Consider the following 121896-nt stretch of genomic DNA (forward strand, 5'->3'; position numbering starts at 1 on the left):
GTTCAGATGGTAAAGAATCTGCCTGCAATGCAGGAGACCAGGATTTGATCCCTGGGTTACGAAGATCCCCTAACTTCCTAACCTACTCCAGCATTCTTGCTGGAAAATCTCCATGGACAGAGGAGACTGGCAGGCTACAGTCCATGGGGTTGCAAAGAATTGGACGCTACTGAGCGACCAACATGCACACATATATTAAAATGTTTTTTTCAACACCTATAAACTCTTTTTTCTCTCCTTGTAGAGAAAGCAAAATACAGCCTTACAGTGATAATTTCATATCTTCCTGAAGCCAGCTGGTTTCCTTTTTTAAGTTTTGTTTTTTTTCTCTTACTCTCCATTTCCCTCTCATGGCAAACTAAACATTTAAACATCAACGAATTAAGTTTGTCAGGGTCAAATTTCTCACGCTTTAATCATTCTAAAATACCTACACTGGCTTTATGAATTAATAAGTTGCTCTAACATAATACTGTAAATCAACTACATCAATAAAAAAATAAGTTGCCACTGTTACTATAACTTCTTTAAGATGAAAACAATTAAAACACTGATTAAAGTTAAAATATGTAAAAAGCTATTTAAATAAATGGGATGATAACAAAAGATGTATTTTGTAATGCTTCTTTGCCAATATTCTTCTGGGCTTTTTTTTAAAAAAATGGTTTTTTGTCACCACAGATATATACCTTTAATTTCTGTATGTGCAGTGTGAAAATGCAAAGGGGAAAAGTACATTGCCATTCCAGGGCCACTGGTAAAGTAAGCCAACTGGCCAGCATTCACTGGGTAATTCTTGTTTAGTCTCTAAGTCATGTCCGACTCTTTTGTGACCTCATGGACTGTAGCCCTTGGCCAAGGCTCCTCTGTTCATGGAATTTCCCAGACAAGAAGAGGGGAGCAGGTTGCCATTTCCTCCTCCAGGGGATCTCCCTGACCCAGGAATCAAACCCACATCTCTTGCATTGGCAGGTGGATTCTTTATTGCTGAGTCACCAGGGAAGCTCCTGGGTAGGAAAATGTAGTAACTTTTATAGAACATATCCCAGTTATATGTAAAAGTAAAGGCAACTTAGGTAGAGTTGGGGAGCACAGTGATAGATCCAAATTGTGAAAAATCTCTGTCCCTTGATGCTTTCTCCAGGCCACGTCCTCTCATCTCTGAATGGCTCCTCTTCCTTGACAATGGATTAGACCTCACCCATCCTCACTTGCCCTGTCTGCTGTTTCCTAGAGATTCACTGATACATCTCGCTACATATACTCTCTAGATCTATATTCCTTCTGGATGATTTTACCCACGCAGATCATTGTTAATTATGATTCCCATATTCTTATCTCCAGGCCAGAACTTTTCCTCTGGTTACGCTTACATCTGGCCACAGGTACTCTCTGTTGACTCCTGTACTTCCGTGCATGCTGTCTTCCTAGCACACCGTCACGTCAGACACACTCTTGTACTGGACCCATCTCAGGCACCACCCTCCCTACCAGGCTGAGGGACACAGGTGCCTCTTCCCTGTACCTGTAACACCCTGAGCATCTCCTTTTCTTAACATGTGGTCTGCTAGATCATCTTTCTGATTACATTGTCATCATTTTTCTTGACAGTGGATTATCAATCATGGGTATAACATGTAATCTACACTCAATAAACTGTTGAACAAATGGGTTCCGTTTTTAATCTGAGTGAGTAGACTTAACCTATTAATTCCAAACTAGGTTGTCTTTGGAGCAGGAGATACAAATTCAGGTTCACAAAGTTAATTTTGCTATTTATGACTCTTTTCTGTTCTAGACTGAGTTCTAGATGTTCTATAATTAGTAAACAGCCACTAAGCTAGTTGAAAAAGTTGGCTTAAAGCTCAATATTCAGAAAACTAAGATCATGGCATCTGGTCCCATCACTTCATGGGAAATAGATGGGGAAACAATAGAAACTGTGTCAGACTTTATTCTGGGGGGCTCCAATATCACTGCAGATGGTGATTGCAGCCATGAAATTAAAAGATGCTTACTCCTTGGAAGGAAAGTTATGATCAACCTAGATAGCATATTCAAAAGCAGAGACATTACTTTGCCAACAAAGGTCCATCTAGTCAAGGCTATGGTTTTTCCAGTGGTCGTGTATGGATGTGAGAGTTGGACTGTAAAGAAAGCTGAGCGCCAAAGAATTGATGCTTTTGAACTGTGGTGTTGGAGAAGACTCTTGAGAGTCCCTTGGACTGCAAGGAGATCCAACCAGTTCATTCTAAAAGAGATCAGCCCTGGATGTTCTTTGGAAGGACTGATGCTAAAGCTGAAACTCCAATACTTTGGCTACCTCATGCAAAGAGTTGACTCATTGGAAAACACTCTGATGCTGGGAGGGATTGGGGGCAGGAGGAGAAGCGGATGACAGAGGATGAGATGGCTGGATGGCATTACCGACTCGATGGACATGAGTTTGGGTGAACTCCGGGAGTTGGTGATGGATAAGGAGGCCTGGTGTGCTGCAATTCATGGGGTTGCAAAGAGTTGGACACGACTGAGCAACTGAACTGAACTAAGTTAGTTTTTATGGTGAGATGACTATGCCAAAGCCTTTGACTCTGTGGATCACAATAAACTGTGGAAAATTCTTCAAGAGATGGGAATACCAGACCACCTGATCTGCCTCTTGAGAAATTTGTATGCAGGTCAGGGAGCAACAGTTAGAACTGGACATGGAACAACAGACTGGTTCCAAATAGGAAAAGGAGTTCGTCCAGGCTGTATATTGTCAACCTGCTTATTTAACTTCTATGCAGAGTACATCATGAGAAACGCTGGACTGGAAGAAACACAAGCGGGAATCGAGATTGCCGGGAGAAATATCAATAACCTCAGATATGCAGATGACACCACCCTTACGGCAGAAAGTGAAGAGGAACTAAAAACCTCTTGATGAAAGTGAAAGTGGAGAGTGAAAAAGTGGGCTTAAAGCTCAATATTCAGAAAACGAAGATCATGGCATCTGGTCCCATCACTTCATGGGAAATAGATGGGGAAACAGTGGAAACAGTGGCAGACTTTATTTTGGGGGGCTCCAAAATCACTGCAGATGGTGACTGCAGCCATGAAACTAAAAGACGCTTACTCCTTGGAAGGAAAGTTATGACCAACCTAGATAGCATATTCAAAAGCAGACATTACTTTGCCAACAAAGGTCTGTCTAGTCAAGGCTATGGTTTTTCCTGTGGTCATGTATGGATGTGAGAGTTGGACTGTGAAGAAGGCTGAGCGCCGAAGAATTGATGCTTTTGAACTGTGGTGTTGGAGAAGACTCTTGAGAGTCCCTTGGACTGCAAGGAGATCCAACCAGTCCATTCTGAAGGAGATCAGCCCTGGGATTTCTTTGGAAGGAATGATGCTCAAGCTGAAACTCCAGTACTTTGGCCACCTCATGCGAAGAGTTGACTCATTGGAAAAGACTCTGATGTTGGGAGGGATTGGGGGCAGGAGGAGAAGGGGACGACAGAAGATGAGATGGCTGGATGGCATCACTGACTCAATGGACGTGAGTCTGAGTGAACTCCAGGAGTTGGTGACGGACAGGGAGGCCTGGCGTGCTGTGATTCATAGGGTCGCAAAGTCGGACACGACTGAGCGACTGATCTGATTTGATCTGAAAAATCACAGAATTACTAGAATTCCAGATGTTTACTAACTTCAGTAGGTCCCATCACGACTGCCACTTGCTCTAAATCCAGTTTCACATACTGTTAGTTACTATTCGTTGAGTGCATTTCTATATGGGAAACTCAGTGCCTTCGTTCACATTATCTCTAATCTTCCTCCAAACTTACTGATGTAACTCTACTATTATGCCCAGTTAACAGATGAAACTGACCTTTAAAGAAATTGAATAGCATTTAAAATCATTCAGCTACTGAGGAGATGAGTGGATTTGAACCCAAGTCTCATCCCAAGAGAGTAAGTTCTTAAATGTTGTTGTATATGACCTTTCAACCATTGGAAATAAATTTGTGAAGAGTTTGCATATAGTCATCACCAATTATGGGGCCAGACTAAACCTTTTGATTCCAGGCAGATAAAACTAAGCAGACCAGTTCTCAGAGACACAAAGACAAGACTTGGCCCTGCAGGAAAAGCAAAGAAGGAACAAATCCTGGCCAAGTCACAACATGCCACACTGTATGGCTTATCTCCATGGGAAAGCACGTGTGTGTCTACACACACAGCTATGGATTAGAAATCTACTGAAGACCAGAATTCAGGTCTCACCAGTTTCTATCCTGAATCTTTTTCTATTGGGTCTCATGCTTGAAAAAACCATGGACCTTTTAAGTTAATAATCATATATTGGCAAGAACTGTTTGTGTATAGAAGATTCACAAGCTGAATTGATTTGGCAAGGGGTATCCTCCTCAGAGGATGAGATGGGTGGATGGCATCACTAATGAAATGGACATGAACCTGGGCAAGCTCCAGGAGATGGTGAGGGACAGGGAGGCCTGGCACACTTCAGTCCATGGGTCCTAAAGAGCCAGACATGACTGGGCAACTGAACAAAAACAACAAATGCATTTTTAACTGCTAATAAAGTATTCAGGTTTAAAAAGCTCTCAAAAAACGGAAATGGTGAGGTTAAAATGGACTGACTGAATCTTGTAGCAGGGCAAGTATTTGAGGGGAGCCTATGAATCTCTGGGACAGTGGTGGTTGAGATAGGGTGAGATTGGGGTCATCAGTGTACTGACATCTGTGAATCTTGCCTGTTTTTATCTTCAGGTAACAGGGTTAGACTCCTGTGAAACTTTAGAGAGAAAAGGTGTTTTTTTTTTTTTTTTTTTTATAAATGTCATACCCTTATTTCCTTACCGTTTGGTTTTAACCTTTGAGATGCCTCAAATTATTTAGGAAATTAAGACGAATATGTCAAAACCAGCAACTGATACACTTTTTTCTTCTCCACTGCTCACCATGCCACAAGGCAGTAATAACGAGAACTATTCCTAACAACTGGGCATTAAAAACAACAAAATATTCATTAGTTACCTCTACTTTAACCTATAAAGGTAAGCCCATATCCCCGTAGAAACTGGTAATTCTATTTACTGAGCATACAATAGCTGGCATCGAAAAAGCAAGAGAGTTCCAGAAAAACATCTATTTCTGTTTTATTGACTATTCCTAAGCCTTTGACTGTGTGGATCACAATAAACTGGAAAATTCTGAAAAAGATGGGAATACCAGATCACTTGAACTGCCTCTTGAGAAACTTGTATACAGTTCAGGAAGCAACAGTTAGAACTGGACATTGAACAACAGACTGGTTCCAAATAGGTAAAGGAGTTCGTCAAGGCTGTATACTGTCACCCTGCTTATTTAACTTATATGCAGAGTACATCATGAGAAACGCTGGGCTGGAAGAAGCACAAGCTGGAATCAAGATTGCTGGGAGAAATATCAATAACCTCAGATATGCAGATGACACCATCCTTATGGCAGAAAGTGAAGAAGCACTAAAGAGCCTCTTGATGAAAGTGAAAGAGGAGAGTGGAAAACGTTGGCTTAAAGCTCAACATTCAGGAAACTAACATCATGGCATCTGGTCCTATCACTTCATGGAAAATAGAAACAGTGGAAACAGTGGCTGACTTTATTCTTCTGGGCTCCAAAATCACTACAGATGGTGATTGCAGCCATGAAATTAAAAGACGCTTACTTCTTGGAAGGAAACTTTTATGACCAACCTAGACAGCATATTAAAAAACAGAGACATTACTTTGCCAACAAAGATCCGTCTAGTCAAGGCTATGGTTTTTCCAGTGGTTGTGTATGGATGTGAGAGTTGGATTATAAAGAAAGCTGAGCGTAGAATTGATGCTTTTGAACTCTGGTGTTGAAGACTCTTGAGAGTCCCTTGGACTGCAAGGAGATCCAACTAGTCCATCCTAAAGGAGATCAGTCCTGGGTGTTCATTGGACGGACTGATGTTGAAGCTGAAACTCCAATACTTTGGCCACCTGATGCGAAGAGCTGATTCATTGGAAAAGACCCTGATGCTGGGAAATATTAAGGGCAGGAGGAGAACGGGACGACAGAGGATGAGATGGTTGGATGGCATCATCGACTCAATGGACATGGGTTTGGGTAGACTCCGGGAGTGGGTGATGGACAGGGAGGCCTGGCATGCTGCGGTTCATGGAGGTCGCAAAGAGTCGGACACAACTGAGTGACTGAACTGAACAATAGCTGGCATGGAATAAAGGAACAATCTCGGTTATCAAAATAACTATTGTGACTATTTTACACAAGGAAGACTTCTGAATAGGTGGGAAGTGGAATTAACAGTCGGACGTCTTGGAAACTGCCCAAGGTACGTACCCTTGGGGTCTATTCTCTTTAGGACATAGGGGGCAATAATCTGCCTCCTAAAAGGGGTACTTGAGGCCTGACCTTTGTATATACTTCAAACTTGATCACATGGGAGAAGTAATCCTGACATCCATTCCACAAGCAATAGAGAGACACTAGTAATAGCAGAAGCTGAAAGGGAATCCTTTCTTTGATGGTCACTTATTTGTTTATTTTCCGGTCTTCAGTTGCCCAGAAAAAAAAAGTGAGTTTCAGGAGTGGAAATCTAGTTGGTCTCATAGGCCAGGGTATCCTCATCACCTGCTGCAGGGGTTAATAGCCACCTATTGCTCTGGCTAAGCCATGAGAAAATCACCACGGGAAAAGAATAAAAGCAAAGTATAGCAATGCAGCACAACCTAAATAAAAGTACATTGGGTTGATCAGTTGGGGTTGTCATGCCCTGCTAAGCTAAGGAAAAACATAGTGTGGACCTTGGAACACTGGGCCAGCGCAAGTTCAGAACGCTGCTTGTGCACACACTAAGATGTTTTCCCAAGGCATATACGGGTCTATGACCTCCAGCTAGGTGACAGCCTTTGTAGAAGAAAATAACAAAGATAGTTTAAAGTAATCAATAAAATGGGAGACGTGACTGGGGACACAGGAGGCTGACTTCATCGTAGCACAACAGATACTTTCTGCTTGCCAAGACACTAAATAAAAGTGATGTGGCTCTGAGGAACAGGGCTGTTGACCCAAGAGGTCTTGAGTCCCCCAGTCCCATCTTTAAAACTTTAATTCTGTCTCTAGTTTCTTTTTCCCAAACTATGCGGTTGACCACTTTCGATCCCTACTTGCTGTTCTGGCCACAGCAGCCCATTACACAGTACTGTGCATAGCATACAAGAGGTTCTCAGTAAATACTGGGGAAAAAATAAAAGTCCATGCTGAGAAAACAGGCCAACTCCTGCCATTGATGGTGGAAGGCATATCCTTTTCTTTTCCCTAGAATGACATCAACTCTGACTTAAGGAAAAGGTGAATGCAAATATGTGAAATCTAAATAAACGAGGATCTTTTTTGTAGGACAGGAGGAAGCTTGTAGAAAAGGGGGAAATGGAAGGGTCAATCTAGGACAGACCAAGGTTGTTACTGTGTAACTTTTAAACGTAAACTCCTGAGCAGAAATGTTTCTCTCCATACCATCTGTCCTTGCCTTTTCTCACATCTCACATATTTATGAAAGCCTTACTGTGCCATTAAGCAACACAAACACAATAGGTGTTGTTGGAATGCAGTCATTACCTCAGGCCCAGTGGTAGAACGTAAGGGACCTTAAGAGGGGGATTTGTTGTTATAAAGCAAAATCAAATCAATTACCTTTCCAAAGGGCTATGATATTGTGGAGATAAGACCACTATGAAGCTAGAAACTTGAGAAAGTCATTTTAAAAGCTACTGAGGTATAGGTAACTCATGATTAAAGGCCCTGCACTATTACACAACATGAGTGTCAGCGCAACAAATTTCCAACTTCATGACTCAGGCTTCTGTGCTACACATATTACTGGATGGTTCCTTCATTTTAAAGAAATGTGAACATAAGCGTGCACACAAAAATATCTGACACCCCAAACAAGAAAACACAACAGCTGTCAGGCCAAGAAAAATCTGTTAAATTGACACTGTGTCGTCAAAGCTACCCTTCCAAGATGTAAAGTTATTCTCCCTTCTGAAAAGTGTGGCCGGACAGACAACCTCCTGCCCAAGACCACAACGTCATCACTATCTCTTTCCTAGAACTGGTTCCGGAACTGCCCTAATAGGGCAGGGAGCACAGGCCCTAGAAGGCGGATGTAAAAACAACTCGCCCAGCCTCATCCGCACCTACTCTGCGTCGCCTCTGCTTCCGGGCGAGCAGGGAGAGCCCCCGACTCTGCCCACCTTCACGCCAGTGGGTCCCTTCTGGTCTCCCTTTATCCGCCCGTAGCGCCTCGAGGCTGATTGCGGAACAAACCTGCCCAGAAAGTGGCTCAAGCCGACCCACCAGTACCTCTTCCAAAGGTCTCCCGGACGCCCCTGGGTCTCCCGGTAGGGCCCCGCGACTACACAGCTCTCTCGACCAGACGATTTTCACCGACTTTATTGGGCCCGCGACCCAGTTGGTCTCCTCGCCGCCCACCTCCCCACTAGATGGCTCCGGCCCTCCATAACATCAAGCATATTCAAAAACACTGCGGGCGGGGCGGCTCTGGAGACAGCCCTTGCTGGGGAAGCCGGATCCCCTGTGGTAGCATCAGGGTCATTTGCTCTTCGTCTTCTGACTCTCCGTCTTCTTGGGCAGCAGCACGGCCTGGATGTTGGGCAGGACGCCGCCCTGAGCGATGGTCACTTTCCCCAGAAGCTTGTTTAGTTCTTCGTCGTTGCGGATGGCGAGCTGCAGGTGGCGAGGGATTATCCTGGTCTTCTTGTTGTCCCGCGCGGCGTTGCCAGCCAACTCCAGGATCTCCGCCGTCAGGTATTCCAACACCGCCGCCAGGTACACCGGCGCCCCGGCGCCCACTCGCTCCGCGTAGTTACCCTTGCGCAGCAGTCTGTGCACTCGGCCCACTGGGAACTGCAGGCCCGCGCGGGAGGACCTGGACTTGGCCTTTGCCCGCACTTTGCCGCCCTGCTTTCCGCGACCAGACATGTTTGTCTCTCGCTTACAACTCCAGCGAGAAGGAAAAACCCAGCGATCCGGTTCCTAGTACAAGAATGCAACGTACCACACCGGAACTGCCTCTACCAACACTTTGCTGACACTAGGCAGCGCCTTCCCATTGGGCTCCGCAACATCCTTGGCTCCAGTGACCAATGACAGGCAGGCTCTGCTCCCAATTAGCACGCTGGCAGAAGGACGGCCTTCTCCAACTCTCTCCAATCAAAAGAGCAAACTGCTAAGTCCTCATTTACATAACCGCTCATATGAATATCTAGGTGCGCTTGCTCCGCGGTTGGGGTTCTGTTGAATATATTGAGTTCGGTTGAATTTGGCAGATTCTGAGATTTCAACGTCCTCTTTCGCTCTCAGGAAAAGAATGTCTTAAGAATTAAGGAACCGAGGTAAGAAACAGAAAAATCAGGAAAGAGAGTTACCCCTTCTCCTTAGTTAACTTAGTCAACAAATACTAAGCACTCAAGCAAGAAATGCCTCTAGCAGTTCTGGTTGAGTATGCCTGAAATTTTTGACACATTACCTTTATTATTGACACTAAAAAAAAAAAAATCCTTGTAAGCAAAAGAGATCTCTAACTTGAAAATATTCTAACCTTGATTTTTTAGTAAATACTAAAAAACAAACAAAACACACACACACACACACACACACACACACACACACACACACACACACACACCCCTATTTTGCCATTACAAGAATCCTGATTCTTCCAAACTTTCTTTGGAATCAAGCATTAAAAGCATGCGGTACAATGTGACTATTTAGCACTCCCCACCCCAGCTCCAGTCATCCAGTGTTCTGAGGGTTCTTTTAATTATGCTTTAACAACAAAAATAACAGTATCTTTTTTGTGCTATAGAGATGGATGAGGATAGGTACATAATAAGCAAATATTTGCCATAAAGCTTTCTTACTGGAAAGGCTTATTCGTCAGGACTAGGTACAGGAAGCACAATTTACCAAAATATTCATTCCTCATGGTGTTACTGCTGCCTTTTTTCGTAGTATGAACCTTTTGGGGAAACAGTCCTGTCTCCTACAGTGGTGACACTACTCAAAGTTCCGTTTTTCTCAAGGAATTTCTTAAATGAGAACCGTCTGATTTAAAGCCATGATCATGCTGCTGCTGCCAAGTCGCTTCAGTCGTGTCCGACCCTGTGCGACCCCATAGACGACAGCCCACCAGGCTCCCCCATCCCTGGGATTCTCTAGGCAAGAATACTGGAATTTCACAAGAACTTAGAGTTTTAATGAAATAAGAATGTTACATTATTTTAACGAATCACAGAAATTGTCGTTTGAGAAGCAAAACCCCGTGCTTGGGCTGGGGGTGGGGGACGGAGGAAGCAGTAAAATCTACAAATTGTGCAGAAGAAGCTGCAAGAGAAAAGTCGGGGGTGGGGGCGGGGAGGAAGGGGTAAGGTTAGACTCTTCTTGAAAATTTAATTTTTTCTTCGCGGGGCCACAAAAGAGAAAAAGAACGATTGAAAGATTTCCTCTACCCCAACTGGTGACTTAAAAAGACCCACAGGTGTAAAGCAACTGCTTTGAAATTTAAAAGTAGTAAAGCATTCCCACTTCCTACTCAGTTTCAAATTAGTCTAAGAATAGTATTATAAAAGTGTGCATTTCGTTGGAAAACTATAAAATTAGAATTCCCGCGCTAGAGAGAGGCGGGGGCGGACAAGGTGGAGGAAAGAGACAAGGAAAACTCAGCGCTCACTGGATCTGGCCTACCGTTTTTTAAGTATGGAGAAACGGCAATATAACTTCTGTCTAGTCTTTTCTCAATTTCATGGCAAAAATAACAAGAAGTTTTCCCAAATAAGCAACCGAAAAATTTTGTAGGGAGGGGATTAAAAAAAAAAAACACCCTTTTGGGGACTTAGCTCCGCCCACTATCTTGAGGTTTTCAACCAGGTCCGCTATAAGGATATATTAGCTCAGGTTCTTAGCGTCCCGAAGTGTTAGGAGCTTGCTTAATACGATTGTCGTCTCTTTCTTGTTGAAAATGTCTGGCAGGGGCAAAGGAGGGAAAGGGCTAGGTAAGGGAGGTGCCAAGCGTCACCGGAAGGTCTTACGGGACAACATCCAGGGCATTACGAAGCCCGCAATTCGCCGTCTTGCCCGCCGTGGTGGTGTCAAGCGCATCTCAGGGCTCATCTACGAGGAGACCCGTGGAGTGCTCAAAGTGTTCTTGGAAAACGTGATCCGCGATGCAGTGACGTACACGGAGCACGCCAAACGCAAGACGGTCACGGCCATGGATGTGGTGTACGCTCTAAAACGCCAGGGCCGCACCCTCTACGGCTTCGGTGGCTGAGCTCTGCCTGCGGCTTATCAGATTCCAAAAGGCCCTTTTTAGGGCCACCAAAACCTCAAAAAAAGGGTTGATCACGCTTAAGTTCCATGGTGAATGTGCTAATAGGTGCTTCAGAGGAAGCTTTACAATTGCAGTTGTTCGGACGGATGATTCGGGGTTAGGCTTGAGGCTGGGGGAGGTGTGAGCAGCAAAGCTCGAAGTGGGGAGCCCGGGGCCCGCGCTAGGGACGTAGCTTGGGAAATGCATCGCAGGGCAGTAAGTGATCTTCCCCTTTGTTTCAGACGCTGAAGTGCTGAGTTTGGACTCCGTTTGGGAAACAGGTATCGTCAACTTAGAAATAGGTGTTTTGGGAGCGAATGCCTCGGGATCTGAGCTTATGTAGAGTAACTTGTATGCAAATAAGGCAAGTGCGGCTCCCTGCCTCCGATTGGACGGGAGGTATCAGAGGGAGTGGTTCTCGCCGATGGGGCCGGCCCCACCTCTGAGACCTATTGTAGTGTCCAATAGGAAAGCGCGAGGTGCAGGCCTAGAGTTGCGCGCAGGGGTCTTGCCAAGCGTTAATATTTTATATATTGACGGAATGTTTGAGTGAGAATTAATCCAACTCCGACGCGGAATGTAGGGCGGCCGCGTGTGGGCGAGTGCAAGGCCAGGCCTAAACCGTCGGCACCTGCGCTACTCGTGGGTCGGCTGCACAAAGGTGGTCGCGCCGAGCAGGTGAGCATCCCAACCCCCGACTGCCCAGCGGCGGTGCTCAAGCCCCGGGGCGTGGGAATCCAGGAGTTAACCGGCAGCGCTGCCAGGGCTCAGGCAGTACTGTTGCCCGGGAGAGAGAGGGTCTTGTGACCCGGTCGCCCCTAGGAGATAAACCCTGGCTTTCTAAGTGACGGTCCTGTTCAGAACCGCCCGGCCCGGGGCTGCGGGAAGGAGTGGGGCGGCGGGTTGTAGTCTAAAGAGTTCGGTGAAAATGATGTAGCGAGAGAGCTGTATAGTCATGAAGTCCTACCCATTTGTCCTGCCCAGGAGGCCGAGTAAGGAGGGCCGGTTTGCAGGCTTTTCCTGGTGTCAAAGGCGGGACTGAAGACAGGGGGCTCCACCTGCGTGCTGCCGGCAAGGGCGAGGCTGGAGCCGAAGTCCTTTAAGGGCCGTGCTCGACTTCTGGCTGTGTCCTTCCTCACCAGCTTGTCTGTGTGATGGAAATTGGGAAGGGGCTTAGAACACCAAAATGCAGTGTGATCCCATGAACCCTGACAAATCTCTCCTAGCTCTGGCTTGTCTGGACATCGTGAAATCACTTAGCTTCATGGACTGGTTGTCTGGATTGGCTGTGGGGTAGTTTCCCAGCCTTGACAGTGATGTATGTACATTTCATTTTAAGCCGTATATATCCGAGATGAACTCTAGCCAGGAAAACATTTCCCTTGTTCCCGCAGCAGAGACTGGCATCATACCGTTTAATGAATATCAGCCACTTTGGAACACATTGTATTCCATTTTTGCATTCGATTCTCCAGCAAATCTGTGAATTATTTATTATTAATTACCATTTTATAGACGAGGTAACGGATACAGGGGGAAAGTACTGGAATCAGGATTTGAACCCAGCACTGTTCTTAACCCTTATGTGCCACTGCCGCTTCCAGGGAGCCCCCATCCCCCATTTGCTGACATTTCACTTCTTGGTACTTTCTTCTCCATACTCAAACGTATCTGTGGTGCTGGTTATGTATTAAATTTCTAGGCAGTGAGACAGTTCCAGAAGCTCAACTTTCTTTAGTTCAAGTGAAGAAAACCCTTAAGTTACCTAAAAAGAAGCATCAGGGTATGGCACACTTGAGTACGTTTATATTTGTTGAGGGAGTGAATGTGTGAATTTGAATAGATAGTTAATGTACCTATTAAACCCCAAATTTAGTGTGAATCAGATTATTGAGAATGAAGGTGGGACTGCAGTGGAGCATGAAAATAAGTATTCGTATGGTAATTTAAAATATCTATTCCTTAAGTATTTAAGTTACTTGGGATTATTTTTTGTTTATATTTTTGATGGTAGCATCAATATTTTTTGAACCTATCTAGTAGAACTTTTGAACTGTGGTGTTGAAGAAGACTCTTGAGAGTCCTTTGGACTGCAAAGAGATCCAGCCAGTCCATTCTAAAGGGCTGGGTGTTCTTTGGAAGGAATGATGCTGAAGCTGAAACTCCAGTACTTTGGCCACCTCATGCGAAGAGTTGACTCATTGGAAAACACCCTGATGCTGGGAGGGATTGGGGGCAGGAAGAGAAGGGGACGACAGAGGATGAGATGGCTGGATGGCATCACCGACTTGATGGACGTGAGTCTGAGTGAACTCCGGGAGTTAGTGATGGACAGGGAGGCCTGGCATGCTGCGATTCATGGGGTGGCAAAGAGTCGAACAAGACTGAATGACTGAACTGAACTGAGTAGAACTAAATTTTCCCTTGTAAGCACAGCATATTTTTGTTTATGTTTTATGTATTTTATAAAATAATACCAAATTATTTGAACATGAGAAGTCTTTGTTTCTGTTTGAGTCCCATGGTAGTATCCAGTCCTGAAGAAATGATTTTCCAAACCAAAAGGGGGTCACATAATTTGAGAACACAAGTTATCTGAAATTAGAACTGAGATTTTCGGGAGTTAACTTCAGAAAATGTAGAATGCATTACTATACATGTTTGTTAAATAAAGAATTTAAACTGCTTCCAAAATGCTTTTCTTGCAATATGGAATGAAGTCCTGTTGAAATTAGATCCTGTAGCAAACTAGATCTCTTCTAGTTTGAACATTTAATGCCTCTTTTATCCCAAGAACTGTTAACTTGAAGATTCAGAGATAAATAAGCCGTCAGTTGAGTTCAGTTGCTCAGTTGTGTCTGACTCTTTGCAACCCCATGGACTACAGCATGCCAGGCCTCCCTGTCCATCACCAACTCCCGGAACTTACTGAAATTCATGTCAGGCGGTGATGCCATCCAACCATCTCATCCTCTGTTGTCCCCTTCTCCTCCGGCCTTCAGTCTTTCCCAGCATCAAGGTCTTTTCAAATGAGTCAGTTCTTCACATCAGGTGGCCAAAGTACTGGAGTATCAGTTTCAACATCAGTCCTTCCAAATGAATATTCAGGACTGATTTCCTTTAGGATGGACTGGTTGGATCTCCTTGCAGTCCAAGGGACTCTCAAGAGTCTTCTCCAACACCACAGTTCAAAAGCATCAATTCTTCGGCACTCAGCTTTCTTTATAATCCAACTCACATCCATACATGACTGCTGGAAAAACCATAGCCTTGACTAGACAGACCTTTGTTGGCAAAGTAATGTCTCTGCTTTTTAATATGCTATCTAGGTTGGTCATAACTTTCCTTCAAGGAGTAAGCGTCTTTTAATTTCATGGCTGCAGTCACCATCTGCAGTGATTTTGGAGCCCCCCCAAATAAAGTCTGCCACTGTTTCCACTGTTGCTCTATCTATTTGCCATGAAGTGATGGGACCGGATACCATGATCTTAGTTTTTTGAATGTTGAGCTTTAAGCCAACTTTTTCACTCTCCTCTTTCATTTTCATCAAGAGGCTCTTTAGTTCCTCACTTTCTGCCATAAGGATGGTGGCATTTGCATATCTGAGGTTATTGATGTTTCTCCTGGCAATCTTGATTCCAGCTTGTGCTTCCTCCAGCCCAGCATTTCCCAGGATATACTCTTCATATAAGTTAAACAGGGTGATAATATACAGCCTTGTCGTACTCCTTTCTCTATTTGGAACCAGTCTGTTGTTCCATGTCCAGTTCCAACGGTTGCTTCCTGACCTGCATACAGATTTCTCATGAGGTGTGTCAGGTGGTCTTGTATTCCCATCTCTTTCAGAATTTTCCACAGTTTGTTGTGATCCACGCAGTCAAAGGCTTTGGCATAGTCAATAAAGCAGAAATAGATGTTTTTCTGGAACTCTTTTGCTTTTTCAATGATCCAGCGGATGTTGGCAATTTGATCTCTGGTTCCTCTGCCTTTTCTAAAACCGGCATGAACATCTGGAAGTTCACAGTTCAGTATTGCTGAAGCCTGGCTTGGAGAATTTTGAGCATTACTTTACTAGCGTGTGGAAGGAGTGCAGTTATGCGGTAGTTTGAGCATTCTTTGGCATTGCCTTTCTCTGGGATTGGAATGAAAACTGACCTTTTCCAGTCCTGTGGCCACTGCTGAGTTTTCCAAATTTGCTGGCATATTGAGTGCAGCACTTTCACAGCATCATCTTTCAGGATTTGGAATAGCTCAACTGGAATTCTATCATCTCCACTAGCTTTGTACGTAGTGATGCTTTGTAAGGCCCACTTGACTTCACATTCCAGGATGTCTGGCTCTAGGTGAGTGATCATACCATCATGATTATCTGGGTCGGGAAGATCTTTTTTGTATAGTTCTCTTGTGTATTCTTGCCACCTATTCTTAACATCTTCTGCTGCTTTTAGGTCCATACCTTTCTGTCCTTAATTATGCCCATCTTTGCATGAAATGTTCCCTTGGTATGTCAGTTTTCTTGAGATCTCTAGTCTTTCCCAGTCTATTATTTTCCTCTATTTCTTTGCACTGATCACTGAGGAGGGCTTTCTTATCGATCCTTGCTATTCTCTGAACTCTGCATTCAAATGGGTATATCTTTCCTTTTCTCCTTTGCCTTTAGCTTCTCTTCTTTTCTCAGCTATTTGTAAGGCCTCCACAGGTAACCATTTTCCCTTTTTCCATTTGTTTTCCTTGGGGATGGTCTTGATCACTGCTTCCTATACAATGTCATGAACCTCCATCCATAGTTCTTCAGGCACTTTATCAGATATAATCCCTTCAATCTATTTGTCACTTCCACTGTATAATTGTAAGGTATTTGATTTAGGTCATACTTGAATGATCTAGTGGTTTTCCCTACTTTCATCAATTTAAGTCTGAATTTGGCAATAAGGAGTTCATGATCCGAGCCACAGTCAGCTCCTGGTCTTATTTTTTGCTGACAGTATACAGCTTCTCCATCTTTGGCTGCAAGGAATATAATCAATCTGATTTGGTGTTGGCCATCTGGTGATGTCCATGTGTAGAGTCTTCTCTTGTGTTGTTGGAAGAGGGTGTTTGCTATGACCAGTGCGTTCTCTTAGCAAAACTCTATTAGTCTTTGATCTGTGTTTTGTACTCCAAGGCCAAATTTGCCTGTTACTCCAGGTGTTTCTTGACTTCCTACTTTTGGATTCCAGTCTCCTACAATGAAGAGGACATCTTTTTTGGTGTTAGTTCTAGAAGGTCTTGTAGGTCTTCATAGAGGTGTTCAATTTTAGCTTCTTCAGCATTACTGGTTGTGGCATAGACCTGGATTACTGTGATATCGAATGGTTTGCCTTGAAAATGAACAGAGATCATCCTGTCGTTTTTGAGATTGCATTCAAGTACTGCATTTCAGACTCTTTATTGCCTATGATGGCTACTTCACTTCTTCTAAGGGATTCCTGCCCACAGTAGTAGATATAATGGTCATCTGAGTTACATTCACCCATTCCAGTCCATTTTAGTTCACCGATTCCTAAAATGTCAACGTTCACTCTTGCCATTTCCTATTTGACCTCCCAATTTGCCTTGATTTGTGGACCTAACATTCCAGGTTCCTATGCAGTATTGCTCTTCGCAGCATCAGACTACTTCCATCACCCGTCACATTTACAACTGGGCGTTGTTTTTGCTTTGGCTCCATCTCTTCAGTCTTTCTGGAGTTATTTCTCCACTCTTCTCCAGTAACATTGGGCACGTACCAACCTGGGGAGTTCATCTTTCAGTGTCATACCTTTTTGCCTTTTCATACTGTTCATGAGGTTCTCAAGGTAAGAATACTTTCCTCCCACTGAGACCAAAAGTCTATTCTTTACATCTATGTCTCCTTTGCTGCCCTGTACGTAAGGTTGTCAGTACCATCTTTATAGATCCATATATATGCATTAATACATGATATTTGTCTTTCTCTTTCTGACTTACTTCATTCTGTATAATAAGCTCTAGGACCATCCATCTCATTAGAACTGACTCAACTGTGTTCATTTTTGTAGCTGAGTAGGCTTCAACAACGGAGAAGGCAATGGCACCCCACTCCAGCACTCTTGCCTGGAAAATCCCACGGACGGAGGAGCCTGGTAGGCTGCAGTCCATGGGGTTGCGAAGAGTAGGATATGACTGAGCAACTTCACTTTCACTTTTCACTTTCATGCATTGGAGAAGGAAATGGCAACCCACTCCAGTGTTCTTGCCTGGAGAATCCCAGGGACGGGGGAGCCTGGTGGGCTGCCATCTATGGGGTCGCACAGAGTCAGACATGACTGAAGCGACTTAGCAGCAGGCTTCAACAATATGTGAAACGTGAACTTCCAGATGTTCAAGCCGGTTTTAGAAAAGGCAGAGGAACCAGAGATCAAATTGCCAACATCCGCTGGATCATCAAAAAAGCAAGAGAGTTCCAGAAAAACATCTATTTCTCCTTTATTGACTATGCCAAAGCCTTTGACTGTGTACATCACAATAAGCTGTGGAAAATTCTGAAAGAGATGGGAATACCAGACCACCTGACCTGCCTCTTGAGAAACCTATATGCAGGTCAGGAAGCAACAGTTAGAACTGGACATTGAACAACAGACTGGTTCCAAATAGGAAAAGGAGTATGTCAAGGCTGTATATTGTCACCCTGCTTATTTAACTTACATGCAGAGTACATCATGAGAAATGCTGGGCTAGAAGAAGCACAAGTTGGAATCAAGATTGCCGGGAGAAGTATCAATAACCTCAGATATGCAGATGACACCATCTTTATGGCAGAAAGTGAAGAGGAACTAAAAAGCCTCTTGATGAAAGTGAAAGAGGAGAGTGAAAAAGTTGGCTTAAAGCTCAACATTCAGAAAACTAAGATCATGGCATCCGGTCCCATCACTTCATGGGAAATAGATGGGGAAACAGTGACAGACTTTATTTTTGGGGGCTCCAAAATCACTGCAGATGGTGACTGCAGCCATGAAATTAAAAGACACTTACTCCTTGGAAGGAAAGTTATGACCAACCTAGATAGCATATGCAAAAGCAGAGACATTACTTTGCCAACAAAGGTCCATCTAGTAAAGGCTATGGTTTTTCCAGTAGTCATGTATGGATGTGAGAGTTGGACTGTGAAGAAAGCTGAGTGCCGAAGAATTGATACTTTTGAACTGTGGTGTTGGAGAAGACTCTTGAGAGTCCTTTGGACTGCAAGGAGATCCAGCCAGTCCATCCTAAAGGAGATCAGTCCTGGGTGTTCTTTGGAAGGAATGATGCTAAAGCTGAAACTCCAGTACTTTGGCCGCCTCATGCAAAGAGTTGACTCATTGGAAAAGACTCTGATGCTGGGAGAGATTGGAGGCAGGAGGAGAAGGGGACGACAGAGGATGAGATGGCTGGATAGCATCACCGACTCGATGGACTTGAGTTTGAGTGCACTCCGGGAGTTGGTGATGGACAGGGAGGCCTGGCGTGCTGCAATTCATGGTGTCGCAAAGAGTCGGACACGACTGAGCAACTGAACTGAACTGAATATTCCATTGTGTATATGTACCACAACTTCCTTATCCATTCATCTGCCAATGGCCATCTAGGTTTCTTCCATGTCCTAGCTATTGTAAATAGCTCTGAAGTGGACATTAAGGTACATGTGTCTTCCATGGCTCAGATGGTAAAGTGTCTGTCTACGATGCGGGAGACCCGGGTTCGATCCCTAGGTTGGGAAGATCCCTTGGAGAAGGAAATGGCAACCCACTCCAGTACTATTGCCTGGAAAATCCCATGGACAGAGGAGCCTGGTAGGCTACAGTCCATGGGATTGCAAAGAGTCGGACACGACTGAGCGACTTCACGTTCACTTCTTCCCAAGATGATGGAGTAATAAGCAAGGAGACCACTTCATTTTAAAGTCAACACATTCATGTTAAAGTCAACACATTGACTTTGTGTTATCTTTTTTCTGATATTTTTCAGAAATCTGTTTATTGTTATCTTCTTCAAAAATAATTTATCTTTTTAAAAACTTTAAACAACTTTTACTTATATTATGTTTTGTAATTTCCTTAATATCATTTTTTACCACTTCTCCAAAACCTGTTATTCCCAGTGCATTTTAGATTTTTAATTATTAAAATAAAGGTGTAAGTTATGACTTTGGATTTATTTCTGTTACAGCTTTGGACAAATATCAAACTTTTGAAATGTTATAGTATATTTTATTATTTGTCATAATAATAAAGTTTTACTTTTATATCATCTCATCCTAACCTAATTATTAAAGAGGTTAAAATTTTACCCATAGTTGTAATGTTTTCTTGTTTTAGTTATCAGTATTAATTTCTAGTTATTAATTTGGACTAGAAATTTGTGAGCTCTGTAATTTCTTCTTTTTGGAAATTATTGAAATTTCATATATGACCAGTTTTGACAATGTTTTCTGGATCTTGGACAAGGAGGCATAACATGTGTTTTAAAATATGACAACTCAGTTTATATCTATTTATTCAATATTGCTAATTATTATATTTTCAAAATAGACTCTATGGCTATTTTTATCTACTCAATGCATATTGCTCCTGATAGTATCTTCTTGTCACCTATGTTTCTGTTTCTTTCAATTTATCCTCATATTTTGAATAGTATTTATTTTATAGAATTCTTTTTTCTGATTTGGTATTTAAACTTCATGACTGCCATACCTTCTTTATAGGTTGTTACCTTTTATCCCTCTGAGTAACTCTTTTGGTTTAATTTTATTTTTTTGGCCTTTGGGTATCAATGAACTTGAATTCCATTTATTTATTATTATTTTGCCTCATCTGATGTGCTGTTTTGTCACCTGCAATTCTTAATACACCAGCAATCTAGTTCCTTTTTCTAGGTTCTTGAGCTTTAAAGTTAGGTCGTTGACTTGAGATATTTCTTGATCTTCATTCAAGCTTTTCCTTCTTGTTTCTGATCATCCACTTGTCTCTTTATTTTTGTTAAAAACTATACCAGCCTGTTCTGTGTGTTAGTTGCTCAGTTATGCCCGACTCTTTGCAACCCCATGAACTGTAGCCCACCAGGATCCTCTGTCCATGGGATTCTCCAGGCAAAAATACTGGAGTGGGCTACGGTGTTCTCCACTAGGGGATCTTCTCCACCCAGGGATCGTCTCCTGCATTGCAGGCAGGTTCTTTACCCGTGAACCACTGAGGAAGCCCTTTCTCAAATTTGAGTGAAGGGAAAACTGTCTTACAGACTTGTATTAGTTTAAGACATTTTGATTTTTATGTTACTTAAATGTCAAAGTATAGCAGATGCTTACTGTTCATGCTTACAGTTCATATTAAAGACACTGTGAAAGCAGACTTTATAAATTACTTAACAGAAACCTATAAATCAGTATGTTATTATAAAATCTAATATAATTGATAATGATGTTTTGCTTAAACTATGTCTTAAAAAGCAAAAGTATATTTTGCTTATTGTTAACTATTTGGCTTTTCTTGAAACATTTTTTTGAGTCATTATCATTGTTATCTTCCTTTTTTAAATTATGAACTTGTTTTTAACATAGATTCATTATTTTGGCAAGCCAGTAATTTACTAGTACACTTCAAAATGATCTAAAATACCTTCTTCATTTATTGTGCTTATATATTAGTCGCTCAGTCATGTCTGACTCTTTGTGACCCCATGAACTACAGTCCACCAGGTTCCTCCGTCCATGGAGTTTTCCAGACAAGAATACTGGAGTGGGTTTCTATTCCCTTCTCCAGGGAATCTTCCCGATCCAAGGATAGAACCCATGTCTCCTGCATTGCAGGCAAATTTTTTACTATCTGAGCCACCAGAGAAACCTATATATATAGTCAGTTATGTATATATGACACTACTATGGCTAGGTAACTTGAATATTTTTTGTTTTATGCAAAGGTAGCATCCATCTAATACATCTGCTTGCCATGTAAATATGCTATCAGGGCTTTAGATATGATACTGTTCCTTCTGGGAAGAAAAGTTTCTTGGCATAATTAGATGAAAAGAAATTAAAGGTAGAAAAGGGAAATGAGGACAATAGAAAAATACATATAAATATGAAAAGGTCTGAAAGAATTAAACTGCCAGTCATTATTTTGGGAGAGCAGTGTTATTAGGAAAGGAGTAAAACATTCACAAAAGTCGTTTTTGCTTTTTAATCCATAAATGGTGTGTTTATATAATAATTTTAATTTAAAATTATGGAAAGTTTTAAAAAGTAATTAACTCATTTTTGTCTTACTTGCATGAAAGGTCTCACTTCTTTTCCTAGCAAGATCCAAACCTCTCATCTGGTAATTGACTTTTTTTTGTCTCTTCCATTTCTTATTCCTAGAGGTCCAAAATTGTTTTAGGATTAAAAAAAAAACTCAGTGAAGTAACTTCCTTTTTAACATAATAATTTTGTTCCTTTCACTAAATTTAAATAATCTTTGATTGTGTGGTAATGATCAGAAAAAATATATGTGAGGAAGATGACAAAAATAAAGATTACACAAAACATCATCTTTTTCTCCTTTACTTATGCTATAGCTATAAATAGGACAGAGTCAGAAGCAGTGAGAATAACCATTAAAATTGTCATTCATTCCAGGCCATATCCTGACAACAGAATTAATTTAAAACTTGGAACATAAATGTGAATCATTACAGATTGACTCCTTTGCATGAAGCCATTTGTAGAGAATCAGCAGACAATTGGTGGTTGAATTCTTAATAGTAAAATGGTACATTTTAGCTAGACCAGTAGATGTGAGATGTAGTTTATATATAAATGCTTCAAGAAATGAGAAAACTTTCTCTACTACTGCCCATACAAAAATCAGCTTCCCATTCTGCACTTTGCTTTTGCCTAGCTCACTTTGACTATCATTTAATTTGGTGTTTCAAGTCAGGTACTGTTCAGAAGAAAAAATCCACATGATCCAATATCCATGATCTTCTGATATGTCCTCACTGAGGTACCAGTGGTCTTTAGTGAAGGACTTTGATAAAGACTTTTGTATTCAACCCCACAAAGGTAATGACCCTTGTGAATCATGGATCTCGGTTACCCATGGACTGTGGATGTTGTTATGTTACAACCAACCAAGAAGACTGTTGTCACGCACAGATAGATGGAGCTGTGGTTTTGACTGGGTACTTACCTGCTCGGGGTGGCAAGACAAATACCAGGTGAGGAATGAAACTTTTAGCTTTAAAAACAACTGCTAAATAACTCATTAAGCTTTTATATTTCTTTATGCCCCAGTGTGATCATTCCTATCTCCACTTTTAGTTGTATAATTAACTGTAGACAGTTTCTTGATATTTGTATCATCTAGACATGTAGGTGCACGAGTTTTGAGTAAACTCCGGGAGTTGGTAATGGACAGGGAGGCCTGGTGTGCTGCAGTCCATGGGGTCACAAGGAGTCAGACACAACTGAGTGACCGAACTGAACTGAGACATGTAGAAATACTTCTGTTATTCTCAGATGAACATTTAATATATTTATCAAATTGGTCTTTTAATTTGCTAAAATGGAGCCTACTCTTTGCAGTGAAACAATTAAGTTAACATGGGCATTTAAAAAAATGTACTGGTAATTTGATTTAAATAACTAATCAATTCAGTCAAAATCATCATGCAGTTGATACCCTGCTATTAAATAATGTATCTTTTTCTGGAATTATGAAATAAATATGTAATACCAGCTGTAGGTGTAAGCTAGATATTGACAACCCCATTTAGTTTTATCAACCATAGAATTTGCCTTTTCATGTATCTTGGACTCTGTAACAGTGTCTAGTCTGATAGGAATGTGGTGGTGTTGTATAGTTACTGTGTTGTGTCCAGGTCTTTTGTGACCCCGTGGACTGTAGCCTGCTAGGCTCCACTGTCCATGGGATCTCCCAGGCGAGAATACTGGAATGGGTTGCCATTCCTTCTCCAGGGGATCTTTCTGACTCAGAGGATCGAGCAGATTCTTTACCTCTGAGTCACCAGGAAAGCCTTTATAAGAATGTAGCTAATTAAAATTATATTCATAAGGTAGATAATTTCATGAGAAATGAAGAGAAAACCTAGATTCTTATGCTAGTAACAAGGCAGGCTATTTTTGCTTTATCTTTGCAGAGTAGAAAGTAAATGTTAGCAATCTGGCAATAAAACTTTTACACTGTTGAAGTGAAAGATATGCAGGAACCATAGAGGCAATTGATAGAAGCAATAATATTCAAACTTAAAAAACCAGGAGTCAGACTTAAAATTTCCTATGTGAAGTGGGGCTGACATATCTGTAAGGACATCATAAGATTTTTTTCTATTTGATTTGATATCATTCACTTATATTACTTTTTAAAATTTTTTTTAAGATCCATTTTGAGAAACAGCAATTTATAATTTGAGTGAGATTAATATTGTAATTAGCCTGAAGCATTAACATCTCCCTTTTATTGTTGTCTGTAAACTGTTTACAAGGAATTGTAATTTCTTCTTGGTCATTTAATTATGTCTACCAGTGCATATTAATATTTCAGTATCTTTGTGGCCCAGCTAGTAAAGAATTCATCTGCAATACGGGAGACCTGGGTTCAATCCCTGGGTTGGAAAGATCCCCTGGAGAAGGGAGCGGCTATCCACTCCAGTATTCTGGCCTGGAGAATTCCATGGACTGTGTACTCCATGGGGTCACAAAGAGTTGGACACGACTGAGCAACTTTCACTTATTATCTCCAGTGGGAGAGACACAACCCAGTACAGAAACTTCAGTCTCTTTATGTCTTATCAAAAAGCCCTTGTCTCTGGTTAAGCCATATATATTCAGACCCACACTAATTCCTGGTGTATGGTGGGTTTGGGATTTTCAGTAAAATTTGTTGTAGTCACCAACCAAAAAGATTGTTGCCCGGAAAAACCAATGGAGGGCTATGGTTCTAGTTGGAGGTTAATTTCAAAATCATGCCACATTAAATCCCAAGTATAAATCATGCACAGATTACCCATTGGAGCAATCTTTGTACCCAAGGATTGGGAAAAATTCATGTTCAATAAAATAAGACTGCCTAAATAAACAATAAAAAACAGCTGCATGATGAAATATTGTGCAGTTATTTGAAAAATAAGAATGAAAATCTCTGTACAGATGTGAGCATAGTTCTAGGAACTTTTGCCTTTAAATGATGTCAGTAGACAAGAAAGAAAGTTAAAGAATATATATTCCTCTATGCTTTCAAAAAGCTGGAATGATTTAAAATGAAATTAATAAAAACTGTTACCTACATAAGGTCGGAAGAACAGGATACAGGGGACAGTGATTAGAATGAAATTACGTACATCATTTTTACATTTGATTGTTTCTTACTGACTTGTAGGTGTCTTACGGTAATATGTGTATATTAACCCTTTGGTGTTGTTCATACTACAATTTTCTCTTGTATTTTCATTTTTTATAGTGCACTTGATGAATAGAAGTTCATAATTCTAATGTAGGAGAAAAAAACCCTAGCTTTTCCTTTGTGATTTTCACTTTATCTCACCCTCCCTGAATATTCAGCAGATTATTCTAATCTTATACAGACTCTTCCAAAGAATAGAAAAAAGAAACAATGCTCCCCAACATATATTATGAGATTGGTACAACCTTGACCCCAAAGCCTGACATAGGCAGTACTTTCTCATGTTATAAATATACATTATGGATAAATATCACTCAAGACATAGATGTAAAAGTCCAAATAAAATAATAGCAAACCAAATCTAGCAATGTATAAATAAGAAAATAAGTATATATCATGACCAAGTGGAGTTTATTTCAGGATGCAACTATTCCAGCAATAGTTCAGTATGATAAATATACTGATATCATTTCCTCATGAAAAAATAAAAGTAGAAAAAACGTTTGATCATATCAATAGGTAGAGAAAACAATACAACTAAAACATTGTTTATGTTTAGAAACTTGGGACCTACAAATTGAAGGAAATGTCATTAACATGATAAAATAATCTGAAAAAATAGAAACTGAATTCCTACAGTGAATTTCTTGGTGAAATGTTAGATGTCATTATCTTTAAAATAGGAAATACAGCAAGATAGATACTGTTAGGTGAAAGCAGTACGTTAGAAAAGGGGAAAATAAGGATATAAAAGCAATCTTACCAACCCACCTAGGCAAATTAAGATGCGTAGTCTCCTGGTTTCTATTTGGAGCGATATAATAAAAAGAGAAAAAAAATGTCACTTAGTAAATGATGTGCTTTTATATACAAAAAAACTGATTTACAAATTATTGCTGCTGCTGCTGCTGCTAAGTCACTTCAGTCATGTCCGACCCTGTGCGACCCCATAGACGGCAGCCCACCGGCTCCCCCATCCCTGGGATCCTCCAGGCAAGAACACTGGAGTGGGTTGCCATTTCCTTCTCCAATGCATGAAAGTGAAAAGTGAAAGTGAAGTTGCTCAGTTGTGTCTGACTCCTAGTGACCCCATGGACTGCAGCCTACCAGGCTCCTCTGTCCATGGGGTTTTCCAGGCAAGAGTACTGGAGTGGGGTGCCATTGCCTTCTCCGTACAAATTGTTAGTGTGCAATAAAAGCTTAGCAAGATTGCCAGATACAAGATCAATACAAAAAGTTTTAAATTTCTATACATAAACAGTAAGATTTTAAAAATACAACTTACAATTGACTTACAAGAACAACAAAAGTGTTAATACATAGTTACGAATAATTCTAATAAATAATATACAGTATACTTATATAGAAAATAGTAAAACTTCATTTAGATGCATCAATAAAGATGTGAGTAAAGGGACAGACCATGTTCCTGAATAAGAAAACTCAAAACACTAAAGATGTCAAATATCCCAGATTGATCCTGCTCATAAATGTTAACCTTTACATACACTATACTCTAAAAATACTATGGAAAAAAATTACTTTTTTTTAAGTAGAAGGATATTTTATGTGCCTTTCTAGCTTCTTTGTCTATGCCCTAAAGTATTTTACATTCCATCCAAGTGTAATAATGGGAAATGGAAAACAGAACAATGCAAGTTCTATACTGTTGTGGAGAGAACAATGAAGAAATGTCATGAGATAGTAGTCCTTGGAATATTAATACTGAAAACTATAATAAACTGCCTTATAAGGCTTTGTGCCTTTCAAATTGCTGCAGTATCTACTTTTTCTTTTAATTCCTCAAGGTCTTTTAAAATATTTATTGAATTTTGACTGCAGTCTTCTGGGAGCTGGAGGTACAGAAATAAGACAACTCAGTTCCTCGAATTACCACACTTAAATTCTAATAAGGGAGGCATATTAATTAACAAACAAGATAGTATCAAATGATGATAACTCTCATAAAGTAATGTGAAGTAACATAATAGAGAGTGACTAGGGGAGAGAGGTGTTCTTTAAACTGGTTAACCACAACTGGTGTCTCTAGGAGGTGCCATTGAGTTGAAAACTGGTAATAAAGATACCAGTGGTAGAGCGTTCCCAGCCGGGGAACAGTTGATGCAACCGTCCTTAAGTAAGTGCAGTTTAGCAAGGCAGAGAAGGATAGGTGAGGAGACCTACAACGTGATAAGATAACTACCATGTAAAGTAGTAGTTCTCAAAGCATAGTCTGTAGACTCCTCAGGTGAAGGTCCTCAAGACACTTTAAAGGGTCAGCAGAGTTAAACTACTTTCAGAATACTAGCATGATATTTGCCTTTACAAATAGATGAGAAAAGAGAAGCAAAAGGTAAGGGAGAAAGGGAAAAATATACCTGACTAAATGCAAAGTTCCAGAGAATAGCAAGGAGAGATAAGAAAGCCTTCTTACTTGAACAACGCAAAGAATAGAGGAATGGGAAAGACCACAGATGTCTTCAAGAAAATTGGAGACATTAAGGGAACATTTCATGCAAAGATGGACATGATAAAGGACAAAAATGGTAAGGACCTAACAGAAGCAGGGGCATCCCTTGTGGCTCAGATGGTAAAGAAAGTGGAAAACTGAAAGTCACTCAATCGTGTCCGACTCTTTGCAATCCCCTGGACTATACAGTCCATGGAATTCTCCAGGCCAGAATACTGGAGTGGGTAGCCTTTCCCTTCTCCAGGGGATTTTCCCAACCTAGGGATTGAACCTAGGTCAACCTCAATGCAGGCAGATTCTTTACCAGCTGAGCCACAAAGGAAGATCCAGATGGTAAAGAATCTGCCTGCAATGCAGGAGACATTGGTTTGATCACTGGGTCGCTAAGATCGCCTGGAAAAGGGAACGGCTACCCACTCCAATATTTTTGCCTGGAATATTCCATGGATAGAAGAGCATGGCAGGCTACAGTCCATGAGGTTGCAAAGAGTCAGACATGACTGAGTGACTAAGTGTGTATAACAGAAGCAGAAGAGATTAAGAAAGAGGTGGCAAGAAAACAAAGAAGAACTATACAAAAAAAAAGGTCTTAATGACCCAGAAAACCATGATGATGTGGTTGGTCACTCACCTAAAGCTAGACATTTTGGAGTGTGAAGTCAAGTGGGCCTTAGGAAGCATCACTACAAAGCTAGTGGAGGTGATGGAGTTCCAGCTGAACTTTTTCAAATCCTAAAAGATGATGCTGTGAAAGTGCTGCACTCAATATGTCACAAATTTGGAAAATTCAGCAGTGGCCACAAGACTGGAAAAGGTCAGTTTTCATTCCATTCCCAAAGAAGGACAATGCCGAAGAATGTTGAGGAGTTTTGCATCTATATTCATCAGTGATATTGTCGTGTAGTTTTCTTTTTTTGTGTTTTCTTTGTCTGCTTTTGGTATCTGGGTGATGGTGGCCTCATGGAATCAGTTTGGAAGTGTTCCTTCCTGGGAAGTTTTTTGAAAGAGTTTTAGAAGGATAGATATCCAGTTCAGTTCAGTCTCTCAGTCGTGTCCGACTCTTTGCAACCCCATGGATTGCAGCATGCCAGGCCTCCCTGTCCATCGCCAGCTCCCAGAGTTTACCCAAACTCATGTCCATTGACTCAGTGATGTCATCCAGCCATCTCATCCTCTGTTGTCCCCTTCTCCTCCTGCCTTAAATCTTTCCCAGCATCAGGGTCTTTTCAAATGAGTCAGCTCTTTGCATCAGGTGGCCAAAGTATTGGAGTTCCAGCTTCAACATCAGTCATTCCAATGAACACTCAGATATGATCTCCTTTAGGATGGACTGGTTGGATCTCCTTGCATCCAAGGGACTCTCAAAAGTCTTCTCCAACACCACAGTTCAAAAGCATCAAGTCTTCGGTGCTCAGGTTTCTTTGTAGTCCAACTCTCACATCCATACATGACTACTGGAAAAACCATAGCCTTGACTAGACAGACCTTTGTTGGCAAAGTAATGTCTCTGCTTTTGAATATGCTATCTAGGTTGGTTATAACTTTCTTTCCAAGGAGTAAGCATCTTTTAATTTCATGGCTGCAGTCACCATCTGCAGTGATTTTGGAGCCCCCAAAAATAAAGTCTTCCACTGTTTCCCCATCTATTTGCCTTGAAGTGATGGGAGAGGATGCCATGATCTTAGTTTTCTGAATGTTGAGCTTTAAGCCAACTTTCTCATCTCCTCTTTCACTTTCATCAAGAGGCTCTTTAATTCTTCTTCACTTTCTGCCATAAGGGTGGTGTCATCTGCATGTCTCAAGTTATTGTTAGTTCTCCCAGTAATCTTGATTCCAGCTTGTGCTTCATCCAGCCCAGCATTTCTCATGATGTACTCTCCATATAAGTTAACTAAGCAGAGTGACAATATACAGCCTTGACGAACTCCTTTCCCAATTTGGAACCAGTCTGTTGTTTCATGTCCAGTTCTAACTGTTGCTTCCTGACCTGCATACAGATTTCTCAAGAGGCAGGTCCAGTGGTCTGGTATTCCCTTCTCTTTCAGAATTTTCCACAGTTTATTGTGATCCACACAGTCAAAGGCTTTGGCATAGTCAGTAAGGCAGAAATAGATGTTTTTCTGGAATTCTCTTGCTTTTTCGATGATCCAGCAGATGTTGGCAATTTGCTCTCTGGTTCCTCTGACTTTTCTAAAACCAGCTTGAACATCTGGAATTTCACGGTTCACATTTTGCTGAAGGATAGACATTAGCTCCTCTCTAAATGTTTGATAGAATTCTGTGAAGCCATCTGGTCCTGGGCTTTTGTTTTTTGGGAGTTTTTTGATTGCAGCTTCAATTTCAGTGCTTGTAATGGGGTTGTTCATAATTTCTATTTTTTCCTGATTCAGTCTTGGAAGATTAAACTTTTCTAAGAATCTGTTCATTTCTTCCAGGTAATCTATTTTATTGCCATATAGTTGTTCATAATAGTATCTTATAATCCTTTGTATTTCTGCATTGTCTGTTGTAACCTCTTCTTTTTCATTTCTAATTTTGTTGATTTGATTCTTTTCTCTTATTTTCCTTGGTGAGTCTGGCTAAAGGCTTGTTGATTTTGTTTATATTCTCAAAGAACCAGCTTTTGGTTTTATTAATCTTTACTATCATTTCTTTCATTTCTTTTTCACTTATCTCTGCTGTGATCTTTATGATTTCTTTCCTTCACTAATTTTGGGGTTTTTTTGTTCTCTTTTTCCAGCTGTTTCGGGTGTAAAGTTAGGTTGTCTATTCAATGCTTTTCTTGTTTCTTGAGGCAGGATTGTATTGCTATAAACTTACCTCTTAAAACTGTTTTTGCTGCATTGCATAGGTTTTGAGTTGTCATGTTTTCATTGTCATTTGTTTCTAGAAATTTTTTTATTTCCCTTTTGATTTCTTCAATAACCTGTTGGTTATTTAGAAATGTATTGTTTAATCTCCATGTGTTTGTGTTTTTTGCAGTTTTTTTCTTGTAATTGATATCTAGTCTTATAGCATTGTGGTCAGAGAAGATGCTTAATATGATTTCAATTTTGTTAAATTTACTGAGGTTTGATTTGTGACCCAAGATGTGATCTATCCTGGAGAATGTTCCATGTGCACTTGAGAAGAAGGTATATTCTTCTGCATTTGGATGGAATGTCCTGAAGATATCAATGAGATCTGTCTCATCTGGTGTATCATTTAGGACTTGTGTTTTCTTATTAATTTTCTGTTTTGATGATCTTTCCATTGGTGTGAGTGGGTTGTTAAAGGCCCCTACTATTATTGTGTTACTGTCAATTTCTCCTTTTATGTCTGTTAGCATTTGTCTTATGAACTGAAGTGTTCCTATGTTGGGTACATAGATATTTACAATTGTTATGTCTTCCTCTTGGACTGATCCCTTGATCATTATGTAGTGTCCTTCCTTATCTCTTGTAATATTCTTTATTTTAAGGTCTGTTTTGTTTGATATGAGGATTGCTACTCCAGCTTTCTTTTGCTTCCCATTTGCATGGAATATACTTTTCTATCCTTTCACTTTCAGTCCATATGTGTCTTTAGGTCTGAAGTGGATTTCTTGTAGACAGCATATATATGGTACTTTTTGTTTTTTTATCCATTCAGTCAGTCTGTCTTTTGGGTGGAACATTTAATCCATGTACATTTAAAGTAATTATTGATACACATGTTCTTATTGCCATTTTCTTAATTGTTTGGGGTTGATTTTTTAGATCTTTTTTCTTCTCTTGTATTTCTTGACTATATAAGTCCCTTTACCATTTATTATAAAGCTGGTTTGGTGGTATTGAATTCAGTTAACTTTTGCTTGTCTGAAATGCTTTTTATTTCTCCATCAGTTTTGAATGAGATCCTTACGAGGTACAGTGATCTTGGTTATAGATTTTTCCCTTTCAGTACTTTAAATATAACCCTCCATTCCCCTCTGGCCTGCAGAGTTTCTGCTGAAAGATCAGCTGTTAAGCATATGGGGTTTCACTTGTATGTTACTTGTTGCTTTTGCCTTGCTGCTTTTAATATTCTCTCTTTGTGTTTAGTCTTTGTTAGTTTGAATATTATGTTTCTTGGCGTGTTTCTCCTTGGGTTTATCCTGTGTGGGACTCTTTGCACCCCTTGGACTTGATTGACTATTTCCTTTTCCATGTTGGGGAAATTTTCAGCTATAAGCTCTTCAAAAATTTTCTCATACCCTTTCTTTTTCTCTTCCTCTTCTGGGATCCCTATGATTCGAATGTTGGTGCATTTGATATTGTCCCAGAGGTCTCTGAGACTATTCTCAGTTCTTTTCATTCTTTTTACTTTTTTCTGCTCTTCAGAAGTTATTTCCACCATTATATCTTCCAGCTCACCGATTCGTTCCTCTGTTTCAGATATTCTGCTATTGATTCCTTCTAGAGTATTTTTAATTTCAGTAACTGTGTTGTTTTTATGTTTATTCTTTAATTCTTCTAAGTCTTTAATTTATTCTTGCATTTTTTTCCATTTTGTTTTCAATATTTTTAATCATCTTTACTATCATTATTCTGAATTTTTTTTTTCATGTAGTTTGAGTATTTCCTGTTCATTTATTTTGACTTCTTTGTTTCTAGTTTGTTCCTTCATTTGTACAGTATTTCTCTGCCTTAAAAAAAATTTTTTTTAACTTACTGTGTTTGAGGTCTCCTTTCCCCAGGCTTCAAGGTTGAAATCTACCTTCCTTTCTTCCTTTCTGCTTTCCTAAGTTTAGTCCAGTGATTTGTATAAGTTTCCTATAGAGTGAGATTTGTGCTGAGTTTTTTGTTTGTTTGTTTTTCCTCTGATGGGCAAGGCTGAGTGAGGTGGTAATCCTGTCTGCTGATGATTTGGTTTGTATTTTTGTTTTGTTTGTTTTTTAGATGAGGTGTCCTACACAGGGTGCTACTGGTGGTTGGGCGATGCCTGGTCTTGTATTCAAGTGGTTTCCTTTTTGTGAGTTCTCACTATTTGATACTCCCTAAGGTTAGTTCTCTGGTAGTCTAGGGTCTTGGAGTCAGTGCTTCCACTCCAAAGGCTCAGGGCTTGATCTCTGGAACAAGCAAACCTTGACACTGGTAAGAGGAATTTAGCTGGAACTGTGCATGAACTGTCAAGGCCAAACATGGGCTGGCAATATGTAGAGTCCCTTGGACCATTTGGAACCTCAGGACCTCAGTCCTCAGGACCAAGAGGAGAGTCGTGCCGACTTTTCTGCAGCATCTCCTGGCAATCTTGATTCCAGCTTGTGAGTCATCCAGTCCAGCATTTCTCATGATGTACTCTGCATGTGAGCTAAGTAATAAGCAGGGTGAAAATATACAACCTTGTCCAACTCCTTTCCCAGTTTTGAACCAGTCTATTATTCCATGCTTTTTGCATGTTCTGATTTAGGGATTGTTTTCTCTTCATCTGAAGATGCCTTTTCTAGAAGTCCTCTACTTGAAAGAGGGAATTTGAAATTTATCTCAATTTTTGTCTACTTTGTCCTACTTTATTCAACTTAAAACCAAGCTGTGAAAATGTTTTGTTATTCCTAACCATCTGTCTTAACCATCCTTCTTTCAGGAGGAAACACATAGCCTGTTTTTTATTGTTGTTGTTTTTTAAGCCTCTAGTTCTTCTGTAATCATGCAGAAATTCTCCATCAGTAGCACTGTATACCCTGAGTAGCAAGCATAAACTGCAGGAGGAAATGGCAACCCACTCCAGTATTCTTGCCAGGAGAACCCTGTGGACAGAGGAGCCTGGCAGGCTACAGTCTGTGGGGTCACAAAGGTTGGACACGACTGAGTGACTAAGCATACTTAGCAACCATACACAAGATATTCGATACCAGGAATTTCTTGATCCAACTTCCTCCATTTTTTCATGATAAAGTTGTAATATAGCAGGACCATATGGAGCCATCCAGGGATGGACCCCATCCCCAGGTCCTCTGCTCTACCTCCTCTGTGAAGTACCTAGCTGACAGTATCTGATGCACATTTCCTGAGTTGTTTTACAGAAGCTAAAATCCCCACCAAATGGAAGAAATGAACTATTTGATGACCATGAGCTGTCAGACATAGTGGAGCCTGAGCCTTGATGGTATTAACCCCTGTGCACTGCACTGTCACCTCATCACCAACCAATCAGAGAACTGCAGGAGCGGGTCACATACCCTGGGACTCCCCTGCCTCCCTTGGTCTTTAAGAATGCCTCCCTGAAACCCATTGGGAATCTGGGTTTTTAGAGCCTTAGCTGTCCCAGACTTTTTGTCTGGTGCCTGTAATAAAAACTGCACTTTCCTTCATCACAACCCAGTCAGTGGCCATATGTGGGTAGGGGTGGACCCGAGTTTGGTTCAATAGCAAAATCCAAACCGGCATCATTATCGTTCCTGCTGATTTCAGGTTTGTGTTTCAGACTGCTCATGGAGCTTGCTCTTGAAATTTATGCCAGAAATTCTTACTCGTCCCTACAGTCACATCCTCATATGACTATATTTTCTTCCCTGACAAATTTACAGTTTTGTACTCTGTCTTGTTGGCTCTTGGCCTCCATTTCTCTGACACACACCTTAATTTAAATACTCTCCTTCTATTTCACAGGGATGTTATGAGTGCCAGCTGTAAATGGGTTTGGTTTCTTTCTCACAGTCTGTTTTTACATTCTTACTTGTTAAGGACAGTCTATCACTGTCTAGATCTCAAAAGTCTATAAAGGTGTTTGAGACCTAAAAGAAAGAAGTCTTGGCTCCAAATACAAAAAAAAAAAAAAGAACACAAAAAACAAAAAACTGGTATATTATTCCAACTTGTTGTCATTTAGTTGATTTGTGTCTGACCTTTTGCGACCCCATGGACTACAGCACATACCAGGCTCCTCTGTCCTCCACTATCTCCCAGAGTTTGCTCAAATCCAGTAGCAAAACTGTAAGACTCCTTTCAATTTTTTACAGACCTTTTTTTAAATGGAATGTGTTAAATGTAGCCATGTCTGATACATTTGATATGATATGTCTTTAGGCAACCAGTTTCTTCAATCTTGAAGGATTACTAAGTTTTCTCCCCTTGACCTTCTTATCCCTTTCCATCTAATCCTGTTTCGCCAGGCACTTGCTCCTTCTTCAAATAATTTTGCCAAGTTTTAAACATTCAACAGATTTGCTTTTCCTAATCTGATACATAACGTGAAAAGGAATATCTGCCATTCTACATTTCAGAATTTGTTCTTTCTCTCAAATATATCCTGCTAATGCAGTGTAAATATATTTCAAATAATAAAAAAGTTTATCTAAATAAACATAAACTTTTGTTCCTGTGGTAGATTCCAAATATTTGTTTTGGGATAATGTTTTGATCACATCTAGTTACACAGTTATTTCCTGAATACAACTTAAATTTCTTTCCACTACTGCTCTTTTCTAATAAAGTGAAGTTGTCATATTCTTAGCTTTTTCATTTCAATTAATTTCAGTTAAAATTAGAGAAGATATACCTACTATACACAAAAATAACACAAAGGAAGAAGCCGTTGATCCTGCCGTTTATAGAATGGCATCCAGGAATAACAATCACTAACTAGGTTACCCTCTGAGTTACCAGGGAGGCCCAAGAATACTGGGGTGGGTAGCCTATCCCTTCTCCAGGGAACCTTCCCAACCCAGGAATTGAACTGGGGTCTCCTGCATTGCAGGCAGATTCTTGACCAGCTAAGCCACCAGGGAAGCCAACTAGGTGCCAGGAACTTTATAACATCATTTTCTGCTTTAATTAAACCAAACTTCCCCATACAAGAATCTGCAAAGTTCATAATAACAGTAGTTACTAGAAACTTAACAGAATAGTTAGTAGAAACTTAATTTTCATTTGTTGGAGCTCTTGTGAGTATTTCTGGAACTTGCCAGGCATGTCCTGAATTTTATCCAGTAAGTCTATTTGTCCTATGGACATGAGGGTCTGCAGCGGACTCTGCCCCCTGGTGGCTACAGTCTGCTCATTCACTGAAGTCCCCCAGTGGGTGCAGCAACAGCTCCCATAGCCCCAGGCATTCCTCGAGGATTCGCAAAGCTCCAGAATAGGCTGCCAACTTTTGATCAAGTGAAGAACAACATTCCTCTGCTTTGTGTGAAGGAGTCTGTTAGAGAGCCCCTGAGCAGTTATATCTGTGACTGAGTATTCTACTGAGCTGTGTATCAGGTGGTTTTAGTTTTGTATTCCAGGTCTTTTTCTCTTCTGAACTAAGGTCTGCATGTACGGACTGGATTGAAGATGGTCTTGAATAATCTGGCAACTGTAGTTTGGCTGTTTCCCTGAGAATGAATCACCTATAGTGTGACTGTTGAACTCCAGGTGAGTGAATATTGTCTGGATAAATCCCATCCATCACCTGGCACACCTATCCACGTCCAGATGCCACCAAGGGTCACAGCTCAGGCTTCTTGGCTAGAATAGAAATAAAATTTATCTTATAATAAAGAAAACTGAAGATAAGCAAATGTAAGTAGTCTGCCCAAGTTCATATGCTTAACAAAGGTCTGAGACATGATTCAAATCCAGCTTCAAGTTTTTTGGGTTTGGATTTTTTGTTTAAGAATATCAAACTGCCTCCTGAGACTCAAAGAAACTATTCTTTACCTCTAGATACACAATTCTGTTGTTTAAATGCTTGCCCGACATTTCCTACTACCTAGAGAAGCATCAGTAAACAAAACTGGCAATTACTCTATTTGTAAGAAGTTTACACTTCAAGGAACTGATCAGTTTTTTTTTTTTTTCCTTCTTTCCCAAGCTATTGTTTTAACCCATATAATTATGAGGAAGTAATTCTTCAGCTGCCCTTGAAGGGAGGGAGTAGGGGGTGGGTAGGGGTGGGGAAGAGTAACCTCTGACTTCTCTACAGGAGAATACAGAGTTCCTTTTTCAGAATTGACTTGTCAACCCCATATCCACTCTTTGGCAGCCTAGGGTCTGTTTCCTTCCGTGTGTTGGAGGTAAGAGAAAATAAACAAATTTATTTCCAGAGCACGGGGATCTTTATGACAGTTGAAATGCATTACTGCTGTCTCCAACGCATATTTCCCTTAGTATGTAAACATAGCCACCTGGACCCAGGAGGTAATGCAAGAGTCGCTGGGAAACTGAACAGAATTCCAGCTGCCCCTGCATATATATAACAATTATCTACTCCAGCCTTTCCTGAGCATATAAGAAGACTGTACAAAATGGGCTGGGGAAGGAGGGAGAAGAAGACTGTGCTAAGTTGCTCAGTCGTGTCTGACTGTGACCCTGTAGACTGTAGCCCTCCAGGCTCCTCTGTCCATGGGATTCTCCAGACAAGAATACTAGAGTAGGTTGCCGTGCTCTCCTCCAGGAGATCTTCCCGACCCAGGGATGGAACTAGTGTCTCTTACGTCTACCTACATTGGCAGGTGGGCTCTTTACCACTAGCACCACCTGGGAAGCCCCGAGGAAAACACTGTTCAAGGATTAAATAGAGTTTCTTTTGGAACGGGAACCAGGAAAAAACAAATTTATCAGCCTGAAGCGCCCAGGCACTGGTGCTGAATTTAGCTATTCAGCCCTAGTGTACAGTAGTGATTTGAGTGTCAGTTGGGTTACCCGACCTGGAAATCTACATAAGATGACTTCTCATCTCATCCTTGTAGAAAGTCCAAAAACACTCCCCGGTATTTCATCAAGCCCTGAAGATTTAAACTACCATGATCATCTCTGACTTGAGACTGCTACTTCTGAGAATCACCTAGCCATCCCGTTCCTGTTCTTGCCCCATCCATCTAGACACAGATGTGAGCACTTGTCCATAATTCCCAGAGGTTAGGCAAGTGGTATCTGCCACAGACTTGACTGAAGGTTTGGGAAGAGTTACCCAGTGGGCTTGCCTGGTGGCTCAGATGGTAAAGAATCTGCCTACAATGTGGGATACCTGAGTTCGATCCCTGGGTTGGGAAGATCCCCTGGAGGAGGGCATGGCAAATCACTCCAGTATTCTTGCCTGGAAAATACCATGGACAGAGGAGCCTGGCAGGCTACAGGCCGTGGGTCCCAAAGAGTCAGACATAACAGGAACTTTCACCCAGTTTTACATTCCCTCTAGGGAATTTGGGGTTCATTTGTGTAACTCCAATGCTGAGACGGTTTAGGGGGCTCAATAATCTATCGTATGGATGGAGTTAGGCATCTTTTCCTCAAGGAAAAGACAAGCAACCTGCCACCTCTTATGTATTTTATATATCCTTGTTCTCAAGAGTCTTCAGTCCCCATCACGTTGGCCAGTTCTTTCTATTGACCAAAAGTTTTGTTCAGATTTTTCTGTACAGTGTTACTTAAAACCCAAATGAACTTTTTGGCCAATGCAATGCATAACTCCCATTTCTTTCCTTTTATCTCTTTCCATCTCTCCTCCTCATTCCCTTGTTCCTGGGTTAGCCCTGGGAACTTCACATTTCCTTATTTTATTATATCAAGCAGTTTATGTTTCTCTGTGCCTAACTCAGAAGGTTTGCATAACCAAACACACTTAAGTGGAAATGTTAGTCTCTCTATCGTGTCCAACTCTTTGCAACCCTGTGGACTGTCAGGCTCCTCTGTCCATGGAATTCTCCAGGCAAGAATACTGGAGTGGATTGCCATTCACTTCTCCAAGGGATCTTCCGAAACCAGGGGTCAAACCCAGGTCTCCTGCATGGCAGGCAGATCCTTTACCATCTGAGCTACCTTAACTCTTGAGTCCTCAACAAAACCATGTAGACTTTTAGTTACCTGAACCCATCTGGCATCATGTTATCCTGTGTGAATAGGACCAGTAAGTATTTCCTCCACAGGAAAGACAGTAAAGTAGAAATCATTTAAAATTGTTTATTTATACCTTAAAAGTTGTTTTTTTTTAAATCTCAAAACATATTCATGTTTATTTATTCTCCCACTGGTTGATATAGGCCAGGTAATTTTCTTTGAACATTAGTACTTAGATTGAACCTCTGTATCAGCTTTCTTGCTTTTTTTTTTTTTAATTAAAGTGTAGTAGCTTTGCAGAAAAGTGATTCAGTTATGTGTGTATGTATATATATGTGTGTGTATATATATATTTTTTTCAGATTCTTTTCCATTATGTTATTGTAAGATATTGAATGTAGTTCCCTGTACTATACAGTGGGTCCTCGTTGTTTTATTTCATATATAATAGTATGTATCTGTTAATCTCAAATTCCCAATTTTTCCCTCCCCGCAATATCAGATTTCTTAAGCAAAATGCATCTTAATACTACTTTTGGTATTACATGTTTTAAGGTAATTGACAAGCTCTCCAAGGACAAAGTGTTTGTTAGGTTTCTTTGTTATTTTATAAATAACAGTGTTTTATAGCAGTCTTTCCACAGCTGTCTTCTTAGTACTTTGTCTTTGTTTAAAATTTTCAACAGTTTTTAAATTATTTTATCAGGTTTGTTGTTGTTGTCGATAGGTCACATCCCACTGTTTTGCAACCCCATGGACTGTAACCTGCCAGGCTCCTCTGTCCATGGGATTTCCCAGGCAAGAATACTGGAGTGGGTTGCCATTTCCTACTCCAGGAGATTTTCCTGACCCAGGGATCAAACCCATGTCTCCTGCATTAGCAGGTGGAGTCTTTATCACTTTGGCAAATTTGGGCACAAACACAACGGACCCTTGGTAAACAAATGACTTGATTGGAGGAAGCAGAAGTACACATGTCCAGTCGCTGCAGGCATTCAGGGTGTATTTCAGCTAATCTGGTGAGTCTGTTAAATCATAGGTTCAGAAATGCTCTCATGTACAACTTGATGACCACAGCTACCACTGCTGTATGATGTACAGGAAGGCTGTTAAGAGAGTAAATTCTAAGGGTTCTCGTCACGAGGAGAATGTTTTCATTATTTTACTCTTTTCATTGTCTGTATATGACAAGATGGGTATTAGTTAAACCTACTATAATCATTTCACAACATACATAAAGCAAACCATCATGCTGTATGCCTTAAACTTATATAGTGATGTATGTGAAGTATTTCTCAATAACACTGGAAAAAAGAGAAGTACTTTACTGTAGCCAGTTTTCCTCAACAAGTTCAAATCAGAATGTTTACTTTTGTGCTTATTTTTAAAAAAGCTTTCATGTTTTGGTTCCATCAGTTACATTAGCTCGTAAAATCCCTTTTGAACAACTCACTTTTGCATCTCCACTAAAATAAGGGACAGAGGAAGCCTAGGACTGCTACTGAATGTAGAGATGCTAAGGGTTCCAAGAGTGAGCAGGGGCTCTTAATGGGAAACATACAAAAGAGCCCCAAAGTGTTGTCAGAAATCAAAGAGTGGCACATGCCGGTGACCTGCTCAGCTGCTCCTTCCCACGTGAAATAGTTTCCCCCCCTTTTTTTTTCTCATATCTTTAGGGCTTTTGTGTTCTACTGTAAAGTGCATCTCATAAATCTGCCAACTCGGTGTTCAATATTTGCTTTTGACCCTTGAAACTTTCCCAGCAGAACCTCCCTCCCTTTAATCATGATCTACATGCTAGTAGTTTTGCAATGTAGAGAAGACATACAGTTTTTACCTTAAAGGATCCAGGAAGGAATGTTATCTTGTTCCTTCCCTTTTGAAAATGTTTTCCTGGTTTCATGCTCTAATCAGAGGATTCCCAGAACTGCATCTGCCTTTTGTCTTCACATCTGAATTAAAAGCACCTGACAGTTACTACTTCCTCCATCCCTCGACATGGCTTTTTTTTCATATTTGCAATTTGCGGATGAAATAGAAAAAATCAGTCTACTTTTTCTCCTACCCCAGGAAATGGGAATAGCAACATATTAACAGTTAGACAACCAGGTTTGAGTCCATGCTTGGCCACCCAATGTGCAACACATAAAATTGTTATCTGTAGCAAAGGTTAATCAGCCTTGTGATGGCCCTCTCTGCAGCCTCCTGTTCCATTCTTCCTGAGGTCCACTTAAAGTCTCCAGGGGTGCCTACTCCTGACCACTGTCAGTCACTCATTACCACCTGCTCCACCCACCTTATAAAACAACCCCAGTGCCTTCCTTCTGAATCAAAGCTGACTCCTCTGAAGTCTGAGCATCTGCTGTCCTCCCTCCAGGAGACACTAGGATTGAACCCACCTTATTCCACATCAGTCATCCCCTCAAACGTGGACACCTGGTGTGGCATCTTAACTTTTATGTATTTGGTTATTTTTGGCTGCACTGGGTCTTGGTTGCTGCATGCAGGCTTCCTCTAGTTGCAGCAAGCGGGGGCTTCTCACTGCGGTGGCCTCTCTTGTTACAGAGCATGGACTCTAAGCACTCGGCTTCAGTACTTATGGCATGTGGGCTCAGATGCGGGATCTTCCAGGACCAGGAATAGAACCAGTGTCCCTTGCATTGCAAGGCGGACTCTTAACCACTGGACCACCAGGGAAGCCCTGGTGTCCTACCTTCCCTAGCATTTTGTCATCCCCATATTGCTACACCATCATCAATAAGTGCCCCAATACCCTTTATCGCTTCATAAAGTCTTCTGTACATGTCCAGGCTAGATTGAGAGAAGGAGGGTAATGTGTTAGGAATGGGGTGCAGAGCGGTACAAAGACTCTAGTAATGTTTTATAGGCTATAATGTATATAAGTGAGTTCATTTTATTGTTCTTTTAATTGGTGTATGTTTATTGCAGATATGCCTTTACATATATGATATACTTCATAATTTAAAATTAAAAATAAAACCTACCTCTGTTCCCCTGAGGCCCGTATCATCAGCCACAACACACACTCTCCCTTTTTGTCAACCACTGTCAGTTACTGAAGTCCTGGTTGTTCTCCCTCGAGGATTCCTCTCCAGTAAGGGCCTGCCATCAATCTGGCTGATTTTCATACCCAGGAGGTGACTGTCTAACAGACTGGACTCTGAGTTCCTTGAGATCCTCTGTTTAGAGACAGTTTCCCTCCCCTGCTCTCAGCCACCTTGAACTGCTCCAATCAGTAATGCAGAAAACCCACCCTTTAATGCAGAAAGTCTGCCCTTTAATGGCAGACTGTACCCTTCCAGATGTTTGTTTCAGTTGTCCCCTTTTCACCTGTTCTTCTGCCTCACTCCTCACTACTGTACCCTTCAAGCCCCTTCTCTCTCTCTCTCTGTTTTTTTTTTTTTGGCTTTGCCTCATGGCATGCCAGAGAAGGCAATGGCACCTCACTCCAGTACTCTTGCCTGGAAAATCCCATGGATGGAGGAGCCTGGTGGGCTGCAGTCCATGGGGTCGCTAAGAGTTGGACACGACTGAGCGACTTCCCTTTCACTTTTCACTTTCATGCATTGGAGAAGGAAATGGCAACCCACTCCAGTGTTCTTGCCTGGAGAATCCCAGGGACGGGGGAGCCTGGTGGACTTCTGTCTATGGGGTCACACAGAGTCAGACGACTGAAGCGACTTAGCAGCAGCAGCAGCAGTTCTTTCATTGCACGTACCTGGAAAAACTCCAGACCCAAGTAAGCCCCGCCATTCACTTTGCTATGCCTGTTCTAGAGCAGCTCAGCATGGCTGGAGAAAATCATAAATCTAGGCTGAGTAGGACCACCATAGATTTGGTCACTCAGCTCCTCATCTCCCTACTCACCACCGCCAGCCAACCTTAGGACACACCTCTTATCAGTCCCTTCTGTCACTCATCATAGTAACTTTTCAAGTCCCTCCCTTCTCAAGCCTGGGACTAGCCCAGCTCGCCTTTCATTCTCAGCCGATGACTCACCTCCTTCAGAATTATTAAACAATCATACATAAACAATCTCATCTTCCAGACACAAGTCTAGAAATATACTTGAATATATGACTCTGAGCAGAGCCTTGCAGCGCCTTCCTCATTGCAGACCCTTCTGTGTTCCCCTTTCCTACCTTTAGAAAAAAAAAACCTTAGTTTCCTTGGCCTGTTTAGAAAACAGACTCAAGCAACTAATCATTGAAGAAGGGGCAAAAGCGGGAGCTAAGAAGAGTCAGTCAAGAGAGGAAGGTGATAACAACTTGAGCAATAAGTAAAACTGAAGCATGGGATCATAAAGTCCTAGTTCTTCTCTAGAAAAACATGTAACAGTGTCTGACACACGTCCTTAAGTTATTTTTTAGAGAAACCAGACCACCCCCCGACTTAGGTGGAAACTGCTGACCCAAAACATATAGATCCTAGCCTGGTTGGAGCTGGAAAATGCATGATTGAGATTCCTGAAATGCCACCATGTCACCTCACCTTCTACCCGTCAGAAAAGTGTCCATGAGCTAATCACACACCCTGCAACCCTCACCCCAACACTGTCTTTAAAATCCTTTCCCTGAAGACCATCGGGCAGTTTTGGTCTTTGAGCATTAGCTGCTTGTTGTTCTTGCATGGCACCTGTAATAAAACACTGTATTTTCCTTCACCACAACCCACTGTCTGAGACTGGCTTTGCTACCTGTCTTCCCTCCTTGGTATCCATATGTTTGTTTTCTATGTCTGGGTGTCTGTTTCTGCTTTGCAAATAAGTTCATCTGTATTGTTTTTCTCAAGCTTCCCAGGTGGAGGTATTGGTAAAGAACCCGCCTGCCAATGCAGGAAATGCAAGAGATTAGAGTTTGTGCTCTGGGTCAGGAAGATCCCCTGGAGGAGGAAATGGCAACCCACTCCAGTGTTCTTGCCTGGAGAATCCCATGGACAGAGGAGCCTGGCAGGCTACAGTCCATAGGGTTACAAAGAGTTGGACATGGCTGAAACAACTGAGTACATACCATTTTTCTAGATTCCACATGTATGCATTAATATATGATATTTGTTTTTCTCTTTCTGACTTAACTTCACTCTGTATGATGGACTCTGGGTTCATCCATGTTTCTACAAATGATACAATTTCATTTCTTTTTATGGCTGAGTAGCATTCCATTGTGTATATGTACCACCTCTTTTTTATCCATTCCCTTGTTGATTAAAGTTCCAAAGTCTTAATGGTTTACAGAAAACTCCCTGGCTTACCCTTGCCTACTCCTCTGGCATTCTTTATTGCACGGGACTAGCTTTCTTCACTCCAGTCATACTGTATCTCTTTCAGTTCCTCAAACATCCATGCCACATCTTGCTTCTGGGTCTTTGCACAAGTTCTGCCCCTGCCCACATTCTCTCCATCTCTTCCTGAACAACTAACTCCTGTTCACCCTTCAAGGCTCAGCTCAAAGGACACCTCCTCAGGGAAGCATCCTTGACTCTCCAGAATAGGTTAGGTTAATCTGTCATGCGGCCATGAAATTAAAAGATGCTCCTTGGAAGGAAAGCTATGACAAGCCTAGACAGTGTATTAAAAAGCAGAGATATCACTTTGCCAACAAAGGTCCGTGTAGTCAAAGCTATGGTTTTTCCAGTAGTCTTGTACTACTTGTGAGAGTTGAACCATAAAGAAGGCTGAGCACCAAGGAATTGATGCTTTCAAACTGTAGTGCTGGAGAAGATTCTTGAGAGTCCTTTGGACAGCAAGGAGATCAATCAGGCAATCCTAAAGGAAATCAACCACGAATATTGATTGGAAGGACTGATGCTGAAGCTCCAGTACTTTGGCCACCTGATTCGAAGAGCTGACTCATTGGAAAAGACTCTGATGCTGGGAAAGATTGAGGTCAGAAGGAGAAGGGTGTGACAGAAGATGAGATGGTTGGATGGCATCACCAACTCAATGGACATGAGTTTGAGCATACTCCAGGATATAATGAAGGACAGGGAAGCCTGGCATGGGGATGGAAAAAGTCAGACAGGACTTAGGGACTGAACAACATCAACAACACCTGGTCATGTGCTCCCATGGCACTCTGCACTGTTTTTGATTATCGAGTTTAGTTATTCATAATGATTTATTTAGTGTTTGTCTTCCCCACCAGAATGCAGGTTCCATGAAGACATTAATGTGTCCATATCATTCATGGCTGTACACCCAGTGCCCTGCCAAAATGCCTCACAGAGAGTCAGGTCTCAATAATAGTTGCTGACTTAGGTGATTGAAACACAGATCGTCCTAGTTTGGTTTCAGTGCGCAGCTGTAACCTAAAAGCTAATAACCCATCATATTTGTGCTTGCCTTAAACACTTTGACCTTTATTTTCCATTTCCAAAGCGTTTTTGGTGTGTACAATACCGCCCTCTTCCTCTTTTCCCCTTTTCTCAGTGATGTGTCACCGATTGATGTTTTTTAATTGGGTGAGGCACAGGTAATCTCCCCGTTTATAACTCTGACCTTTCTGTGAGCAAACACACAGAGTGAACTTTGGTTTATCTCCCACTATAATGTAGCTGCTAATTACCGGCAGGCAGGCTGTCTCCTATGGTCCACGTGACCGGTGGGGTGACCAGAGAGAATCGTGGGGAAGAATAGTCTGAGGGACCCAGCGACAGGCTGTCGGGCTGGAGCTCCTGCCTCCTTGAGAGTCCCGAGTGAAGCCAGCGAGCCCAAGGAGCATGGTGCTGAGGTGAGGGAGGTCATGAAGACACCACTGTTGGCCTTGGCTTTGTGGTCACTGATCCTCCGGCCAGGGCTGCCGTTCTGGACCTCCCACGTGAGTCGAAACTGCCAGGATGGCAGCTACGAGATCAGTGTCCTGATGATGAACAACTCGGCCTTCCCAGAGTCCCTGGACAGCTTGGAAGAGGTGGTGAAGGAGGGAGTGAAAATCGTGAGCCAGCGTCTGCTTGAAGCTGGTAAGAATACGGTAACAGAATTCTCCTCCCTGTTACCTCCTCTGCAGCCAGAGGGCTGCTAAGTGAAGACCTCACGTTCTTTGCTTGATCACCCAACCTCCTCTAAGGGCCCTTCTCTCTTTCAAGGCAGTAGATCTTCAGAAAGAAGGATTTGAGCCCTACCTCAGTGAGTTCACTCATGATACACTCTGCTCTAATAATGGGTCCAACCCAGGTGTTTGCAGCAGTGAAATGCCTCCAAATAAAACTGGATTTACTACTGAGTGTCAGGGCCTTGTGTTTCCTTCTGCATCATCTCAGAGACAGAATTTGGTCTGGACTTGAGATTTCACAGGGTTGTCTATCAAGAAGATGAATCAAGTAAAATTCCTACAGATGCTCAGTCTTTGATGAAGATTTTTAATCCATCTATTCTCTCTCTGCATCTCTGGTGGTGATTCTTATAAGATGCAGTCGATGTAATAAATTTGCAAAGTGAGTGTATGCATGCTAAATCCCTTCAGTTTGTCTGACTGGTGTGACCCCATGGACTATAGCCTTCCGGGCTCCTCTGTCCATGGGGATTCTCCAGGCAAGAATACTTAAGTGGGTTTCCATGCCCTTCTCCAGGGGATCTTCCCCACCCAGGGACTGAAGCTGGGTCTCCTGCATTGTAGGCATATTCTTTATTATCTGAGCCACCAGGGAAGCCCCAAATTCAGTGTAACAGTCCTTTATTTTACTGCTGTTTTAGGGGGATGGGAAAATTATTTTTTATGTTTTATTGAAGTATAGTTGATTTACAGTGTTGTATTAATTTCTGGTGTACAGCAGAATGATTCAGTTGTTCACATATATATATTCTTTCTCGTATTCTTTTCCATTGTGGTTTGTCAGAGGATACTGAATATAGTTCCTTGTGCTATACAGCAGGACCATGTTATTAACCCATCCTATCTATACTAGTTGTGTGTATCTCTTAATTCTTAAAATAAATTATAGCATTAGGTAAAACATGTATGATAAAGAGAAAGTCATCACCCCTGATAATTTCCAGTCACCTGGACATTTCCAGATTCTTTTCATGTGCTTCCAAGTTTTTGTTGTTAAGAACATCGTTGGAGTCACTACAGCACAGAAACACTTTTCTGACCTTCATTTCACATTATTCTGCAAGTGGCTTTCCTGGAGTTGCTTAATCTTCGTATATCATATGAATGGATGTCCTGTATCTCTTAGATACCTTTCCAGATCATCTGGTAATTCCCTACAGTGGGATATTCCATTGTTTTTTGGTTTCTTATGATTATTTTAAAGCTACTGCAATAACTTCCCAGGTGGCTCAGTGGTAAACAACCCGCCTGCCGATGCAGGAGAGGTAAAGAGACGTGGGTTCCATCCCTGGTTTGGGAAGATCCCCTGGAGGAGGGCATGGCAACCCACTCCAGTTGGAGAATCCCACAGACCGAGGAGCCTGGTGGGCTGCAGTCCATAAGGTCACACACAGTTGGACACAACTGAAGCGACTTAGCACTCACAACAATAAACATTTTCACATACGTTGTTTCACCGTCCTCCCGTGCTTTGAGAAGAGATTGCCATAAGTGTAATTACTGAGTCAGTGACTGTTTCATACAACTTAATGGTTATTTATGGATGAGGATACATCCTCTAAGGAGAGAATGTCTCAATTTTCTTTATTTAAAATTCTGTGTCAATAGCAGCAGTAGTTGTCATATATCATGTATGTGTGATAACTGTCTTCTGTACAATATACATTGCTTCAACCCTGTCTGAGTCCAGATTCATATATAAGTGGATGGATCTTATCTAGAGCCATAATGTAACTAGGAGGTCATTTAATAAAACCCCCTTCTATGGGCAGTGTGGTGTAGTAGAAAGAACATTTGATTTGAAATCCGAGGACCCAAATTGGTGTCCGTTTTCCAGAGCTTTCTCTCTTTGTGACCTATTTCTCTTGATCTACCTGAGCTCGGTGTTCTTGTTTTTTAAGTACCTGTCAGGTGCTTGGTGGGCCTTCCCAAGTGGCTCTAGTGGTAAAGAACCTGTATACCAAAGCAGGAGATGTAAGAGATGCAGGTTCGATCCCTGGGTCAGGAGGATCCCCTGGAGGAAGGCACGGCAAACGCACTCCAGTATTCTTGCCTGGAGAATTCCATGGACAGAGGAGCCTGGCAGGCTACAGTCCATGGGGTCTCAAAGAGTCAGACACGACTGAAGCAACTTAGCACACACACATAGGTGCTAGGTAAGATATATCATCTTTTTACTCACCACAGCTCTGTGCAATCAGCATTGCTGACACTGTTTCACAGCAGAGGCTTAATAATTTTGCTGAAGTCATACAAGTTGTCTGTTTGAAGTAGGAGTCAAATCTGTATCTGTCTGATTCCACAGAGTGTAGCATGTCACCACTGTAAGAGCTTTACCCACCATGAACTAACTTGCTCATTAAAATAAAGTGGTGGAACATTGTGGTTAGAAGTAGAGGTTTGGAGTCAGACAGAGGCCGGTTCACGTTCCAGCCTTTTATCCAACCTGTGACCTTGAGCAAGTTATACTTAAATTTTCTGAGCTTCAATTCCTTCACCTATAAAATCATAGTAAATAGTTTCCTCCGGTGAGTATGGTGTGAATTAAATGAAGAGATTCGCATAAAGCACTTAATTCACTGACTGATCCGTACTGTGCACTCACTGAATGGCCGTTGTGTTTATTGTGGCCGCTCTTACTGTTGTTCTTGTCAAGGACGTTGATGTTGTTGCTGCTGCGTCCTTGCTGCTGTTAGCAGAACAAGTTACCCTGCACATAAAGTAAACAGCAGAGTGTGTTGTTCAGATGTTGATCTCTGAACTCATATTACCCGAATTTGCACTTCTGCTCCATCATTTACTAGTTGAATGACACTGAGTAAGTTGTTGATTCTAAGTTCAGTCATCTCATTTGTAAAATAGAGTCAATAATGGTGAGAGGCCTTTGCATGGACTCAGTAAGAGGAGGATCTGAAGGAGGGGGAAGTGAAAGAGTAAACTGAGGCCCAGATTTCTGCATCTGATGATGCATTTTGTCAGATGAATGGTCATGCATAGTAAACCCAAGAAATGCAGCTTGTGAAGGGAAGACGGATTCATGGTCTAAGCTTATTAAGCACTGATGCTCGGGAAAAATTTAAGACAATATACTTAAGGACTAACTTGAACAATAGAAAGATTTCAAATGTTGGTGATGTCCAAGTGGAAGAGAGCAATATTTTCCCCAAGTACTTAGGAAAGCTTTGTGGGTTTGGAAGAATATACAGGACTTGGTCAAAAACTTGAAAATAAGATTCCTTCAGTCTTAGGAAATCAACTTCCCAAGGTTGTATGTGCCATGGCCTCAACCTGGTCCATACCCCTCACCTGGTCCATACCTTCCACGTGTCCATGTCCCCCACCTGGTCCATATCCTCAGCCTGGTCCATACCCCCAACCTGGTCCATACCCTCCATATGTCCCCCACCTGGTCCATACCCCCGCCCTGGTCCATACCCTCCACATGCTCTCATCTGCTGAGGGGGTCCCTTTCCTAGACTCCAGAGCCCATATCCAGATTCACTTTGGTCCCATCCCATCCTCAAAGCTCTCTATAGGAGAGAAAGCATCTGAGATCACCCTGTATTCTATAACATCCCCCTCACCCTCCCAGCACTGAGATCTCATGGTATGGTGTGCAGATGGCAAGCAGGATAGGGTTGAAACGACACCCGAGGAACTGCTTATAAGTTAAGCTTTAATTTGAAGTCCCCATCCCATTGTCTAAAAAGTGTTTATTGGAGGCCTCCCTGATGGTCCCATGGTTAAAGACTCCACACTTCCACTGCAGGGGATGTAAGTTCGGTCCTTGGTCAGGGTACTAAGATCCCACATGCTACACAGCGTGGCCCCAAAATAAAAATAAAAACAATATGCTAAAGTCATTAAAGTAATAATAATAAAGAAGTGACAAGGAGTGACATAAGAACTCAGAACTCAAATATTTCTAGGCTTAAAACTGGATATACAATTCCACCTCCCCCCCACTACCAGATCAGTTGGCAAAAGATAAATCTCACAGCCAGTATAAACTTACTGAGAAATAACACTAGTCTTCTCTTTTCCCTCATTCTGGATAACAGGCCTCAATGTGACCGTGAATGCTACCTTCATCTATTCAGAAGGTGTGATTTATAAGTCCAGTGACTGCCGGAGCAGTACCTGTGAAGGCCTCGACCTCCTCAGGACTATTTCAGTGAGTGCCTGCCTCTGCGGGGTCAGCTTTCACCCTCCTGCCTTGGGGGGATGGTGGCTGGGCTCCCCGACCTGTCCGCCAGCACCCCAGCTGTCTGTCAGCATCCCACCTGTCTGCCAGCTTCTCCGCTGTCCAACAGCATCTCCCCTGTCCACTGGCATCTCCCCTGTCCGCCAGCATCCCATCTGTCCACCAGCATCTCCCTCGTTGCCTCCAGCTACCCAGCTGAGTGATTTGGAGATGGGGTGCTCTGACTCTCTCCCCATCTATTTTCCAAGTGAGAGGGCCCTCCAGGAACCCAGAAAGGTAGGGAGCACCTTAGCTATGTTGTCTGTACACAGTCAGTGGTATGGAGGGGGATTATTTTGTTTTCAAAAGTCTAAAAAAAATTTCAGTGTTGGTATTAACTGATATGCCTTTGTGTCCCCTCAAGAAATACCAGAGGTGCCCTATTACAAAAATATGTTCCAACATGTGTGCTCAGTCATGGCCAACTCTCTGGGGCCCCATGGGCTGTAGCCTGCCAGGCCCCTCTGTCCATGGAGTTCTCCAGGCAAGAATACTGGACTGGGTTGCCATGCCCTCCTCTAGGGGATCTTCCCAACCCAGGGATTGAACATGTGGCTCCTGCCTTGCAGGCGAATTCTTTACTGCTGAGCGACTGGGGAGGCCCCCAAAACCCTACACCAGAAACCTATTGCAAGTCATCACCGTATACATGGTCACAGATGGATTGTTTAAGAGCAGAATCTGAAACCTAACTTTAAAGTAGTAATTGTAATGTCAAAATCTAGAAATAGGAAGAGAGAGATCCTTGCCTATTTGCTCCTCCCAACCCCAGCCCTAACCCCAACCAGAGCTTTCGGGGCTGAAGAGTGTTCCAAGCTCTCTGGAGGCAAGTAGGCTGTGAGATGCCCCTCTACGACAGAAACCTAAGAAAAAGCCCTTCATAAAGCAGAGTGTGGGCACAGAGCATGGTTCTGAAGCTCTAATCAATAACATAGAATCAACCTGATTGGCCACACTCATGTCAGGAGGCGTGGCTCATTACAGTCGCCATTTTAAATCGTGGAGGATGTGGAGTGAGCAAGAGGAGTTGAATACACTCCACTTTGCAGTTCTGCGAAGGTGTGTCTCCTCTTTCTACCTCTCCAGAGGAAGATGTAACCTGGTTCTCCAACACCGTCGATGGAATATTCCTAGTCGGGTGCCCCTTGAGAAAGGGTGGAATATATCTGTAGACTTCAAAGCAGTTACACTGCAGTTTGTTCTCTGCAGCCCTGCTTGTCGCTTCCCCTAAAACCGGAACTTGCCCTCTCTCTCCACAGCCCCTCCAAATCTAGTCTGTTCACCATGTGGCCTACAGACACTGCTGATGTTACAGTCTGCCGGTGCCTCTTCAGCCACTGGACATCCTCCCCTTGATAAGAGAGTCCAGGTTCATGTTCGGGCAGCACACCTTCAGCAGGATTCTCTTGCCTCCTTCCACAGCCTCTCCCAGCTCAGACATCCCGGAGATGTTAGAATGAGAGAGAAAGGCCCACTTTCCAGCCTTCTCGATGCCTCCCCCTTGCCCGCTTCTTTCCTGTACACTGATTCATGTTTTATTTTTAGGGATTAGTTGTTTGTTTGTTTTCTCCTACAGAGTAAAAAACAGATGGGCTGTGTCCTCATGGGGCCCTCGTGTACCTATTCCACCTTCCAAATGTAGTAAGTAGCTTGGTTTGTTGTTGTTTTCACGCCCCTGTGACTTGAAGTCAGGACGAAATCATCAATATTTAAGTGATTTATCAAACAGCAGTCTAGTTCAGATAATACAGTCAGCAGTTTGGGGCCCTTGTATTCTGCAGCCTCTCTAATAACTGTCATGCCCTCATCCAGGTAACTGCCTTTGTTCAATGTGGGGCGAATGACAGTAGCTGTTCCAGTTCAGTTACTAACATCTGAGTATGAGAAGCAAAACCGTAGAGATGAGGTTGTAGCTTCCCTGGTGGCTCAGTCTGTAAAGAATCTGCCTGCAGTGCAGGAGACCTGGTTTTGATCCCTGGGTCGGGAAGATCTCCTGGAGAGGGGCATGGCAACCCACTCCAGTGTTCTTGCCTGGAGAAGCCCATGAGCAGAGGAGCCTAGAGTCCATGGGGTGGCAAAGAGGCATGACTGAACTGACTTAGCATGAGAGATGAAGTTAGACTCCTGGCAAGATACAGGGAAGATAATGAACTTGGATAATTTGAAAATTGAATAAATGAAATATTCCCAGACACAAACACAAAGGAAAGCACCCTAGGGCCTTGGCAGGGCGCTGTTCCATCCTTAGGTCTGTAAGAACAGGAACAGTGGTAGGATTCTTATTTCATAGTGCTATTTGAGGATTACATGAATAACATACTAAAGTACTTTACACAGTGCCCAACTTAGAAGAAAAAATCTTCCAGTATGTTTTAGAGGGAAAGTACTTCTCTGGCTTCTGGAAAATCGCCCCCATCCCTCTTGTTCGTCTCATGCAGTGTAATTCTCACCACCACAAAATACTTCGTTCTGCCAAATCACCCTTCCCCAATAAAAATCCCTCCCACATGCCTTTCTTTCTGTTCCATCTCCCCCTGAATCAAGATCACTCTTTGTCTACACAGAGAAAACCTTTAATAGACCACCAAAGATGGAAGGGGATGTTGTTTTCCTTTCTCAAATACATATTAAACATCTTCATACAAACTTGGCAGCCCAGAGATCCTGAGGTGAATGAGCCAGGTGTGATCCTCACCTTCATGGTGCTTGCAGTCTAGTGGAGGAGACAGAGATTAAACAGATTCTCTCTCAAATGATTACCTGGTGTCAGGTATCAAAGAAAGTTCTCCTGATGGATAAAGAGATTTAATCTAGGACCTGATGGATCAGTAAGAATCAACCAGGCAAAGAGTTAGGGGCACAGCATTTCTGGCATTTGTAAAGACCCTGATAGAAAATAAAGCTTGATATGTTTAAGGCATGACTGCAGCCATGAAATTAAAAGACGCTTGCTCCTTGGAAGAAAAGCTATGACCAAGCTAGACACTATATTAGAAAGCAGAGACATTACTTTGCCAATAAAGGTCCACCTAGTCAGTTCAGTTCAGTTCAGTTCAGTTGCTCAGTCGTGTCCGACTCTTTGCGACCCCATGAATCGCAGCACGCCAGGCCTCCCTGTCCATCACCAACTCCCGGAGTTCACTCAGACTCACATCCATCGAGTCAGTGATGCCATCCAGCATCTCATCCTCTGTCGTCCTCTTCTCCTCCTAAGGCTATGGTTTTTCCAGTAGTCATGTATGAATGTGAGAGTTGGACTATAAAGAAAGTTGAGCACTGAAGAATTGATGCTTTTGAACTGTGGTGTTGAAGAAGACTCTTGAGAGTCCCTTGGACTCCAAGGAAATCCAACCAGTCCATCCTAAAGGAGATCAGTCCTGAATGTTCACTGGAAGGACTGATGTTGAACCTGAAACTCCAAATCTTTGGCCACCTGCTGCAAAGAGCTGACTCATTTGAAAAGACCCTGATGCTGGGAAAGATTGAGGGCAGGAGGAGAAGGGGACGACAGGGGATGAGATGGTTGAAGGGCGTCACCAACTCAATGGAGATGAGTCTGGGTAAACTCCGGGAGTTGGTGATGGACAGGGAGGCCTGGTGTGCTGCAGTCCATGGGGTTCCAAGGAATTGGACACGACGGAGTGACTGAACTGAACTGACTTGATGTTTAAGGAACCACGAGTAGATCCATGTGCCGAACAGGAGAAGGAAAACCATAAAGTCCTCCGGTGAAGCCTGTCTCAAAGGTGGTCCGAAGCACCTGCATGCTCAGTTGCTAAGTTGTGTCCAACTCTTTGGGGCCCTGAGGACTGTGGCCCACCAGGCTCCTTTGTGCATGGGATTTTTCCAGGCAGGAATACTGAAGTGGATATAAGAGCTGAAAATAAAGCAGTGCATGGAAGGGAATTTCAGGGACATCTTTTTGGCTTCACAACATTTATAGTAGCTGTGGTGGCCCATTTTCTGTTTTTCTTAGTCCTATGCCCCAAAGTCCATATGTCCTAGCCTAGATGTTAGGGCAACCTGATGAAACTCATCTTAGAATAAATCAAAGTAACCAAGCCACATGTGTGAGTGCCTGTGCATGCTGTCACTTCAGTCATGTCTGACTCTGCATTTCTATGAACTGTAGCCCACCAGCCTCCTCTGTCCATAGGATTCTCCAGGCAAGAATTCTGAAGTGGGTTACCACACCCTCCAGGAGATCTTCTGACCCAGGGATCGAACCTAGTCTCCCTCATTGCAGATAGATTCTTTACCATCTGAGCCACCAGGGAAGCCCAGAGAAGGCAGTGCGTGTGTGCAGGCTAAGTCGCCTCAGTCGTATCTGACTCTTTGCAAGCCTATGGAGTGTAGCCCACCAGTCTCCTCTATCCATGGGATTCTCCAGGCAAGAATTCTGGAGCGAGTTGCCATGCCCTCCTCCAGGGACCAGGGATGGAACCTGCGTCTCTCATGTCTCCTGCATTGGGAGGTGACCACTAGCACCACCTGGAAACCAAGCCACATATATAAGACAACTTCCAGAGTATGCTTAGAATGTAGCATATGTTCAGTAAATATTCTTTAAATTCACTTGTGTGAGAGGGACCTATGTAAGTCAAATACCTGCTTGAATGACCCTATTTCATTTTTGTCATTTCCACCCACATGCTGAAACAGCTTAAAGAAGGATCTTACTTGTGCTACTTAAGTTAATCCTGATATTGGTTTATTTCTCACCTCTTGGCACAGCCTTGACACAGATTTAAACTATCCCATGATTTCAGCTGGGAGTTTTGGATTGTCATGTGACTACAAAGAAACCTTAACCAGGATGATGTCTCCAGCTCGGAAGCTGATGTACTTTTTGGTTGAGTTTTGGAAAGTCAAATTTCAATTCAAACCTTTTTCCTGGAACACTGCGTATGTTTTCAAGAATAGTACAGAGACTGAGGACTGTTTCTGGTAAGCAAGACCATTAATATCCTTCTGACATTTAGCCATAAACCATGGAGAGAAACCATAAACTCTCAGCAGACCCCTAGTTATTATCAGATGCTCGTTCCATGAAGTAACAGCGTTGGGAATGGAAACCAACCCACTTTCTTACATGCAACTGGTACATAGTTTATGTTTAACTGATTTCATTCCTAAGCTATAAATATATTTAGATAAGGCTGTTTGTTACTCCTGTTTGAACTAGATCTATTAAACACAGTTCTCTGAAGTAGGTACCCCTTAACTTCAGGTCAAATTGAAATTTCACTTAGAAATAAATCAACAGCAACAGCTAATGTTTCATTATAATAAAAAGGAATTGTATAGAGTGTATTATATGTCTTGAGAACTCTGAATAGATGTTTTTTGAACATATTTTTGAAAAGTTGCCTTTTCTTATAGAGTCTGTTAGTTAACAATGATCTGTTTTCCTTGCCTCAGTGTGATTGACATAAAGTGTGTCTATGTAATGGTAAATACATTGACTAAATATTTTCATAATTCTTTCCAAATGGCATAAGTGAAGTAGCAATAAATACAGCTTTGATGAAGTAAAGGCAAAGGGGCCGAAAGAAACATGATGTCATTAATATAATCGACATACATTGCATGTGTGACACTCTTTGCAGTTTTGAAAGTACTTTCATGTTAGTTTTATCAATTCCCCACAGTAAACTCTCTGTAGAAAAGAGGACAAGTACCATGATCTCTGTTTAAGGAGCATGGAAATCAGACATGATAGAGAATATGCATTCTGCCTGTCCTACACAACAGGTTAGAAATCATTTCTCTCACAGCTTTTCAGAGGAATCAGACTGTTGGAGAGAACAGAGTATCAGGCACCATTGCTAAAATGAAACTACAGAGCTCACACATCTCCAGCAAAGGTGGCAGAAAGAATGACTTGAAGGAACCTGAAGTCTCTCTCCACCAAAGCATGTGGAGGACTAAAATAGGGTACCCCTGAGAACACACATCTAGGGAACTGTAAGAATCAATACTAAGGCATCATCTTAGAAACTTCGGGCTGAACAGAAGTCAGTTTCATACAGGAGGAAAAATTACTCCTATCAGCTCTGAATTTTTGTACTATAGATTCAAAAGTTTCAATTTCTGTGTGATAATGGGATGAGAACAGAGTAGCCTTCCTTCAGCAAATAGCAAGAAGCCTTTAGAAGGGATCTGGGAAATACCTCCTGTTTGTATGAATACATGAAGATCCCCTGAAACTGTCCCTATACTCCTCCTGAAACATTCATCCTAACCCTTGGGATCGTGATGTGTATTGTCCATTGTGTTAACAGAGGCAATGGATTTTAGATGAACAAGTCCCCTGGAGACATCTGTAAGCAGTGAGCAAACGACATGGAAAGCCATGAAGAAACTAAGCTGATTGCTTAGAGTTTCTCTTTGTTTCTGTTCTAGGTACCTCAATGCTCTGGAGGCTGGAGTTTCCTATTTTTCTCAGAAACTAGGCTTCAAGGAGATGTTGAGAGGAGATACCGAGTTTCAGGACATCTTAATGGATCAGAACAGGAAAAGCAATGGTAAGAGGACATGAAGCAAGATCATTTTTTTGCCGGCTACTTCCTCACAACCATCGCCTCCCTATGAGTGATTTGGACAAATGTACCCCCAGAGCTGTCATCATACTGTATATTTTGTGTGTTTGGGAAGGTCTGTAGCTGCTTGCAACTCCATTATATGGTTCCTTTTGCAGATTCAAACCTTATCCTTGGAGAAATTAGCAAAAGTAGTATATTAACATGGGACTGCCTTTGTGGTCCAGGAGTTGGGGGTCTGCCTGCTAAAACAGGAGACACAGGTTCGATCCCTGGTCCAGGAAGATTCCACATGCCGTGGGGCAGCTAAGCCCAAGCACCACAGCTACTGAAGCCCACGCTTCTTAGAGCCTGGGCTATGCAACAAAAGAAGCTGCCAGAATGAGAAGCCCTTGCACCACAACCAGAGAAAGCCCATGTGGAAGACCCAGTGCAGCCATAAATAAATAAATAAATTTTTAAAATATATCAGCTTCTTGAAGGTAATGATAAGGCTAAAAGCCAGCTTTTATGAACCAAAATGATATCACAATCCACACTATCAGGGAACTGCTTTTTAAAAATACATTTATTTATTTGGCTGTGCCTGGTCTTAGTTGGAGAAGGCAATGGCACCCCACTCCAGTACTCTTGCCTGGAAACGCCCACAGATGGAGGAGCCTGGTAGGCTGCAGTCCATGGGGTCGCTAAGAGTCGAACACGACTGAGCGACTTCACTTTCACTTCTCACTTTCATGCATTGGAGAAGGAAATGGCAACCCACTCCAGTATTCTTGCCTGGAGAATCCCAGGGTCAAGGGAGCCTGATGGGCTGCCGTCTATGGGGTCACACAGAGTCGGACATGATTCAAGCGACTTAGCAGCAGCAGCAGCAGATCTTAGTTGTGGCATTTGAGATCTAGTTCCCTGACCAGGGATCAAACCCAGGGCCCCTGCGTTGGGAGCGTGGAGTCTTAGCCCCTGGACCACCAGGGAAGTCCCAATAAACTGCTTCGTGTATACCTGTGGTGGATTCATGTTGATACATGGCAAAACCAATACAATATTGTAAAGTTAAAAAATAAAATTAAAAAAAAAAAGTTCTCCACAATCTAATATACTGTTGAATCTGTGACGAATCCTCAAATATTCTGAATCCTGTTTCCCCGGTGACCAAGAGGACGTATTTATTGATATCTAGCCTTAGGCAAAATTATAAGATAGGCCAAGACTGTTTCACTTGGATTTATTCTCTATTTCACTTGCTCAGTGATCTCTCATTTATAGACCAAGTATGAAAAGTGAATGGTATAAAATCATTCTCACCAAGTAATTCAGTGATTTATTTCACCCTCCACAGAAATCTTTTTACAAATAAGAATATATCAGAATACTTATGTGTTAAGGATTCTTTTTACAAATAAGGATATATCAGGAATCAACTGTCAAATTTTCTACCAGGAAAGGTTCTTGCTTGGCAGGATTTCCTGGTATCCCTCAAAATATCATTTGCTGTCATTATCAAGCATTTGCCATATTAAGAACCTACCATTTGCAAAACATTGAACAAGACATGGGAAAAAAGAAATATAAAATGATTCATGTCCCTAAAATGTTTTCAATTCAACTGGACAACACAGTGTAGGAAAAGATCTAATGAAGTGTCTCCCAACTCACTCATCTTAGCATCAAGCCATGCATTTCGGAAATCTGGTTACAATGCGTTGGAGAGCTTAGAGAGTCAGATTGGAACTCTGTCACTGAGTTCTGAGTTAAGAAGCTGCAAGCAAAACCCAAGGAAAGGTGCTTAGGAAGATTTTATTAATGCTCACACTAACTTATATGTTTTCCAACAACTTTATATGTGGGTGAAAGTGAAAGTGAAGTGCTCAGTCGTGTCCGACTCTGCGACGCCATGGACTGTAGCCCACCAAGCTCCTCCGTCCATGGGATTCTCCAGGCAAGAATACTGGAGTGGGTTGCCATTTCCTTTTCCAGGGGATCTTCCCGACCCAGGAATCAAACCCAGGTCTCCCGCATTGCAGGCAGACGCTTTAACCTCTGAGCCACCAGGGAAGCCCTACATGTGGGTAGTGCATTTCATTTATTAATGAAAATAGTTTTTGTAACTACTCCAGCCTTATGTAGTGGAGTAAGCACTAAACAGACGCAAATACTTGATTTTCAGAGCTGTTTCTGTCATCTACCAGTTTTTTTTTTTTTATATCGTTGGCGTCTTGGCTATAGTTTCCTTAAATCAGTAAAATTAAGGAAATGGACTAGATGATTCTTTTTTAAAGATACATGTATTAATATTTGTTTATTTTTTGGCTGTCTTGGGTCTTTACTGCTGTACGTGGGCTTTCTCTAGTTGGGGCAAGCAGGAGCTACTCCCTAGTTGCAGGGCACAGGCTTCTCATTGCGGTGATTCCTTTCGTTGCAGAGCGCGGGCTGTAGACACTTAGTCTTCAGTAGTTGTGGCTCGCAGCCTCTGGGGTGTTGGCTCAGGGGTTGTAGCCCTCTGGCTTAGTTGCCTTGCAGCATGTGGGATCTTCCCAGAGCAGGGATCAAACCTGTGTCCCCTGAGTTGGCAGACAGATTCTTCACCACTGGACCACCAAGGAAGCCTGGACTAGATGATCCTTTTTAAGATCCCATGCAGCTCTACTCTGACTCCGTTAAAAAAAAAAAAAAAATGTGGGGGGAAATAAATTTGAGGAATTGGTGTTAATCTTAAAACATGAATGTAGCATAGACTTACTGGGTTCAGATTCAATCACATGGTTCCCTTCTTGCTTAACAGATTATTGTATATTTTTCTCTCTGTCTTGCTCTGTCTCCTGCAGTGATTGTTATGTGTGGTAGACCGGAAACCATCCAAAACCTCAGGGGTAACCGGGCAGTGGCTGAAGACATCGTCATTATTCTGGTGGATTTATTCAAGTAGGTATAATATTTGGAAGAACTCTCCTTTCAGAAAGAAAATAAGGATTTCCAAAAGATATTCTCTTTTCTCGTGTTTTTCATAGCCTTAAATGGGATTCAGTATAAAGATAATATTTTAACCAATGTTTAATTTCTTCTTTATCATTCTTATTTAATTCATTATAGCCTTAGCAGAGATGTATACCTTTGATATCGCTATCATGTCTAAGGACCATATGAAAGGTTTCTACCATGTGGCACAGGAAACTCTGCTCAATATTATGTGACAACCTACATGGGAAAGGAATTTGAAGAAGAATAGATACACGTATGGGCTTCCCAGGTGGCGCAGTGGTAAAGAATCCACCCGCCAAGGCAGGAGACACAAGAGACTGTTTCGATTCCTGGGTCGGGAAGATCCCCTGGAGGAGGAAATGGCAGCCCACTCCAGTATTCTTGTCTGAAAAAATTCCATGGCCAGAGGAGCCTGGTGGGCCGCAGTCTTGGGATCACAAAAGAGTCTAACACGACTGAGCACAGATACATGTGTATGTATAACTGAATCACTGCTGTACACCTGAGGCTAACGCAACGTTGTTAATCAACTCTACTCCAATATAAAATTTTAAAAACTAAAAAATAAGTAAATAAATACAAAAGTTTTATTTAAAAACAAAACAAAACAAAACATTAAACCCACATGCCCATTCAACAAAGATCCTGGTCTCCAGCCTGATCATAAGGTCTTTTTCCCAGGCAGCAATAGATCAGCTAATATCCCAGTCATATGTCTGGGAACATGGGCTGTATCTGTGCCTTTGATTGCTAGTGGCCTTTGGTCCTAGATTATTTTCCTTCAGCCACCTTTGGTAAGAGGGAAGTTCCCATTAAGTGAATTTGACTGACGCGATTATTCTTTGCCCTCTGCAGTGTAGTCACTGGGTGGTAATTTTCCCCTGCACTTCACTGGCACTAAGGGGAGAAAATTCTGGAGAACAGAAAGCATCTTTTATCACATCCCTGCTTTTTTACCACTCATCTTCTAATGTAGTTACAGTTTTATGGAGAACCCATTAAAAAAAAAAAGTGCCAAGGTAATATCTGAGTCAGATTAAGCTTTAAAAAGGCGTTGCTAGTATATCTTGTGTCTCTTGCTCCATCGGCTGAATCATATGACTTCACTTACCTGTCTGGATCATTGATCATTTGCTGTCTGTATTCAGAGCAGAAGCTATTACCGCAGTGTATCATATCTGATTAGTCATTTCAGACACCTTGAATGTACTTGTCTCAGTGTTGAGAAAGATGAAGCATGGGAACTGCAGGCATATCTAGTTTCTGAAGATAATATAGTCAGCTGAGCCTTTTAGCTGCAGAAGACAAAAAAGAGGGCAGAATTATCAACACTTTATTCCTGCAACCACATTGATAGCCTCTTTCAATGACTGCTTTGCCTCCTGGAAGGAGGCCTCGGTGGAACCAGTTTGGTGTAACTTTATTTTTAGAAACTCCTTATCTACTGCCAAAGTGTTGGCCTCCTTTTATCACTATTCCCTAAGGACACCTGGCTGTGTTTCGGGAAGATCATATGAGATTCATTTGAAACTAGACATAACTTGTGATTTCAAATTATAATTCTGACACTTTCAGTTCGTTTGCCTCTTGGGTATTACTTAGCATTTTGAGATTAAGTCTTCTCATTTATCAAGTGAGAATAAAAATATCTATAAGGGTCCTTTAGGATGAGGTGTGGTAATATAAACAAACTCTTCAACACAGTCCTCAGCACATAGATATATTCACCTACATTTGAATATTAAATGATGGTCATCCTGGCTAACAGCAGTTCAAGTATGTTATATTATTTGCAGATTAAAACATTAAAATGATTAGCAGGTACTTCCCTGGTGGTCCAGTGGTTAAGAATCCACCTTGCAATACAGGGGAGACGAGTTCGATCTCTGATCTGGGAACTAAGATCCCACATGCCTCAGACCAGCTAAACCAGTGCTTCACAGCAAGAGATCCATGTGACGCAATGAGGATCCCTCATGCTTCAACTAAGACCCAACACAGCCGAATAAATAAATTTCTTAAAAATAAATAGATACAGCATCGAGGGTCCTCAATGTGCCAGATGTGTCTAGGAATTGAGGATGTGTACTGTTGCATTGCTTCAGTTGTGTCCAGCTCTTTATGACCCCATAGACTGTAGCCTGCCAGGCTCCTCTGTTCATGAAATTCTCCAGGCAAGAATACTGGAGTGGGTTGCCAGATCTCCAGGGGATCTTTCTAACCCAAACAGCAAACGTGAAAGTGAAAGTCGCTCAGTTGTGTCCAACTCTTTGCAACCCCATGGACTATACAGTCCATGGAATTCTCCAGGCCAGAATACTGGAGTGGGTAGCCTTTCCCTTCTCCAGCGGATCTTCACAACCCAGGGATCAAACCCAGGTCTCCCACATTGCAAGAGCGCGTTATGTCTCCTGCATTGGCAGGTGGCTTCTTTACTACTAGTGCCAACTGGGAAGCCCAGGAATTGAGAAAACAAGGACCAGTTAGCTAATGTTAAGAAGCATACAGTGTCAGAGAAAATGCAGGTATCAGCCAAGAGTCATTAAACCTTGAAAACAAGCTTACATATCCAGGGCTCCCCCAAAATCTTCTTTCTTTTTAAAGAATTAGCTGCAGTGAATTGCTAAAGAAACAAATGAACCTCTGTTTGTTAGTATATTCTAGATCCTTCATGTTTATTTTAATTTCAGAATAACCTATCAAAATATTTATTTTAAAAATATTAAAATTCATATAAACTTTATAAAAAAAAGTATCTGTATTATGATCTTCCATTTCCATTTATGTTTGTTAACCACAGCATCTAAGTTCTGCTATTCAAGGCAGCAGGTGTATAAAAAAATAAACTTATCTGGGGAAAGTAGAAAGTTTTGCAGGGGAAAAAAAATGTTTTAAACTATCTCAAAGCTGATGTACGAATCGGTAGGAGTTCCATTTCCATTTTTTGCAGCAATCTGATTTTCATGAGAAACTTGTGCTTTTTATTCCAGTGACCACTACTTCATGGACAATGTCACAGCCCCTGACTACATGAAAAATGTTCTTGTTTTGACCCTGCCTCCGGAAAACTCCGTCTCAAATAGTTCCTCCTCCAAAAATCTATCACTGGTAAATTTCATACACATATATACTCTTATTCTTCTGGCAGGGGTAAGATACCATTCTTCCATTTAGGACCCAGATTCTAAAATGAGCAAATTGTTCCTCCACTGGTTCCAGTTTACTCAGCAAATGTTAACTGAGCCAATTATGTGTAATAGCAGGATTCTTGCTATTAAAACTCCAGGACTTCCCTGGTGGTCCAGTGGTTAAGACTCTGGCCACCCGTGCAGGAGACACGGGTTCAGTCCCTGCCCCAGGATGACTCCACATGCCATGGGGGAAGCTAGGCAGGTGCACCACAGCTACTGAGCCAGCAATTCTAGAGCCCGTGCTCAGAAGCCACCGCAGTGGAAAGCCCACACACAGCCACTAGAGAGTCGCTCCTGCGTGTCAGAACTAGAGAAAGCCTACACACAGCAATGAAGACCCACCCAGCACAGCCCAAAATAAATCAATAAATTTGCAAAAAATCAAACTCTTTCTATATGTCACTGTGCTAGGCTGTAGTCCAGCACCACACTGCAGGCTGCTATAACATCCAAACAGAAGCTACATTGCGGTATGATAGGAAGCAGCCCTGCTAACTTAGGGGAGGTACATATTAGACAATGTAGAATGGATGAAGTTCCCCACGTCCCTGGCCCTGGTATCAGAGCTCTACCTCTAAAGATACACATTCCCAGGTTAAGATGCAGTCCTTTATTGTCATTAGGTTGATTATCATCCGAATTTGTACAGGAGAGGCCTGGTTTATTTCTTTTATTCCAGCATCCCATCTGGTTTAGCATTTGTCCCAGAAAAAGAGCCTCCAATTGGACATTAAATGATTAATGTCTTGATTAAATGCAAAACCCCAGACTCTAATACCACATTGGATTTTGATGGTCACTGCACTTTAACGCAGCTAAAGTCACTGGATGTTTTCTGGCCTCACACACGGTTGAGAGCAGGTTTGGAGAAGGGAGGGAGTAAGGGGTGGTCAGTCCCAAAGCCCTCAAACAACTTTAGGATGACGAGGCCCAAAGAGCAGCAAGGAAAGTTGGGGACCTTTGAGAAAATCACCATTTTGCCTAGACTGGCAATTCTAAGCCCTCTGTTTTGCAACCCTGCCAAAATTTGGGGCTGTACCCCTTCAGGGGCTGGGTCTTAACTGATGCTTTTCATTTCATGAAAAGATGATTTCAGCAAAAGACACTGAAGCCAATGAGAGATATTTTCCTTTTTCCCTTCTCATGTTTTCTAACAAATATACTTCTGGGTGTCATGTTCAGATTTCACTTGCACAGCTGCTAGGCTTAGGCAAAAGTCTGATTCTTTACAGGTGGGTGGGCCAAACTGAGCTCATTCGGTCTCAGGGGCACTGAGCTTTCAATCCAGCCCAATTCTGTAAAGACCACCACACAACTGCCACAGAGGCAGAGGAGTCCCGACCCCTTCTTATGTTCACCAGGGCAGACATTTGTGTCTGCCCTTAACACCCAACCAGGACTCTCTCCAAAGCAAATACAGTGGTATCAGCCGATCAAAACTCTTCCTATCGCATCACGCTACTCAAAGGCAGTGGGGTTGTTTTTGTTGCTGTTCTCTTTTATTCTTAAATGAAAACGTTATTTCTATATAAAACCTTATGAGAATTGAAAATTCTCATAATTGTGTATGAGAAATGCTGTATGTTGTTCTTCCTGGTTGAAATAAAATATTTTACCATCATGGGAAGGAGGAAGCACGGCCACTTTTAGTTCCTTCCCTAAAGGCAGTGTTCACAGTTTATTGATCCCAAGAGAAGACAGAATTGTGATAAGGGGATGAGAAAGAGCCCTGGTCCAAGGAAAGTTTTTCCAAAATTTCCTTTAATCCCATCCTTGCAATTCCATTAATATTCTTTTACCTTTCCAGTTATCCTGCTTGACCCCAACAATGTTGGGATGACTCCACATGAGTGGAGTTCAAGACCAGAATCTTGTTTGTTTTTTTTTTTTTTTTGAACTCATTTTAAGATTTTTCCTTTCTAATTTAGGCAAAAAATGATTTTGCTGCTGCCTACCTGGATGGAGTCTTGCTTTTTGGACATATGCTGAAGATATTTCTTGAAAATGGAGAAGATGTTACCACCTCTAAATTTGCTCATGCTTTCAGGAACATCACTTTTGAAGGTACCAGTTGCCTAAGAGCAAACTACACTTTACTTACAGTTTCTCCAAATATGCGCCCTGTAGACAGTAAAGAGAGGGTATGGCAATAGATGGGTCAACCGTTAAATACCTTTAACTTAACTGGAGCCAACAAATGTGCAAAAGTTCAGTTGTTGGGTAGAATGTTCTATATTTGTCATTATGTCTAGTTGGTTTCTTGTTATGTTCAAGTCCTCTATATTTTTTAACATATTTTCTATCTTGTTATCCTATTCATTGGAGAAAGTGGAGTGTTAAAATCTCCAACTATTATTGTATAAAGCAGTGCATGTGTGGTCAGTTGTGTCCAACTCTTTGCTATCCCATGGACTGTAGCCCACCAGGCTCCTCTGTCCATGGAATTTTCTAGGCAAGAATACTGGAGTGGGTTGCCATTGCCTACTCTGAGGGCTCTTCCCGACCCAGGGATCAAACCTGGGTCTCCTGCATCTCTTGCATTGACAGGCAGATTCGTGACCACTGGCACCACTATTGTAGAACAGTTTTGTGCCAATTTTTGCTTCATATATTTTGTTGGTCTGTTATTAGGTACATAAATGTTTGTACTTGTTTATATATTTTTGCTCTATTGAGTGTTTTATTAATATATACAGTGAAAATCTTTGTTTCTTATAAACTTTTTTGATTAAAAGTCTGATCAGTTTTATCTGATGTCAGTATATCCACCTCTGCTCTCTTGGTTAATACTTGCATGGCATATCCTTCTCCATCCTCTTGCTTTCAAACTATTTGTGTCTTGGGATCAAAAGTGAATCTCTTTATAGACATCAGATAGTTGGATCACTTTTTCATAATTTTCCAATTTCTATCTTTGGTTGGAGAATTTAATCGATTTACATTTGAAATAATTACTGATCAGTTCAGTCACTCAGTTGTGTCCGACTCTTTGCGACCCCATGGACTGCAGCACGCCAGGCCTCCCTGTCCATCACCAACTACCAGGATTTACTCAAGCTCATGTCCATTGAGTCAGTGATGCCATCCAACCGTCTCATCCTCTGTTGTCTCCTTCTCCTCCCACCTTCAGTCTTTCCCAGCATCAGGGTCTTTTCAAATGAGTCAGCTCTTTGTATCAGGTAGCCAAAGTATTGGAGTTTCAGCTTCAACATCAGTCCTTCCAATGAATATTCAGGACTGATTTCCTTTAGGATGGACTGGTTGGATCTCCTTGATGATAAAGAGATTTATTCTGTTATTTTGCTATTTATTTTTTATATACTGCATAGCTTTTTCATCCCCATTTTATCCATTACTGTCTTCTTTTGTATTTATTTCTTTACACTGAAATGTTTAAATTTTTTTCATGTGTGTTCTTTAGCTGTTTTCTTTGTGGTTACCATGGGGATTAGATCCTAAAATTATAACCCTCTAATTTGAATTTATACTGGCTTAACCTCAATAAATACAAAAACTCTGCTCTTTTAATAGCTCCATTCCCATCCCTCTCAGACATTGGTGTTGCAGAACTACATCCTTATACTTTGTGTCCAAATAGTAAACTAATTATTTTTTAAGTATTAGTCTCCTAGATTGTCAAAAACAAAAGGTAGAGTTACAAATCAAAGTTACAATAATACAAGTTTTAGACTAATTTTTTTAAACATATTCATTTCTTAAGTAATATAGAAAAGAAAAAATGGAATAACACATTGTTTTTATAATAATACTAGTTTTTGTAATCGCTTGCTGATTTACCTTTACTGAAATGTTTATTTCTTCCTATGGCTTCAAGGTACCATCTAGTGTTCTTTCATTTTAACCTCCTAGACTCCCTTGAGAATTTCTTGCAGGGAAGATTGGTTGGTAAAAATCTCTCAGCTTTTATTTATTTCAGAATATCTTACTCTCCTTTCACTTCTGAAGGACAGCTTTGTTGAATAACAGATTCTTAGTTGATTTTTTTTCTTTTAGCATTTTGAATATATCAGCCCACTGCCTTCTAACCTTCAGAATATACAGTGAGAAATCTGCTTTATAATCTTACTGAATATCCCTTGCTGCTGCTGCTGCTGCTAAGTCGCTTCAGTTGTGTCCGACTCTGTGCAACCCCATAGACGGCAGCCCACCAGCTCCCCTGTCCCTGGGATTCTCCAGGCAAGAACACTGGAGTGGGTTGCCATTTCCTTCTCCAAAGCATGAAAGTGAAAAGTGAAAGTAAAGTTGCTCAGTCGTGTCCAACTCTTCGCAACCCGGTGGACTGCAGCCTACCACACTCCTCCACCCATGGGATTTTCCAGGCAAGAGTACTAGAGTGGGGTGCCATTGCCTTATATGTTATCAATTACTTCTCTCCCTGCTGCTTTCAAAATTCTGTGTCTTTGGCTGTGGACGATTTGATTATGATGTGTCTTGGCATGGATTTCTTTAAATTCATTCTACTTGGCATTTGTTGAGCTTCTTGGATGTTTATATTCATATCTTTCATCAGATTTGGGACATTTTCAGCCATTATTTCTCTACCATTTTCTCTCTCTTTCTCTTCTCCCTCTGGGGCTTCCACAATGCATGTGTTGGTCTGCTTAGTGGTATTCCACAGGTCCTTTAAGGTCTGTTCACTTTTCTGCAATCTTTTTTATTTCTTTTCTTCAGATTTGGTGATTTCCATTGTCCTTTCTTCTAGTTCCAGCTTCCCTGGGGCTCAGACAGCAAAGAAGCTGTGCACAATAAGGGAGACCCGGATTCAGTCACTGGGTTGGGAAGATCCCTAAAGAAAGGACTGGCTACGCATTCCAGTATTTTAACCTGGAGAATTCCATGGACAGAGGAGCCTGTTGGGCTATAGTCCATGGGGTCATAAAGAGTCGGACACAATTGAGTGACTAACACTTTAACTTTCTTTTTTATCTTCAAGTTCACTAATTATTCTTCTGCCTTCTCAAATATGCCTTTGAATTTTTCATTTTAGCCTCTATACTTTTCAGTTCCAGAATTTATTTTTTTATGATTTCTATCTTTTTGCTAATATTTCCATTTTGTTCATACATCACTGCCTTGACTTTTCCCATGTCTTCCTTTAGGTATTTGAGCATTAAGGTAGTTGTTTTAAAACCTTTTTTCTAGTAGACCCACCATCACTTTCTCAGGGATAGCTTCCATTGGTTTATTTATTTTTTTCTACTGAGTAAATCATATTTTCCTGTTTCTTCATATGACTTATAATTTTGGTTGAAAACTGGACATTCAAATCTAATAATGTGGTAATCCTGAAAATCATCTGGGGAATGGTGAATTTTCTCCTTTTCAGGGTTTCCTGTTACTTGGTTTTGCTTTTTGTTTTTATTGTTGTAGGCCATCTCTGCTGAGGATCAGCCTGACATGGAAACCTGAGGTCTTCTCAGGTTTTCTGAGTCTCTGACTTCCCCTCGGCATGTGTAGTCACTTTCTAGTTTCCCCCATGTATGAAGTTGATTGAATGTTGCAGTCTTCAAGGCCTGGCTCTCCAGGGGGAAAAGAGAGAAACAAAGAGGGCACCAACCCTTTACATTCCTAGAAAGTCACGTCGGCAGTGGGGGACAGTCATATCAGCAATGGCCGGGGGTGAGAAGATGCAAAGACAGCGGCCCCCACCTTTTTACTTGCACCTCTGTGATCATTAGTAGTAATTAGCCACCTGCTAGCTGTACCTATAACCTGGAGCAATTAAATAATATCCCTGACCTCAGATTTCTCATCAGTAAAATGGAGATAATAACAATTTGTGTGTCGTGGTGTTTTAGGAGGATTAAAATGATCAGTGCATATAAGGCACTTAGCACAGAGCCTGGTACAGTAAACAATACTAGCTCTTATTTTGAACCATGTGAAATTGTTGATACTTGGTAATTTTTTTTTAACCTAACCGACCATTTCTTAGACTCATGCTATGTGGCTAAAATTTCATAGATGAGAAAACTGAGGCTCCAAGAACTCAATTTTCTCAGCGTGTTCAGCTAAGTGATAGTGAACTGATTTTGACCTTTTGGCAATCTACTTTAGGTTGTGCGGTGACTTAAACTCGGTGCCACTAGTTAATACTCTCAGCAAAAACTTGTCTTGAATCATCAGGAGAAATCTCCTGACTAATTACATTTAGTGTCATCATCCTAAAAACAGTGAAAGAGAGTTTTCCTTCTCTCTAAATAGCGTCTCTCATAGAAATATCCTTCAGTGATCTCAGAGCCAAGAACCAATGCCTTCTAATTACATCATTAAGGTCAACAATTTTTCAGTAAAATAGAACAATTGGAATCTGCTTTATGCCCTGTGTCAGGATGTAACTGGTCTTTCAGTCAGGACGTCAGTGATGGTCTCTAACTGTTTCTGATTTTGCCTTAGGGCATGTGGGTCCTGTGACTCTGGATGCCTGTGGGGATATTGACAATACCATGTACCTTCTGTACACCTCTGTGGACACCAGCAAAGTATGTTCTTATCAAGAACTTGGGATTAGGTGACTGGGTGAGGAGGGTTATCCTGAAAGGCAAGTCATAGAGAAGGACTAGGAGAAGTTATATTTAGAATCTACAAGTTAATTTCAGATTTACAATTATGCCCCTCTTGGGGCCATATTCCTTAAACATTTTCTCCCGTAGAACTTCTTATTCAGAATATCCACTCTATTTAGTATATAAAACATACCCACCCAGAAAACACTGATATGAAGACCAGACTATTGATGGGGTACCAATGAGAAAATTACAGGTTTTCTTTTTGGTGGTTGTTTTTTTTTTCTAAGAATTGTTTATTCATTTCCAAAACTAAAAATTTCAATGAAACATTCCCTGTTCTCTCCCTCTGCAATCTCATGAGAATCGTTAATTGTTTGATCCTTCAGGCACATAAAAATAGCCGTGTAATGTTATGCTTTATATTCACACACTATATATACATCTGGTATAGTATTGTGTGTGACTATAATACATATTATTATATTACTATGTAATATAGTTTATATTCTGCTGTCAAGTTAAGAGTGTAGTTTTGAGAATGTAAAACTTTGGTCCAGCATGTTTTGAGGGAGCAGTGGTGAATTTTAGAAGGATGATCATTTTGGAGATGGCTCTTACAACTGACTCAATATATGCAGCAGTAATTTAAGGATATATTAATATTTCTATTGTCACCTTGCCTCAAAAAGAAACTTTTTATAAGAAAGCACATTACAGCATAGAGATAGAAGAGATTCAAAAATCATGTAATTGATAGAACTTAAGGAATGTAGAATTCTCTAGCAGCCCCTTGACATGTATAAATATAATGAATTTTAACTATGGTGTATTTTCTCAAGCCATCATTTTTAATAGCAGTTTAATATTGTGGAAAACACTGGTGCCTCCCTTGTCATGTGACTTAGAGCTAGCCATTTAATTTTTCTTGCCTCTGTTTTCACATTTGTAAAATGAAAGACTTGAATTCTCTAAAGACCCAGAGAATGTCTATTGGGCAAGCATAATGTATGGTCATTAAAAACAGAAAACTATTCGGCCTAATAGTGTTCATGATGAGAACCAAGTAGATCCTAACTAGTTCCAAGCTGTGTATCATTTGTCTTGTTTCACTGAGAAATAGATATGGCAGATTCACTGTGCTGTACAGTGGAAACTAACACGCCATTGTGAAGCAACTATGCTCCAATAAAAATTAATTTAAAAAAATTCAAATGTCACTGGGAAGGATGGTGAATCTCATCAGAAGTCATTCTAAAGTGTCTTTATCTGTTCACCCTTCTTCTCTTTCATGCCCCAACACAGTACAAGGTTCTTTTGACCTATGACACCCGTGTGAACCAGACTAGCCCTGTGGATAAGAGCCCCACCTTCATCTGGAAGAACCACAAACTTCCTAATGATATTCCAGGCCAGGGTAAGAGATCCTTCGTGAATTTCCTTTCCCTGAAGTTGTTTTTTGGAGGAGAGTAAATTCTATGGTTTATGCAATTAGCTTGTGGTTTTATTTAGTTTAGTTTAGTTTTGTTTTACTTATTGTCTGAATAAGATGTGCCAGATTTGTAAATATGGACTTTACTTCTCTGCCCAGTGAATGATATTACAGTTCTGATAAAACACTGAAAATATTCCATTCTATTTTAGCTACACCTATCCTTAATATGTGTTCTATCCACCCTTTGACATAAATTTTCCTATAGAAAACTAGGTTTGGCAATTGGCAGAATGAACACAGAGACAATAGTCTTATTCCATTTACATTTTACTACAGGAAACTCAAGGAATGTATTCAGTGTGTTTCAAGCAAGGAATACTTGATGTCATCAGGCTGAGGGGTGGTCAGTGAGCTTGACCTCTAAATTCTCCCCTTTTGCCTTAGAGCACACATACTTGGGTCATAACGATGGTTACCTACCTACCTGAGGTGAGGTCCCATCATGTCATGAAAGCCCTGACAGGGCCAGACCTTCATCCGTGCAACTTGAAGTACAACTGTGTATAACCCTGACTATCACTAGACAGGCCAGCCAAGTGTCTCCTGAGCGACAGTCTCAGGACGCTCTGCCCTCGGCTGGCTTGGCCAAGGCTTTCCGCAATGAATAGTAAGTAATTCCACATTACTAATCAATTTTTAGGGAAAAAAGTTTAAATTTGAACAAATATTTATGTTCAAAGATGCAAAAAAAAAAAAAAGATGTAAACACTACTAATAAAATGACTTTTTTCGTTTTATTTTTATTGTAGAAAAATTCATGCACATGATTTTAAAATCTGAGAGTAGAAATATTCATAACAGAAAGTGAGTGTACCTAGTCCCGCCTCTGTGCATCCCTGGTCTTGTCCGTTCTGCTTAGTTTTTTGCATATTTCTAAATTATATGCATGTGTTTCTTGATTTATGAGATTTAGATGTTACCTATTTCTTGTATTGATAAATTAAAATTTAGTTCATTTTCATTAGGCATACTTTTCTCTAAGCTTTTCTCAATATAGTTCTGTCTTTTTGTCAATACATTTAGTGTTAATAATTTTACATTTGTAATTTTAATTAATATGCGTAAGCCTGGAGTTCTATCAAACATGTATAAAGCTTCTTGCTTCCCAAAGTTGTAGGATGAAGATGTTCATGTCTCTCTCCTTCCTTCTACCTCCTTCTCACCTCCCAAATTCTCCTGTATTTTTCTTTTATTTGTCAGGGCTGATAATATATATTTGCTAGCCATAGGAAGCCTTCTGTCGTTTACCTGTAAGTTGATTCTTTATGTTTAAAATTATTAAATATTTTCATTATTATTATTTTTCTAAGGCCCAATAGTGTGTCAGAATAACACTTCTCAGTATAGCTCCAATGTCTCTCCTTTGTGACACACGTGCACACAAATGGATTTTTTAAATGCCAAATTCTCCAAATATTTTAGTTTTATTTTTAGACTACACCTTCCTTGAACATTTATCCTTAGAGTTTGCCTATCTTTCATATTTTTGCTATAAGAAAAATACCTGTCTTCTTCACCATATTGCTATTATCGTCTAGCTTCTTATACACTGTCTATTGCTTGGAGTCCATCCTATTTTTTCTTCTTGAACCCTCTACCTTCTGAATAGAATAGGAAGTTAGAGGATTCAAGAGGCAGCCTGTGAGGCATGTGTGAACAATGACCTTCTTGTACAGTTTTATTATTGTCCTTCTCACTCTAGTCCTCTGCCCATGCAGAACTCTGCTTCAGTGCTTCGTTGGGTTGAATCCACATTTTCCTGAATTTACTTACTCTTCTGTGAATCTCTCAAACTCCGTCATCTATACAGCTTCACCTACATACTGAAAAATCAAATTCCTTACACTTCCCATTAACTTCCCTCAATGACGGGGTTGAGCTTGGAAAGGACCAGCGGGCAACTCTGTCACTTACTGTGCATTCCACACTGACCTACTTTTCCTCTGATTTGTTCTCTGAATTGAAAACCAATTGTCAGTTTCTTCCTTTATGAATCCTCCTTAGGTATATCAGTTTCAAAGACATCAGATAGTCTTCCCATCCAAATTCCGTGATGGAAACTATTTTATCTTCTTCTAACATTCGATGATTCCCATAAGAAAGTGTCAGTTGCTCAGTCATTTCCAACTCTTTTCGACCCCATGGACTATAGCCCACCAGGCTCCTCTGTCCATGGCATTCTCCAGGCAAGAATGCTAGAGTGGGTTGCCATTCCCATCTCCAGTAGTTCTTCCCAACCCAGGGATCGAACCCTGGTCTCCTGCATTGCAGGCAGATTCTTTACCATCTGAGCCATCAGTGAAGCCCTCCCATAAGAAAAAAATGTATAAACTATAAGGGTAACTGAAATAATGCCACTTTGGAGGCACATTCCAAACAATTTTCTTCACAGAACAAAGATGCAGCATCTCTATTACCAATGAAGAGATTAAAAAAGGATATCTTTTCTAAATTTAATTTTTAAAATTTATTTTCGTTTTTCTGTCAGTTCAGTTCAGTCGCTCAGTCGTGTCCGACTCTTTGTGACCCCATGGACTGCAGCATGCCAGGATTCCCTGTTTATGACCAACTCCCAGAGCTTACTCAAACTCATGTCCATCAAGTTGGTGATGCCATCCAACCATCTCACCCTCTGTTGTCCCCTTCTCCTCCCACCTTCAGTCTTTCCCAGCATCAGGGTCTTTTCAAGTGAGTTAGTTCTTCGCATCAGGTGGCCAAATTTTTGGAGTTTCAGCTTTAGCATCAGTCCTTCCAATGAATATTCAGGACTGATTTCCTTTAGGATGGACTGGTTGGATCTCCTTGCAGTCCAAGGGACTCTCAAGAGTTGTCTCCAACACCACAGTTCAAAAGCATCAATTCTTTAGTGCCCGGCTTTCTTTATAGTCCAACTCTTACATCCATGCATGACTATTGGAAAAACCATAGCTTTGACTAGACAGACCTTTGTTGCAAAGTAATGTCTCTGCTTTTTAATATGCTGTTAGGTTGGTCATAGCTTTTCTTCCAAGGAGCAAGCATCTTTTAATTTCATGGGTGCAATCACCATCTGCAGTGATTTTGGAGCCCCCCAAAAATCAAGTCAGCCACTGTTTCCATTGTTTCCCTATCTGTTTGCCAGGAAGTGATGGGACCGGATGCCATGATCTTAGTTTTCTGAATGTTGAGTTTTAAGCCAGCTTTTTCACTCTCCTTTTTCACTTTTATCAAGAGGCTCTTTAGTTCTTCTTCGCTTTCTGGCAAGAGAGTGGTGTCATCTGCATATCTGAGGTTATTGATACTTCTCCATTCAATCTTGATTCCAGCTTGTATTTAATTCAGCCTGGCATTTCACATATGTACTCTTCATATAAGTTAAATAAGCAGGGTGACAATATACAGCCTTGACATACTCCTTTACCAATTTGGAACCAGTCTGTTGTTCCATGTCCAGTTCTAACTGTTGCTTCTTGACCTGCATACAGATTTCTCAGGAGGCAGGTCAGGTGGTCCGGTATGCCCATCTCTTTCAGAATTTTCCACAGTTCGTTGTGATCCACACAGTTAAAGGCTTTGGCATAGTCAATAAAGCAGAAGTAGATGTTTTTCTGGAGTTCTCTTTCTTTTTTGATGATCCAGCAGATGTTGGCAATTTGATCTCCGATTCCTCTGCCTTTTCTAAAACCAGCTTGAACACTTGGAAGTTCACAGTTAACATACTATCGAAGCCTGGCTTGGAGAATTTTTAGCATCACTTTGCTAGCATATTAGATGAGTGCAATTGTGTGGTAGTTTGAGCATTCTTTGGCATTACTTTTCTTTGGGATTGGAATGAACACTGACTTTTTCCAGTCCTGTGACCACTGCTGAGTTTTCCAAATTTGCTGGCATATTAAGTGCAGCACTTTCACAGCATCATCTTTTAGGATTTGAAATAGCTCAACTGGAATTCCATCACCTCCATAGCTTTGTTCATGGTGATGCTTCCTAAGGCCCACTTGACTTTGCATTCCAGGATGTCTGGCTCTAGGTGAGTGATCACACCATCGTGGTTATCTGGGTCATGAAGATCTTTTTTGTATAGTTCTTCTGTGTAGTCTTGCCAGCTCTTAAAATCTTCTGCTTCTGTTAGGTCTATACCATTTCTGTCCTTAATTGTGCCCATCTTTGCATGAAATGTTCCCTTGGTATCTCTAATTTTCTTGAAGCGATCTCTAGTCTTTCCCATTCTGTTGTTTTCCTCTATTTCTTTACACTGATCACTGAAGAAGGCTTTCTTATCTCTCCTTGCTATTCTTTGGAACTCTGCATTCGAATGAGTATATCTTTCCTTTTCTCCTTTGCCTTCAGCTTTTCTTCTTTTCTTAGCTATTTGTAAGGCCTCCTGAGGCAACCATTTTGCCTTTTTGCATTTATTTTCCTTGGGGATGGTCTTGATCCCTGCCTCCTGTATAATGTCACAAACCTCCGTCCATAGTTCTTCAGGCAGTCTGTCCTTCAGACCTAATCCCTTGAATCTATTTGTCACTTCCATTGTATAATTGTAAGGGATTTGATTTAGGTCATACCAGAATGGGGGCTTCCCTGGTAGCTCAGTTGGAGAGTCTGACTGCAATGCAGGGGACCTGGGTTCGATCCTTGGGTCGGGAAGATCCCCTGGAGAAGGAGATGGCAACCCACTTCAGTATTCTTGCCTGGAGAATCCCATGGACAGAGGAGCCTGGCAGGCTACCTTCTATGGGGTCGCAAGAGTCAGACACGACTGAGTGACTAACTGCACAGCTTGCATAGCTGAATGGTCTAGTGTTTTTCCCTACTTTCTTCAATTTAAGTCTGAATTTGACAATAAAGAGTTCATGATCTGAGCCACAGTCCACTCCCAGTCTTGTTTTTGCTGACTGTATAGAGCTTCTTTGTCTTTGGCTGCAAAGAATATAATCAGTCTGATTTTGGTATTGACCATCTGGTGAAGTCCATGTGTAGAGTCTTCTCTTGTATTGTTGGAAGAGGGTGTTTGCTATGACCAGTGCATTCTCTTGGCAAAACTCTGTTAGCCTTTGACTTGCTTCGTTTTGTACTCCAAGGCCAAATTTGCCTGTTACTCCAGGTATGTCTTGACTTCCTACTTTTGAAGTACTTCCTACTTTTCCTACTTTTTAAAAATTTTTCATTTTTAATTGGCGGATAATTGCTTTACAGTGTTGTATTGGTTTCTGCCACACATCAAAGTGAATCAGCCATAAGTAGATATATGTCCTACCCATCTTGAACCTCCTTCCCACCCCCTATCCCAACCTACCCCTAAATTTAATTTTTATTTTATACTGGCATATAGTTGATTTACAATATTGTGTTAGTTTCAGGTGTGCAGTAAAATGATTCAGTTGTACATATACATATACCCATTCTTCTTCAGATTCTTCACCCATGTAGGTTATTACAGAACATTGAGTTCTCTGTGTTATACAGTAGGTCCTTGTTGATTATCTGTTTTATATATAGTATTGTGTATATGTTCATTCTCATTTATCCTTCCCTCCCACCTTTCCCCTTTGGTAACTGTAAGTTTGCTTTCTGGGTCTGTGAGTCTGTTTCTATTTTGTAAATAAGTTCATTTGTATCATTTAAAAATTTTTTTTCTCAAGATCATTTTGATGTGGACCATTTTTAAAGTCTTTATTGAATTTTTTAATATATTACTTAAGTTTTATGTTTTGGGTTTTGGCCACGAGGCATATGGGATCTTAGCTCTCCGACCAGGGATCAAACCCACATCCCCTACATTGGAAGGTGAAGTCTTCCACTTCACCAGTGGGTCACTAGGGAAGTCCGTGTATCATTTTGGCTTTTTTAGATTACAAATACAAGTGTTATCATATGACATTTGTCTTTCTCTAAGAAACAGGTATCTTAAAAGATCTCTCCCTTTCCACTTGCTGAAATTGTCTTATACAACTAGAATCTTGTGAAATGCATTTGTTCTCTTTTCAGGGGTCCTTCCTAGCGTAGTTTTCACCGTCTTTTCTGCCACAGGCCCTCAAATGCTGATGATTGCCGTCTTCACGCTTGCGGGGACAGTGGTCCTGCTGCTTCTCATCGCTCTCCTGGTGCTCAGGTACCTGCCGGCTAACCTGCGGTGCTCATCTCTCAGGCGGAGGGGTGGGTGAGAGCGGGGCATCTGATGCCTGTTGATAGTATACATTCACAGGAAGGTCTCTGGACAGAGCTAAGATTACAAAGGCATTCTGCATCGAAAAGTCTATCTAAGGCAGATGACTACTGAGCGGATGAATTAGAGCTTGCCATCAGAGACATGCATGTGTTTGTGCTAAGTTGCTTGAGTCATGTCCAACTCCTTGCGTCCCTATGGACTGTAGCCCACCAGGCTTCTCTGTCCATGGGTTTCTCCAAGCAGGAATACTGGAGTGGGTTGCCATGCCCTCCTCCAGGGAGTCTTCCTGAGACACATGAACTCAAATCTCAGTTCTGAGATTAACCAGTTGTGCAATCTTAACTGTGTTATTGGCAACTTAAACATGTTACTTGGCTTCAGTATCCTCATCTGAACTGTTGTGGGGAATTGAAATAAAGTCTGTATAATGACCATAGAATTGGCATTCTGTAGGTGGAAATGGCTATTTCTGCTCTTTTTTTAATACATTATGGGAAATTTCAAAGTCGCTCTATTATATACTTTCAGGCTGAAGAGGCTTTGTTGTTGTTGTTTAGTTAAGTATTTAGTTAAGTACTGTTGTCATTGTTTAGTTAAATATTTAAGTGTTGTTGTTGTTAAGCATTTAGTTAAGTATTACATACTTTCAGGCTGAAGAAGCTGTGTTGTTAAGTCCTGACTGAATCTTTTTGCAACCCCGTGGACTGAAGTCCACCAGGCTCCTCTGGCTGTGGGATTTTCCAGGCAAGAATACTGGAGTGGGTTGCATGTTCTCCTCCAGGGGATCTTCCCAACCCAGGAATCAAACTGAGTCTCCCATGTTTCCTGCATTGCAGGCAGATTCTTTATCTGCTGGGCCATGAGGGAAGCCCCCCCCATCAGAGCTGTAGATGTCAACTAATGGTCAGAAATGGAATGGCATAATAAAAGAGCATCATAAAAGCCTGTGGGTTGGTTGTGTTCCTTTCACAGAAAATATAAGAGAGAACACGCGCTTCGTCAGAAGAAGTGGTCCCACATTCCTCCTGAAGACATTTTTCCCCTGGAGTCCAACGAGACCAACCACGTTAGCCTAAAGGTAAGGCGCCCCTGACCTGGGCAAGAATGCACGGGCTGGCGCAACTCCCCAGGGATCTGAGGAGACTTTGGTCCATGGTACAGAACGTGCCAGGCAGGGTCATTTGTTTCAGAATCCAAGACCTAGATGTTAGAATCCTCAGCTTCCTGCCTTTCCCTTGATTCTTCATGGTGCTACTTGATCCAGTGAACACTTTGGTGGAGGCTGTGGTATGGTGTGTTACTCGTTTTTTGCATGTGACCCAGAATAGGAGTGCAGACAGGGAGGATTTGTCATGGAAGGGATATAGGAATGGGTAGGGCATCTGAGTTCCCCTAAACCTTGGGGAACTACTCTCTCACACTCAGGACATGTGACTCACTTTCTCCCTGCTGAAGAAAGAATCCTTTGCCCACACTTGCGCTCAGCCAGGAAGGCTCAGCAGCCACCAGCAACACTGCCTCCCATGGGCGGCGGTTAATTCAGGACCTGAGTGGACTTATCTCCTCCTCACCAGGACCTCAGGAGATGAACTTTATCACCCTAACTTTGCTGATGAGGAAAATGAAGGACAAAGAGTCGAGCAGCGGGGCCCGGTCACACACACTAGGGAATCAGGTTACTGCAGATGTAACCCGCCAGCTCTTCTGAGCATTTCTCATGTGCCTGATGCCTGGACCTGTTTCATTGTTTCTGAGCTCTTTGAGGCAACGGGGCTAGAATTTCAAGAATGGGGCACAGTCTGAACCCACCCTCTGTAAGTGTGACACTAACACTTAACCATCAGAGGTTTTTCTGGGTTTTTTTCGGATTTTAATTTATTTTTGACCGCCCTGGGTCTTCGCTGCTGCTCCCGGGCTTTTTCTAGTTGCAGCGAGCGAGGGCTACCCTCTAGTTGCGGTGCTCGGGCTTCTCATTGCGGTGGCTTCTCTTGTCACAGAGCACAGGCTCTCAGGCACAGGCTCAGTAGTTGGGGCACCCAGGCTTAGTTGCTCCATGGCATGTGAGATCCTCCCAGACCAGGCATCAAACCCGTGTTCCCTGCATTGGCAGGGCAGATTCTCAACTACTGGACCACCAGGGAAATCCCAGTGGTTTTATACCAAAGCAAACTAGGGGGTGGAGTCCCAGAACCTCCCCATGAAGGAATGAGCGGGGTCCCTTGGAATAGGGCCAAGCCGACAGGACAGCATGACTTGAGACACCTCCCTCCTTAGAATCGCAAAAATAAAATTGCCACATGAGTCAGGTTTGTGTTTGGAGCCTTTCCACCACCTCTCTGGGCACCCCACCCCAAATCCTGCACACGGATTTGGGTGAGGACTAGGCCTCCCTTTCCTCCAGAAATGGTCCATGCACCAAAGTAACACTCCTATTACATCCTGAGCCACAAAAATAAAAATGCTATTGACAAGGACCAGGAACTTCCCCAGCAGTCCAGTGGTTAGGACTCCACACTTCCACTGCAGTGGGCACAGGTTTGGGTCCCAGTCAGGAAACTAAGATTCCCCCATGCTTTGCAGTGTGACCAAAAAAATAATTAATTTTTTAAAATTTTAAAATTAAGAAAAGATCTATTTCAGGCACGTGTCAGGAAGAAATCAATGAATACTCTCTTTGAAAATCCAATAATCTTACAGTCATTTACATTTCACATTGCATCTTTCCATTTGATTCTCATCAAAACCTATGACTGTAATTGTAAACGATTGTAAGATCATTGGATTTTCAAAGAGAGAATTCATCGACCTGAATGACTTAATGGCAGTACCCTAGGAAGGGAGGAGGAGACCTCTAGAAGGAGTGAACGGTCCCCGTCTCTGGTGTGACTCCAGTTTGGGCTCCCACCCACTTCTGCCCAGGTCCCACCACGGCTCCACCCCTCACAAGCCTCCCCCACCGCCTTAGAACCCTGTACTACACTTTGTTCTTTTGAGTTAAGCCTAAAACATTGTGTTGCTATGTGTTTTATTAAAATGTAAATATACTCCTAAGAGTATAACTCATCTACCCCTTGTTGGATATGACAGAATTTTTATGAGTTAATTCATCATTAGCCACTCACCTGGCTAAGGAGGAGGTCTTTGGGACAAGTTGCCATGAGGAGGAAGGTTAGAAGTGATTCAGAGCATGGGGAGTCATTGTTATGCCGAGTTACAGACCAGCTGGGGAGCAGGCGACCAGGGATTAGCTGTAAGAAGAGGTTTACCAGTGCTGAGAATAAGACAGGACTGGAAGAAGACCCACAGGGATCGACCAGAGTCAGGAGAGGGGAAAATGCCACGTGACTGGACAGGCAATGGTTCGAGCTCTGGGTCAGGAAGCAAGAGTCAGGGGCGAGATCATGAAGAACGTATCCCAAGCTAGAATGGAGAGGGTCAGCAAACCAAGCAGCCAGAGGGAGAGATGTCAGCAAAGTTCGAGGGGAAGGCAGCAGACAGAAAATAGTGATAAAGATGCAGAGGATTCATTTGAGGATAAAACACCTTTGCTTGTAAGAAAGTGTCACCACCTTGGTCTCATTTGATCCCGAAGTATCCCTGTAAGTTAGGATTGCCCAAATAAGGGACTGAGGTTCAAATGGTTTAAATGACACAATCAAGGCTTGAGAGGGTAAAAAGAACACTGGACGAGAAGTCACACTCAGGTTCCATACATTCTCGGGTGACACATGGTGCCATGTAACCCTTTGTACCTCACAAATAAAATGAGAAACAGGAGAAGGGGAGACAAGTGATGTTTATTAATCTGTGCTGTGCCAGGCATCATGCATGGAATTGGATATTATTTATTTCACTCACATTTTCAAAATGTCCCTATGAGGTAACTTTTAACAAATAAAATACATCACAGGTTTTTATAAGAATTGAATGGAAAGATGCAATGGTTCATAATCTTTTTTGCCTTTCGAGTAGCAGACCAAGAGCCTCAAGTGTGTGTGTGTTTGTGTGTGTGTGTGTGTGTGTGTTGTGTTTCAGTCAATATTTAACTTCTTTTCAAATTAATTACTGGGATTTCCGTTATGGTCCTGGGGCTAAGACTCTGAGCTCCCAATACAGGGGGCCCAGGTTCAATACCTGGCCAGAGAACTAGATCCCACAGGCCACGCCTAGAACTAGATCCCCCATGCTGCAACTAAGACCCAGCACCGCCAAATAAATGACTGGCTTCTGTTGACAAACCAGCTGATCTCGCAACTCCAGGCTGAACCCTGAGCTGATGTGGCTGCCTCCTTAAGCCCCAGCAAGGTGTCCTCACTTGCACTGCTACTTGGGCCTTGAGGCATGAGTTCACAACTCAGATGCCAAACATGATTCTCTGAGAGCATCTGTCCGTAGCTATAGGCAGTGGTTCCCAATAGTCTGGGAGGCTGGGCAGGAAGGAAGCAAAGGAAGTTCTGGCTGAAATAGGCTACGAGAAGAAGGGGGAGAAAACCGAGTTAAGTGTGCGGCTGGTGGATACTTGGAAGGAAGGTACCGTTGGAGGGGGGAGGGGAGCATGAGAGGGGACACAGGACAATTATAACAGTTTTTCTGAGCCTGCCTGGCATGCTGTGAACCAACTGCAGTAGACACAGGCAGTCTCTCTCAGCCTTTGACCGGCAGATGGGGAGCCAAGACGTGGAGTCTCTGGAATAATTAGCTTGTTCTTGTGCCAGATCGATGATGACAAGAGGCGAGACACAATCCAGAGACTGCGACAGTGCAAATACGACAAAAAGGTGACTAGTCTCCTTTGCTTTTCTGAAGAGCCAATCAGGGATACGTGCTGGGCCTTCTGACTCGTTGTGGCCCCAGCTCTGATGTCGGCGGTGTGATGGCCGGGGTCCCGGAGCTGACCCAAGGGGTGCTGTTAGAGCCTTTCACAGGGCTGGGTAGGGCTCTGCTTCACCGCTTACAATATTCTCAAGTCCTGGGTATACTGAAGAAAAAATAAAATTTTTAAGAGGGGGAGAGTGTAGGAAGGAAAAGGAAAAAGAATAGATTCAGAGCAGTCCAGGCAACCCTGTTTTGTATTTTGAATCACTGCGGTGGGGATGTGACAATCCCATAGCAGGGTTTTGTGTCTCCCCTCCTTCCTCCTTCCCTCCCTTCTTTCCTGCCTTCCTTCCTCCTTTTTTCACTTAATTATTTTAAAGAAACATTCTCATGTGAGCCTGCCACATCCCAGGCACTAGGCACCAGGGATATAAGCAGCAGTAAAAGAATGTTACCACTTTCAAGAGCTTACAGTAGAGTGGGAAGATAGTCATGTGAGCAGATGATTATAACATGCATACAGCGGTCATCCTACACTATCTCCTTAATTCAATTGATCTTTGCAGCGAGTGATTCTAAAGGATCTCAAGCACAATGATGGCAACTTCACTGAGAAACAGAAGATAGAATTGAACAAGGTATGCTTACTTAAGACCTTTAAGTGAGAAATAACTTTACTCTGTTTTCCCCAAGCATTGAGGTCCCTGGTGGAGCAAGGTGTTATTAGGGAGTCCTGACAGAGAAACCTGCTGACCAGGAATGAGTGACCATACTTCTTGTTGAAAATCCTCCCCCCAAATTTTGTCAAAGATGTTTGATGGTACAGAACATGCTGGCATATCCTAGAAAGTGGTCCTGATGTGATGGGAGAGTAGTCAAAGGTTTGTATCCAGGTCCTCTTGCTGACAAAAGAAAGGCCATGAAGTCAGATTAATGCCAAGTGCAGAAGGAGATGCACCGATGCTTCATTGTATCAAGAGCAGTAGTATATCTTCCCAGAGATCTGAGACACAGCATGTTTTATTAGTATATTATTAGTTTTTAACCAGGTGCTCTTTTCTGGCTGAGCTGCTTTGTAAATGAGTGTGTTATGTCTTAGTTGCTTCAGATTGACTATTACAACCTAACCAAGTTCTACGGCACAGTGAAGCTTGATTCCACGATCTTTGGGGTGACTGAGTACTGCGAGAGAGGATCCCTCAGGGTAAGAAACCAGAATCATTTCCAATTTCCTAGCCAGCCAACCATGTGCAAAAAAAAAAAAAAATGTGTAGTAGAAATTTTAAATGCTCACTCAGTGAAATAATAACAGCAGAGAGTTATCAGGAAAAATGTATGGGCCCATATGCTTATCAAACTAGATCACTCAGATTTTGTCCATTTATCCCTATTATATCATTATAAGTGAAATGAAAGTCACTCAGTTGTGTCCAACTCTTTGGGACCCAGTGGACTGTAGCCTGCCAGGCTCCTCTGTCCATGGAATTCTCTAGGCCAGAATACTGGAGTCGGTAGCTGTTCCCTTCTCCAGGGGATCTTCCCAACCTAGGGATCGAACCCAGGACTCTCACATTGCAGGCGGATTCTTTACCAGCTGAGCTACCAGGGAAGCTCAAGAATACTAGAGTGGGTAGCCTGTCCCTTCTCCAGGGCATCTTCTTGACCCAGGAATTGAACTTGGGTCTCCTGCTTTGCAGGCGGATTCTTTACCAGCTGAGCTAACTAGCTAAAAAATATTCAGGAGTGTAGACTTGAAAAAACAAAGAACAAATGTGGAAATGTGGAAAAGTGATTGCCTCTCCATTCATTTTATTTTACTTGCATATTTGCTTTTGTATTAAGAGAAAACTGGATGGTTATTAGGAAAAAAATGTAGATTTAAAAATGTATGTATGGCATAAACTCAAATTTATCCTCAAGGGAAAAAAATCATAGCCCTAAATGCTGTTCTCTCTTTTAAAAACTAATCTAAATATAACTATGGCCTAAAGGAAAGGAAACCACAATTCAATTATTATAAAACTGATAAAATTTTAAAGTGCATTCTTGAGTTGTTTATTTTTTAAAAACTACAAAATGTACAAGCCTCTTATACTTCTAATTAAATCTTTAAAGTAAGCCTAAAAATAAAATGAAAATAAAAAATAAAGCTATGAAAAGATGCTTTCAATTATGAAAGAATATATCATGACTATTAAATTATAAAGTCTAAAAAAGGGAAAATTTTCAGAAACAATATAATTATGAAAACCTGACTCAAGTAAAAACTTAAGGACGTCAATAATGATAGAAGACATTAACTTTCCATTACAAAGAAAACCAGATTCAGTTTAATTTTTCTAAACTCCATGAATAATTCTCATTGTCTATATAAACACTGTTCTAACGTTAAAGAAAAACATGAACATCTTCTAAATTCATTTAACATTCAACAAGGCTAGCATAAAGTTGATACTAAAATGTGATTAAAGACTAATGTCATTTATCAATATAAATGGAAAAATTATAAACGCAATACAGGTAACTCTAAGCCAAGTCATATATGAAAAGCATAAAACAGTTAGATATGGTTAGTTCTATGAATGGAAAAAATATTACTCTAATGTATCATATCAAAAGGTCTTTGAAGAAAGGCTATATAAGATCATTTTAACTGGTGCTGAAAATGTTCATTTAAATTGCTGCTGATACAATAAAACAAACACACATTCCTAATAATAATAATTTCAAGTCTCTCAAAATTAGAAATACTTTCTATATGAGGGCTAGACCATATCTGAATCATTTGGTTTCAACGTGACAAAATATTTAGATACACCAGTAAGTGAAGATTATCACAGAGGACATTTTCATAAGGAGAAGAGATAAACAAATAAACAAAAGCCATATATCAGGTGCTAAGGGAAGAGTCTGTCTGCTTATAACTCCCCTCCCTTAAACTGACTGGTTACCCACTGCTGCAGCAACCTCATCTGAAACAACAATGACTTTGGGCCCTTTTTTGGAAATTACTGGTACAGTACCTAAGTTAAAACTGGGCTTTTTCCCCAGACAAGAAACTGTTGTTAGGTTTTCAGTTAGGGTCCTGCTTACAGTTTTACTGTGAACAATTAGCTTAGTTTAAATACCCTGCATCTTGATACAACCATCACCATGTTAATACTATGAGTTCAAAACTCTAGGTCATATAGTTAATACAGAAATTCAAGAGCTCTGTCTTAATGACAGAGGACTTAATAAACGGACGGAACACTTAGAGCTATTAAACCAATTGATGCAATTGGTCTTCTAAGTAAAAATGAAATCCTACCTAAGGGATTTTCTGATAGCAATTCCTTGTTGGAAAACACTAGTGTAATTTTGATGATACAGAGCCTGCAACCCAGGCACTTGTGAATCAGGCTCACCAGCCTACTCTCCTGGCAGGTACCTGCTCATTCCTTTACCACTATCTGGTGAAGAACCAGGATTTGGGATTTGTGGGCATCTCGTGCTCATCTCCTTGTGATAAAGAACCACCCAGTGTTTCTTAGAGAGAAAAGAAACATATGTTCAAGAAAACCAGGAGAATGGAGTTCCAGCTTGTTCCTGAGCCCAAGAATTCATGATCAGAAGATCATTATTGGACCTTCCCTGGTGGCCCACTAGTTAATACTTCACGCTTCTACCACAGCGGGCATGAGTTCAGTCCCTGGTTGGGCAACTAAGATCCCACATGCCTTGGGGTGTGATCAAAATGTTAAAAAATAAAAAACAAAAGAAGATCATTATTGGCCTGTAAGAATCTCTCCACAGTGGTATCCTTTAGACGACTCATCTTCCTTTTCTTTTTCTCCTGCTCAGGAAGTTTTAAATGACACAATTTCTTACCCTGATGGTACATTCATGGACTGGGAGTTTAAGATCTCTGTCTTGTATGACATTGCTAAGGTAAGAGACCCACAGACACGAAAGATATTTATGAAAGTTAAATCTGGAAAACAGACCTAGCCAGCTATCGCGTCGGTTTCTTCATCTGTAAAATGATAATGAAAGAGTGCCTGTGTCATGGGGTTTTTGGGAAGATTTTATGAAACAACACATGGGCTTTGTATAAGGCCTGACAAGCAAGTACTCAATATATATATACTGACTTATTATTTTTATTATTAAATTCTTTCTACACTGAGTTGCAGGCACACACTTTCATAGATTTGCTGGAAGTAAAAAAAAAAAAAAATCACATAAAGTTTCAGGGAAGATAACTGAATCTTCACCTTAATGTAAGAGAAAATATAAGGGCAGGCATTCGTCTTGCATGAGGTAATAAAAGATTTGGACATGTATATTTCCTAGACATGCTATGAAAAGGAAGTGGATACCAGTAACTAGGGCCCCATTCAACAATGAAGAAAAACCAGTCCCAGGAGTGAGGTATCTGATACAGTCTTAAATCATCTGAAAGACACATAGCATCGGAATCAGTTGGGGAAGAAAACGTAATACTATATGTTATTTGCCTCAGTTCACTCCCAGGACCAAGGCTGAACACTAGTGTCTGCAGTACCACCACCTCTGGCCGCCAGGGGGAGACACAACAGCCAAAAAAGAACTTCCTCTTTCAAAACTGAATGAAAAATTGTTTCAAAATAGATTGAAAGCAATTAGATTTTAAGAAATAATCTAACCTAACCTCTCCCTTCAGGAAGGCAAAGCCTTATTATTCATATTATTTTCATATTCATATTGAGGTAGCAGAGAACCAGAGACATACCCAAGGTCACAGACTGAATAAGTGGTAAGCAAAAACACTTTAAAAAAAAAAAAACGATCAATCTTTGCTTCATATTGTCTGCAGCTACTTAATCAGAGTCTTTAGACTTCAAAACTGTATGCAGTACTTAGGCAAATATTAGGGCTTTAACAGTATTTTATAAAGTTAATGGAGTTAAATTTAAAACTCGACGGTGATTCTGTCCACATGTCGAAATGATTTCACCAAGCCATCTCTTTCCTGAAAAGGACAGAGCAGCTGAGCAATGTCATATCTCTTTGTTTTCCTGTCATCTGAAAAACTACAGGGAATGTCATATCTGCACTCCAGTAAGACAGAAGTCCACGGCCGTCTGAAATCGACCAACTGCGTGGTGGACAGTAGAATGGTGGTGAAGATCACCGATTTTGGCTGCAATTCCATTTTGCCTCCAAGAAAAGGTCTGTCATGAATGAAATTTTCACTAGTTTCCCACTTAAACACTTTTCTTTTTTAATTTTTGCAAAAGTCCATGTAAAGTGTTCAGGAAATGGTGATACTGACCAGAAAAAACACTTCCGTAAGAGGCAGTAGCTGGCTCATTTCCCAGCATTACCTCGTTCTCGTGTTCAGCATGTGCTTGTCAAGTTGAACAGATCTCCTCTGTGGGTTTCCTTCATCTGTGTGTCCCTTGATTTAACGGAGAAATCATGAAGGAGTTATTGGCTTGTGGAGGCAGGACTGTGTGGAAAAATACAGAAAGTTAGAGCCATAGGAGACATCAGAAATCCCCTTATTGTTCAATTTTGTCCTCTTTTATAGAAGACAGAACTAAAGTTCAGAGAGGCTAAGAGAATTGCCCAAAAAAATAGAGTATAAGACTGAAGACCCCTTTCCAAATTCTAGACATCATTCATTTATCTGTGGTAATGATAAGAAATGATGATGCTTAGAAAAAAGTCTTATCGGTAAAATATATTCTTATTTATCCCTTTCAGGAGTGGTGATGGGGGTCAAAAAAAACTATTTGTAAAGTATCAAGGGCTTTTCATGTTGAACGTTTGCCGTCCTTTATTAGAGCTCAGGGTTTAACAGCCTTAGAGGGCTAGGACTCATATATGCCTCAAAATACCACTAAATTCCTCAAAAACTAAATTCTACCTCTAATCCTATTTTTGCACTCCTTTTAGTTTTCCATAATAGACGAAAACTTACAATCCTGCACCCACTTCTTTAGCTATGTCAGGGATGCTAAGACATTGGACTAAATCTGGTTAGTGCTTACTGAGAACCTGCCGTGTGCCCAGGTTCATCGTGGAGAGAGCAAAGCCCCTTTGTGAAATGACTCACCAGGACACAAAATCAGATGACTTGCAGATCCCAGCCTACCCTCCTGAACATCCAGTTATATGAGCCTATCTGTGGGGTCGGTTACCTGAAATCTTAGCATAAGTAAATTTACTTCCCTCTCCTACAAGCCCAACCATTAGGATCCATTTTTAATGAATCACAAGCCACATCAATTCACAAGACATAAATCTGAAAAGGCAGTGAACACTTGGATGGAAAGCCAAATGAGGAATGTGTGCTTTATCATAAGCATCTCACTATACCTAAACACACGAATCTGTTGATTTATTTAATTGAAACTGCTTAAGGTAGAAATCTTAAGAAGTCTACAGGGAGCTAGGTGATCCTGGAAAACTCCCAAGGGATGTTGGAGAATAATTAATTGTATGCCCCCATTATTAAAAATAAGATATGTAATGGGGGGTCCCAAACCCAAGTGGCTGTAGGAGCCATACACAGGAGTGCTTCACTCTTGAAATAAACTTGATGCGAAGCACTAGTAATAGCTTGCATGCTAGCAAAATGTGAGTAAACCGATGCTTTTTTAAAAAAAGAATACCACAGAAACCAAAGAAAGCGCATCTGTGTAATAGCTGACCTCGTGGCTGCTACTGTATCACATCTGGAAACTATCAGTGACTGTCTCTCTGTTTAAGTGTGCTGTCTTTATTTTCTTTTAGTAAAAATACTGTTGTGGGTTGCCATTCACTTCTCCAGGGGATCTTTCCTACCCAGGGATTGAGCCTGTGTCTCCTGCACTGCAGGCAGATTTGTTACCATCTGAGCTACCTGGAAAGCCCATTATTTCCTTTTAGTAACTATACATATATGGCGATCCCCTGGTGGCTCAGTCAGTAAAGAATTCACCTGCAATGCAGGAGGGGTTCAATCCCCTGAAGAAGGGAATGGCTACCCACTCCAGTATTCTTGGCTGGAGAATCCCATGGACAGAGGAGCCTGGTGGGCTACAGTCCACTACATTGCAAAAGGGTCAGACGTGACTTAGGGACTAAGCCACCACCACCAAACATATATATAGTAAATACATTTATATTTACTAAAAGAAACATGTTTTATATTACATAAAATTTGTAAGTATATATTTATTAAATATTTATATATATGTAGTGTTTTATATGGAGAAGGCAATGGCACCCCACTCCAGTACTCTTGCCTGGAAAACCCCATGGATGGAGGAGCCTGGTGGGCTGCAGTCCATGGGGTCGCTAAGAGTTGGACACGACTGAGTGACTTCACTTTCACGCATTGGAGAAGGAAATGGCAACCCACTCCAGTGTTCTTGCCTGGAGAATCCCAGGGACGGGGGAGCCTGGTGGGCTGCCATCTATGGGGTCGCACAGAGTCGGACACGACTGAAGCGACTTAGCAGCAGCAGCAGCAGCAGCAGTGTTTTATATGGGCTTCCCAGGTGGCTTAGTGATAAAGAATCTGCCTGCAATGCAAGAGACCTGGGTTTGATTTCTGGGTCAGGAAGATCCCCTGGACAAGGAAATGGCAACTCACGCCGGTATTCTTGCCTGGGAGAGCCCGTGGACAGAGGAGCCTGGTGGGCAGCAGTCCATGGCGTCACAAAGAGTCAGATATGACTGAGTGACTGAGCATGCACACAATGTTTTATATTACATTAAATATATAATTTTAAAATATTTACAAAGGCTTTCATAGTTTTATGCTGCATGTTCCATAAACTATTGAATCCTCGGCCTCTTACATTCTACTGAATTCACCCCACAAATATTTACTGAGCACTCCCTGAACCCTAGGCGCTGTTCTAGGTAGACCTTGAGGGTTTTCAGGACTATGACCCAGGCAGTTTTAGGGAAGGCATTCCATGTTTCCTCACCCAGATCCTGGCATTACCTAGTTAGCTTGGAAGGCAAGTGTGTATTCTGCCCCCATCACCAGCATTAGTGTGGTGGAGGGACTTAAAAGCGCGTCGGGGATCTCTGGGCTACTCAACCCCTTAAAGTCAAAGTCTCAATGCTGAACACACAGACTTGTGGACGGCCCCAGAGCATCTCCGAGTAGCCAGCGTTTCGCAGAAAGGAGACGTGTACAGCTACGGCATCATCGCCCAGGAGATCATCCAGCGAAGAGAAACCTTCTACACGCTCAGCTGTCGGGACCAGAAAGGTGAGGACCTTCTCTGGGAGCCAGCAGGAATTCTGTGACCACGTCTCAGTCCCCTTGTCAGCGAGAGCAGTGTCACTCCCGCGCTCCACACTGCACAGGGTGGTTGGAGGGATTCAGTGACGGTATGAATGTCAGAGGGCTCTGAAAAGCACAGGACAACACCCTACTGCCAGCCGCCACCACTCAGCAATACTGAGTTAAAGGGCTGGGCCTTAAAATTTCCTGCTTTCCCTCTGATTCCGTTAAGAGATATGCGTCTTTAACACCTGAACTAGATCACTAACAGGACCGCATACATCCTTGAGGTCTTACTAAGAGAGTATCTATAGTAGTTTTGTCACATGTCCTCTTGTGTGTATGTTGGGGGGTTTGTTGCTGTTGTTCAGTCGCTATCGTGTCTAACTCTGTGACCCCCGTGGACTGCAGCATGCCGAGCTCTCCCCATCCTCCACTGTCTCCCAGAGTTTGCTCAAGTTCATGTCCATTGAGTCCGTGATGCTATCCATCTCATGTGTATATGTATGTGTGTGTTGGGGGGTAGCATAGTTTATCAAATTCTAGAAAGTTGATTTGGAGATTATACTGACTCCCCATGGAATATTAAACTTGACTGTTCTTTTTTTAATTATTAAATTTTGATTTGGAGATTATACTGACTCCCCATGGAATATTAAACTTGACTATTCTTTTTTTAAACTTTGTATTTTGTATTGGAGTATAGCCGATTAACAACGTTGTGATAGTTTTAGGTGGACAGCGAAGTGACTAAGCCATCCACATACATGTATCCATTCTCTCCCAGACTCCCCTCCCATCCAGGCTGCCACATAACGTTGAGCAGAGTTCTCTGTGCTGTACAGTAGGTCCTTGTTAGGGGGAAATGTTTCATTCCATTTATCCAATTCTCGATTCACTGAGTACTTACTGTGCACCAGCTCTTACCAGTATGGAGGATGAAGATAGCTGAAGGGTGTAGGGAGGACAGGCTAGCATCTCGGTCAGAGGAAACCTCCCTAAGACAGTGGTCTTTGAGTTAAGTTTTAAAAGGTCTGTAGCTTTAATTGAAGTACTCCCTGGGTGTAAGAGGGCCTAAGCCCCCTACCCCTGGTGGCTCATCCATTCATTCACATCTGTTTGTTGAGTGCTAGCCTAGGCTCTGCCACACTCCTACCGGCTCCCCATCCAGGTCCGGGAACCCATTCAGTCTGAAGGCTGCTGCCTAAATTTCTTCACACTGCATTCTTTCTTGTAATTCGAATGGTTCTCGTCCCATCAGAGAAGATTTTCAGAGTGGAGAATTGCAATGGAGTGAAACCCTTCCGCCCCGATCTGTTCCTGGAAACAGCAGAGGAAAAAGAGCTGGAAGTGAGTATGTTTCCCACATGAGTTTCTTTGGGGTTGCAGCAGCAAAGGAACACAGACTCGGTGGATGAACACCAAGGAAATGTATCCACTTATAGTTCTGCAGGCCAAAAGTCTGAAATGAGTTGTCAGAGGCCATGCCTCCTCCAGAGGCTCTACAGGAGAATCCATTCCTCACTTCTCCCAGGAGCTTCTGGTGGCTCTTGACATGCCTTGGCTTGTGGCCACAACACTCTAATCTCTGCCTCCAGGCCACATTCTCCATTTCTGTCTAATCTCCTTCTACTTCTCTCCTATATGAGGATACATGTGACTGTTGCTCTCATTTAGTTGCTAAGTCGTGTCCAGTTCTTTGTGACCCCATGGACTGCAGGACTCCAGGCTTCCCTGTCCTTCACTACTGTCTCCCAAAGTTTGCTGAAACTCATTCATGGCCATTGAGTCAGTGATGCGATCTAACCATCTCATCCTCTGCCACGCTCTTCTCCTTTTGTCCTCAATCTGTCCCAGAATCAGAGTCTTTTCCGATGAGCCGGCTCTTCACATCAGGTGGCCAAAGTACTGAAGTTTCAGTCCAGGGACTTCCCTGGTGGTTCAGTGTTTAAGACTACGTACTTCCAATGCAGGAGGCATGGTTCAGTCCCTTCTCAGGGAACTAAGATACCACATACCATGTAGCCAAAAAGGTTTAAAAAAATAAAGTAAAATTGAATTTTTATTTTTTTAATTTAAATTTATTTTAATTGGAGGCTAATTACTTTCAATATTGTATTGGTTTTGCCATACATCAACATGAATCCACCACGGGTATACACGTGTTCCCCATCCTGAACCCCCCTCCCACCGCCCTCCCCGTACCATCCCTCTGGGTCATCCCAGTGCGCCAGCCCCAAGCATCCTGTATCCTGCATCGAACCTGGACTGGTGATTCATTTCTTATATGATATTATACATGTTTCAATGCCATTCTCCCAAATCATCCTCTCCCAGTGTCCAAAAGACTGTTCTATACATCTGTGTCTCTTTTGCTGTCACACATACAGGGTTATCGTTACCATCTTTCTAAATTACATATATATGCGTTAGTATACTGTATTGGTGTTTTTCTTACTGGCTTACTTCACTTTGTATAATAGGCTCCAGTTTCATCCACCTCATTAGAACTGATTCAAATGTATTCTTTTTAATGGTTGAATAATACTCCATTGTGTATATGTACCACAGCTTTCTTATCCATTCATCTGCTGATGGACATCTAGGTTGCTTCCATGTCCTGGCTATTATAAACAGTGCTGTGATGAACATTGGGGTACACGTGTCTCTTTCAGTTCTGGTTTCCTCAGTGTGTATGCCCAGCAGTGGGATTGCTGGGTCATAAGGCAGTTCTATTTCCAGTTTTCTAAGGAATCTTGGGTTTTTAAAAAAACTTTATTTAAAAGGATAATCCAGAATTATCTTCCCATTGCAAGATCCTTAATCACACCTGCAAAGACAGGTTTTTGCAGGTGTGATTAAAGACTTACTTTTTCCAAGTAAGGTAGCATTCACTGGTTCCAGGGGTTGGGACACATCCTTGGGAGCCATTATCAGCCTGTCATCCTCCCAACTCACAAAAGAGCTCCTCCAGCACACATCACGTTCTCAGTATTTAGGAGCTAGAAGAGCAGATGTCTGTGTGATACAGTTATTAGGCTTATAAAACTACCTCCTGATTATAAAGTAAATCTGTCAATATCTAGAAACAATAAAGAAATGTACATTCACTCTTTCTATCCTTCCTCCAAAGAAAATGGAGACGTTCTGTATTTGCTTGTTTTATAATCCCTCACAAAGGCCTTTAAGGCTTGTGGGGGAAAAAATTTCTAATTTTTTCTTTAGAATTTTATCTGAGCTTTTATAATCCAGCATATGGTAAGTAAATGTTAAATATTTATGGTTGTTAAAGAAAATTTTAAAAACTTTTGTTCCTTGCAGGATAAAGATAAAAACATTTTGTTTCAGTTTGCAAGTGACCTGCTAGATGAGGTTTATGGTCAGAGTCTACTGAGCATGAACGGGCCTTTTTTATTTCTTTCTGTTTTTTCAACATGAAAGGCAGGTTGTACCCCAAGGTGTTCTGAGCTACACCCACTCCTATCTTGCCTTCTCCTCATCCCTTCCCTTCCTGCTGCTTTTCTGGATCCTGGAATTCCTCTCCGCACATCAGCATCTCTCCTCTCAAACCCTCTTTTCTAGTCTGAGTATATCCTCATGTTTAAAACAGCTTTCACCAAAGCTGCCTCCTTGTCCATTGACTCGTGCGACTGGATGGTTCTGGAATTGGAAATGAGGAATTCGATTCCGTTTTCTAGTAGCTGGTTCCAATAGAATACAGGTCTGAAACTCCAAGACTTGGCCTAAAGAGCATGTGCTGTTGACCGAGGAGCCTGGTGGGCTACGGTCCATGGGATTGCAGAGTCGGACACGACTGAAGCAACTGGGCACGCATGCACGCTGTATCAGCTCCCTTGTCGGCGCTTATGTCCCTTCCTCTACGGCAGTCAGCCAGCGGATCTTTTTCCCAGGCAGAGTTACCACCTAGTGGTGAATACGGACAACTACAGTTCTATACCGTGGTCCTCTCCTTCCCCGGGGACTCTTCGGTAAAGCAAAAGAATGCAGACAGGGACTGCATCTAGTACCATTTGTGATCCTGTTTGTGTTCAGAGTGAAGAACAAACTTAAAGCAAATGGTCTTCAGCATGCTTTTTGATTCCACAAAAGTTGCAAACAAGCGGTATCAAATGAGATGACGGTTCCATGGGCTTCCTGTCCTTTCCCTCTTCCTCTGTACCCATCCCCCCCACACACACCCTCCCATCCCTCCCACACACACCCTCCCATCCCTCCCACACACACCCTCCCATCCCTCCCACACACACCCTCCCATCCCTCCCACACACACCCTCCCATCCCTCCCACACACACCCTCCCATCCCTCCCATCCTCCCACCTCCCATCCCCACCTCCCCACCCCCGCCACCCCCCTTCCTCGTTTCTCTTCACTGCAGCTGGGAAACTTACAAACGTACATACATTAATGTCTTCTGCCCATGTCATAAGACATGGGACATACTTGTGCTAAGAAAATTATTAATTTTTTAAATCTGAAATTCAAGTTTAGCTGGGTGTCCTGTTAAACTTTTTTTTTTTTTTTTTGCTATATCTGAGAACCCTAAAAGGTCCCTTCACAAACCAATTAATTCAGAAACTCCTGAAGTCCTAAGAAATTTTGTGAATGCTCCCCAGACAATCCCACGGTCAGGCACAGTTGAAAACTAATGTCATAGAGCTTCACTCTCATTTTAGAGTCGCCTCCTACTCACCAAGCCCAGCTATTTATCCCCGTCCCCAGCACAAACCCCGCAAATGTCTGTAAGGCGTTTTGTCTCTCCCATCCCACCTCCTCCAAATCAATATTGCCGTTTTTCCTTAGCCTAGTATGGAATGAAAGGGTGTGGCCAAGTAGTGTAGGCAATGATGACCGCAGGGAACTGGGCCATTTCATACTCGTGAGAGTTGAGATGTTTTAAAAATATTCCCTGCTTCAGTTGCTTACATCACGGAACAGAATAGTATAGGATACCACCCTCTAAGCTAATCCACCTCTTATTTACTTATTTGAAGTACAGCTGATCTGCAGTCTTGTGCCAATCTCTGCTGTACAACAAAGTGACTCATTTATACATTCTTTTTCATATTCTTTTCTATTATAGTTTATCCCAAGGGGATTGGCTATAGTTCCCTCTGCTATCTATATAAGACCTTGTTTTTATCTGTTTTAAAGGTAATAGTTTGCATCTACCAACCCCACACTCCCAGTCCTTCCCTCTCCCTGCTCCTTTGGCAACCACAGCTGTGTCCTCTAAGCCCGTGAGTCTTCCTCTTTCATAGATAGGTTCATTGTGTCATATTTTAGACTTCACATATGAGTGACACCATATGGCATTTGTCTTTTGCTGAGTTACTTCAGTTTGCTTTCTTCTTTCTTCCAGGTCTATCTACTTGTCAAAAGCTGCTGGGAGGAAGATCCAGAAAAGAGGCCAGATTTCAAGAAAATTGAGAATACGCTGGCCAAGATATTTGGGTATGGCGGACATTTTTACTTTTCCCCACTAACTTCAGTTTTTTCTAATAATAGTTGACATTCAGTGGTAGCTAAGTATGAGAATGCCTTTTCTAATGAAAAATCACAGACTATAATACCTGACTCCAAAAAATTAAAATGATATGGAGATGAACAGACCATTTTTTCGAGAAATAATCAATTTGAGAAGCTAAGTACTGTGTTCAAGGGCAAAACGAGCCTGATTAGAAAATAGATTCTGACTGATCATATCTGTTAAAAAAATATAGTTCCTGTACTCTTCTGCAGGTAATTAGGATTTAGAAGTCTAGGAGAATCCTGAGGATCTTAAAACCCCTGGATAATTCTTAACATCAGCAAGTTCCTTAGAGTTTTAAAAATCGTAAGATCATGAACTTTGGCTAAATCAGAATATAATTCAGGATCAAGAGAAAAGTAACATACAGTTACCCAGTAAGATTGAATTTTAGATTTCCCATGTTTGGAGGTAGATACCATGCAGAGTGAGAAAAATAGCTCTCAGAGATCCAGTTTCTAGGCTAGGATCTAATAATAGCTAGTTATGGTTACCAATTTTGTTGCTCGTAAAATTGGAATGAATTTTCTGTAGATGATTCCTGCAGTTCCTTCTAGCTCTTTCTGTAGTTTCGTTAAGTCGAGGACTCAGACACTTAGTGAGGCTAAATAAAGCCCAGGACTAAGATGGGGTGGAGTAGTGGTCCCAAACCCCCCACACCAGGCCACACAGCAGGAGGTGAGGCAGGGTTGGGGGGCAGCTAGCAAAGCTTCATCAGCCGTTCCTCCTTGCTCACGTTACCACCCAAGTTCTGCCTCCTTTCAAATCCGCAGCAGCATTCAATTCTCATAGAAGCGTGAACCCTAACCCTAAAGTCAGGGCAGAGTATCCTGAGATTGCCACAAAATAGAAATATGCTGCTAAGTTGCTTCAGTCGTGTCCAAGTCTGGGTGACCCCATAGACGGCAGCCCACCAGGCTCCCCCATCCCTGGGATTCTCCAGGCAAGAACACTGGAGTGGGTTGCCATTTCCTTCTCCAATGCATGAAAATGAAAAGTGAAAGTGAAGTTGTTCAGTCGTGCCCGACTCTTCGAGACCCCATGGATTGCAGCCCACCAGGCTCCTCGGTCCATGGGATTTTCCCATGGACAGAGGTGCCATTGCCTTCTCCGAAATAGAAATATAGTGCACAGTAAATGTACCGTTGTTGAATCATCTCGAAACCATACCCTCCCCCACCCCCACCCCCGCCCAGTCCATGGAAAAGTTATCTTCCATGAAACCAGTCCCTGGTGCCAAAAATGTTGGGGACCTCTGGGGTAGAGTGAAGATAATGAAAGTGTGGCCACTGATTGCTTGATCTAAACCAGCCAATGTGGGAAAAAAGCAGGAAATAATAAATGATTTCAATCTTGCCCTTTTTCATTCCTTCCCAATTCTATTACTAAGAGCAGATGAAACTGTATGTGTGACAGATGAAATGTGAGCTCATGAAGATAAAACTAGGCCCCTGGTATTTAGCCTTTAATGTGGTGGTTCTCTACTTGGCTGCACATTGAAATCACCTGGGGATTTTTGCAAGCTAGTGATGCTGAAGTCCTACCCGAGAGAGTCTGATGTAATTGATCTGGGTGCAGGGTGTCATCAGGAGTTTAAATAAGCTCCTCAGGTGATTAAAATACACAGCCAAGGTTGAGGAAACTGTTTTAATTGAATCAATTCATCATGAAATCAGATTATCCATCTTCATCCTTTCCACCTGCTCCCTCATTCTTTCTACCCAGCTAGATTTCTTTATGGTTTCTGGTGAGAATTTCCTGGGGACCTTTTTAAAAATTTCTCTTCTTCCCAAAGCTAGCAGTTTCCAGTTGTAACAGGTCTGTGATAGAACTCAGAAATGTATGATTTTTTTCTCTTTCTTTTTTATTTTTTTAAATTATGAAAGTACGATAACACATTTACAGGAGACTTGGAAAATACAGAACAAAGTTACATATAGTTCCACTATATAGTACAATTATTTTTTAAGCAGATAAATTAAGATTTTTAGTTGGAATTTCAATGTCAAACTCTCAAAAGTTAATAGAATGAACATACAGAAAAGTAGAAGGATATAGTAGACCTGAAAAGCACCATGAACCAATTCAATACAATTAAGATTTATACAATTTTCATACAACAGTAGGATACAAATTCTTTTCAGGTTCCCATAGACTATAAACTAGGAGTCTCTGGAACATATCCAGGGACATAAAACAAGGTGCAAACATTTCATGGTCTGCTGCTGCTGCTGATAAGTCGCTTCAGTCGTGTCTGACTCTGTGCGACCCCATAGACGGCAGCCCACCAGGCTCCTCTGTTCCTGGGATTCTCCAGGCAAGAACACTGGAGTGAGTTGCCATTTCCTTCTCCAATGCATGAAAGTGAAAAGTGAAAGTGAAGTCGCTCAGTCGTGTCCGACTCTTTGAGACCCTGTGAACTGCAGCCCACCAGGCTCCTCCATCCATGGGACTCTCTAGGCAAGAGTAGTGGAGTGGGGTGCCATTGCCTTCTCCTTTCATGATCTAATATTGAAATCATACAAAGTATGTTTTCTTATCATTGTGAAATTATGTTAGAAATCAATATCAAAAGATACTTGAAGATACCCACATATTTTCAAGTCCAAATGTGGCATTTACCAAGAGAGACATAGCCATCGAAAGCCTCAATAAAGTCAGAAAAATGAAAAAACACAGTGATTGCAGAGAAGAAATCATTTAAATGAGAAATTAAAATCAAAGATATTTTAAAAACCCCATGTATTTGGAAATTAAATGTCCACTTTTAAATGATGGGTGTTTCTAAGAAGGTATAACAAGGAAAATTGGAGAATACTTAGAATAAAAACAAGAGAGAATTTACCAGAATTTGTTGCATGCTGCTGAAGCTGCTCACTGCAGCTAAATACAATGTGAAATCTTGAATAAGGTATAAAAACAAATAATGGATACTAGCATAAAATTTTTTGAAATTTGAACAAAATCTATACATTAATTAATAATACTGTGGTGGTGGTGGTGCTTTAGTCGCTCAGCTGTCCCCAATTCCTGCAGCCCCATGGACTGTAGCCCTCCAGGCTCCTCTGTCCATGGGATTCTCCAGGCAAGAATACCAGAGTGGGTTGCCATTTCCTTCTCCAGGGGATCTTCCTGACCCAGGAATCAAACTTGGGTGTCCTGCATTGCAGGTTGATTCTTTTTTATTTTATTTTATTTTTAAATTTTACAATATTGTATTAGTTTTGCCAAATATCGAAATGAATCCGCCACAGGTATACCCGAGTTCCCCATCCTGAACCCTCCTCCCTCTTCCCTCCCCTACCCTCCCTCTGGGTCATCCCAGTGCACCAGCCCCAAGCATCCAGTACCGTGCATCGAACCTGGACTGGCGACTCGTTTCATACATGATATTATACATGTTTCAATGCTATTCTCCCAAATCTCCCCACCCTCTCCCTCTCCCACAGAGTCCATAAGACTGATCTATACATCGGTGTCTCTTTTGCAGTCTCGTAAGCAAACAAAAAAGTAAAAACATCACCTATTTTTCAACAGGTAATGACCAGTTTTCAAAAATTAAAAATGAGATGGTAATGTTTGCTGTTACATAAACTGGCTTTTTTCACTTAAATAATGTAAAGGAAGTATCTTTCTGTGTACTTTGCGATTTTAATTTGTATTTGATAGTCCATCATTTCATAATAATTTGATTACTTTTTGTTACACATTTAGGGTAATTTTTAAATGATTGTGAGGAATAACTGCTACTTTCTTTATAGTTCACTTTCAGCACATTCGTGATAGTTTCCTTTGAATAATTCTAAGTAGAATTGAGAGGCTGGTCCACATAAGCATTCTTAAGATTTATCACGCGTTTTGCCGTATTTCCGCCAGGAAGACTATAATGTATTTTTTCCTCCATCTTACATTGATTGCCATTGTGCTAACATTTGTTTTTCTTTGTTTTTAATGTCTTTTCTATTTCTTTGATCCTTCCTGAGATTAAATTTTTTTGCCATATTTGTTGGCCATTTTTATTCTTTATTTAATTACCTGTTCATAATGTATGCCTATTGCTTTAATAAATATTTATGTTTTCTTAATAATATGGAGAGCTCTTTATCTGTTTCTACCTACAGCCTTTTCCATGACCAAAAAAATGAAAGTTACATGGATACCTTAATCCGACGTCTACAGCTGTATTCCCGGAACCTGGAACATCTGGTGGAGGAAAGGACACAGCTGTACAAAGCAGAGAGGGACAGGGCTGACCAACTTAATTTCATGTTGCTCCCAAGGTAAGGGAGTCCTTCTACGGATGTGACTATACAGGACTCCAGGTTGTGTCTCAGCCCTTAAGGCGGAAAGCCAAAGCATATTTGTCTAGCATTGGTTTTCTCTGTACTTTTCTTACTTTATTTATTTTTATGTATTTATTTGGCTGTGCTGGATCTTAGTTGCAGCACAGGGGATCTTTATTTGCAGCATGTGAAATTTTAGTTAGGGCATGTGACATCTAGTTCCCAGAGCAGGGATCGAACCTGGGTCCCCTGCATTGGGAGTGCAGAGTCTTAGTTACTGGACTGCCAGGGAAGTCCCTTCTCTACATTTATATAGGATTGTTCCATTTTGCATTTTCTTTATCAGATCATTGTGTTTAAAGATGCATGTTCTTGCTAAGCTTTGTCCTGGTTTGCACTGTCTAAATTGCTAAAAGAAAGAGATTGTTTTCCAGTGCCATGGGAGGAGCATGGATGGCAGAGTTAGAGTCACCTATGTTCCAGCACCTGTTGGCCACTGTTACTGAGTCTGAGACCTTAGGCCAGTCACTGTCTCTCCTTCATATAAAAATGAAAATTAAAGCATTAATTTCTTTGCCATCTTCTTTCAGCCTCATAGTAGAGGCCCTATTACAAGAAATGATATAGATGAGCTTATTTGCAAAGCAGAAAGAGAGACAAAGATATAGAAAACAAATGTATGGACAGAGAGTGGGAAAGGGGTGGGTGGGAGAAATAGGGAGATTAGGATTGGCAGATTCACACTGTTGATACAATGATGTATAAAATAGATGCTGGGGCTTCCCTGGTGATTCAGACGGTAAAGAATCTGCCTGCAATGCAGGAGACCCAGGTTTGGTCCCTGCACTGGGAAGATCCCCTAGGGAGGGGAATTGCTACTGACTCCAGTATTCCTCCTTGTGAAATCCCATGGACAGAGGAGCTTGTTGGGCTGCAGTCCACTGTGTCACAGAAGAGTTGGACACAACTTAACGACTAACATGTACTCACACACATAAAATAGGTAACTACTGAGAATCGACTGAATAGCACAGGGAACTCTATTTACTGCTCTGTGGTGACCTAAACTGGAAGGAAGTCCAAAGTGGAGGGGATATACATATATGTACAGCTGATTCACTTTGCTATACAGTAGAAGCTAACACATTATATTTATTAATAAAGCAACTATGCTCCCGTAAAAATTAATTAAAAATAAAATAAGAGCCATCTTTAGTGGAGGAAGGCTTCCCTGGTGGCTCAGATGGTAAAGAATCCACCTGCAATGTGGGAGACCGGATTCAATCCCTGGGTGGGGAAGATCCCCTAGAGGAGGAAATGGCAACCCACTCCAGTATTCTTGCCTGGAAAACTCCATGGACAGAGGAGCCTGGCAGGCTGCAGTCCATGGGGTCGCGTAGAGTCAGACACGACTGAACAACTGAACACTCACCTTTATTAGAGTTATAATCAGGTATTAAATTAATACTGAACCTCCTATTCATCTGAGGCCACATACATGTGCTCTGTGTGTGTGCTATGTTCCTAGACTTGGTATTTGCAAGCTGTCTTTGGTTTCTCGCCACACAACTCACTGGAAATCCTCAGTTCTAGAATTCCTGGTGAACAGTTAGTACTGTCTCAAAGATTTCCGTAGAGGAAGAAGGAATTTACTGAAATTGAAGGCCCTGTTTTTTCCTTCCTCATCCAGGCTGGTGGTCAAGTCTCTGAAGGAGAAAGGCTTCGTGGAGCCTGAGCTCTACGAGGAAGTCACTGTCTACTTCAGTGACATTGTCGGGTTCACTACCATCTGTAAGTACAGTACCCCCATGGAAGTGGTGGACATGCTCAATGACATCTACAAGAACTTTGACCACATTCTGGACCACCACGACGTGTACAAGGTAACCGCTCCACCTAACTGGCTGAATGATGGTTTGGCCCAGGTCAGCAGAGCCAGAATTGGCTGTTTCTGTTACTACAGTTCTCCTTCGCTGCCCCTACCACCTCTGCCTCAGGATGCTTCCAGGATTGTCATGGATCCCCAAATCCCCAGGTGCTCAAGTCCTTGGTGTAAAATAATACAGTATTTGTATAGAACCTACATACCCTTGTACTCTTAAATCATTTCTAGATTACTTATATACCTAATACAATGTAAAGGCTAAGTAAAATAGTTGCTGGAGTTGTGGCAAATTCAAGTTTTACTTTTTGGAACTTTCGACAGTTTTGTTTAAATATTTTTGAATCATGGTTCATTGAATCCACAGTGTGGAACCTATAGATTCAGAGAGCTGACTTTACTCAGTTCTTTTCCTTTGTCATTTAAGAGTTAGTAAATTAGTGGTTGAGTCTGAGCAACAAGTGAAGTGGGAGAGTAAGAGTGGTCAGAAGTTGAAATTCTCACCCTGTGTAGATCAGAAAGTCTTACTAACAAGAGTTCCGGTCGAATAGAAAGTGATTATGCATTTTAGAGATATTGAGAAAGAAGAAATTAACTAACCAACACATTTGAACCATGCATATGATTATGAAAATGAAATTAAAAGGGAGAATATCAAAGAATAATGTTAATATAAGTCTACTTCCTATTACAAGAAAAGTGTTCAGAAGCATCCGGTACAAGAATGTGTATTATGTCTTTAGTGAAGTGAAAACAAAAATCGCTCAGTCATATCCCACTCTTTGCAACCCTGTGGACTGTAGTCCTGGAGAAGGCAATGGCACCCCACTCCAGTACTCTTGCCTGGAAGATCCCATGGACGGAGGAGCTTGGTGGGCTGCCGTCTATGGGGTTGCACAGAGTCGGACACGACTGAGCGACTTCACTTTCACTTTTCACTTTCCTGCATTGGAGAAGGAAATGGCAACCCACTCCAGTGTTCTTGCCTGGAGAATCCCAGGGACGGGGGAGCCTGGTGGGCTGCTGTCTATGGGATCGCACAGAGTCGGACATGACTGAAGTGACTTAGCAGCAACAGCAGCAGGACTGTAATCCACCAGCCTCCTCTGTCCATGGGACTCTCCAGGCTAGAATACTGGAGTGGCTTTCCATGCCCTTCTCCAGGAGATCTTCCCAACCCAGGGGTCAAACCCAGGTCTTCTGCCTTGCAGGCAGATTTTTTACCACCTGAGCCACCAGGGAAGCCCCTTTATGTCTAGAGGAACCTACAATTATTTTTTTATCAAATGGTTTTTGAAAAGTAAAGTGCTAAACATGACTTTTCTGGTAATTAGAGATGGTTTCCTAAAATTCCATAAAGCCATTCAGATTGTTTCAACACTATAGAATTGTCACCATATCTGCATGACTTACATTATTATAAAGTACTTCACTCAGTTAAAATCCTTTACAGTTGTTTTATCAACTTTTTAACTAGGCTATGGCTTTCTAGGTGGCGAAGTGGTAAAGAATCTGCCTGCCCATGCAGGAGACGCAGGTGATGCGGGTTTGATCCCTGGGTCGGGAAGATCCTCTAGAGAAGGAAATGACAATCTGCTCCCGTATTCTTACTTGGAAATTTCATGGAAAATTTCAACCACACAGCCTGGCAGGCTACAGTCCATAGGGTCACAGAGAATTGGACATGGCTGAGCATGCACACACCACATCCTAACTAAGCTATAAAAACCCTGAAGAAATTAGCATAGTACTGGTCTTGAACTAGTCTCAGCATAAGTGTGCAGGGCTATGCACATATGAGTTCTCGAACATTTCTGAATTTGATGTGCAATGAACTGCTTCTGTTTACTTTCTGGTGCCTTTAGAAGGGACAGATTCACTGATGAGAAACTACTTCCACAGGTGGAAACCATTGGTGATGCCTACATGGTGGCCAGCGGTTTGCCTAAGAGAAACGGCAACCGGCATGCAATAGACATTGCCAAGATGGCCTTGGACCTCCTCAGCTTCGTGGGGACCTTTGAGCTGGAGCATCTTCCTGGCCTCCCAATATGGATTCGGATTGGAATTCACTCTGGTACGCAGCTGAGCACTGTAGCAGTCGGGAACCGTGTGTCCCTCTGCACACCAACTAAATTAGAAAGGTTGAAGGATCCTCAGACGAGATCAGTTTTCACATGAGGCTTACTCTTGAATCCGCCTGCCAAATACGAGGTCCAGTTACACATCCTGACATAATTAGACCTAAATAAGTGTCTGGAGAGTTCTAGGAAACAACAGTCACGACAGCACTCATGGAATGATAAACACCAACCACAAACTGAAATAACAAGCTCCAGACCTCCTATTTAAGTCACCCTATTCCCTGGTGGCTCAGATGGTAAAGAATCCGCCTGCAATGCAGGAGACTTGCCTTCCATCCCTGAGTTGGGAAGATCCCCTGGAGGAGGGCATGGCAACCCACTCCAGTATGCTTGCCTGGAGAATCCCCATGGACAGAGGAGCCTGGCAGGCTACATTCTATGTGGTAGCAAAGCTGCTGCTGCTGCTAAGTCACTTCAGCCGTGTCCGACTCTGTGCAACCTCATAGACGGCAGCTCATCAGGCTCCGCCGTCCCTGGGATTCTCCAGGCAAGAACACTGGAGCGGGTTGCCATTTCCTTCTCCAAAGTTGGACGCAAATGAGCGACTAAGCACAGCGCAGCACGTTTACTATTTATCTCTTCCCCATTCCCTCCCTCTCCCCATCTCTGACTTCTGTAAATTTTTTTTCAATAAAATATTACAGTATTTTAAATGGATTTTATTATCTTTCTGATGTGATTGAGAAGTTTTAGAGACTTTTTTAAAAAAATTGGAGTGTAGCTGATTTACAATATTGTGTTAGTTTCTGGTGTACAGCAGAGTGATTTGGTTATACATATATATAAAATAGCTTGCATCTGCTAATCTCAAACTCCCAATCACTCCCTCCCTTACCCCCTGGTAACCACAAGTCTTTTCTCTATGTCTGTGAATATGTTTTGTAGATAAGTTTATCTGTGTCATATTTTAGCTTCCTCAGAGATCTAATCAAGTAGCTGCTGCTGCTTCTGTTTGTTTCTGTTTTGTATTTTTGCATTGAGTCTAACAGGGAAGATTCATTACTCAGTATTTTTTTTTCAAGTGTACATAAGCAATGTACAACTTAATGTTCTATTTTTTCAGTGTCTGTAAACACAGTGTTCAAAGGACAAATCTATAAAGAAACTCATATAGATCAAAACCTGATAAACAAACCAGAAAATCAGTAGTTGCCTCTACACAAAACCTGGTTTTGCAGTTTCTGAGTTAATCTTTAACTTCTACAAATTTTAACTCCTTGCATTCAGTCTTTCCACACAAATACTTGCTTGAGCAGCCCTTCTTCCCGATCTAATATGTCCCTGTGCATCATCTGGCCTTGGCTTTTGTTCTGCCTTTTGGGGTATCCTTGTGTTGTAGGCTCCCCTTTCCTGCTGTATTCACGTGGTACATGAAAAGCACAGGGAATAAGATTCCAAGTCCTTGTCATCTGGGTCTTCCATCATCAGGCCACAAATCCCTAAAATGCTGCGCTGTGCCATGCTTAGTCACTCAGTCATGTGGGACTCTTTGCAACCTCATGGACTGCAGTTTGCCAGAGTCCTCTGTCCATGGGGATTCTCCGGGCAAGAGTACTAGAGGGGTTGCCATACCCTTCTCCAGGGGATCGTCCCAACCCAGGGTCAAACCCAGGTCTCCCACATTGCAGGCAGATTCTTTGCTGTCTGAGCCACCAGCGAAGCCCAAGAATAGTGGAGAGGGTAGCCTATCCCTTCTTCAGGGGTTCTTCTCGACCCAGAAATCAAACTGGGGGTCTCCTGCATTGCAGGCGGATTCTTTACCAGCTGAGCTACCAAGGAAGCCCAAAAATAAAACAGACGGGCCATTGAGCCTTCAAGTGCACTATGCCCACCAATGGTTCCGAGCTCTGGGCTGTGTGGCTGGCACAGCAAGGTGGTGGTGAGATGGTCTCCATTCTTCTTGAGAGCCTTCTGTGTAATGTATTAAGGAACATTTTTCACCTTTGCATGCTGATCTCAATATGTCTTCTTGTTTCTCGAAAATGTGCTTTTCTATGCTAGAGCAAAACACTTCCTGAAAGTGTGATTTGGATAATGATGCTATCCCCTAACAAATACATTCAGTTAGAGCCAAGGTCACAGCTCACATTTTACCCCTTAAACCACTTCTCCCATCTAATGAGGCATTGAGCGTTGTGATCTTGAGAAGAGGCTCACCCACCTTAACACCACTCTATGACTTCCGTGGCCTCCACCTTCTTGCTTTCTGTCCCTTACAGGTCCCTGCGCTGCTGGAGTCGTGGGGATCAAGATGCCTCGTTATTGCCTGTTCGGAGATACAGTCAACACAGCCTCTCGGATGGAATCCACTGGCCTCCGTAAGAAAGGAGAGGACTTTTCGTAGAGGACAAAGATTCTGTCTCCCAACCAAGGGGAACTGTAGGATAAAAATGCATAATACTGCCAGTGAGGTGAAGCATGACTCTTCACATTGACTGACTGTGAGCCTGGGTCAGTCCAGTCCTTGCTACATATTGCCATTTACTGATCATAATTTTTTTCTTCCTTTATGGCTCAGTTTGACTGTTCTTATTAGTCTGGGTTCGTTTGCAGTGCATTCAGGCATGTTCTACCCAGAATACTCTTAGATCCATGTAAAAGAGAAAGTGTTAGCTGCTTATTCCAACTCTTTGCAACCCCACGGACTATAGCCCACCAGGCTCCTTGGTCCATGGAATTCTCCAGGCAAGAATACTGGAGTGGGTTGCCATTTACATGGAGACCCCAAACCAAATTTCAGCTTTTTAGCTCAGCACCACAAAGTAAAATCCAAACCCAGGCCCTGGGGCTCCCCTCTCTGAGCTGGAATGAGAAGCTCCAGGGCTTAATCTAGAGAGCCTCCTTACTCAGGACCCTGAAAACCAGCACCAGACCCTCTCCCCGTGTCTGGTAATAGTTCTCATCTCACTGATGCTATTCTAAAGTTTTTTTTTTTTTTTTTAATGACAATATCTAAGCTGTCAAGAGCACCCATAATAAATATTCTGGCTCAAGGGGAAACAAACGGGGCCCTATGATAGCATTCAAAACGGACACGGTTTTCATTGATCTATTTTGCATTTCCAGCTTTGAGAATCCATGTCAGCGGCTCCACCATAGCCATCCTGAAGAGGACGGAGTGCCAGTTTCTCTATGAAGTAAGAGGAGAAACCTACTTAAAGGTAAGGAACCCATCGAGATTAATAGTGCCACCTAATAGCGCCACCGGGTGGCGCTAGTGGTAAAGAACCTGCCTGCCAATGCATGGGACATAAGAGACGTGGGTTCGATTCCTGGGTTGGGAAGATCCCCTGGAGGAGGGCATGGCAACCCACTCCAGTATTCTTGCCTGGAAAATCCCATGGACAGAGGACTCTGGCGGGCTACAGTTCACAGGATTGCAAAGAGTTGGACATGACTTAGCAGTTAAGCACAGACGCCCCACCAGACCTGCTGAGTCCAACTGTCTCTGGGTATAGATCAGAGATCTGTATTTAAATCAAGTGACTGTGATGCATAGAGAAGAGTGGGAGTTCCTGTTATAGACACGCCTTGCCATCCCACACATTTAGAGCAACTGCCTTTCGGAGCCACCAGGTGGCCCCCAGGCTGTCTGTTGAAGGTGACCAAACTCACAACTGATATGAAGCCAGTGATCGGCTAAGACCATCTGTCCCCACCAGCCATAGCAGCACTGGCCCTTACACTGATGGCAACTTGAAAGAGCCTCCTATAGGTAGTTGTGTCCGAACAACACGCTGGCTATTTTAATTCTCTGTGAACACATTCTCTGCAGTGTTCCCCCCAAAACAGAAGTGGTGTGTGGATTATTACAGTGCAAGTGGTTAGGCGTATGGGCTCAGTGGTGTCTGGCTCTGCAACCCCATGACTGTAACCCGCCGGGTTCCTCTGTCCGTGGGGTTTTCTAGTCAAGAATACTGGAGTGGGTTGCCATTTCCTACTTCTGGGGATTGAACCCTGGGATTGAACTCAAGCCTCTTGCATATCCTCCATTGGCAAGCAGGTTCTTTACCATTGGCGCCACTTGGGAAGTTCAAATATTTCAGTCCAAACACAGCCCCAAATCACTAATTTTTTTTGAATGAGTGGTTTTTAAAAATATAACTATCCAGTCTGCTTTTCAAACACAACCTACAGCCAAAAACTGAATTTCCTGTTGCTGCCATTTATTTTACAGCCTGCAGATGTACCCAGCAAATGTCAGTTCGTGAGTGTTTATTATGAGGCACGTATGTTTGTAATTTACACACTTCAGGTGGGGAAACTGTGGCAAAAGTTTCGTGGCAAAAACAGCCAGAATAAAATGTGACATTTCCAGCTGTGAAACCAGTTGGATTCATTGGAGTAGCAGGATCATAAATGAATTTTCTTCCTTCTTCATTTAGAGTTTTTGTGCTGTTGCTAAGGTGATATTTGGAAATGTCTTCTGGGGAATAAAAGAAAATTCTAGTTTGAAAAAAAAAAAAGTCTGGTGGATGAGATACTTTTTTGAAGATGCTTAGAAATAGAGATTGGTCTGGAGATAACACAGATGATACCAGGAACAGGTGCTGTATTGAAATATAGGCTCTGATGACAAACTCAGAGGGGAAACGTCTCTTGGAAGCTGATACTTGTCAGAACGGTGGGTTAGAGCCGACTGCCTCGTTGGCCTCCATGGTCCACACCTTTCTTGTCTCTCTAGGGGAGAGGAACTGAGACCACCTACTGGCTGACCGGGGTGAAGGACCAGGAGTACAACCTGCCGACCCCTCCAACCGCGTAAGCTGCTGGCTGGGCGGGGAGGAGCCGGGAAGTGGAGGTCTTGGCTTTGTATCTTATACTGTGTGCAGGCGGTTTAACTGTTGGCGAGGGCTTTGCCAGTGGCAATGAGGCATTGAATCCAAGGTGAGAGACAACACACATTGAAAGGCTTGGAAACCCTCTTCTCTGGCTGCTGGAGTGTTTCAGGCTCGCTCGGGAGACCAGAGGAAAGTTTAGGGCTCACCCCCTGCACATGTGGTCAAGAGTAGAGCACCCTAGGGACAAGAGACCAGTGCATTTCCACCCCTGCTCTCAGCTCTCTGCTGAGTCACCTGATGAAACAGGAACTCCCAGCACCAGGACTGTGGTTTGGGATCTCCACACGGAGTGTGTTCTACCTGATATGAGTAAAACAGGCTGCAGGTCTAATTAACCGGTTTCAGTTTCCCTAAAGGTGACTCAAATGGTCTTCCAGTTGCATTTGGGCCACTGCAGTGAGTCATGTGGCCATTGGAATGGCTTTTGCTGTGAGAAACCTGGAGAAACCCTGTCGTGCAGACACCTGGATGCGGGACCCAGACAGATGGCAACACCATAGAGATGCCAAAACAATGCAGACCATCCGTATGGCATGGGGGGACCTGGCCCCTTACTAAGAGCACCCCAGGTCCATTCTAATCTCTTAAAACCCTCCACTCATTCAGAGCCCTCCCCAGACAAGACTCACATTCCTAGGAAAGTGTGGGACCACGTTTCAGAGTTTTGTGGAGACTGGTGACTCAGATGGTAAAGAATCTGCCTGCAATGCAGGAGACCCAGGTTTGATCCCTGGGTCAGAAAGCGCCCCTGGAGAAGGGAATGGCAATCCACTCCAGTATTCTTGCCTGGAGAATTCCAGGGACAGAGCACCCTGGCAGGCTACAGTCCATGGGGTTGCAAAGAGTAGAACACAACTCTCCAAGTGTTAGTAGAGCGACTGACACTTCAGTGGCCTTCCCAGGTGGCACTGCCTGCCAATGCAGGAGACATAAGAGATGCGGGTTCGATCCCTGGTCAGGAAGATCCCCTGGAGTAGGAAATGGCTATCCACTCCAGTATTCTTGCCTGGAGAACCCCATGGACAGAGGAGTCTGGCAGGCTACTGTCCATGGGGTCGCAAAGAGTCGGACACGACTGAAGCTACGTAGCACACACACTAGGGCTTAGCACCCTCTTGGCTTCTGTTCCTCTCGCTCCAGTGGTATGTGTAAACCTAACCTCACCTCTGAATTCCACATTGTGGTGTCTCACTTGGAAATTGAAATATAATTTCCTGCTTGAAGTATATTCTGCTTTCCCTACAACTACACAGAGCAAGGGTGACAGTTCTTTAGGCTCATTGGTGGATTGGTGGAAGCCAAGGGTCGTTCTGTGTTCTCTGGACTTCCTGCGTGCAGCACAGAGTAGGCATTCAACAAGATATCAGTGAATGAAACAGGCGGTTCTGGAGCTGAGGGCTAGTCTATTTGAATGGCTGAGAAGTTCCCTTTTCCCTCCATACTCTGTCTCTCCAGGGAGAATCAACAGCGCTTGCAAGCTGAGTTTGCTGACATGATCGCCAGCTCTTTACAGAAAAGACAGGCCTTGGGGATAAGGAACCGAAAACCAACCCGGGTGGCCAGCTACAAGAAGGGCACCCTGGAGTATTTGCAGCTGAACACCACAGACAATGAGAGCACCCATTTTTAAACCTCGGTAAGAGCTAAGGACTCAGGCAAGACTAAGTCCGGCCACACCTGGGGCAATGACCACAAGTGTCCCGAAGCTTCCGCTTCTCTGAGACCTCAGTAAAGCAGAAGAAGACTTAGATGCAGTCTCCAATAGCCTCGGCTTCCCTGTCTGGGACATAGGCTTGCTTCCGTGAATCATGTACGCTCTCAGTGCAATAATTACCTTCTACTCTGCAGCCTGATCTCAATAGCTGCTCCAGGAAACTTCAACCTGGGAAAGAAGAGAAATGAATATGCACTATCTCAGAGCTGGAGAGATTTTGTTCTTATTTCACCTGTTTCAGCTTTGTTTACTGGCTCTTTTTCTTTCTGTATTCATGATAACATTTTTTTTAATTGTCCCAATGATATTTTCAGTATTTTATCTCCATTAAATTATATTTAACTCCTAATTTTGGCAGACAATATGCTGTATATGAGGCAGGAATAAAAGTTAAACATTTCCTGGATCTGTGGATGTGTTTCTCTCTCTTGCACCCATTTTCCTGGAATGCACCAGCCATTGACTTGTGCTGGTTGAAAAACTGACTTAATACCCCTGCACTGAAGAAGGGCAAAGCTAGCATTATTGCTCAGAGGTCCAAACCTTGACATTCAGCATCACCTGTGTGCATGGGGGGATTTTGTGTCTAGTTCTCTACCATAGGGGCTCTTCAGGTGCTAAATTCACATCCTGTCTATCTGTAAAGACACCTTACTCCAGACTCTGCAAATATCCCCCCTCACATCCAGCAGTTATCTCGTTCCCCTTTTAATGGCAGCCAAGCATGATTCATTCGCTTGAAATCTCTGGAAAAGGACAGAGCCAGGTTGAGTAGACTAATATCAGCACAGACAAGAACGGGCATCTCACAACCCGGCATTGACCTTCACAACTAAAACAATTGCTCCAACCAGAGTATGCCTCCCCAGGCCTCTGCCACGAAAACCACTCTAGAGGTTAAGAAGTAGGTTACATCTTCTCCGTCACCTAGAAAAGCAGACTCTCAAACAATAATAAATGATCTTCTGGTGTACAGGCTGAGCACTTAATGTGCAGCAAGAATCTTTCTTGGTGCCTGGAGCTTTATGATCTGTTTGTGCCTCTGCGTCCAGCACAAGGAGACTTGACACTCAGGGATGAGGTTGTGATGTGGATGTTGTTGGTCATTCATTCAGGAAACGTATTTGAGCTGCTCTTCTTATTCCAGGAGCTGGGCTTAGTGTACATGGCATAGGTATGGTCTCTACCAAGCCTTGAATTTTACAGGAGAGAGAAATGTAAAGTGATAAATGGGTGTGAAGACCAAACATCTACCTTGACAAACAGGCAAACTTAGCAACTCTAAGCCCGACCAGAAAATCAGTCTTTTAAGGCTCATGAAATGAAGTGAAAGCCACTCAGTCATGTCAGACTCTTTGCGACCCCATGGACTACACAGTCCAAGGAATTCTCCAAGCCAGAATACCAGAGTGGGTAGCTGTTCCCTTCTCCAGGGGATCTTCCTAACCCAGGGATCAAACCCAGGTCTCCTACATTCCAGGTGGATTCTTTACCAGCTGAGCCACTAGGGAGGAGATTGATGAAAAGCTTCTCAGCTGAAGGCGCCAGTGTTCGTGTTCTTTTATAGACTCTACATGCTCGTGAAATATTTCTTGACCTTTAAACAGATGTGTGGCCGTGGCTTGTCCACTTAACAGTGTGGATATGTCATATCAGTGATGACAGTGACTAAGGACAGTACCAGGCAAATTCTTTGCTCTTTCCTAGCTATAAATTAATTAATGTGTCCAAGCCCCTAATGTTTCATTAATAAATCAGCCTTCATAATATCCACCTCAAGGAGTTGCTATAATGATGTTTTCAGTTGAAGTATAGTTGATTTACAATGTTGTGTTAGTTTCAGGTGTACAGCAAAGTGATTAGGTATCATATATATATATATGTATTCTTTTTCAGATCTTTGCCATTGTAGGCTGCTACAAGATATTGAATATGGTTCCCTGTGCCATAGATCCTTGTCATTTATCTATTTTATATATAGTAGTATACATCAGTTTATCTCAAACTACTTGTTTATTCCTCTCCCCTACTAGCCAGTTTCTGTAAAGGACCAGATAGTAAATAGTTTATGTTGTGCAAGCTGCCCCGTCTCCATCGCAGCTACTCATCTCTGCTGTCATATCAGGAACGCATCCATAGACAATGGCAGTGGGTAGAATGTGTTCCAATCAAAGTTTATTTTTATTTGTGGCTATCGTTTGCTTCCTTACTGGTGACTCAGACAGTAAAGAATCCGCCTGCAATGCAGGAGACCTGGTATCGATCCCTTGGTTGGGAAGATCCCCTGGAGGAGGGTATGGTAACCTACTCCAGTATTCCTGCCTGGAGAATCACTGTGGACAGAGGAGCCTGGCAGGCTACAGTCCATGGGGTTGCAAAGAATCAGACATGACTGAGTGACTAAGCACATGTTTTTGTTTTGCTTACCCCTGTTCTAGCAGATAAGCATTTTTTTTTTATTTAATGAATTTTTAAAAACATAACTAAAATACCCTTATCATATCCAATGAAATGAATGATAATTCCTTAATATTAACTAATAATAGCTTTATATTTATTAAATTATTTCCCTGATTGTTTCAAAAAATTTTTTTAATTGGTCTGTTCAAAGCTGGATCCAAAAAGGCCCATGTTTGCATGTGCTTGAAATGTCCCTCTTGTCTCTTAACCTATACTGCTTCACCCGTACACACTTTTTTCCTATGACATTGATTTGTTGAAATTGAGTCATTTTTCCTACATAATTCCTTAATGAATTTAGCTGATTGATTACACACGGTTTTATTTAATTTGTTGTATTTTCCATATTTCTTGGAATTTGGTAGTTAGATCCAGAAGATAATTAGAGGCGAGTTTAATACTTTCCCAAGATAATTTATGTAGCCAGTCTCCTAAAGGAGAATTTAGATGTGGAGAATAATACACTGAGATCCAGCTCCAATGATCAATACTGATCTGATTATAATCAGACTAGATTATAATGCCACATTTGGTGCAAGTTTTAATCGCCCACTCCCACTTCATGCCCCCAAAATGTCAGAAAAGTTTTATATAAAGAATTGGGAAACAGGAAAGAATATCCTTAGTGAAATAGAAATTATGAGTCAGTTCTGAAAGAAAAACAAATGGGATCAGACTAAACCAAGGAAGAGTAGCCCAAAGCAGTTGGAGAAGAGGACTGCTGGGAAAAGGTAGGATGGGACCTGGGGGAGCTCCAAGCTCAGAAGGAGCAGACAGAGTGGGAAGAGAGGGTCTTAGAGCTAACCCGCACTAGGGTGGAGGCTACCATTGCCCATGAGCATGCATACACTTAGGGGAATGAAGCCAGCTTGGTCCCTGCCTCTGCCTCTGAGGGAGACTGAGGCAGCCATTGTCAGCATGGCCTCCCTGCCCACACTTGGGAGGAGTGGAATTAGCTCCGGGGTGGAGACCACCATAACTAATGAGAGCAAAACCAGCTGAGTAGTGTGGCAATAGCCCCTCGGACCCTGATCCAGCCTCTAACCAAGTCACGTGTACCAGGGAAAAGGTGAAACCAGCACAAAAGTGAAGCACCAAGCAGGGCCTCAGGCCCTGGCTATGATGCACACCAAGGTAGAAACCACCATCACGACAATCACATATCAGGGAGAAACTCAACTCCCTCAGGGCTCCTGCTACAGCCTCTTGGGCCCCATCTCCACCTCTGTCAGAGTGATAACAGCCATTGATCATAGGAGAAGCTCCAGTTTGTCCCTGGCTCTGGCTTAAGCGACTCCAGCTCTGGCCTCACCTCCCACCGAGGTGGAGGCTGCCAGCACACCAAGGGGAAGACATGCTCACTTCAGATCCAGCTCTCCCAGCAGAACCACTGGTTGCCGCAGACTGCTCAGGATGCTTTACACAAAGACTGGCCTTCAAGACCATAACAGGTAACTGTTTCACCTAATTGCATGGGGCAGAGAAAGTTAAATTGAGAAGACAGAGGAATTTGTTTAAAATGAAAGAACAAGAACAACAACAAAAAGAAACCCAAATGAAGCAGAGATAAATAAGTTACCAGATAAAGAGTTCAAAGCATCTGTAGTAAGAATGCTAACTGAAACCTGGGGAAAGAATAGACGAATAGCGTGAAATTTTTGACAAGAAACTGGAAAATATAAAAAGGAACCAGTCATTGCTGAAGAATACAATAGCTAAAATGAAAAATACACCGGAAGGAATTAACAGCAGATTAGTTGATACAGAAGAACACATAAGTGACCTAGAAGACTGAATAATGGAAATCATCCACTCAGAATACAAAAAGAAAAACAAATTTAAAAAGAGGATAGATAAGAACAGCCTCAGTACTTCTAGGACAACATCAATCTTACCAACATTAGCAATATAGGGGCCCCAGAAGGAGAGACGAGTGAGCAAGAGATAGAAAGTGTACTTAATAAAATTGTGGCTGAAAACTCTCTCTCAACCTGAGGAAGGACATAGATTTCCAGGTACTGGAAACACAGAGTCATCAAGCAAAATGAGCCCAAAGAGACCCATACAGAGACATCTCTTAATTAAAATGACAAAAGTTAAAGAGAATTTTAAAGGCAGCAAGAGAAAAACCAAGAGTCACGTGTAAGGTAGCCCCATAAGGCTAACAACTGGTTTTTCTGCAGAGACTTTGCAGGCCAGAAGGGAGTGGCATGACGTATTTAAAGTTTTAAAAGAGAAAATGTACAACTTGAGGTTGTCATTCAGAATTGAAGGAGAGATAAGGAATTTCTCTGAAAAGCAAAAACTGAAAGAGTTCATTAGTACTAAACCAACCTCACAAGAAGCATTAAAGGGTCCTCTTTAAGTGAAAAAGGAAAAGGCTACAATAAGAAATAAGAAATTATGGGAAAGGAAAAATCCACTGGTAAAGGCAAGTATATAATAGAGTCTGGGGATCAACCACTTAAATAAGCGAGTATGAAGGTTAAAAAAATTTTTAATCAACTATAACTACAAGAAATAAGGGATAAACATGAAAATGTAAAATCCTAGAGGAGGAAATGGCAACACACTCCAGTATTCTTGCCAGGAAAATCCCATAGACAGGGAAGCCCTGGAGCACTGCGGTCCATGGGGTCACGGAGTAGGACATGACTTAGCGACCGAGCACACAAGCATGAAAATGTGAAATATGATACCAAAAACACATAACATGGGGAGAGGGAGTTAAAAATGTACCTCTGTTAAAATGTGTTTGAACTTCAATGCCTACCATTTTACAACTAGTAGATATAGTTCAATGTATATGAACACCACAGGAACCACAAATTAAAAACCTGTCATAGACATGTGAACACAAGCACAACACTGAAGAGAATCAACAAACCACAAAGGAAGAAACTAAAAGAAGAGGAAAACAGAGAACTGCAAAAACAATGAGAAAACAAGTAGCAAAATGGCTATAAGTGCATTCCTATCAAAAATTATTTTAAATGTTAACAGACTGTATGCTCTAATCAAAAGACATAAGGTGGTTAATTGGATTTTAAAAAATGGACCCATCTATATGCTGCCTATAGGAGACTCATTTCAGAGCTAAAGATACATACAGACTGAAATTGAAAGGATTAAAAAAATATATTCCATACAAATGGAAATGAAAAGAAATTTGGGGACAGATACTCATATCAAAGTGGACTTTGAAACAGGATAGATAGAAAGATATAAATGTACATGTGTCTATATACTAACCCACTAGTAGTAATTAGAAGTCATGACAGCCAAATAGCAATGAACAGAACTAGTGTCCAGATCATGGCTTCTAAATACCATTGTCAAAAAGACTGAGGACTCTGCAGAAGTGATTGACTTTAAGACTAAGGAAGGGAAAATACAAAAGAAACCTGGAGCATCTTGTGTTCACAGAAAGTAATGAAGTAAGTACTCAAAAATAAGCAAAAAAAAAAATATGGGAACATATCAAAATGACACAGAAGCCAACTTGAAAGAACTCCCAATGGTTTCAGCTGGAAGGTAATTACTGATAAATAATAAAATTACCCATGATTCCATAAAAAGGAGGTATAATTAAATATATGAATAAATATTGGAGGTGAGACAACACTTCCTTATAGAATAATCTGAGAAATGTAGAAAAATGAAGGAAAAAGAAAATGACTATGGGAATACCAGACTAATATTTTTCAGGCAAGATCCATTCAGTTGAGTTCAGTTGCTCAGTCATGTCCAGCTCTTTGCGACCCCAGCATGCCAGGCCTCCCTGTCCATCACCAACTCCTGGAGTTTAACCAAACTCATGTCCATTGAGTCAGTGATGCCATCTAACAATCTCATCCTCTGTCGTCCCCTTCTCCTCCTGCCTTCAATCTTTTCTAACATCAAGGTCTTTTCAAATGAGCAGCTCTTCGCATCAGGTGGCCAAAATATTGGAGCCTCAGCTTCAACATCAGTCCTTCCAATGAACACCCAGGACTGATCTCCTTTAGGATGGACTGATTCCATCTCCTTGCAGTCCAAGGGACTCTCAAGAGTCTTCTCCAACACCACAGTTCAAAAGCATCAATTCTTCGGTGCTCAGCTTTCTTTATAGTCCAACTCTCACATCCGTACATGACTACTGGAAAAACCATAGCCTTGACTGGGCAGAACTTTGTTGGCAAAGTAATGTCTCCTCTTTTTAATATACTGTCTAGGTTGGTCATAACTTTTCTTCCAAGGAGTAAGCGTCTTTTAATTTCATGGCTTTAATCACCATCTGCAGTGATTTTGGAGCCCCCCAAAATAAAGTCAGCCACTGTTTCCACTGTTTCCCCATCTATTTCCCATGAAGAGATGGGACCAGATGCTATGATCTTTGTTTTCTGAATGTTGAGCTAAGCCAACTTTTTTACTGTCCTCTTTGACTTTCATCAAGAGGCTCTTTAGTTCTTCTTCACTTTCTGCCATAAGGGTGATGTCATCTGCATATCTGAGCTTATTGATATTTCTCCCGGCAATCTTGATTCCAGCTTGTGCTTCCTCAAGCCCAGCATTTCTCATGATGTACTCTACATATAAGTTAAATAAGCAGGGTGACAATATACAGCCTTGATGTACTCCTTTTCCTATTTGGAACCAGTCTGTTGTTCCATGTCCAGTTCTAACTGTTGCTTCCTGACCTGCATACAGGTTTCTCAAGAGGCAGGTCAGGTGGTCTGGTATTCCCATCTTTTGAAGAATTTTCCACAGTTTATTGTGATCCACACAGTCAAAGGCTTTGGCATAGTCAATAGAGCAGAAATAGATGTTTTTTTTCTGGAACTCTCTTGCTTTCCCGATGATCCAGAGGCTGTTGGCAATTTGATCTCTGGTTCCTCTGCCTTTTTTAAAACTAGCTTGAATATCTGGAAGTTCATGATTCACGTATTGGTGAAGCCTGGCTTGGAGAATTTTGAGCATTACTTTTCTAGCATGTGAGATGAGTGCAGTTGTGCTGTAGTCTGAGCATTCTTTAGCATTGGAATTGGAATGGAAACTGACCTTTTCCAGTCCTGTGGTCACTGCTGAGTTTTCCAAATTTGCTGACATATTGAGTGCAGCACTTTCACAGCATCATCTTTCAGGATTTGAAATAGCTCAACTGGAATTCCATCACCTCCACTAGGCTTTGTTCATAGTGATGGTTCCTAAGACCTACTTGACTTCACATTCCAGGATGTCTGGCTCTAGGTGAATGATCACACTGTCATGATTATCTGGGTCATGAAGATCTTTTTGTACAGTTCTTCTGTATATTCTTGTCACCTCTTGTTAATATCTTCTGCTTCTGTTAGGTCCATACCATTCTGTCCTTTATTGTGCCCATCTTTGCATGAAATGTTCCCTTGGTATCTCTAATTTTCTTGAAGAGATCTCTAGTCTTTCCCATTCTACTGTTTTCTTGTATTTCTTTACATTGATCACTGAGGAAGGCTTTCTTATCTCTCCTTGCTATTCTTTAGAACTCTGCATTCAAATGGGTATATGTTTCCTTTTCTCCTTTGCTTTTCACTTCTCTTTTCTTAGCTATTTGTAAGGCCTCCTCAGACAGCCATTTTGCTTTTTGCATTTCTTTTTCTTGGGGATGGTCCTACTCCCTGTCTCCTGTTCAGTATCACAAACCTCTGTCCGTATTTCATCAGGCACTCGTATATCAGATCTAGTCCCTTAAATGTATTTCTCACTTCCACTGTGTAATCATAAGGGATTTGATTTAGGTCATACCTGAATGGTCTAGTGGTTTCTCCCACTTTCTTCAATTAGATTATTTAAAAAAATAAATAACAGCGTGGGGCAACATAGGGGCAAAGGATTGAGATGTGAACTATTAGTTATATATTTTGGGAATATAACTAATATTTTATAATAACTATAATTGGAGTATAACCTTTAAAATGATAAATCCCTATATTATACACCTGTGACATATAATGTTATATACCAACTATTTCAACAAAGAATAAATTTAAAATAATGCAAAAATAACAGTACTCCATAAAAATTTGAACTCCTATGTTTTTAAAAGATTCAGAATAAAATTTATTTAAAATTTGGACATTTCCCATGTGAAGGAAATGAGGTTCAATAAAACAGGGAAAAAATAATTCATGCAATTTTTTTCAGGAACCTGCTTTTGCACAAAATGAAGTTCAAGTGTCTTTCCAAGAGAGTCTTTTAAATGATCATATAGCCTTTGTTTTTGTGACTGAGAGAAGAATAAAAACTGAAATGATGTAGGAAATTGCTCCTTGTGTGCCTGAGTCATGTGAATTTTTATTCAGCCAGCAGATGGTAGACCAGATGTTGGATGATGTGTTCTGAAAATGACCTTGTTCTATTAAGTGATTATAAGTTAACCATTATAGAAATAGAAGACTTTCCAGCCTAGAATTCTCATGGACACTGTATTTGCAGCAACAGCACACTGTTTTCATGTTTGCTAAAAATGGCATTATCTTTTTTTCTGTATTTTTATAGAATGTAAAATTTTGTGCATATGTTTACACATATATTGCATAAGGCAACCCCAGTTAAAACACATCTTATCTAGCACCTTTAATTGCAATTTAACATTGTGTAGATTATTCCGCCAAATTGTTTAATCTGACCGCAGGGAAATAGAGCTCCCAGCAGAGAAACCAGTGCCACACTCTTGGTTTGTGTCCTAATATTTGGACAGATCATGACTCCGAGTCCACATTTGTTAGAAAAAACATGAGTTATCACTTCCAGTTCTGTATTTCTTTTGAAATAAATAATCAGATTTTGTGGTTTGTGATAAAATAGATGTTTTGTAAGAGTGGGAATTGCACCAGAACCTTCTGCAACTTCTAAGGAGATCCTAGATTACTTAGTCATCCTTTCTGTGGAGAAACAAAAATTACAAAAAGCAGTATTTTTCACTCTGCGATTGAAGATTTTTTTGTTTCATTTTAATGTGATCTCAGAATGATACTTTTATAAAACACAGAAGCCTATGTTTAGATGTGGCAACAGTTCAGCTGCCATTGCAAGCCAGGACTGGCCTGCAGAGCCCCTGAAGTGCAGATTTCAGTCTCAGCTTTGCTACAGGCTAATCCAAGAGCCTTTGGACCAGTCACTTAACCTCACAGGGCTTCTGCAAGAACCAAAGTTTTTATAGACACAAAGCTTTGTAAAGAGCAGAGAACCATAATCATATTGAAGTGATGTGAAGTCGCTCAGTCATGTTCGACTCCTTGTGACCTCGTGGACTGTAGCCTACAAGGCTCCTCTGTCCTCCTCTATCCATTTTCCAGGCAAGAGTACTGGAGTGGGTTGCCATTTCCTTCTCCAGGGGATCTTCCCAACCCAGGGATTGAACCCGGGCCTCCCATATTGCAGGCAGACGCTCTACCATCTGAGCCACCAGGGAAGCCCCTATAATCATATTAGTTATCTTCTTAACCTCTCTGGACCTCAGTTTTAATGTGACCCAAAGAGAGTTGGAGATGATCTTTATAGTACTTTAAACTTTAACCATTCTGTGTACTGATGCATTTGTTTAAATAAAGCAAGAGATGTGGACAGTCTGTTGATACAGTGTAGTATCTCACTGGGTAAAGAATCTGCTTGACAATGTAGGAGATGCAGGTTCATTCCCTGGGTCAAGAAGATCCCCTGGAGAAGGGCATGGCAACCCACTTCAGTATTCTTGCCTGGAGAATCCCATGAATAGAGTGGACTCACAAGCTACAGTCCATAGGTTTGCAAAGAGTTGGACACAACTGAAGCAACTGAGCACACACATAGAATAGATTGTACAGGACCCATGTTTTATCCTGACTCTTGGCTCCGCTCCATGAGGTCTATGGTGACTGATAAAAACAAAGGCTGCTCTTGGAAACTTACAAGTTCCACTTGGAAAAGAACATGTATCCAAAGCAGCAAGTTGGGGACAGGACTCAGTGTTACCATGGGAACAAGAAGTCCCACATTCCACCACCTAGTCCCCTCTGTGAGGTCCTCCATCTCCTCCAAAAGCACAGTTTCCTGTCTTGATTCTGCCTTGTTGCTTGTACACTTCTTCCCTAGTTCAGTTCAGTTGCTCAGTCGTGTCTGACTCTTTGCAACCCCATGGACTGCAGTATGCCAGGCTTCCCTGTCCACCACCAACTCCCAGAGCTTGCTCAAATTCATGTCCATTGAATCAGTGATGCCATCCAATGATCTCATCCTCTGCTGTCCCCTTCTCCTCCTGCCTTCAATCTTTCCCAACATCAGGGTCTTTTCCACTGAGTCAGTTCTTTGCATCAGGTGGCCAAAGTATTGGAGCTTCAACTTCAGCATCAGTCCTTCCAATGAATATTCAGAACTGATTTCCTTTACGATTGACTGGTTTGATCTCCTGGCAGTTCAAGGGACTCTCAAGAGTCTTCTCCACACCACAGTTCAAAAGCATCAATTCTTCGGCGCTCAGCTTTCTTTATAGTCCAACTCTCACATCCATACATGACTACTGGAAACACCATAACTTTGACTAGACAGACCTTTGTCTTCCCCAGTAAGAAGGCCCTTTCCCAGCTACAGACAAGAAAGTCGGCTCCAGCTAGTTTAAAAGTAAGGAGTTTATCAAGAAATGGCAACCCACTCCAGTACTCTTGCCGGGAAAACTCCATGGATGGAGGAGCCTGATAGGGGTTGAAATGGGTCAAACATGACCGAGCAACTTCACTTTCACTTTCCACAGGTTAAGGGTTCACTCTCACAAGACTGCCTTCTCTACAGATGGAGTCTTAAGTCCCAGAGGGCCACCAGTACATCTGACCAAATGGCTACAATCCAGAGGTTCCCATGGCCCTCTCCTCAGGATCAATAATTTGCTAGGGCAATTCACAGAATTTGAGAAAACACTTATGTTTTGTTCTTATTGTTGTGGTTCAGTCATATCTGATTCTTTGTGACACCATGGACTGTAGCATGCGAGGCTTCCCTGTCCCTCACCAACTCCCAGAGTTTACCCAAACTCATGTCCATTGAGTCAGTGATGCCATCCAACCATCTCATCCTCTGTTGTCCCCTTCTCCTCCTGCCCTCAATCTTTCCCAGCATCAGGGTCTTTTCAAATGAGTCAGATCTTCGCATCAGGTGGCCAGAGTATTGGAGTTTTAGCTTCAACATCAGTCCTTCCAATGAACACCCAGGACTAATCTCCTGTAGGATGGACTGATTCCATCTCCTTGCAGTCCAAGGGACTCTCAGGAGTCTTCTCCAATGCCATAGTTCAAAAGCATCAATTCTTCAGCACTCAGCTTTCTTTATAGTCCAACTCTCACATCCATACATGACCACTGGAAAAACCATAACCTTGACTAGACAGACCTTTGTTGGCAAAGTAATGTCTCTGCTTTTTAATATGTTGTCTAGGTTGGTCATAACTTTCCTTCCAAGGAGTAAGTGTCTTTTAATTTCATGGCTTTAATCACCATCTGCAGTGGCTTTGGAGCCCAAAATAATAAAGTCAGCCACTGTTTCTACTGTTTCCCCATCTATTTCCCGTGAAGTGATGGGACCAGATGCCATGATCTTACTTTTCTGAATATTGAGCTTTAAGCCAACTTTCTCACTCTCCTCTTTGACTTTCATCAGAAGGCTCTTTAGTTCTTCTTCACTTTCTG

The 121896-nt window shown here is 41.9% G+C and overlaps 3 protein-coding genes across 10 annotated transcripts; 2 read left to right on the plus strand and 1 right to left on the minus strand.

The window, feature by feature from the left end:
• Positions 1 to 8470: 8470 nt before the first annotated feature.
• H2AJ (H2A.J histone) lies at positions 8471 to 9147 on the minus strand. The gene has a single exon (NM_001078089.2). It carries the CDS (start codon positions 9034 to 9036, stop codon positions 8647 to 8649), a length of 390 nt encoding a protein of 129 aa, NP_001071557.1. The 5' UTR covers positions 9037 to 9147; the 3' UTR covers positions 8471 to 8646.
• Positions 9092 to 110168, plus strand: GUCY2C (guanylate cyclase 2C). 8 transcript variants are annotated; one of them, XM_059886118.1, is made up of 30 exons: positions 9092 to 9449; positions 11671 to 12106; positions 22503 to 22657; positions 35576 to 35682; positions 49217 to 49329; positions 50975 to 51039; positions 54133 to 54345; positions 55804 to 55925; positions 58766 to 58862; positions 61910 to 62027; positions 64039 to 64174; positions 68528 to 68613; positions 69943 to 70054; positions 76103 to 76226; positions 77256 to 77361; positions 80999 to 81061; positions 81665 to 81736; positions 82198 to 82302; positions 84942 to 85028; positions 86159 to 86291; positions 89197 to 89334; positions 90611 to 90699; positions 94731 to 94822; positions 99020 to 99178; positions 100872 to 101064; positions 102966 to 103140; positions 105427 to 105525; positions 106274 to 106368; positions 107892 to 107968; positions 109504 to 110168. In XM_059886118.1, the coding sequence occupies exons 6-30, from the start codon at positions 50987 to 50989 to the stop codon at positions 109676 to 109678; spliced, it is 2919 nt and encodes a 972-aa protein (XP_059742101.1). In that variant the 5' UTR covers positions 9092 to 9449; positions 11671 to 12106; positions 22503 to 22657; positions 35576 to 35682; positions 49217 to 49329; positions 50975 to 50986; the 3' UTR covers positions 109679 to 110168.
• H4C16 (H4 histone 16) lies at positions 11033 to 11442 on the plus strand. Its single transcript, NM_001145871.2, has one exon. The coding sequence runs from the start codon at positions 11078 to 11080 to the stop codon at positions 11387 to 11389; it is 312 nt and encodes a 103-aa protein (NP_001139343.1). The 5' UTR covers positions 11033 to 11077; the 3' UTR covers positions 11390 to 11442.
• Positions 110169 to 121896: the final 11728 nt, after the last annotated feature.

Source organism: Bos taurus, chromosome 5 (genome assembly GCF_002263795.3).
Source record: "Bos taurus isolate L1 Dominette 01449 registration number 42190680 breed Hereford chromosome 5, ARS-UCD2.0, whole genome shotgun sequence".
Classification (NCBI taxonomy): domain Eukaryota; kingdom Metazoa; phylum Chordata; class Mammalia; order Artiodactyla; family Bovidae; genus Bos; species Bos taurus.

Excerpts from the sequence above, each read along its gene's own strand:
- H2AJ (NM_001078089.2), bottom strand. The coding sequence starts at position 9,036 with ATGTCTGGTCGCGGAAAGCAGGGCGGCAAAGTGCGGGCAAAGGCCAAG.
- H4C16 (NM_001145871.2), top strand. The coding sequence starts at position 11,078 with ATGTCTGGCAGGGGCAAAGGAGGGAAAGGGCTAGGTAAGGGAGGTGCC.
- GUCY2C (XM_059886114.1), top strand. The coding sequence starts at position 44,847 with ATGAAGACACCACTGTTGGCCTTGGCTTTGTGGTCACTGATCCTCCGG. Across the intron at positions 64,175-68,527 it reads CAGGAACATCACTTTTGAAG|GGCATGTGGGTCCTGTGACT; the intron begins GTACCAGTTGCC and ends ATTTTGCCTTAG. Across the intron at positions 81,737-82,197 it reads AGAAGATAGAATTGAACAAG|TTGCTTCAGATTGACTATTA; the intron begins GTATGCTTACTT and ends GTTATGTCTTAG.